The sequence below is a fragment of the Myxine glutinosa genome, chromosome 9 (assembly GCF_964187855.1).
Source record: "Myxine glutinosa chromosome 9, kmMyxGlut1.1, whole genome shotgun sequence".
NCBI classification, from domain to species: Eukaryota; Metazoa; Chordata; class Myxini; order Myxiniformes; family Myxinidae; genus Myxine; species Myxine glutinosa.
Window position 1 is genome coordinate 79,406,601 of NC_136269.1, and position 144,179 is coordinate 79,550,779.

Genomic DNA, 144,179 nt, shown 5'->3' on the forward strand with positions numbered 1-144,179 from the left:
TGCCACTGCCGACCAAGGTCGAGGCCATCACCAAGTTCCCGCGTCCCCGCCCCATCAAGGCCCTGCAAGAGTTCCTCGGCATGGTGAATTTTTATCACCGTTTCGTGCCCCGCGCTGCTCAGCTCATGCGGCCCCTTTACGAAGCCCTCTGGGGCAAGCCGGCCAAGCATGACATCGTCTGGTCCGCGGCCATGGACGCGGCATTCACGAGCGCGAAGCGGGCCCTCGCCGACGCTACGCTGCTGGCTCACCCGGTGCTCGACGCTCCCATCGCCCTCACTACGGACGCCTCCGACTACGCGGTGGGCGCCGTACATGAACAATGGGTGAACGGGGTTTGGCAGCCACTCGCTTTTTTTAGCCAGCAACTCTGGCCGAACGAGTTAAAATACAGCACGTTTGACCGCGAGCTCCTCGGTCTATTCCTGGCCGTTCGCCATTTCCGGCACCTCCTGGAGGGCCGCCCGTTCATGGCTTTCGTTGACCACAAGCCGTTGGTTTACGCAATGGCCAAAGTCACGGAGCCGTGGTCGGCCCACCAGCAGCGCCACCTCTCCGCCGTGTCGGAATTTACCATGGACATCCGGCACGTCGCCGGCAAAGACAACGCCGTGGCCGACTCTCTCTCTCGGGCCAGCGCGAACGCGGTCCACCTCAGCGTGGACTTCGCGCTCATGGCGGCCGACCAGACCACCGACACCACGGTGCAAGCCCTCCGGGCGGCAGACACGGGCCTCCGCCTGGCCGACGTCCCCTTCGCGGACACTGTCCTGCTCTGCGACGTCTCCCAAGGCCAGCCTCGCCCCATCGTGCCCGCTACCTGGCAGCGCCGCATTTTCGCCTCCATCCACGGCCTTTCCCACCCGGGCCGGAAGGCTTCCCAGAAGCTGGTGTAGGCGCGTTTTGTCTGGCACGGCCTTCGAAGGGACGTTCGCGATTGGGCCAATGCCTGCACGGCCTGCCAGCGGGCCAAGGTCCACCGCCACACCCAGGCCCCGCTGGCACCTTTCACCGTGCCCGAACGGCGTTTCGACCACGTCAACGTGGAACTGGTGGGCCCCCTTCCCCCATCGCAGGGTTTTACACACCTGCTCACCATGGTGGACAGGACCACCAGGTGGCCGGAGGCCGTTCCCCTCGTTTCCACCACCACCGCCGACGTGGCACAGGCTTTCATCACCACCTGGGTCGCCCGTTTCGGCACACCGGCGGACATCTCTTCGGACCGCGGTCCGCAGTTCACCTCCGAGCTGTGGGGCGCGGTCGCCCGCAACCTGGTAGTCCAGCTCCACCGTACAACGGCCTACCACCCGCAAGCCAATGGGTTGTGTGAGCGTTTTCACCGCTCCATGAAGGCCGTGCTCATGGCCGGCCTCCAGGACGATGGTTGGGCCGACCGGCTGCCGTGGGTCCTTTTGGGCCTCCGCACGGCCCCCAAGGAGGACCTCCAGGCGTCCACCGCCGAGCTCGTCTATGGCCAGCTCCTCCGCGTCCCGGGCGAGTTCGTGCCCGATGCTACCAGTCCCTGGTCCGCAGCTCGCCAGCGCTCGGACCTCCAGGAGGCTGCCCGACGGTTTGCCCCCGTGCCAACGTACCGCCACGGTGGCCCCCAGTCCTACGTCCCCCCAGCGCTTCGCACAGCGGAGTACGTTTTTGTGCGTCATGACGCACACCGGGGGCCACTCCGGCCGCCGCACGACGGGCCCTTCCGGGTCCTGCGACGGGACGACAAGTCATTCATCATCGACATCGGCGGCAGGTCGGACCGGATTTCAGTGGACCGCCTCAAGCCGGCGCACGTGGACGTCGACCAGCCACCACGGTTGGCCATTCCTCCGCGGCGAGGCCGCCCCCCGTCCACAGTTCCCCCCGCTCGACCACCCGCCACCACAACGGACCCCCCCCCCCCCCACGACCCTCCAGGGGTCGCTTCGGCCGGGTCATCAGGACCCCCCTTAAATTGACCCTGCCGGTGCAAGTCGATTCTGGAGGGGCATGTGTAGCGGTTACCGCTGGGTATACACAATCGCCTTGCACCTACCAAGAACGTGGCCAGGGAGCGATCACCAGGCTGGGCTCGTCCAGGCTGCCCGGACAGGCCCAGACGCGCCTCTCCCGGGCATGCCCGGACTCGCCGTTCCCAGGCTCGCCCGAGCCGCCCGGGCACGCCCGGTCTCGTCTTTCCCGGGCATGCCCAGCCTCGCCTTTCCAGGGCTCGCCTAGGACGCCCGGGCATACCCACTCTCGCCTTTCCAGGGCTCGCCTAGGACGCCCGGGCACGCCCGCTCTCGCCTTTCCCGGGCTCGCCTAGGACGCCCGGGCATGCCCGCTCTCGACTTTCCAGTGCTCGCCCAGGACGCCCGGGCATGTCCAGACTCGCCTTTCCAGGGCTCGCCCAGGACGCCCGGGCACGCCCGCTCTCGCCTTTCCCGGGCTAACGCTCGACATGATGTGTATATATATTGCTGCCCGATAAACGGGCTTTTCAGAGTACCCGAGTTTGATACGTGCAATAAAGCAACTCGGACGAATTTCCGTCTTTGGTCGCGTCAATCCTTTCGACTCGCGTTGGAGCACAGCTCCTTCAATATCACCATTTTTATGAACAAAATAGAGGGTCACTTTAAGATACTGCTTTCATCCTCAAGGTTGCACAAGATCTGCCTGCAACCCTCTTATGGTTAAACTGCCAAAATCAAGACTCTCTGCTCAACTTCACTCTTTCATTCCTCTTTTCTCCCGCCTCTGGAACAAACTCCCCCACTCCCTTCAATCCCACTCCTCCCTCCAGGTCTTTAAAACAGCTGGCCACCACCATCTCTTATCTTCCCCCATCCAAAACCTTGATCTTTTCTACCCACGCTAATTCACCCCAAAACCTCTTTTTTGAAATACCAACTTCTTTCCTGGAAGTCTTTGGTGTCCTTGTGTTTTACTTCTCCCACCCACCCCCCTTCCCACGCCGCCTCCCCCCAAGGCCTCTCCCTCCTACACATTCCCGATGTCCCTCACAAATGTTGTGTTTATGTACTTCCCTTTCTCTCCCCATCTTATCTACTGCTCCCCTTTTTATATATTTTGTTTGTTTGTCTGTTTGATTTGTTTGTGTGATAAATGTTAGCTCTTTCACGAGCCTCGATTATGTATACAAAAAACAAACAAAAAAATTCTACTAGCACAAGAGCATGACTTTCATTTTTTTTTTTTTTTTTTTTGTATTCAAGATCGACGCTCGTGCAAGAGCTAACATCAATCACGAAAAAAACAAACGGACACACAAAACATACAATAAAGGGAGCGGGAGACAAGATGGGGAGAGAAGGGGAAGCACACAAGTACAACAGCAGAGAACAGGGACATCGTGAGATCTGTGGGAGGGAGAAGGCTTGGGGAGAGGAGGCATGGGAAGGTGGTGGGTGGGGTGGGAGAGGTCTAAAACACATGAACACTGCGAGCACTTCCAGGAAAGAAGTCGGTATTTCAAAAAAACAAGAAGGATCTGGGGTGAATTAACGGGGGTAGAAGAGATCAAGGTTTTGGATGGGTGAAGATAAGAGATGGTTGTGAACAGCTGTTTTAAAGACCTGGAGGGAGGAGTGGAATTGAAGAGAGTGAGGAAGTTTGTTCCAGTGGCGGGACAAAAGAGGTATGAAGGAGTGAAGGTGAGCAGAGAGTCTTGATTTTGGCAATTTCACCAGAAGAGGGTTACTGGCAGATCTTGTGCGACCAGTCGGAATATTTGCGGGACAGAGCACAGAAAGAGCTGGTGGAGCTAGGCCGGATATGAGTCGGTAGAAGACAGAAAGACCACCTGCCTGCGGTGAGTGAGTGAAAGGCCCTCGGAATTAGCTTCATTGCGGGAGATTCCAATGATTCTGAAAGCTTTGGTTTCAACAGCGTGAAGACGAGCGAGGTGTGAGGCAGGAGCAACAACCCAGAGGGAAGAACAGTATTCCATTGAGCTGCGGATGAAAGCCTTTTATGTGGTGAGGAGCTCAGATGTGCCAAGGAAGGATTTTGCACAACGGAGGTTGCCCAGTCGGCGACTGGTTTTTGGAGACCAGCTCGGAAATGTGGTTTTCCCAGGAAAGATCATGGCAGATAGTGAGACCCAAAAGCTTGAGTGACAGAATTTCTTGGAGAGGATTGTTGAGAAAGCAGATGGGAGGGTTGTCCAGTTGGTCTTTTCGCAGAGACATCGTAAGAGTGTGAGATTTGTCAGGATTGAAAGACATGTTCCACTTGTTTGACCAGTCTGTCATTTTGCCCAGGTCTGCAGAGAGTGAGGGGGCTGCAGACTGCCGATCTGAAGGATGAGGTATGGAGCGGTAGAGAGTGGAGTCATCAGCAAAGAGATAGCGACGATTTTCCAGTGAGTCGGAGAGATCATTGATGAAGACCAGAAAAAGCACAGGGCCCAGAGCACTACCTTGGGGAACTCCAGCCAGAACAGGAAGGGGAGATGAGAGAAACCCATTCATGGCCGCACGTTGACTATGACCAGAGAGGAAGTCCACAAGCCATGCGTGGATATTTCCATGGATATCATCGGAGGATAGTTTGGTGAGCAGAGCGATGTGCCAGACCGTATCGAAGGCACGCGATATTTCAAGGAAGACAGCTCTGATTTCCTGTTTGGGATTCAGGACCTCCATCCATTGTTGAGACAGCAGAAGCAGCATGCCCAGAGTAGAATGACCTGGTCTGAATCCAAATTGATGATCCGAGATCAAGCCATTGGAGAAGAGGAAGGATTTGATGTCAGAAGCGATGATTGATTCCATGACCTTGCTGATTATTGGGAGCAGGCAGATTGGTCTGTAATTGGAAGGATCTGTTTTTGCACCTTTATTGTAAAGCTGATTGTTGTTGGCTGTTTGGCTGAAGTTGGCTGATTTCCAAGCAGATGGCAGATCACCTTGAGCAAAAGGGAGGGTGAAGAGAACAGAGAGAGGGTGTGAAAGAGCGGCATAGCAGGATTTTAGGACGAGAGGGCTGATGCCGTCTGGTCCAGTTGCAGAATCAGAGTCGAGGTTTGACAAAAACTTCTCCACCTTGTCAGGAGAGAAGCACACAGAGTCCAGGGGCAGCTGGGTTCGACTGAGAAAGGTGGGTACAGAGAGAGATGGGTTCGGGACACAAGATTTTGAGGCAAACACAGAGTTGAGGCATTCGGCTTTTTTATGTGCGGTGTCAGCTGTGTAGCCGTTTGAGGTAAGGGAGGGGATGGAAGGGGAACAAATACCAGAAACAGATTTGACCAGACACCACCAGGATTTGGAGGAGGGAGACAGGTTTGAGAGTTCAGTCTTGTGAGTAGAGAGATTTTGTTTCCAGGCTCTCCTGAAGGTAGACACACACTTGTCCTGAGCTTTGTGAAAGGAACTGAGATTACCTTCAGTTGTATTAGCCTTCCATGAGGTGAAGGCAAGTCGCTTCATGGCAACTGCCTCACCACACGCTTCAGTGTACCATGAATGGGAGGAAGGGTATGACAACTGAAGACGAGATGGGATAAATCTGTGCATGAGATAGAGAGAGCAGTTTACTTTGGAGGAATTCCCAGGAAGAGTTGATGTCAGAGGCAGTCGAGATGGGAGACCAGTCCATATAATTTATGGCTGCTTAAAGACCGTGCCAGTCAGCCTGAATGAAATTCCAGACTCGTCGGCGCTGAGGAGGCTCTCCGAGAATGGCCAAAGAGATGTCCACTTTAACAAGGAAATGATCAGAAGAACCGATTGGAGCAGAAGAAGAGCAGCAGACATTTGCAGGGAAGTTAGTCATAACCAAGTCAAGAAGAGAAGATACTCCATTGACTGAGATCCGGGTCGGGAAATTGACAGATTGTGTCAGTCCCAGTGAGTCACAGAAGTCCTATGCTGAGGTGCCATGGCTGGTGTGAGAGGAACCCATACCCAGCCAGCTGGCATGATGACAGTTGAAGTCACCAAATTTGAGGAAGAGAGCGTTGGGATGAGTGCATGGAAGTTGGTCCATGTTGTCAGACAGGGAGATGTAAATGGAGTCATCACTGTTTGGAGGACGGTACAGAACACATATGAACAAAAGGTGGGAGCGGAAAGGAAGCCGTAGCCCGAGGTACTCCTGGGGGTGGGGTGGAGAGAGAGCAGTGCAAGGAGAGTGAGGAAGAGAGTTTTTGATAAAAATAGCAACCCCACCACCAGGACGAGGCTCAGGTCTGTCATACCGGAGGAGAGCGTAACCAGGAAGAGATATGAAGGAATCAGAGACATCTTGAAGGAGGAATGTCTCTGTTATGCACATTACGTCTAGTTTGTCAGAAGCAACCTATATGGAGAGATCAATCAGGTTTGAGCAAAGGCCCCGGATGTTTGAGGTCCATACCGTTAAGGAAGAGGGAGGGGGAGCATCGGGTACAGGACAGGGGAGGAGAGGGGTAGGGTAAGATGAGGGGTGAGAGGGGGAGGTAGGGAAAGCTGTTGATGGTGTGTCGGAGATTGCAGAAGAGTTTGGAGAAAGGGAAGGATGAGGAGGGCAAAAGGTTTGATGGTGATGGGATGAGGCACAGTGAGGGGTTGTATTGAGGGGGCAGGGCAAAGTCAATAGGCTATGAAGGTTGTATTGAGGGGGAAGGTTGGAGGAGGTGGAGGTATGTGATTGAAGAGAGAGGAAGTGGGGAGGAGGCAGCTTTGAGGAGGAGGAGGTAGGGGGGAGAATTGGAGAAAAATAGTAAGGCGGATATAAGAAGGGGAGGGGTTGGGGGGAGTTTTGAAGGGAGTGGGGGGGGGGGGAGTTCGACTTCGTTTCCTTGCTCGAGAGACCGGAAGCGGATTTCCCTAACTTGAAAATTAAACAGCAATTACATAGTGTATCACTGATTTGGGAAACCAACTACAGACTTGGCATTTAATATGGAATATTTTTTTGGTGGGGGTGAACTTACTTTTCAAGATGACTTAGAACCAAGAGTTCATTGGAATTATGTTGAAATTATTCTAGATGTTGTTAATGTGACCTTTAAAAGAAACAAAAACCACATTTGACATTTCGAAGCAAATAAATTGATCCTTGAAAGTGATGTAAACTGATATCGAACTTAATTCACGGACAGTACTGTGTTAAACTTCTGTGCGTTTTCCAGAAGTATCTTTTTATTTTGCACATTAGCCAATTTTTTTTTAACAAAAACAAAAGTTAAATTACGACTGGGATTATGGACAGTAAAATTACAGTTCAGTACTTCGTGTAACCCCCACGAGCATTCAGGAGAGCACGTACACGTTGAGGCATGCTGTTCACGAGATTTGCCAAGGTTTGGACAGGAATCGCTTGCCATGCAGTTACAATAGCCTGCTGCAATTCACGCACAGAGGCAGGCTGCTGGTCCAAGTTGTCGATTTGATGCGTTAATTCTGCCCACAAGTTCTCTCTCGGATTCATATCCGGGGACATGGCAGGCCACTCCATATGCTCTACACCACGGTCAGCAAGAAAGTGTTGGATCATGCGAGCACGATGAGGCCGTGCATTGTCATCTTGGAAGACAAAGTTTCCTCGAAAGGCTGCACGAACAAATGGAAACAATGTTTCTTCCAGAATGGCCCTGTGCTTGAACTGGTTCAGGTTTCCATTCAGAACAACCAGGTCAGTTTTGCCCCCTGCATGAAAAGCAGCCAAAACGGTCACCTCATCACCTCCAGCTTGGACTCTTGGCACTATACATTCTTCGTTGTAGGCTTCATGCACTTGTCTGTGCACTCGGACGTGGCCATCTTGACGATAGACCAGAAATCTAGACTCGTCACTGAAGATCACATGATTCCAGTGTCCTGGCTGCCATTGACGGTGCCCTCTGGCCCACTGCAATCGGCACTGGCGGTGTTGTCTGGTCAGACGTGGCTTTCTCAGGGGACGCCTGGCACGATAGCCTGCTTGAACCAGTCGTTGGTTGACTAGCCTTCTGGATACAGGCACATTTGTCAGTTGCTGCCACTCAGCCCTAAGCCAATTAGCTGACTTGGTACGGCCAATGTGGTCTAACCGGTGCAGCTGGCGATCATCCCTCCTTGTGGTTCTGCGGGGACGTCCTGGCCTCGGTATTGGAGTAGGGACACCCCTCTGAGCATTTCGTTTCAGGATCTTTGACACCTGTCCTTGAGTGATGCCATACTGCCGAGCAATAGCATGCTGTTTCATGCCGGAATTTCGTAAAGCCACCACTAAATGACAAACAGCATTGTCGAGTTGACGGACCATCTCCAGGGGAAGCGGCAATAACTTTTGTAGACGTGCAGCAGTTGTTTTCCACTAATACAGAACGCAACAACCCTTATATACCCGATTGTGAAGCCAATCGTCAAATGTACCTGTCTGTACATTTTGTCACGCCACCTGTGATATAATCCTGTTATTGACTTCTTGCTGCGACAGACAATCAATGATATGGTTCTTTTAACAAAGAAATCACCGAAGTGTAAAGAAACTCACCCGATTGATATACCGAGTTCAGAAAGTAAACCCAAGTCAAGGAAAAAAAAAAATCCATATTAAATGCCAAGTCTGTATTTAAGGGCAAAAGGTCAAATGTCGTCAATTCAAGGTCAATCTTCTTATATAAATTTTCATCTGAAAAATCACCATTTCAATCGAATTGACCTGAGCTTTGATTAAGATCGTCAATTTTAATCCTGACGGACAATTTTAAATGGACAATTTGATGTATCCATGACAACTTTTTTGGGGGAGGGGAGGGGGTGGATCTTGCAAGTATCGTGCTCAGCATGACGTCTTGTTTTTATTGTTGTCAGAAACAAGCATTAAAAAAACAAAAAAAAACGTTTCACTGTACATGTACCATGGTAATGTCTTATCCAAGCTTTTGTCGAATAACTGAAAATGATCTTTGCACAGTAAAAGACCTTTGCATCAGTACACTTTTTGGTGCTCAGTTTTGAGTTGTTCTTGGACTTATTATATCGAGTTGATAACTTGAATGATATACCGGTGTAGATATATTTTTATTATCAGTTCCATAACAGGTTATTTCCATTTCAGGGAGGTTCTTCAAAGAATCGAGCGCCAGAAACGATCTCAGATGAACTTAGGTGGGATATCGAACAACAGACTGATGTTCTGGAGCACTTCTCAAAGTGGACTTTCCATTCTCATTGGACAAAAGGATGGTCGGAAGGCTCCGCCCATCCCAGGAGAAATTGTCCCCACCAGATGTCACTGATTGGCCCATACTAATGACGCAGGATCACGTGATATCCTGGGCGCGTTCATTTCCCTTTTGTACGTTATATATATATATATTTATATATATATATATATTATATATACAGTACGACCTATATAAATAAATAAATTAATCTCTTGGTTTTTTTTTCATCACTGTGCGGAAGGTCATTTGGCTGGCTCTGGCTACGTTCGGGCAGGTAGAGAGATCTCAGGCAGCGAATCGGTGAGTACAAAATGTAGTCGTGGTGTGAGGGCGATCCGAGTACCGGTTCCATCTCTATTCTCTGTCAGAGCGCTTCACCTCGGACCGCGCATTTACAGTGTGGGAGTCTGGGAGATGGAACTGTGGTGCCGAGGCGAGCGGTCGGCGACGGACTTGTCGATGAGTTTGTTTAAGATGTCGTTTACGAAGACGTCTTTGATCATTTCCTGTGAGAAACTTCCCCATTTTGGGAAAGTGGACTGCTCCATGTGCTCCTTCCGTTGACTGTAGACAGTGGATTCGCTGCTCTCTGTTCTCTCTGACTCACGTGGTTTTTTTTCCCGGCGAATTTGTTATCGGTCGCCATTTTGACTAAGGAGGCAAGACGAGGTTTGTTTGTGGAGGTGGGGTTTGGTGTGGGTGGATGCCACGGTCGTGCAGCGCCTTTGATTGCCGTATGCGGCAATCCGATGACATAGTGAAAAGCGGTGTAACTTTTCATAGGTGAGTTAACCGTTTACATCCTAGCAAGTTGTTCCCCTGCCGTGATTATTTATTTATATATTTATTTATATATGTATATATATATATATAATATATGTCTATTACTACCTGATCAGGGTTATGTTTTGCACTCTTCACATCCAATGATTCAAAAAAGTTGCACAACCAACCATATCATATGACACATTGATGGCACAAGTGCTTTTATTTTATTATATTATTGATGATCTGCAAATACAGTGACACGTAAGTCACTCGTAAGCCATTAATTAAAAGCTAATATATTTTTGTTTGTATGCAGATTTCCTAAAGAGCCAATTATTCGTCAAAAATGGATTTCTGCGATGAGAAGTGTTGACCGAGGCACAGACCAGCAGTGGTTTCCTGGACCAGGTGCATCCCTATGCTCGCGACACTTTCACAAAGAAGATTTCTTTCCTTACGGGGAACGACAGAGGTTAAAGCCTGATGCAGTTCCAAGCTTCTCCTTTAAGGTCGTTTTATTAATCTCGTTTTGACATGTAAATGTAGCGGATAAAGCCATGCAATGAGAAAAACTTTTTACCTGATCCTTTTTTTTATTTAACAGACTCCTTCAAGTTGTTTCTTTTCATGTAATGGGACAGATATTTAACACTTGTTACCTCCGCCACCAAAGGTGGATGGAGGTTATGTTTTCACCCCTGTCTTTGTTTGTTTGTGAACAAAATTTCTGAAAGTTGTGGACGTATTCGGACGAAATTTGGCAGACATGTAGCGTATGTGACAAGGACGAAATGATTAGATTTTGGTGAAGATCCGGATTCGGCTACTAGAATTTTAAAAGTGATTCTTCACCATTGGGAGATAGGGCCAAAAACGATACACAGCAGGATATCTCAAAAAGTTATGGATGGATTTAGACGAAACTTGTTGGACATGTGTGTGTGACAGGGAAGCATCTTCAATTTTGGTGAAGATCTGGATCCAGCTAGTGTAATGTTTTAAAAGTGATTCTTCACCATTGAGTGATATGGCCAACCAGGCTCTACTGAGTGCCGTTCTAGTAAATTGCATGTGATTAATTTATGGTTGTTGAGTTGGCCCTTTCTTTTTGTATAACGCTGCTCCACTATTGATGTGATCCCAGGTTAAAATTCTGTGCAAGGCTCGTTGTCCATCGTAGAGGAGATTGCATACATATTTGTCATTGAAAGACAAAAAAAGGACTGGTCGTACTAACGTTTGCCACGCTTCATCAAGCTATTTAGGTCGTGTGGCTGGCTGGAATCTATATAATATCATTCTTCATCTGTCTGTTCGTGTGTAACGCTTCTTTCCACCCATTGGTTGGACAGCTTGCCTGACTCCACCCATAATGGTATCCTGAAAAATATTACGGCCGCCACTTGGTTGATAAGCGAAGTCAAAGACATCTTTGGAGCTGTCATATTTACAATCGCCGTTCCCTCCCGAAAAGTTTTCCTTTCAGTGTAAAACAACCAAAGGGACTTAAAAGGATCATCAAATATATTGAAAGGTTGGAGCTGATGGGCGTCACAGGCTTTGTGAAGGCTACAGTAGTTGTAGGCCTCAGGCTTTAGACTTCTGGTGTCAGCCTATGGGACAGTGAAATTGGAATCTATCTGAGCTACATAAGGCCAAGTAAAATCAATTATTAGTTTCCCGTCCGGCTTTTCAAAAAAAAAAAAAGGTTGTGCCTTACCATTTGATATTTTCCAATTTTTTGACATTTTTTTCCAAGATGACCACCATATCTGAAATAAATCCAGTCCCTGACATCATCCCAGAAATGGCTGTCTGTCTCCAGACATGGACAGTGCCTGATTCCAACGCATTCTGTGTTGTGTTTGATCCCAACACATTGTTTTGTACACCCTGTATCCCAATACACTCAACATACAATTAAAGCTACCGAGAAAGTTTGTTCTTGAGATCGATAATGTGTGCGCTATCACTAGAGCTTGCTCGCTAACTTAATTGTGCATGTTACGTGCATGTCCATGTCTCAAAAATCTCATTCGTTGAGAGCGCTGTGTGGCGTGAGCAAGCTTACTTACAGAAGATTGATTTCATTTCCGTCAGAGCCAGGCCTATAGGGGCCGCAAAATTATTGGTTGGGGTTTCGGATAAAAATAAGAAATGTGCAATTATTTTAGTAAATTTGATATAAAAGGAGAGGGAAAAAAACCAACCCACAACGTAGGGCCTCAACTTGGAAGCGTGTGTGGATGAATGAATGAGGTCGTCTTTTTTTTTTTTTAAATAGATTCGTTGTTCTCATCCCTTTATAAGGGCTGAGGTCTGATGGAAACAAGCTCCAGCCCTGCCTTGGCAACAATCCTCCTCTACTTCCCTCTGTCTTCAGCTAACTCTCTCCACTCTCCAGCCTCCCTGCCTTACGTATATATCTCTCTTCACACAATCCTCCCATCTCAACCGTGGTCCACCTCTTTTCCTCCTACCTTGTTCCCTCAACCTCCTGCCTTGTACCATGTTCCACCTGACCGCTCTCTTTGCCATTCTCTCTTCCTCCATCCACATCAAATCTCCAGTCCATCTCAGCCGGCATTTCACCAATCTCCCCGTCAACGGCATTTCACCAATCTCCCCGTCAAGCTCATCTGCACACCAATCTTTTCTCTCACTTCATCTATCCTCCTTCTATCCACCCTCTTCACTCCTGCAATCTTCATGACCAAGTGGTTCTCGCAAACCTGCAGCCTCTGTTCTTGTCTCTGTCAGTGCCACCTTCTCCAGACCATAAAGGTTGGCTGGTGTTACACAAGACATCAGAACATTTCCTTTCAATCTCCTTTAAATATTTTGGTGTGCTAGTACCTCCTCCATGCAACTGCACCCACCTGAATCCTCATCCGCACCTCTACCTCTGAATCGCCATCCCTGGTCACTGTTCCACCCAGATACTCAAACCTATTTCCTTGTCTGATCTCCTTCCCCTCTAACCTGATATTCATTTATTTTCTCTGCTGCCTGACCCACATCACCTACATCTTATCCATGCTCATTTTCAGTTCATGTTTCTCAAATTCCTCCTTCCACTCCCCCAGTACTTCCTGCATCTCCCACCCACTCTCTACCACAACAACCTGATTGTCCACATACAATATCCTCCCCAGCATATCTTACCAGCTCCATCATGATAAACAGGAGTGGGTTGAGCACTTCCCTGCCTCAAAGCAATGTTCACATTGAACTCCTTCAACATCCCAGGAGCAACCAAAACTCTTTCCTTCGTTCACTTACACAAACCTTCCACCAACCTAACTTTTGCTTCTGGCACCCCCATCCATCTCACTGTTCCCATCGCCATCTCTCTCGGGACAGTGTCGTAGGCCTTCTCCAGATCCACAAATCCCAATGCTATTTCATCTTGCACCTCCAACCTCTTCACCAGCAAGTCACCAGTAATGCTCTAGAAAAGTTCATATAAAGGGGCACCAATTTGATTCATACAGCTACATGAAGAAGTAAATATCTATCTATAATTCCAGTAATCTCTGTGTGTGTGTGTCTGTGTGTTTGTCTGTGACCGCTGTTTCTCGACAACCACGGGTCCGATATACTTGAAACTTGCCAGGTATATTGCTGGGGACCCGAGGATGTGCCTTTTCAAGGTTTGAAATTAATCGGACAAGTGGTTCCCAAGGTATGGTCACCGTACTCGCAAGCCGTTCGCTTTGGCTTTGCGAATAGACCAAACCATTTCATGTAAATAGAGGGGGGGGGGGGGGGTTCTGTGGTCGTTCGCTTTGGCTTTGCGAATGGACCAAACCATTTCATGTAAATAGAGGGGGGGGGGGGATATAATTTTAGATATATATATAGTACAGGCACGCCCTAGTATTTTCAATGCCGTTAGTCTCTTGTTTTCCAAGGGACCTCTTCGCGGTCCTTCATTTTTCTGTAAAAAATTAGAATGCCGTACATAATATTAGTTTTCTATTCTATTGCTGAAGTAGGTGTGCATATACAATTCATCCATCATCTCTAATTATCATCAGTATTCACTAGGGCGTGCCCGCACGTACGTGCTTGCCCGTGCGTGCAAAAAAACATGCGTGCAAACAACAACAACAAAAAAAAACTTTGAAACCACGTGGCAGTAACGACCACAGAACCCCCCCCCTCTATTTACATGAAATGGTTTGGTCCATTCGCAACGACCACAGAACCCCCCCCCCCCCCCCCCTCTATTTACATGAAATGGTTTGGTCCATTCGCAAAGCCAAAGCGAACGGCTTGCGAGTACGGTGGCCATACCTTGGGAACCACTTGTCCGATTAATTTCAAACCTTGAAAAGGCACATCCTCGGGTCCCCAGCAATATACCTGGCAAGTTTCAATTAGATCGGACCCGTGGTTGTCGAGAAACAGCGGTCACAGACAAACACACACACACACAGACACACAGAGATTACTGGAATTATAGATAGACTAGGGCGTGCCCGCACGTACGTGCTTGCCCGTACGGGCGTGCAAAAAAACATGCGTGCAAACAACAACAAAAAAAAACTTTGAAACCACGTGGCAGTAACGACCACAGAACCCCCCCCTCTATTTACATGAAATGGTTTGGTCAATTGGCAACTTTGAAACCACGTGGCAGTAACGACCACAGAACCCCCCCCTCTATTTACATGAAATGGTTTGGTCCATTCGCAAAGCCAAAGCGAACGGCTTGCGAGTACGGTGACCATACCTTGGGAACCACTTGTCCGATTAATTTCAAACCTTGAAAAGGCACATCCTCGGGTCCCCAGCAATATATCTGGCAAGTTTCAATTAGATCGGACCGGTAGTTGTCGAGAAACAGCGGTCACAGACAAACACACACACACACACACACACACACACACACACACACACACACACACACACACACACACAGAGACACACACACATACACACAGAGATTACTGGAATTATAGATAGATGATGCACAGATATCATGTTTGTCCAATATGTCTGCAATGTCAACCATTGCAAGTTTATGTAATGTGCAATTATGGTACAAAAGAGACTGGTAAAATAGGCTGTACTGCGCATGTGTACAATTATTTCATCTAATCCAATTGTTGCCTATAATGTGTACACACATCGCACTTGTCCAACGCTTATCCTGAAGAATACATCGCACACAACATGTCTGCAATTGGTTGGTACATAGTATATGCAAACTTTATTAACTTTTTTTTAAACAAATTCGATTTCACACACATGTACATTATCTTAGCTGTTTTAGTTTTCAAGGTACACAGAAAACTTTATGCACTGATGGGTTTCACCTACATATGTAGGGCGCCCCTTTATATGAACTTTTCTAGAGCATTACTTGGTTTCTCCAAAGAACACAAGGGTAGTCCAGCATGCACATGAGACTTTTTAATAAATGTTCCTTCATGTTTGGCATTTTCTACAAGCAAAGGAATGTCCCTTCTTTTCTATACTTTGCCACATGGCGCATACCATATAAAGGGGCCTTTTCTATGCATTTGGCATTTTTCCCAAGAATGTCCCTTCTTTTCAATAGTTTGCCACATGGCACATCATCTATCTATAATTCCAGTAATCTCTGTGTGTATGTATGTATGTATGTATGTATGTATGTATGTATGTTTGTCTGTGACCGCTGTTTCTCGACAACTACCGGTCCGATATACTTTAAACTTGCCAGGTATATTGCTGGGGACCCGAGGATGTGCCTTTTCAAGGTTTCATATTAATCGGAGAAGTAGTTACCGAGCTTTGTCCAAAAAACGATTCAACCAATCAGAGAGCAGCGAGCTATCACGTGTGCCGAACGTGGCGAACAGACTCTGCCTCGGACGGCACATTTGAGAGCGTATTCATTTATTTCACGTTGGCAAACTATGTTGGCGTTCAACTATGTTTTAAAACTAATTAAAACTAATTTGCGATTCATCGTAACTGCGATATGCGACCTTCCGGACAGTGAAGACTGCACTTCCGGCAGCCAATCACAGAACGCGTTGTTGCGTAGGCGTGGCCGATGTGAGAGCGAGCCGAGCCGAGCGCGTGCGCCATTACGGTTCGTAATTCGATTTCTTCCGGAGAAAATAATAATTTCTCGATTTCTTATGCGCATTATTTCTCCCAATTCAGTCAGAGCGAAGGGCGGAAGCGAAGAGCGTTGTTTTTTTTGTTTACGGGCGTACGGGCGTACGGGCGGGGTAGAGCGTACGGGTAGCGTTTTTTTTTTTTTTTGGCAAGGAACGGGCACCCACGTACGGGCATGCCCTAGTCTCTATAATTCCAGTAATCTCTGTGTGTCTGTGACCGCTGTTTCTCGACAACCACTGGTCTGATCTAATCGAAACTTGCCAGATATATTGCTGGGGACCTGAGGATGTGCCTTTTCAAGGTAGAGCGAAGACCGAAGCAACGGTGAAAGTTTAAAAAAAAAGTTTTTTTAAAGTTTATTTTTATTTAAAGTTTTTTTTTTTGCACGCACGGTCACGCTAGAGCGAAGGAACCGCCTGTGTGTTTGTTGTTTCTGCCTCGGGGTTTGAAAGGTTTTTGTTTTATTTTTCTTTCTTTTCTCTTTGTGCTTCTCCTTGCGATGGAGTAGCAAAAAGGCAAAATATGTTGGCGCTAATAGAATAATTGGCCAATAAAACTAATTTGCGATTAATCGTAACCGATATGCGACCTTCCGGACAGTGAGGACTTAACTTATGGATAGTGACGACTTACTGTCTCGATTGTATCTATACTGTCGTATCTGCCTTATACTTACTGTCTATATACTTACTGTCTATATTATAGATTGATTGGAGTTAAACACGATGCCCCAATCCATTCGTCGTTTACGAGAGCGAAGGAGGGAAACTGCGCGTCGTGCTCGCGCTATGGAATCTGAGGAGGCACGAGCTGCTCGCCTGACACGCGACGCTACGCGCATGGCAAGGCGTCGTGCAGACGAAACGGATGAAGCACGAGCTGCTCGCTTGGCAGACAACACTAAACGCGAGGCACGGCGTCGTGCAAACGAAACGGATGAAGCACGAGCTGCTCGCTTGACACGCGACGCTACGTGCGAGGCAAGGCGTCGTGCAGCTGAAACAGATGAAGCACGAGCTGCTCGCTTGGCAGACAACACTGAACGCGAGGCAAGGCGTCGTGCAGAACAAACGGATGAATGGATGAGAGCAAACGTACGGGCACGCACTAGTCTATCTATAATTCCAGTAATCTCTGTGTGTCTGTCTGTATGCGACCGCTGTTTCTCGACAACTACCGGTCCGATATACTTGAAACTTGCCAGGTATATTGCTGGGGACCCGAGGATGTGCCTTTTCAAGGTTTGAAATTAATCGGACAAGTGGTTCCCAAGGTATGGTCACCGTACTCGCAAGCCGTTCGCTTTGGCTTTGCGAATGGACCAAACCATTTCATGTAAATAGAGGGGGGGGGGGGGGGGTTCTGTGGTCGTTACTGCCACGTGGTTTCAAAGTTTTTTTTTGTTGTTGTTGTTTGCACGCATGTTTTTTTGCACGTACGTGCGGGCACGCCCTAGTTGATAATAAAAGGCAGTGTCCATCCGTCCGTCTGTCTCCTCTATAACTACAACTCCAAAACCATGAAACCGAGCGGCCCCGAACTTTGCATGCATACACCTGGACCTCCAACAGATTGCAATGATGACAACTGTGTTTGAGTGTGTTATAACGCCCTTTTTGAAGATGATTAATGAGGTGCTCATAAGAAAGAAAAAAAAAAAAAAAACCCGAAAAAGGCTTGCCAATGTGGTGGCCCGCCATCTTGGTCAGGCTTCCTGCACCTCTCTGGGTTCTTAAGCCGCATTTTGTTTCAGCCTACTCAAACGTTCCTTGCCTTGGAAACATGATCAATTATCATTACATAATTGAAGCACATCATCAAAATCTGGATTCGGATATGAGGATTGGATAAAAAATAAAAAAACCCACCTTTAGAGGCCATTTTTCCCCGCAAAGCGAGGGTTGGCCTTTTTCGGGCACCGTGGTTGTTGTTTTTGTTGGTCCCCTTTTTGAAGCAATGTTTTACGGCCGGATGCCCTTCCTGCCGCCAACCCCGTTTGTCGCCTTTTTACGACACACAGGGAATTACCAGTGAACTGGTACTCAATTAGCCGACCTCGGAAGGATGACAGGCTGAGTCAACACCCCTGGCGTTAATTCAGCGATCGACCAGGATTCGAACCCAGGATCCTAGGATCCTAAGCTGGCACCCTAGCCGCTACACCAACACCAGGTGGATTGGATGCTGTAGACTAAATAAATGTCCAAATCTGGAGTGAAATCTGACAAAATTTACAACTAAGTGTGTATATGCATTTACTAGCAGAGTTACATGGTGTTGCTCGAAAAATAGTCAGTCACGCAATTTAGTTTTGATCTTGTATTTATTTGTAGTGGGCTTTTTATAGTCAGAGGAAGCCACACCCCTTGGGCACGCCCCTAGTCGAAATCTGATGCGCCCATGTTTTTTGTCGTGAAAAGTTACCTCCCCATTCACCCCCTCTGTCCTCTCTAAGTCACTTCCTTAGGCTGTCCATGAGGCACAACCGAACAAAGACGTTCACAAATAGGGATATAGATAGATAATATGATACATACATAGATAGCTAGATTTAAGTGAGGCTGTGATTCTCATTGTTTTTTTGTTTTTGTTTTTTTAATCTATCTATAATTCCAGTAATCTCTGTGTGTTTGTTTGTACGTTTGTACGTTTGTTTGTCTGTGACCGCTGTTTCTCGACAACCACGGGTCCGATATACTTTAAACTTGCCAGGTATATTGCTGGGGACCCGAGGATGTGCCTTTTCAAGGTTTCATATTAATCGGACAATTACTTACCGAGCTATGTCCAAAAAACGATTCAACCAATCAGAGAGCAGCGAACTATCGCGTGTGCCGAACGTGGCGGACACACTCTGCCTCGGATGGCACATTTGAGAGCGTATTCATTTATTTCACGTTTGCAAACTATGTTGGCGCTATGTTGGCGTTAAACTATGTTTTAAAACTAATAAAAACCATTTCATGTAAATAGAGGGGGGGGGGGGGGGGGGATTGTCACTGTACTCGCACGAGCAGATGGCGGAAGTGCCTGACCGCCAAGTGAAGTCCGAGCAACTCGCGGTCGAAGGTACTGTAACGGCGTTCGGGCGGGCGAAGCTGCCGGCTAAAGAACGCCAGCGGTTGCCAAGCTCCATTTTAAAACTAATTAAAACCCCGGGGGGATTGTCACTGTACTCGCAAGCCGTTCGCCGTTCGCTTTGGCGTTGCGAATGGACCAAAACATTTCATGAACCAAACCATTTCATGTAAAGCGTTCGCCGTTCGCTTTGGCGTTGCGAATGGACCAAAACATTTCATGGACCAAACCATTTCATGTAAATAGAGGGGGGGATATAATTTTAGATATAGATATAGTACGGGCATGCCCTAGTACTTAATAATAATCATTACATAATTGAAGCATATCATCAAAATCTGGATTCGGATATGAGGATTGGATGCTGTAGACTAATTAAATGTCCAAATTTGGAGTGACATCTGAAAATTTACCATTTCTAGCGATATTTATAACTAAGTGTACACATGCATTTATTTAAGCGAGGATGTTATTCTCATTCTGGGGTTAGTTTTTAAAAATATTTAACTTAATAATAATTTTTTACTTTATTCATACTTCCATGGGATAGGGTGTCACTCCCCACTGTACCTGCAATCTGTTTTTAAAATTCTTCAGCCATTTCAACCAGAAACAATCTGCTTGATATTGCCTGCCAAGCCAGCCGTTCCTTATCACCCATTTTGTTGGAGTGTTTGCTGGGGTGCTTAAGCCGCTTCACGAGGGCTCTTAATTAGTCACAAGGCCGTGGAAGTATGGATGTGTTATAAGTTATAACACCCTTTTTGAATATGATTAACCACCACTTGGTGAATGCTATTCAGGCTGCTTTTGCAAGCCATGGTGTTACAGTAGACAGAGCTCCCTTTTTGTTTTTACTTAACCATTTTTTTATTGCCTAACATTTTTGTACGATATACTAACCCTCCCCTCTCTCTCCTCCCCTCCCCTTCCTTCTCCTCCCCCTTCATCCTCTCCTCCTCCCCTCTCCCTCCCTCCTTTCCTCCCCCCTCTCTTCATATTTCCATCAGGAGGCGACTCATTGTTACCCGGCAACGCCGGGCACTTTTGCTAGTAATAGTATAACTATAAATGTCGATCTGTTTGTCTGTCTGCCTGTGTTAAATATACTCTCATACACCTCTGCATGGATTTGGATCAAATTTATCACAGAGGTAGAAGGTTGTACTGGCCAGGTTTAAGCGGGGTTCGTAGCTCCTTCAGCCGTAGGGAAACCCCCGGGAAAAATGATGGGGTATACTTCCGCACTGTTGCAGTTGGTTTGAATCGTGCCATCTTTAGTGAGGTTGAGCACTACAGGATGGATTGAATTTCCCCCGACAATTGCCTGAGTGTCATCTTCTGTGATTATTCCTTCCACCACCATGTCTAGCTTTTCCCGTCACGGGGGACAGGTACTTTTGCTAGTACCATATAATGGGGCTTTTTCTATGCCCCTGGCATTTTTCACAAGATATACCTTCAATACTGCACTCCTCTGTCGCCAGCGCCAACAACCACCAAATTTGACACACAGACCAAGTCTCACCCGGGGATTGTCCTAAGGTATTTTTTTTGATCCATCACCTCAGCCTTTATCGACCCCTAAAACACTCCCTCACATGCTTTTTTGTACATGTTTGATAGGTTAGACCTCCTACGACCCACGAACACCCCAAAGACCTTAAAGTGAGACTGTTTAAAACCCTGAATACCCCAAATATCCATAAGACCCGTGAAGATCCTTGAAGACAATGAAGACCCTGAAGATCTCGATAACCCTTTAAGACCTCGGAGACCTGTAAGAACCCCTTTCCCACCAGAATCGCCTCACCTCACCATTTTCCCCTCTCTCTCTCTCTCCCACCCAACCCTTTCTCTCTCTCCTCCTCCCCTCCCATTTGCCCCTCTCCTCTCCCTCCTCTTCTCTCTCTCCTCTCCTCCACCCCTTTCCCAATCCTCCCTTCATCTCCTCCTCCTCCTCCTCCTCTCCCTTACCCTTTCCCACCCACCCCTCTCCCCTTCCCACCTTCCTTACCCCTCCTCTCTCTCCCCCTCCTGTCTTAATATTCCCATCAGCGAAGCGACCCTGCGTTGCCTGGCAACACCGGGTACCTCTGATAGTATATTACAAAATACATCTTCTACATTCTATGAATTCCCTTTTTCTTAAAGGCCATTTTCCCTGCTAGAGCGGGGGTTAGCCTTGCGGGTCCATGACAATACATTCTATGAATACCATCTACTTTTTAGCTCACCTGGAACGAAGTTCAGGGGAGCTCATGTGATGGCACGTTGTCCGTCAGTCCGTCCGTAAACACTTGAAACTTCTTCCCCGAAACCGCTGATGGGATTGCGACCAAATTTGGCACAAATGATATTTGTTGTGTTGTGACTAAAGTTTGTTCACAGCATTAAAAAAACTCCGGGTCTAAGGGGTCTACCGGGGGTCAAAGTGGATCCAGGTTTGACACCCCAAAATAGATATTTGCTTTATTCGATGAAACTTCACCACAACTTTCACCACCTGTGATGTACCAACGTTTGTTCACGACATTAAAAAGAAAAATCTGCCCCTTTGGGGATCTATGGAGGGGGAGGGGGAGGGGGGAGTTTGGGTTGCCCCACAAAATAGGTATTTGCTTTCTTCTCAGAAACTACATATGCAATTCTGATGAAACTTGACCACAACCTTCATCACCTGTGATGTACCAAAGTTTGTTCACGGCATTTAAAAAATCGGGTCCTGAGGGAGGTGGTGGGGGGGAGGGGGGCCAAAATAGGTATTTTTTTGTTTGTTTGTTTAAAGTCTTATGGTTACGATAGCGGGATTGTACACGCTGCCCTGTCTTCTAGCAACCATTGAAATTGATTTAAAATACCATGATGCAGTTTAAAAAAAACCTTTAGTCAGTGTATTATACTGCCGAGAGTATTGTCCCTATATATATATATATATATATATATATATATATATATATATATATATATATATATATATATATATATATATATATATATATATATATATATATGTGTATACACATATAAAAAAATTTTTTTTAACCAATGTAACTGCCATTTGAAAAATCAATTGCTGCTTTCATAGAACAATGATGAAAGGTGCTGTGTTTTTGTTTATCTCCCAGATGGAATTTCATCAGTGGAGGCATGGCCTTAAACTCAAAGATTGCAGTCTTGATCTGCAAGGTCTTGACCATATGATGCAACAAAAAGACAATCAAAAGCAACAAAAACACCACTCGATGGTGAAACAAGAGCGACAATCAGAGCTACAGGAACATGGGGGCTTGTCTCAGCAATTGGAGCTCAGTGGTCGGCTCGGGCTCAGTGGCTGGCTGGAGCTGCACGAGCCCGATGGTCAACCGGAGCCCGGTGGTCAACCGGAGCAACGGGAGTCTGGTGGTCAACCAGAACAATGTGAGTTTGGTGGTCAACCAGAACAGCGGGAGTCTGGTGGTCAATCAGGGCAACGGGAGCTCAATGACCTTTTAGAGCCGCCACGGCTGCAGGAACATGAGGGCTTCGCGGAGCTTCATCGTCAGGTAAGACAGAGGCAGCTTCTACTCAGAGAACAGCAGCGACAGCTGCATCTGCGTGAACAGCAACAGGGCCTCGAAGATCAGCAGCAGCAGGGGCAACATCTGCTTGATGAAGAGCAGCAGTGGCTTCTGCAGCAACTAAATGAAGAACAGAAATGGTTAGAGCAACAATTAAAACATCATCAGCAGGAATTTAATCAACATAAGGACCAGCAACAGACATCTGGACAACAAAAACATGAACAAGGGCTGCATCAGCAAAATCAGGAGCATCAACAGTTCCAACTGAAGGAGGAGAATGTGAAACAAGTGCAACCAATGGAGCAAATAAATATGGAGGGGCTGTTGGAGCAGGAACACAAACAGGAATTGGGTCAACAGCAAGAGCAATTACTTGAAAATAATCAACAGGAGCAGCGACATGCACCGCTACCACTGCAACAGCAAGAGCAGCAGCACATGTCTCGATCCCAAGAGCAGCAGCGTAACATTTCAACACCGCCGCAAGAGCTGGAGCAGCAATACAATACACCACCACTGCAAGAGCCGCAGCAAGAGATGCCACCACAAAAGCAGGAGCAGGAACATGAGCATGTGCAGCGGCCACAAGAGCAGCAGCACAGGCCAATGTTACAGGAGCAGGACCTCGGGCCACCCCTGCAAGAGAGGGAATTCTGCCATGAACCATCACCACATGATGATGACGACCAGGAGCCGCAGATAGAGCTGCGAGCACTTGAACATCCACATGAAGCGGAGCTACTTTTGCAAAAGCAGGTCATAGAACAAGTGCAGCAGAAAATGGTACAACATCAGGAAGTGTGGCAACGGGGGCAAATACGACAGGAGCTGCATCCACAGGGAAAGCAGCAAATTGTTGAGCATGATGGACAGCTTCAGAGATTGTGGCTGCAGAAGCCACAAAAGCAGGTTGTGAGAAAAGAAAGCGAGCCGTTTGGGGTTTTGCAGGAAGGAATGCGAACGTGTTGGCTTCAGCAACAAAGGCAGCACATACAAGAAGAGGATGAGTGGCCTCGGTTGAAGGAGCTAAAACGAGAAGAGCCACAGAATCGACATTTGCACTGGTCACAAGAGCAGATACACCTGCCGACAATGCAGGCCCTGCAAGAATGGGAGCAGCTGCCGATGACACAGATCCCACAAAAGCAGGAGCAGCTGCTGATGATGTGGGACCCGAAAGAGCAGGAGACGCTGCCGACGACTCAGGATCCATTGCTGAAGAAGAGAGATCTGCTTCAGCGGGAGCCACTGCCGAGGACGTGGGAGCCGCTGCTGACGATGCGTGACCAACAAGAGAGGCAGCCACTGCCGACGACAGATTACCCACAAGAGTTGAAGCCACTGCCAACGACAAGCGACCCACAAGAGCAGCAGCCAGTGCCGATGATGCTGAACCCACAAGAGCGTGAGCCGCTGCTGACATTGCAGGACCGGCAAGAGCAGGAGCAACTGCCGATGACGCTGGTCCCACAAGAGTCAAAGAACCTGCCGACGATGCAGGACCCGCAGGAGCAGGAGCAGCTTCCGATGAGGTTGGACCTGCAAGAGCAGCGGCACCATCATGCGAAACAGAGCCTACAACATATGGAACAACATCAAGTGCAAGAGATGCAACAGCACCAACAGAAGTTCCTAGATGTTCAGAAATATGATAAAAGATCTAGAACCCTTCAGAATATCTTGGTTGAAATTGGCCTGAAGTTTTGCAAAAAATTCATTGAGGTAAGGAAGTATTGTATAAATGTTTTTCTTGTGCTGTATTTGTAAGAAATTGAAATGCCACCAGTGACTCTTGCAATGTGTTGCAGAACAAGCAAGATGAAAAGATTATACAGTTGCACTTTGAGAATACAGACTGGAACCTGATGGCTTGTAAACAATCAAAGACATCTCTCTTGGGAAAATATGTAAGAATTTGCACTCTTCACATGATGTAGACATCTTGACTTTGGCAAGTTATTCGAAAGATTTCAATAATGGTCACGTCACGTGTTGAAATTTGATCATTATCCCCTGTTGTGGTGTGTGGAGTTTGTACTTTTTAAGATAGATATTTTATCGCTTTTCTACATTCAAACATTGCTCATGTTCCCACATTTTTAGCTCATCTGGAACGAAGTTAAGGGGAGCTTATGCGATGGCGCGTCAGTCCGTCCATCCGTAAACACTTCCAACTTCCTCTCCGAAACCGCTGAAGGGATTGTGACCAAACTTGGCACAAATGATATTTGTTGTGTTGTGACTAAAGTTTGTTCGAAGTCTAAGAGGGTCTACGTTGGGTCAAAGTGGATCCAGGTTTCATGGATCCTGTCTTGTTCGTTTATTCATTTGAGGGTCGAGGAATGCATTCTCGTCCGTTCAGGTAAGGCCTCAGGTCCTCCCCCACGCACGCGCCAAAGAGATAATCCCGCCAGGTTCTGCTTGTACGCCTCGGAGTTTAGAGCTCGTTTTGGCCATCCATCACCCTGAGGTGTACAGGGTCGACACGACAATATTCTCCGAAAAGTTGCGATGCCACTATTGGAGATAACATCCGAACTGGCTTATATTATAGAGGAGGTAACAATAGTTGGTTGATAATGGAGTTAACAATGTCCCTGTCCCATTTGATCTGGTCCTAGCTATTCATGCTGTGATTGACCTTGGTTGACCCTTGCATGACTCGAAGCAACTTTGGATGGGCACTAAAATGCTGCATATAAGGGATACCACTGCTCACATCCCGCCAACATTAATTGGGTGTATTTTAGTGTGTGGAAGAAATGATGTCAGAGACGTTTGGATTACGAATCGATTCTTTGTTAAATTGCAACGGTAAAAGCTCTCAAACCCCTAACCTGGAAACCCCGTTAAGCTAAAGCCTATTCACATATTACGAAACCAAAGGGAAACCTTTTATTCAGTGGTATATTACAACACGCTGTTTTTCTTCCTATTTAAAAGGCTTTTCTCAATTTCCTCTCCAACTCATTCCACTTCAAAAAAAAGAAATTCAATATCTTATACGTCTCCCTCACTACATGGTCTAAATTCACATTCATTCCATCCCTCCTCCATCATCCTGAACCGGATTGCTAACTTGAAAATCACAACAAACCCAATTTGTTATCAATGTTCGTCTTTCATTAATCATCCACTTTCTAAACTCCCCTCTTGCCCCTCCCATCCAAATCCCCCCCCTTGCACCTACACTCCGAAACTTCCCCCTTGCCCCTCCACTCTTAAACTCCCCCCTTGCCCCTCCACTCCTGAACTCCCCCCTTGCCCTTCCCCTCCTAAACTTCCCCTTTGCCCCTCCCCTCCTAATCCCCCCCCTTGCCCCTCCACTCCTGATCTCCCCCCTTTCCCCTTCCCTCCAAAACTCCCCCCTTGCCCCTCCCCTCCTAAACTCCCCCCTCACTCCTGCCCTTCAAAACTCCCCCCCAATCCCTCCCATTCAATTCTCCCCACATACCATTCCTCTCCAATTCTCTCTCCTCCCCCCTCCTCCTCCAAGCTGCCTCCTCCCCACTTCGTCTCCCTTCTATCTCATACCTCCACCCCCCCAAACCTTCTACTTTCCTCTGCCCCCCCTCAAACAACCCCTCACTGTGCCGCATCCCCTCACCAGCAAACCTTTCATCCTCCTCATCCTTCCCTTTCTTGGAACTCTTCTGCAACATCTGAAACACTATCAACTGCTCTCCCTACCTCCCCCTCTCATCCTTCATCTTACCCTACTCCTCCCCTCCCCTGTCCTGTACCCGATGCTCCCCCTCTCTCTTCATTAACGGTATGGACCTCAAACATCCGGGGCCTTCGCTCAAACCTGACTGATCTCTCCATACAGGTTGCTTCTGACAATCCAGACTTGATCTGCTTAACAGAGACTTTCCTCCTTCAAGATGTCTCTGATTCCTTAATATCTCTTCCTGGTTACTCCCTCCTCCGGTATGATAGACCTGAGCCTCGGCCTGGTGGTGGGGTGGCTATCTTTGTCAAAAACTCTCTTCCTCACTCTCCTTGCACTGCTCTCTTTCCTCCTCACCCGCAGGAGTACCTCTGGTTACGGCTTCCTCTCCGCTCCCACCTTTTGTTCATGTGTTCTGTACCGTCCCCCAAACAGTGATGACTCCATCTACATTTCAATGTCTGACAACATGGACCAACTTCTATCCACTCATCCCAACTCTCTCTTCCTCATATGTGGTGACTTCAACTGTCATCATGCCACCTGGTTGGGTGTGGGTTCCTCTCTCACTAGTCATGGCACCTCAGCAAAGGACTTCTGTGACTCACTGGGATTGACACAATCTGTCAATTTCCCGACCCGGATCTCAGCCAATGGAGTATCTTCTCTTCTAGACTTGGTTATGACAAACGTCCCTGCTAATGTCTGCTGCTCTTCTTCTGCTCCAATCGGTTCTTCTGATCATGTGCTTGTCAAAGTGGACATCTCTCTGGCCATTCTCAGAGAGCCTCCTCAGCGTCGACGAGTCTGGCATTTCACTCAGGCCGACTGGGACGGTCTTCAAGCAGCCATCAATCGTCTGGATTGGTCTCCCATCTCCACTGCCTCTGACATCAATTCTTCCTGGGAATTCTTCCAAAGCAAACTGATCTCTCTCATGCACAGATTTATCCCATCTCGCCTTCAATTGTCTTACCCTTCCTCCCGTCCATGGTACACTGAATCTTGTGGTGAGGCAGTTGCCCTGAAACAACTTGCCTTTGCCTCTTGGAAGGCTAATCCAACTGAAGGAAATCTCAGTTCCTTCCACCAAGCTCGGAACAAGTGTGTGTCTACCCTCAGGAGTGCCAGGAAGCACTACCTCTCCTCACTCAAGAATGAACTCTCAAACCTGTCTCCTTCCTCCAAATCCTGGTGGCGTCTGGTCAAATCCGTTTCTGGTGTTTGTTCCCCCTCCATCCCCTCCCTTACCTCAAATGGCCACACAGTTGACATCGCACGTGACAAAGCCGAATGCCTCAACTCTGTGTTCGCCTCGAAATCCTTAGTCCCAAACCCATCTCTCTCTGTTCCCACCTTTCCCAGTCGAACCCAACTGCTCCTGGACTCTGTGTCCTTCTCTCCTGACAAGGTGGAGGAGTTTTTGTCAAACCTCGACTCTGATTCTGCAACTGGACCAGACGGCATCAGCCCACGGGTCTTAAAATCCTGCTCTGCCGCTCCATCTCACCCTCTCTCTGTTCTTTTCATCCTATCTTTTGCTCAAGGTCATCTGCCAGCATCCTGGAAATCAGCTAACATTACCGCTTTACACAAAAAAGGTGCAAAAACAGATCCTTGCAACTACAGACCAATCAGCCTGCTCCCAATTATCAGCAAAGTCATGGAATCCATCATTGCTTCGGATATGAAATCTTTCCTCTTCTCCAATGGCTTGATCTCTGATCATCAATTTGGTTTCAGACCAGGTCACTCTACTCTGGACATGCTGCTTCTGCTGTCTCAACAATGGATGGAGGTCCTCAATGCCAAACAGGAAATCAGAGCTGTCTCCCTTGACATATCAAGGGCCTTTGATACGGTCTGGCACCCAGCTCTGCTCACCAAACTCTCCTGCTATGGTATCCATGGAAATCTCCATGCATGGCTTGCGGACTTCCTCTCTGGTCGTAGTCAACGTGTGGCCCTGAATGGATTTCTCTCATCTCCCCTTCCTGTTCAGGCTGGAGTTCCCCAAGGAAGTGTGCTGGGCCCTGTGCTTTTTCTGGTCTTTATCAATGATCTCTCTGACTCTCTGGAAAATCCTCTCTATCTCTTTGCTGATGACTCCACTCTCTGCCGCTCCATTCCTCTTCCCTCAGATCGGCAGTCTGCAGCCTCCTCACTCTCTGAAGACCTGGACAAAATCACAGACTGGTCAAACAAGTGGAACATGTCTTTCAATCCTGCCAAATCTCACTCTCTTACTATGTCTCTCCGAAAAGATCGACTGGACAACCCTCCCATCTACTTTCTCAACAATCCTCTCCAAGAAGTTCTGTCACTCAAGCTTTTGGGTCTCACTATCTGCCATGATCTTTCTTGGGAAAACCACATTTCCAAGCTGGCCTCCAAAGCCAGTCGCCGACTGGGCATCCTCCGTCGTGCGAAGTCCTTCCTCGGCACACTTGAGCTCCTCACCACTTACAAGGCTTTCATCCGCAGCTCAATGGAATACTGTTCTCCCCTATGGGCTGGTGCTCCTGCCTCACACCTGGCTCGGCTTCACGCTGTTGAATCCAAAGCTTTCAAAATCATTGGAATCTCCCGCGATGAAGCTATCTCTGAGGGCCTTTCACTCACTCACCGCAGGCAGGTAGGTGGTCTTTCTGTCTTCTACCGACTCCTCTCCGGCCTTGCTCCCCCAGCTCTCTCTGTGCTCTGTCCCCCAAATATTCCTACAGGTCGCACAAGATCTGCCAGCAACCCTCTGATGGTTAAACTGCCGAAATCTCGGCTCTCTGCTCACCTTCACTCTTTCATTCCTCTTTTCTCCCGCCTGTGGAACAAACTCCCACACTCCCTTCAATCCCTCTCCTCCCTCCAGGTCTTTAAAACAGCTGTTCACCACCATCTCTTATCTTCCCCCATCCATAACCTTGATCTTTTCTACCCCCACTAATTCACCCCAGATCCACCTTGTTTGAAATTCCAACTTATTTCCTGGAAATCCTGGCAGTGTCCATATGTTTATACCTCTCCCCCCCCCCCCCTTCACATGCCTCCCCCCCTTCACATGCCTCCCCCCCTCCACATGCCTCCCCCCCAAAGCCCTCTCCCTCCCACAGATCTCTCGATGTCTCCATGTCTCTCGGTCCCTGCTCTCAAATGTTGTGTTTGTGTCCTTCCCCCTCTCTCCCCATCTTGTCTACCGCTCCCGATGTTATTTGTTTTATGTGTCTGTTTGTCTTTCTGTGTGATTAATGTTCGCTCTTTCACGAGCCTCGATCTTGTATACAAAAAAAAAAAAAAAAAAAAAAAAAAAAACCTATATGAGACATCTCAAGACTTTTTGGAATTTAATAATAATGTACACTGTTGAGTACCAGTTCACTGGTAATTCCCTGTGTGTCGTAAAAAGGCGACAAACAGGGTTGGCGGCAGGAAGGGCATCCGGCCGTAAAACATTGCTTCAAAAAGGGGACCAAAAAAACAACAACAACCACGGTCCCCGAAAAAGGCCAACCCCCGCTTTGCGGGGAAAAATGGCCTCTAAACGGTGGGGTTTGGTACACTAAAGACTATAGCCTGGTGTTGGCTTAGTGGTTAGGGTGCCGGCTTGGGATCCTAGGATCCTGGGTTCGAATCCTGGTCAATCGCTGAATTAACGCCAGGGGGGTTGACTCAGCCTGTCATCCTTCCGAGGTCGGCAAATTGAGTACCAGTTCACTGGTAATTCCCTGTGTGTCGCAAGAGTCGACTAACAGGGTTGGTGGCAGGAAGGGCATCCGGCCATAAAACATTGCTTCAAAAAGGGGGACCATGGTGCCCGAAAAAGGCCAACCCCTGCTTTGCAGGGAAAAATGGCCTCTAAAGATGGTTCTTTCTTGTTCTTGTACACGAAAGACTATACTGTATTATAACCTAAACGAGCCGCAATTCCTTATTGCAAGGTCACCATACATCTGTGGGTATGGCACAGCTTGTGTCATATTTTGAGGTGCATAATCACAGACTATTTATGTTTATGAAACTCTCATTAATTATTGGGACAGATGTATCGATTCCCATTCAGTTTTCATTAACTGAAAAGCTTTTGTGGAATTCAGATTTCTGGAAAGTGCCTGAAAAATTATTCCCTCCTCCCTTCCAATGTCAGTTACATGAATTACAAATTATGTAGAAACAATTTTTTTTCAAATTAACTTTTTTATTCATAATTAGAGAGATTAAACTAAACGTTGTTGTAGTTGAAGGAGGTTACATGTCAGGAATACCTGCAAAAAACATGTATAAAATCAAAATTCACTGGTTGCAAAAAGTATTGTCGTGTGACTACCCTGTAGTGAACACCGCAGGGCGACACGGATGACCAAACGAGCTTTATTCCAAGGCGTTCAATCCAGAAGTGGCGGTATTCTTTACACGTGAGGAAAAGGAGGATGACAAACTCACCTGGGCGGCTTCCACCCGACTTCTTCTCACCTGGATAAATTACTCAAACCGACACGGAATTAAAATGTACAAAAAAATACCGGCTTTGTTAAAAAAAAACCAGTAACAGAATAAAACATGGCAAAATAACATTCCTAAGTGGTGCGCTCCCACTCAGACTCAAATAAAAACAATGGGAAAAATAACTGAAAACAAGAAGGAGCAATCAGAGATTGCAAACCCTCGCCATGATGTATTTTCAGTGGTTTTTAAGGCTTTTGTGTTTAAACAAATATGGCGGCCGAAGCACGTGACTGATGTCATCATTACCTTTTTTCTAAACTAATTTATTCCGAGATTATGCTCACGAAATTTCATCTTGATCGATGAAGTTTTGTACTTGTCGAATTATGACGTCATAATGGAGGCACCTATGACATCATCATTAACATATTTTATTCCTCATGGAGAGTTCTTTACAATGAGCCATGTTTCAATTTTTTCTATTGAGTGCTTTCCGAGATATAGAGGTGTAAATTTTTTCGATTTTACCAAGATGGCGGCTGAACCACGTGACCTATGACGTCATAATTATCATAAAAAAATTCTGCATGTGGAGTTGCACCTGTGGTGAAAATGTCTGGTCATTCGGACCAGCGGTTGCAGAGAAAATCATATTTATTCTGTGCGGGCAAACAAACAAACAGACAAACGGACTCGAATGCAATACCCTCTCCTCTGGCGAGACAAATAAACATGTTATTCGAGCCGCGACCGCCTTTCGTCATGTCTGTCGAAAATCCAAAGTCGGGGATCTAAAATGCCGACTGCACACGATCATTTTCCTGACGCAAGACGAGAAAATGTGACTGCACAGGGCCAATGTCCCAACTCACGAGGCAATAAGTGACCGTTCGCTATTGGATCCAGAACGAGAAGAAGAAAGTGTCGGCAGAGCGTTCCCTTATACTCGGGGCTCTGACGTCATCCCACCATGTCTGCATGTCCGCTCCTATCAGTGAGTCCCACCTTACCAGTCCTTGCGCGAATCAAATCCAGGACCAATCACTGCTCTTCGGGGTGTGGTCTCACGGACCTTTTGCGCCTGTGTGCTCCCCAAGTCGATGTTATCCGCGGTAGTGCTCAATGTCCTGCTTCCAGTTGGTTTTTTATTTAGTGTCATAAATGGGCGATTTCTTTCTGTGTGTGTGCTGCTGGTGTCATAAGGAACAGAGGAAAAATAACAGAGGACATTACATACAGGAGATGAATTACCCATAATCCCTCGCTAATTAACATACCCTACCCCTCGTGATTGGAGCGAAGACACGCTCTTCCACGACATACGGTTTACCAGATCCCTACTTCTGATGCATCAAGGTTTCTTCTTCTCCACAACAGTCAGAGCCTATTACCTATGCAATTCTACCTGGACTAAGGTATTGCCTACCCCCTACAAACGTAACAGTATTCAGTCTTCATGGGTCGTCCTCCTCCAGCTTTACACAGAGATGGTGAAATATTTGCCCATTCTTCACTTAAAAATTGTTCTCATTCTGCCAAGTTTTTTTTTTTTTTTTTTTTTTTTTTTTTTTTTTTTTTGTATACTGAATCGAGGCTCGTGAAAGAGCTAACATTTATTTCACAAACAAACAAACAAAACAAACCAGACAAACAAAATATACAAAAAGAGGGAGCGGAAGACAAGATGGGGAGAGAAGGGGAAGCACACAACCACAACATTTGAGAGCAGGGAGAAGTGTGGGAGGGAGAGGGCTTGGGGGCAGGAGGCGTGGGAGGGGGAGGGGGGGGGGAGAGGTATAAAACACAAGGGGACCGAAATTAGCGGGGGTAGAAAAGATCAAGGTTTTGGATGGGGGAGGATAAGAGATGGTGGTGAACAGCTGTTTTAAAGACCTGGAGGGTGGAGTGGGATTGAAGAGAGTGAGGGAGTTTGTTCCAGAGGCGGGAGAAAAGAGGAATGAAGGAGTGAAGGTGAGCAGAAAGTCTTGATTTTGGCAGTTTAACCATAAGAGGGTTGCAGGCAGATCTTGTGCGACCTGTAGGAATATTTGGGGGACAGAGCCCAGAGAGGGCTGCGGGGGCAAGGCCAGAGGAGACGGTAGAAGACGGAAAGACCACCAACCTGCCTGCGGTGTGTGAGTGAAAGGCCCTTGGAGTTAGCTTCATCACGGGAGATTCCAATGATTCTGAACGCTTTGGTTTCAACAGCGTGAAGACGGGCTAGGTGTGAGGCAGGAGCACCAGACCAGAGGGGAGAGCAGTATTCCATGGAGCTGCGGATGAAAGCCTTGTATGTGGTGAGGAGCTCAGGTGTGCCAAGGAAGGACTTCGCACGACGGAGGATGCCCAGTCGGCGACTGGCTTTGGAGGCCAGATTTGAAATGTGGTTTTCCCAGGAAAGATCATGGCAAATAGTGAGACCCAAAAGCTTGAGTGACGGAACTTCTTGGAGAGGATTATTCAGAAAGTGGATGGGAGGGTTTTCCAGTCGGTCTTTTCGGAGAGACATCGTAAGAGTGTGAGATTTATCAGGATTGAAAGACATGTTCCATTTGTTTGCCCAGTCTGTGATTTTGTCCAGATCTGCAGAGAGTGAGGAGGCTGCAGACTGCCAATCTGAGGGATGAGGAATGGAGCGACAGAGAGTAGAGTCATCAGCAAAGAGATAGAGAGGATTTTCAAGAGAGTCAGAGAGAACATTGATGAAGACCAGAAAAAGCACAGGGCCCAGAACACTACCTTGGGGAACTCCAGCTTGAACAGGAAGAGGAGATGAGAGAAACCCATTCAGGGCCACACGTTGACTACGACCAGAGAGGAAGTCCGCCAGCCATGCATGGAGATTTCCATGGATACCAAAGGAGGAGAGTTTGGTGAGCAGAGCAGGGTGCCAGACCGTATCGAAGGCACGTGAAATGTCAAGGGAGACAGCTCTAATTTCCTGTTTGGCGTTGAGGACCTCCATCCATTTTTGAGAAAGCAGAAGCAGCATGTCCAGAGTAGAGTGACCAGGTCTGAAACCAAATTGATGATCAGAGATCAAGCCATTGGAGAAGAGGAAAGATTTCATATCTGAAGCAATGATGGATTCCATGACTTTGCTGATAATTGGGAGCAGGCTGATTGGTCTGTAGTTGCTGGGATCTGTTTTTGCACCTTTTATGTGCAAAGCGGTGATGTTGGCTGATTTCCAAGCAGATGGCAGATGACCTTGAGCAAAAGAGGGTGAAGAGAACAGAGAAAGGGAGTGAAAGAGCGGAAGAACATGATTTTAGGACCCGTGGGCTGATGCCATCAGGACCAGTTGCAGAATCAGAGTCGAGGGTTGACAAACTTTTCCACCTTGTCAGGAGGAAAGGACACAGAGTCCAGGAGCAGCTGGGTACGACTGGGTACGGTGGGTACAGAGAGGGATGGGTTTGGGACACAAGATTTAGAGGCAAATACAGAGTTGAGGCATTCAGCTTTTTCACGTGCCGAGTCAGCCGTTAAGCCGTTTGAGGTGAGGGAGGGGATGGAGGGGGAACAAACACCAGAAACAGATTTGACCAGACGCCACCAGGATTTGGAAGAGGGAGACAGATAAGAGAGTTCGGTCTTGAGAACTGTGAGATATTGTTTCCTGGCTCTCCTGAGGGTGGACACACACTTGTTTCGGGCTTTGTGAAAGGAAATGAGATTTCCTTCCGTTGGATTTGCTTTCCAGGAGACGAAAGCAAGTTGTTTCAGGGCAACAGCCTCACCACAAGATTCCGTGTACCATGGACGGGAGGAAGGGTATGACAACTGAAGACGAGATGGGATAAATCTGTGCATGAGAGAGAGCAATTTACTTTGAAAGAATTCCCAGGATGAGTTGATGTCAGAGGCGGTAGAGATGGGAGACCAGTCCAGATGATTGATGGCTGCTTGAAGACCGTGCCAGTTGGCCTGAGTGAAATGCCAGACTCGTCGACGCTGAGGAGGCTCTCTGAGAATGGTCAGAGAGATGTCCACTTTGACAAGCACATGATCAGATGAGCCGATTGGAGCAGAAGAAGAGCAGCAGACATTTTCAGGGAAGTTTGTCATAACCAAATCCAGAAGAGAAGATGGTCTGTTGACAGATCCGGGTCGGGAAATTGACAGATTGTGTCAGTCCCAGTGAGTCGCAGAAGTCCTTTGCTGAAGAGCCATGGCTGGTGAGAGAGGTACGCACACCCAGCCAACTGGCATGGTGACAATTGAAATCACCACATATGAGGAAGAGAGAGTTGGGATGGGTAGATAGAAGTTGGTCCATATTATCAGACAGCGAGATGTAGATGGAGTCATCGCTGTTTGGTGGACGGTACAACACACATATGAACAAAAGGTGGGAGCGAAGGGGCAGCCGTAGCCAAAGGTATTCCTGGGGGTGAGGTGGAGAGAGGGCAGTGGAGGGCGAGTGAGGAAGAGAGTTTTTTATAAAGATAGTAACCCCACCTCCAGGACGAGGCTCAGGTCTATCATACCGGAGGAGGGAGTAACCTGGGAGAGATACCAAGGCATCAGAGACATCATGAAGGAGGAAAGTTTCTGTTAAGCAGATCACATCTGGTTTGTCAGAAGCAACCTGTATGGAGAGGTCAGTCAAGTTTGAGCGAAGGCCCCGGATGTTTCAGGTCCATACCGTTAATGAAGAGGAAGGGGGAGCATCGGGTCCAGAACAGGGGGGGGGGGGGGGGGGAGGGGTAGGGTAAGATGTGGAAGAGGAGGAAGAGGTAGGGAGAGCTGTTGAAGGTGTGTCAGAGATTTCAGAGATTTCAGAATAGCTTGGAGAAAGGGAAGAATGGGGCGGACAAAAGGTTTGATGGAGATTGGGCGAGGCACAGTGAGGTGTTATTTGAGGAGGGGGAAGAGCGAGGCAGAAGGTTGGGGGAGATGAAGGTGAAAGTTGGAAGGGGGAAGAAGCAGGGAGGATGCTTTGAGGAGGAGGGGTGAGAGGGGAGTCTAGGAGGGGAGGAGCGAGGGAGAGTCTCGGAGGGGAGGGGTGTGGGGGGAGTTTAGGAGGGAGGGGAGGGAAGGGGAAAGGGGGGAGATTTGAAAGGGATGGGTGATTGGGAGGATTTGGAGGGGAGGGGTGAGATTGGATTTTGAAAAGTGTACGATTCATGGGAAACGAACATTTTTTGCAAAATGAGTTTGAGACCTTCGAGTCAAAAATACGTTTGAGGACACTGGAGGAGGGGTGGAGTTCTGGATAGTTTAGGGAATGTAGAAAGGAGGAACTGTAAGAGATGGTATTATATATATATTTTGGAACGAATAGATTTGGTGAGCGAGACGAAAGCATCCTTTTGTAGGAAAAGAAGAAAAGGGTGTTATAATATATGAGAGAAAATAGTTGTTCATGGGAGAGATTATACATTTCTAACCACGTGATCGCGTGATCGCGAACGAAGAACGAACGAACAAATATGAACAACAAATAAACGAATAAGACCTGGGAAAGAAATTTTTTTTTGGGTTTTTTTTTTTTTTTTTGAGTATAGATATTAAACAAGGAGGTATGGGGTGAATGACTGGGACGAAACAGAGAACGAAAATAAAATAATTGCAGCGCATTCGACGAATCGCTGAGAGAAAAACAAAACCACAAGGTCGGAGACGGTACGGTAGCCTAAGCCTTACGAGTACTAGGCCGCAGAATACTCGATACGCATTAACCGACGATTGTGTATACATGTACGAAAAATTAGCACCGAAAATTTTCCAAAAGATACGCTATAGGGACATACACCGAAAGATAGATACAGTCTCGACAAAAACACAATTGAGAAAGATCACTTAGCTTCGAAAGCGTGAGCGCATGGAACAGCTTCGAAAAGACGTGACCTCGCCGTGATCTCAAGTTTGATGGGGATCGTCGATGGACTGCAATCTTCATATCCAGCCATAAGTGTTCAATTGTTAGATTCAAGTCAGGACTTTGATTGGGCTACTCTAGAACATTTATTTTATTCTTGTTCAGCCACTCCATTGTGTCTTTAGCTTTGTGTTTTGGATCATTGTCATGCTGAAATGTGATTCTCCTACCCAGTTACAGATTCATGGCTTACTCAAGCAGGTTTTCATCAAAGATTCTCCTGTACATTGCATCATACATTGTCCATTATATCCTGACAAGCTTGCCAGTCCATGCTGATGAAAAGCAGTCCCATAACATGATGCTGCTATCCCCATGCTTGATAGGAGGGATGGTGTTGACTGGGTGATATGCAGTATTAGGCTTGCGCCAGACAAATGTAACGCTTTGAATTTAGTCAAAAAAGTTCAGTACAGTATTTGTCTCGTTTAACCAGAAAACATTTCTGCACATTCCTGCAATATCATTAAGAAGCTTTTTTCGCAAACTCGATGCGAGCTTTTATATGCGGGGTTTTTTTCAGCAATGGCTTCTTTCTTGCTACTGGTCCATAGAGGCCAGCTTTGTGAAAGGAACGGATATTGTTTATTGATTGAGCACTGACCCTCATATTGGACAAAAAGCCTTGCAGATTTTTCAAACTAATTGTTGGATTTACAGTGACATTCTAAACCAGTTTCCTGCTTGCCCGGCCACTGCTCTCAAATGCCATATGTGGTGATTTCTCAAATGCTCTCAAAATGTCAAATGTCAAATCTCAAATGCCACCATGCCACTGCCCGGCCACTGCTTGCCCCACCCTGCTCTCAAATGTTGTGTTTGTGTCCTTCCCCCTCTCTCCCCATCTTGTCTACCGCTCCCTATGTTATATGTTTTATGTGTCGGTTTGTCTTTCTGTGTGTTCATGTGATTAATGTTCGCTCTTTCACGAGCCTCGATATTGTATACAAAAAAAAACAAACAAAAAAAAAAAAAAACTGAGTTTGGATGGGCGACCTGATCTGATCTGAGTAGAGTCTGGGTGGTATGATACATCTTCCACTTCTTAATGATGGATTTCACCGTACTGAAACAGATAATGAGTGACTGAAATCTTCTTATAACCCTCTCCTGTAACGGTGCTTCTCCACCACTTTAATGTCTGACATTTTTGGAAAGCTCCTTGGTCTTCATGTTTACCTTGTTGGTTGACCAAGTGAGTTGCACCTTAAACCCCCTTAGAAAAGTGGGGGAGCTTCATTTTAAAATTAAACCACTGATTACATACAGATGAAAACTATTACACATATTTTTGGAACCTTTCAAATTTGAGCAAAAAGAGCAAAAACACAGACAAATAATTTGCTTTGGAAGTGATCCAGGGTTAATGGGGAAAGGGTTTGAATACATAAGTACTGCAACGGAGAATCATCTGAATACTTCCGCTATCAAATGTGGATGGAGGTTATGTTTTGACCCATGTATGTTTGTTACTTGCCGGAAAAAATTCCGGCAAGTTTGTTGGTTGGTTGGTTGGTTTGTATGTCTGTCTGTTTGTCTGTCCTTGTGTGCAGTACTATGTATACCTCGTTGCACATAGCATCGCTATACTTTACACACATATTTGCCTTGCCCTGGAATAGACTGTGTCCAATTTTTAACTCTCTAGGCCCAAGGTCAAGCTCAAGGTCACCCAAAACGTGAAATCAGGGGTCGAGTTTTCATTTAAAATATATTTCAAACCACTATAACTCTAAAAGTACAAGAGATATGCATACACTTAGTTACTGACATATAGGAAGTCACATACAACATTTCATTTGGCACCATGACCTTTGACCTTGAGTGACCTTGAAAGGTCAAACTCCAGGTCAAAAATTGTTTTTGTTTTACTAATAACTGTCAAACATTATCCGATTCCCTTCTAACCAACACCAAAATGTTCATTATTCAATTCCCGAAAAATAACATGTGGCATAAAATGGTCCAAAATGCTTCGTTTTAATTATTTTTGGGGTCAAAAGTCAGGGGGCCAAGTTTTCATTGAAAATATATTTCAAACCACTATAACTCTGAAAGGACAAGAGATATGCATACACTTACTCGGTTACCTTCCATTGCTTAGCGTATATACATTATACATGTATAGATTTCCCGCCATTTTGATCCAAAATGGCCGATTTAAAAAAAAGGTACATTTTATTGGATCCAGTACTCTGAACGATTTTTCATCTGTTTGTTTGTCTGTCTGTTTATAAACAGGATATCTCAAAATGTTGTGGATGGATTCGCAAGAAATTTAGTGGAGAGGTTGGATATGTGCCAAGGGCGAAATGATTAAATTTTGGTGAAGATCCGGATCTGGATCTGGATCAGAGAAGGCGTTTTGAAGTGATTCTTCACCATTGAGTGAAAGTGCTAAAACCGATTTCATATATAGCAGGATATCTCAAAAGTTTGTGGACGACTTGTAACAAAATTAGGTGGGTGAGTTTGGTTAGGTGACAAGAGCAAGTCGATTAGATTTTGGTTGAGGTCCGAATCCAGATCTGGTCTATCAGTGGGATTTGAAATGTAAACTGCTCAGCTTGGCAGACGTGCTCTCTACCGAGTGCCGTTCTGGTTTTCTCTGTTGATTTGTTAATCTGGTTATTCACATTTTATCTGGATTTTTGGAGTTTTTTTTCATCAGTTTGGAGGTTTTTTATTTTTTGAATACTCTATATATTGTTTGAACTGAAAGCATGAAATAAGCTCATGTGGCATCAAAATTTAAAAACTTTGGCGCAACAAAATTATGGATATAAAAGTTGCTTTTTTTCAGTGTGCCATTGCTGGAGCTTCATTATAGAAGCCTCTCCTACTGCAGACAAGTTTGCTTACAACTTATTCCAAATTGTTTTTTTCATAAGCAAAATTGTCATCTTTTACCCCCAACCCCCAATCCTCTCCTCTAAGAACCATGAATGCATTTGTCGAGAAACTTCTTCCAATATGAAGTATGCATTAGAACTTGGGGTATTTCCAGTTTGTTTTTGTTTTTTTTTTGTATGACCTTGCCTCCCCACAAGTCACAACATCTCTAATGTCATCGTGCCAAGTAACACCACCCACTTTCCTCACTGAGACAATGATATGAAGGTGTTGCTGCAATTTAAGAACTGTACATTGGACCAAGAGTATGCAAGTGAATCTTTCACTTACAGGCATACTTGTAATTATAAAATTTCATGTTATCCTAGAAAAACCTCCATGGGAGGTTCATCAGCTTATGATGGAAGTTTTGAGTGCCTATTCCTATTTTAACCATTGTAAGCATGTCGGTATGAAACTATGTATGACATGAAGATGCAGGCATCATTGCGTTCTTTCAGCGCTGATGATTACTGTACTATCATCTTGTATGCTTCACACCACTGGCTAAAGTGCATTGAACTTGAGCGTGCATATCTGGAATAGCAAAGGGTGTGGCTTTCATCTTTGTACGTTAGACAGAGCAAAGCTGGCTTCCAAGCTGAAAGCTGTTTTGATCATAAGCTGAAGGAAGCTAACTAATAATGCTTGCTGTGTAAGTGTGCAACCTCAAGAGTTAACTTTAAAAGTTGTCTCCCTCCTCTAAAACTTGGTGGTGCTTTGTCAAGTTTGTCTCTGGTGTATGCTCCCCCTCCATCCCTGCCCTCACATCCATTCTCTCCCATACTCCCCTTTCTCCCATACCTGACCGTTTAGCTCTCCTCCTCACATCCTTTTCCTGCTGAAGTACATCCCCAGGACATACAGCACTGTGTTTTGCTACCTGGCTGTTTCTCTCGGTCATCTTACGTGCCCCCTTTTTGAAGGCACTGCGTTGTTGTACCTCCTTCTCACCCACCTTGCACACATGGCCCATCTGGCTCTGATGAATTATTAACCCTCCAGTTGACCGAAACTCTGGTCCCCATGCACACCCTCACAACATTGACCAACCTCTCCCACACGCTCACTCTCACACCCTTTCTGGCACCGATGGATCCTCAACCCTACTGATGGATCCGAACTCACGTTCACACTGACCCCTTACCAGACTTGCATCCACAATCTGTACTCGCTTGTCATAATCATTATGTCGTGTATCGGTCGTCGTCGTAATTCACATAGTAGTAAATAAATAAACAAGAAGACGTAATGCAGAGCACGATACTTGCAAAATCTACCCCTCCCCCCCCCAAAAAAGATTCCATTGATGCAGCAAATTGTCCATTTCATCAAGATTAAAATTGACAATCTTGATCAAAGCTCGAGTCAATAGGAAGAAAAGTGACTTTTTTAGATGAAAAATGATGATTTTGGAAGGTTGACCTCAAAAATAGTTAGTTTCCCTATTTAGTGACTCGATGTGCAAATGCTGTTCAATTTTCAAGTAAATCGGATGACAATTGAGGATTTAAAAAACATGGCCTATGTTGACCTTTTGGCCCATGTTGACCTCAAAAATAGTTGGTGGTTGAATTCAGTGACCATATATGCAAATCCTCTTAGAATTTCAAGTCAATCGGATGAAAATTGATTATTTTAGAAATTTCACTTATGTTGACCTTTTGGCCTATGTTCACCTAAAATATAATTTGTGGCTGAATTCAGTGACCAGATATGCAAATGCTCTTCAAATTTCAAGTCAATTAGATGAAAATTCAGGATTTTAGAAATTTGGCCTATTGACCTTTTGGCCAATGTTGACCTCAAAAATACTGGGTGGTTGAATTCAGTGACCAGATATGCAAGTTTTCTTCAAATTTCAAGTCAATTGGATGAAAATTGAGGATTTTAGAAATTTGGCAAAGTTGGTGACCTTTGGCCTATGTTGACCTTTTGACCCCAAAAACAATAGGCTTCTTGCTTATGACCATCTCTACCATTTGGTGAAGTTTCGTGAAGATCGTTTGAAAATTGTGACCTGTAGGCCGGTGACAAACAAACAAACAAACAAGACAGAACCACAAACGCAACCGACCAATATATTTGAAAAATCTTCGATTTTGCAAGTAATAATAGTAATAATAATAATAATAGTAATAATAATCTTATTATAATAGAGCAAAGATATGGTTATGTATGTCGCTATGTTTATATGCGACGAAAACGTCTTCTTGTTCTTCAAATAAAATTACCATCCTCTTTATTAACCCTCTTAATTGCGTTAAGACTGCTGAGACCCCTCAGACCTTTGACGACCCTTTAATTCCCCCAAGAACCTTCAGACCACCAAGACCCCTGAAGACCCAAAATACCCTTAAACACCCTGAAGACCCAAATGGCCCTGAAGATCCAAAATACCCTGAAGACCCAAAACACCATGAAGACCCAAAACACCCGGAAGACCCAAAACACCCGGAAGACCCAAAACACCCTGAAGACCCAAAACATCCTGAAGACCCAAAACACCCTGAAGACCCAAAACACCCTGAAGACCCAAAACACCCTGAAGACCCAAAACACCCTGAAGACCCAAAACACCCTGAAGACCCAAAACACCCTGAAGACCCAAAACACCCTGAAGACCCAAAACACCCTGAAGACCCAAAACACCATGAAGACCCAAAAGACACCGAAATGGTCAAAGATGCCTACCCCTCTGAAACGACGTGTGGTGAGGCGCGCGTAGCGTGCTGAGTCACGCTAGTAATAATAATAATAATAATAATTCAAATAGTAATAGTAAATAGTAAAACAGTAATTCAGTAGTCGTCGTGTAATCAGTGTCAAAATCATTGACGTAAGTCAGTATATGTAAATCGTAAATCAGAAGTTGTGGTCAATAATAATGGCACCCTTGCACTTTTTTCAAATAACACACACAATTTTCTCAAAAAGAAGTTGAAATTGATGAAAGTATTTGGTCTCCACAATTCTTTATTACTTGCCGGAAAAAATTTTCCGGCAAGTATGTTGATCTGTTCGTTTGTCTGTCTGTCTGTCTGTCTGTCTGTCTGTCTGTTTGCAGCACTGCGTCTACACCGTTGCACGTAGAATCGCCAAACTTTGCACACATATTGGTCTTGCCCTGGAATAGACTGTGCCCAATTGATGACGTCATCGGTGACGTGGTTCGGCCGCCATCTTGGAAAAACCGAAAAACTTTGCACCTCTATATCTCCGAAAGTACTGAACAGAAAAAATTGAGACATGGCTCGTTGTAAAGAACTCTCCATGGGGAATAAAATACGTAAATGATGACGTCATCAGTCACGTGGTTCTGGCGCCATCTTGGAAAAACCGAAAAACGTTGCGCCACTATATCTCCAAAAGTGCTGAACAGAAAAAATTGAGACTTGGCTCATTGTAAAGAACTCTCCATGGGGAATAAAATATGTTAATGATGACGTCATATGTCACGTGGTCGGCCGCCATCTTGGAAAAACGGCAAAAATTTTCACCACTATAACTCCAAAAGTGCTGAACAGAAAAAATTGAGACATGGCTCATTGTAAAGAACTCTCCATGGGGAATAAAATATGTTAATGATGACGTCATCAGTCACGTGGTCGGCCGCCATCTTGGAAAAACCGAAAAACTCTGCACCTCCACATCTCCAAAAGTCCTGAACAGAAAAAATTGAGGTATGGCTCATTGTAAAGAACTCTCCATGGGGAATAAAATATGTTAATGATGACGTCATGTATCACATAGTTCGGCCGCCATATTTGTTCTAAATGGCCGATAAAAAAGTACATTCCGGCAAGTCCTCGGTCTCTGACCGATTTTTCATTTCACTGTTAATATTACAGAACCTTTGTTTTTGTTTCAGAACTTAATATTTAGCCTTTAAAATCGGAAATTAAAAAGAAATGACTGACAAAATTATTGACACCCGAGACATAATATTTGGTCGCACAACCTTTGGACAAAATAACTGCAGACAAGCGCTTCCTATAGCCATAAATGAGCTTCCGACACCTCTCTACTGGCAATTTGGCCCACTCTTCTTGTGAAAACTGCTCCAGTTCTCCCAGATTTGAATGGTACCTTCCTCCAACTGCTGTGCCTTCCCCCAACTGCTGTTTTCAGATCTCCCCACTCCCCCCCCCCCCCCCCCAACAGGTGTTCAATGGGATTTAGGTCTGGACTCATTGCTGGCCACTTCAGAACAGTCCAGCGTTTTGTCTTGAACCATTTCTGGGTGCTTTTAAAAGTGTGTTTGGGGTCATTGGCCTGCTGCAAGACCCATAACCGTCGATGGGGACCCAGCTTTCTGACACTGGGTTGAACATTGCGCTCCAAAATGCCTTGGTAATCTTCTGATTTCATGATGCTGAGCACACATTCAAGGCACCCAGTGCCAGAGGCAGCACAGCAACCCCAAAACATCACCGAACCTCCTCCATGTTTGACTGTAGGGAAGGTGTTCTTTTCTTTAAAGGCTTCATTTTGTTTTCTGTAAACATGGAGATGATGTGCTTCACAAAAAAGCTCTAATTTTGGTCTCATCTGTCAACAGGACATTCTCCCAGAAGGATTTTGGCTTGTTCAGGTGTGTTTTGGAAAACTCCAGTCAGGCTTTCTTAGCAGTGGGGTCCTCCTGGGTCTCTTACCATAGAATGCCCTTTCATTGAGTTGGCGACGGATGGTGCGAGTTCAAACTGTTGTACCTTGTGTCTGTAGGGCAGCTTGAATCTGTTTGTCAGTTGTTCGAGGTGCTTTCTCCACCATTCGAACAATCCTTCGCTGCAATCTTCGATCAAGTTTTCTCTTGCGGCCATGTCAAGGGAGGTTGGCTGCAGTGCCATGTGCCTTAAACTTCCTGATAACATTGCGTACGGTGGACACAGGAACATCAATGTCTCTGGAGATGGACTTGTAGCCTTGAGATTGTCCATGCTTGGCGACAATCTTGTGTCTGTCCTCCTCAGACACTTCTCTGGTTTTCTTTATTTTCTCCATGCTCATTGTGGTACACACAGTGACACAAATCTGCAGAATGACTCCTTTTCTCCATTCAAACTGGTTGAATGAGTGATTTTTATGTTGCAGGCACCTGCAACAACCCACAGGTGAGCTCAATTCCAAAGTAAAGGAGAATCACCTGCTTGATGGATCCGATCAAGATCCATCAAGAATTTCTAACAACTTCTAAAAGGTGCCAATAATATTGTTGCGGATCTCCCGAAGCCCGTTCCTGTTACAAAGGGGGGATTAAACCCCCTTTTTTTCCCCTGGGTCTTCGGGTCCGCGAGGCCGAATCGCCTCTTCCAGAGCAAATGTGAAAAAGGGTATCGGGTAAACGTCGCACGTACCTTTAACCCACGCTGCCACGAAAGCGGGGACCGAGCCTCGCACAAGCCACGCTTAATCGAGTACGCCCGAGCGGTATGCGTATCACGTGACTTGTGCCGTTACCTTTTATTTATTTTTGTGTGTGACCGTGCCGTGCTAGACTCCCCACAAGTCACAACATCTCTAATGTCATCGTGCCAAGTAACATCACCGTGCCCCAGCGCCAAACGCGCTTTGCGTCAGTCGCTCCAGAATGGCTCGCTCGTGGTGTAGCCATCTGGCGGTCACGGCACGTATGCAGGAGAAGGCAGGCAGGAGGAAATCGCGCGTCTGTGGCCCGGAATGGGTCGCCTCCAAAAGCGCGATTATACAGCGCAGGGCACGGGGCACGGGGAGAGTTCATGTACAACGAGGCTATTACAATAGTTCAATGCATGCGCTTTGACTTGTCAGGGCTGGGCGACTTTCACTCCTCGTCTCTCATTCTTGCTCTCACCCGTTCTGCCGCGTTCTCTCTCAAACTCTGCTCCACGAACTCTGTTTGATGAACTCTCGTGCGTTCTGCTTAATGGGCTCGGGGCAGGACCTTATATGGCACCTCCCTGATCTTACCAGAATGTTCCAAGCCCCACCTCCTGCCGCCGCGGTAAGCCACTCCCCTCAAGCCCTGATTGGCGGCTCGTTGCTTACCGGCCACTCCCGCTGCAGCTCGTCCCTTCGGCCTTGCCAGACTTGTTGAAGGCGTACCACGTGGCATTTTCAACCCAAAAGACCGCCCTACTCACGGGCCTGCTCAACGCAAAACGAACACAGGAAAGGAGACTACCTTACATTTACTAAGAAATAACTGAACTATCGCGAGGCTTCATGTTGTGGTGTGTCTACCTACGAGGGGATCATCCTTTATTCTCAAAACCGCAACACTACACCCCTCTCTCACCAGACTCGTCCCGAATCGAACCCAACGGTGGAACGACCGGTAGAGCCTGGCATGCAACATTAACATTACGTTTAAATGTGACACATAGTTGTGGTTCCCCCTAGCATTTACTCTGACCCATGTGTGCGACATTTTTAACACTAAGTACGTCCCTCCTATTGCGTTGAACAGCTATCTAACAGTTTCACACCCACAACTACCCGAGTATTTCCGGAATTTTCAAACTAATCACATAGCCGGTGGGCACATTCTTATATTTACAAGCACAGAACTTAACTTTATTTACAATGCTATGACCCAGGACCTGTTTATTTTGGAAGAGAAGATTGGAGTGGAGAGAAAACACAAAAACACTCAATAAATGGCACTTGCTGCTTGCATCTTGCATCTTGCTTCTTCTGTGTGCATATAACAAACCGGCTGGCCCCCCGACCGGCATACAGGCCATTTGAAGAATCGGGGCCATCTGAACTTGCAGAACTGCTTTATCCCTAGTACACGATAGTAAAACAATGCACACACTTTCTTTTATTTTTCATTGCCATGCAGGGCCAATCTCACGTGGTCCAACTGCGTGGCATCAGTGCCACTCAAACAAGTGGTCCGGAGCTGCAAGATGATTTTGCAGCAAGATGCCGCACAGCAGAGGTGCAAGGCCACAAAGCGTGTGGTCCATAATGAGTGACAATGTGCAGCAAAAAGGTTTGTGGCAGCAAAGTGCTGCACAGGTCGGCTGCACAGGTGCAACGAGGGTGCAGCAAAAGGACATGGCAGCAAGGTGCTGCACAGTTCGGCTGCACAGGTGTGACAATGACATGGCAGCAACGTGAAGGGATGCTGCACAGGTCGATGGTGCTGCACAGTTCGGCCTCCAAAATGGTCCTGGGGCGGGGAGGAGAGATAAAGCACAACAAGCACAGCGGAAAGGACGCAATGGCACATAGAAAAACAAGGCGGTGCGGCGCGAGGGACGCGGAAGAGCGAGCAGAGCAAAGTCGTCTCTAACCATCTGTACCCCCCACCGTTGGCTACACTACCCTAGCCCCCCTTGTATTTAGAATCCGTCTCGACGTCTTGTCTCCCATATCCCCCTCTATCTCCCAATTCGTCTCCCAATCCCTCCCAAGAAGGAAGGGATGGAACAAACACAATGTCACTTCACGTCGTGATGCGTCTCACTACTCAAACAGTTCACAGAGCCTTGTTGTGGAGCTCGTCCTCCTCAGTGACTGGCGGTGGATGGTGCGAAGGGATTTCTCTTCCTCACTACACTACTAACATTTACACTGTTAAACTGCCCGGGGTCGTACCCTGCCAATCGGACTCTTTAAACTATGTGGTTCTAAGAACCCGAATTTCCATTGCGCACACTGTGGTGCCCTCTGAATTTGGGTCTCACTCACAAATTTTCTCACTGTGCCCTCGCACAATTTCGGGGCTGGGTCGTGTGGCTACACTAGCAGGTCTACCTACCTGCACACCTCTGCCACTGAAGCCGCCTCCCGAACTTACCTGCTCCTCGCGACTACCTAACTGGGGAAGCCCCTCCCTTGCACTTTCCCCCTGATGCCCACCTTGGCATTGGGCAACCCGCGTCCTCCTAGGATCCTCAGGCCCCACTCCACAACTCACAACTACCCTAACTGGGGAAGGCCCTTCCTGGCGCTTACCCCCTCTGTGCCCACCTTGGCATCGGGCAACCCGGGTCCTCTCCTGGGATCCTCGGGCCCCACTCAACAACTACCCTAACTAGCTCCCAGAGCCTACCTACGGCCTCACCTGGCCGACAAACTACCAGTGGCGGAGTGCCTCAATAACCATACGCACCAATTAAGCCACACGCCCAGCCATGTCACTGACTCATGCACCCTACAAAACTCTTCTTTCTACTACCCGCACCACAGGTGTCAATATCCATGCAAATTTACCTATGCCCTCTACATGGCTTTACACTACCCACCCCGGGCTTTCTCGAATGGGTTCCACTCCCCCCACCCCCCCATTCAGTCCTTCGCTCCATGCATTCCGCACCTTTTATTCCACACCAAGCATTCCACACCTTTACTTTCACACACCATTTATCTCGCACACCACTACTTTCCACACACCTCAACACAATTCCATTTACACTACAACACAATTACTCAAACACACAGCATCATCCAGCTGACTAATATCCCCTAAAACTCGTGCTAACTCGTCGTCCCTTCAAACTATGCACTCCCTTTTTCTTAACCACCACCTAAACTCTCTACGTCCCCTCGATATTTCAGGTGTCACTACTTAAATCTCATGTCCCTAAAGTCTTCTAATTCCCTATCCTAGCCCTCCCTCGGCTAGCTTTGGTGCCCCATGGAGGCAACCATTGCTGGCACTCCCATGTGCCTAACACTGCCATCCCACTCCTGGCACCAATTTGTTGCGGATCTCCCGAAGCCTGTTCCCGTTACAAAGGGGAGATTAAACCCCTTTTTCCCCCTGGGTCTTCAAAACCGCGAGACTGAGTCGCCACTTCCGGGCAAACGTGGAAAAGGGTTTCGGGACAACTTCGCACGTAGCTTTGGTACCCACGCCACAGCGGGAGCGGGGATCGAGTCTCGCATGAGCCACGCTTAATTGAGTACGCCCGAGCGGAATGCGTATCACGTGACTCGTGCTGTTACTTCTCTATTGGAACCCGATTAGAGCGATTCTATTCGTACCATGCGAAGTCAATGATGGAAAAGACAGGACGGTCAAATCAGAAGAAAGAACAAGATTTATTTACACTATGTACAGTAATTGGTCGAAGGAAAGGGACACAGGGCAGAACTTAGTCAGTCGTATACTTATCCCCAGACAATGGGCCCACTCACATACACGGGGAGATGGAGGAACAGGAGTTCGCGCGCCAAGCGCGCCTGCTTCGGTCGCTCCGGGACAGCCCACCCGGCGTGGCCCTTTGGCGGTCACGGCACGTATCCAGGCGAAGGCAAGCAGGAGGGAAATCGCGCGTCTGTGGCCCGGCGCGGGTCGTTTTTACAGCGCGCGATTAATACTGCGCGGGGAACAGGGCAAAGTTCGTGTACCACGAGGTAATTCAGTTCATCGGCGATACGACTCAATACGAGGCAATACTGACACGCGTTCTCAACTCGTCTGCGTCTCCTCTCCTGAGCTCCTCTCGCCCTAGTCTTCTGCCGTGTTCTCTCTGGTGGGGGGGACTCGGAGCCGGGTTATATGGCTCCGCCCTGGCCCGACTCGAATGTTCCAAAACCCCGCCTCTGCCGCAGTGGTAAGCCACTCCCCTCGAGCCTGATTGGTGGCTCGTGCTTACCGGCCACTCCCACTCCTCCTGCCCCACCTTCCTTCGGCCTCGGTCGACTTGTTCAGGCCTACCGCGTGGTATTTCAGCGCCAAAACCAAACCAAAGCGCCATAAGGACACCTAATTTTCATTGGCCTACTCAACGCAAAACTAACACAGGAAAAGGACTACGCTTACATTTACTAAGTGTTACGGGGTCCCCCCCCCCCCCCCCTTACCCCTGGTCTCGGTGGACCTCCGAACCCCGAGAGGGTCCCCAGCAGAAAGATGTTTTTATCCCTCACTGGAACCAGCAAATGAAACAGTCGAATCAAATGATGCAACCACACCCGGTTATAAACAAACCATAATATATTATAAATCCCACACAAAGAGCCATACAGCAATGGCGGCAAACACCCCGACTTTCAAATCTTATGATAAAATCCTTGTCAAGCCCCTTAACCCCACACTCACGGCACCTCCCCCAATGTCTCTGCTTCCCTCCAAGGCGAAGTCCCAATGTCTGTGCACTCCCGCGATCAGGGAGTCAAGGCCCGATGGTCAATTGAGGCGTTGACGAGCGAGACAACCCCGAGGTCACGTGCTCAGCCCCCAGCAACACAGCGGTGGAGAGGAACCTCACAAAGATTCGCTCCGACGTACACGTTGCGGTTTAACCTGCGAGCCTCCGTAGAATTCGCATGTGCCCCTTTCTGGCACGGCCGTTCCCGGCAATCCACCTGGGAATAATGCCCAGCCGACACGACGAAACCCTGTTCCCTGCAGGGTGCTCGCGTGGCCAAAATGGTGGATGGCTTTCGCTCCAACCCGGGTTCTCAAGGTCTGGATCCTCTGGAACCTCACTGAGAATACCCGGCGACACAGGCTCCCCGCACTCCGGCGATATTTCTTATCGACCGAACTTCCTTTCAAGGACGCAAGGTTCCCTCGCACTGTACGTCGAACGCTCGGCCCGGAGCCTCCACCACCACCTCCCTTTCCGATCTCCCCCCACCTCCTTTTCTTCGCTCCACCTTTTCCGGTCTCGATCCGGATTTCCGGCCACATTTTACCAGGAGCGTTTTTAAATCTTTTACTCACAACAACCCTTTCCCTTCAGTCACAATAAGCATAATATCTAGAATACTTCAAACCAGCAACAATACTCATAACAACAATCATTAAGGCCGAGTCTGTAACAAGAAATAACTGAACTATCGCGAGGCTACATGTTGTGGTGTAACTAACTAAGAGGGGAAATTAACCTTTATTTGAAAACCACAACTATATATATATATATATATATATATATATATATATATATATATATATATATATATATATATATATATATATATATAGGATGACGGGTTGTCCCCCCCCTTTGGAACTCAAGAAGAGGCACCTTGAAGCAGCAAAATGTGGTTTAATACAAAAATCGAGCAAACAATATTGCGGAGCACGCCTTGAAATCGCAGGGCCTTGTCACACAAGACCTGCAAGTCCAAGCCACACTGAAATCATTCTGACACAAGATCCTTTATATAATCAAACAAAGCCTAAAAAAGCCTCCGCTGAAGTAATGACCTCAGACAAGAGAGATTAAGTTTAAAGGCACAGATGTGTGAAAATAAGATAGTTCTCAGGCTATTTTTCCCAACAAGCTGGGCTTTTACAAGGACCAGGGATGCATTCCCATAATAAAGTTCAATGGGGTTTACATTTGGCAGTAAAACACATACAATCAAAGGAACAAATCAAAGGATACATCTTACATCATCCCCTGTTCGAGGTTAACTTACAACTATTCCCATAACTTTCTTCCTTAGAAGATGGTGAAAAAATGTCCCCAAGGTTGGATATGACCGAGCCGTGAATCAACATGTTTTGCAGTGAATCTAGTTTTTTTTTTGAAGCAAGCAAAAGAAAGACACAATTAAATATATATTTCTCAGGTGCCCTGTGTCACGTGGTGTGCCCCCCATGGCCCCCCATGGCCCCCGACTTATTCACAGTGAAACCTTGACATGAGTTTAATTCGTTCTGTGACCGAGCTCGTAACTCAATTTGCTCGTTTCTCAAATTAAATTTCCCCATTGAAATGCTATTAATCCGTTCCAGCCCCCCAAAAACCACACCAATTTTTTTTGTTACGTGTTTTTAAATAAGAAAAATGTACTTTATAAATAACAAATAATGTATAAACAAGCACGACCTCATATATACTGTACATAATAAAAGAGAATGTAAAGAAATAAACTGGTTTTATTAAGTGTATTTACTCACACTCCTCACTGTATTTACTCACTGTATTTACTGACACTGTCAACCACACAAACAACAACTTCTCCATCTCTTCATGGACAGAGGTCCGGAGCTTTGAAATAATCTTAACGCCCTTGGCTGGCGCCATACAATCTAATACACTCCTTCTGCTTCAAAATCGTACATATCGTAGAAGTACTACGATCGTACTGCCTCGCCAAGTCGACAACACACACACCTCGCTCATGTTTTTCGACGATTACGTGTTTTATATCCAAGCACATCAACCTTTTCTTCTTCTCAGCACTGCCCTTGGCACTCAATTTCTTAGGACCCATGGTTAAAACTAAGAAATTTTCCAAAATAAACAAAATGCGAAAACAAAGCAACAGCGATAGGGCAGAGATGCTTGCACGGCAAGATAACCACGTGAACTGAACGCTCGCTGGGCCACCTAGTGGCGGGTGGCGTAAGCTCGCTCGTAACTCAGATCTCGGCTCGCATCACAAAGCAAAAAATCGACCGAGCGACGGCTCGTATCTCGGAAAACTCGTAAGTTGGTGCACTCGTAAGTCAAGGTTTCACTGTATATATATATATATTGTTACAGACACGACTTTGATGTTAAGGTGGGCCGAGCGGAATGGCCGTCGTGTCCGCACAAATTACCCGATTGTACTCGAACGTTGACGAAGCCGCGCCACGCTGGCTCAATAAGGAAAAGAAGACACCCGGCTGGGTTATAAAATGACGACACCAGGGATACGGTTCTCAAGACCTCCGGAGGAGATTATATTCGTTACGGAAGGTCAGATTACAGGGACGAGAGGTACAACATAGAAAGACAAGCACTTAGACACAATCTTATATTATTCCCAACAGACGACAGATAAACGGGACAAAGCTGACTCACACGGGGATTGATGGCTAGGAAAGGCAAGGTAGCGATGGCTCCAGGTGCACCTGGGCTCGGGGCAGGATCAACACGGTTCGGTCCAGAGATGCGGGGAGGTCTCGTCGCAGCGCTCAGAGGTGACGTTCTTTCTCAGGCGGGTCTTTCTCAGGCCTCTCCAAACTCAGGCGCATCTGTTTCAGCGCTCGCAGGTCCTTCTTTCTCCAGCTGGGGGCGCATCTGACGTCACGTCCGCTACGTGGCCGCGTATATCCGGCGGGGAGTGACACGCCCTCGGCTCGCTAGCGCCGCCCCAGATGGAATCGGTCCGCCCTTCTGATTGGGTGCGGGGGGTTACCAGGCTCCGCCCTTGAGGAGGAGCTGACAGCCAGCCCCTCCGTGGTAACCCCGTGGAGCGTGTGGTCAATGGCGCTAATCGAGCCGGTGTGAGGACGCATCCTCCCCCGCTCCGCCGCCATCTCCTCTGTTGTTGTTGTAATTGTTGGGGAAGAAGATGGAAGGAGGTATGGGAAAGGTCCTAAACTCACTACTGATGCCATATAATCACATTCTGGTGCAACGAAGAGTCATAATTAATGGAAACGAGGCCTTAACTGACATAGACTAAGAATAACTAGCAAGATGTCCGAAAGTGGTCTACGTGTGGTGCGGTGGACCTGGGCACGACATTTAATGGGGGAAAAAGGGGAAGGTCGGCTCTACTGATTGTTGTTTACAGACAATGGGACTAGGGAAAGGGGGGATTGGGGATAGTTGGGGAGTATTGGGGAAAATAGGGGAATATTTACAAGCGGATATGGAGGCCAAATTCCATATTCGCAACATTGCACCCTTCTCTACCCTCGGGGCGTCCCGACCCGATAAATTTTTACCTACTTTAGTGTGGCACGCAATGTAAGGTGATGCACACTGGGGGCACATGGGAACCAGGTGAGACAGGTACGTTCCTATCGTACGCCCCCCCCCCACCAGGTAACCTACATGGCCCCTCCCTTACCCCTTACTGTATCCACAAAACACAACACTACCCATAAACATCTACTTTACAAATCAACAAACATCCCTACTGTCTTCCCCGTTCCTCCCATAAACCAAATTCGTCTTCTCTCCCTCCTAACCAATCAAATTTGCCATTTTCAACTCTCATCATAATTTGCCATCTCCAACTCAACATCAAAATTTGCCATTACCAATTCATCATCAGTCCCTCCTAGGGAGGGAGAGATGGAATCACCCCAATGTCTCATCCACGTCGTGATGCGTCTCACAAATCCACACAGCGATTCATCTCCTGCAACAAAACAAAGAAAACACAGGTGTGGAGTCATCATCATCACCACAGGTAAGTGGCTGCGTATGGTGCGACAGGTTCATTAATCCTAACTATTTCCTAAATGACTTTAACAACTTTACACTACCCGGGGTCTTTCTCCGGCCAAACCATTGGCCCTCTTACACTATGGGTTCTAAAAACCAATTCCCATTGGCCAACCTGTGGTGCTTTTCAATTTGGGGTCTCACTCCCCCGATTCATCTCCCGGTGCCCTCGCACAATTTCTGGGCCGCGACGTGTAGCTCTCCCAACAGGTCTACCCACCTGCACACCTCCACCACTGTAGTTGCCACCCGAGCTTACCTAGCTCCTCACCCTAACCTAACTGACTATCTCTTCTCCTTCTCCCTCCTTTTGCTTTAAATATTTCCCTATTGATTCTTGTCTTGTCTTTTTGATTCTTGTCTTATATATATGCCGTATATCGCTGCTGTTTGTTTTCTTGATTCTTGTCTTTTTGCAATTGTTGTTTTCATGTATTGTTATGCATTATGTTTTCCACTCTGTCAAAGCGCCTTTGGGCTTCTGGAAAAGCGCTATACAAAATAAATGAATTATTATTATTATTATTATAACTACTTGGGGACAGCCCCTCTCCTGGCTCTGTCACCCCATGGTGCCCTCTGGCACTGGGCTACCCGGGTCCGTCCTCCGGATCCTCGGGCCCCATCCACAACAACTACTACCGGCTCCCAGAGCCCACCTGCGGCCTCACCTGGCCGACATCCTCACAGTGGTGGAGTGCCCAACCAACTACACACACTAACAGGCTACACGCCCAGCCATTTCCACAACACTAATGCACCCATCCACAACACCATTCTGCAACCGCACCACAAATGCCAATATCCAACCACAATTTACCTGTACCCTCTACCTAACACTTACACTACCCGCCCCGGGTACTCGTGAAAGGGGTCCACTCTTCCCCCATCCACACCTTCGCACCATGCACACCACTCCGTACCACTCACTCCAACTCTCTCCACACACCTGTACCTGCACACCTGTGCTCTCACACCTGGTGCCACCTGCACCCTTCTCTCCCCAAGCGCATTCGCGCTGATCCACAACACTCACTACTCATACACTGCTCCACACACCTGTCCAGTTGCACACCTGTGCAATCACACCTGTCCAGTTGCACACCTGTGCAATCACACCTGTTCAATTCTCACACACACACGGCATCATCTCATCTAACTACTCCCTTCTGAAACTTGCGCTTCCCAGTCGTCCCTTTAAACTATTGCGCTCCCTCGTCATTATCATCCACACTAATCTACCTGCGTCCCTACTACAGGTATCAGTCACTAACTAAACTTAACGTCACCTAAGGTCATCTTCTCTAGATCCCTACACCCAATATCCTAACCCACCCGGGCTAGTTTTCACTGCCATACACCCCATAATCTATAGCTCCTTTGCCCCACTCATGGGAAGGGTGGCAGGGATGCCATCCCACCACATCGGGGGTCTCTCACTACCAATTTTGCACATCAAATTTCAACAAATTAAAAATTTGCCAATCACTACCCATCATCTGCCAATCACTACTGCCAATCCCTTGCCAATCGTCAAATTTTGTTTTTCTCTAATTTTGGGTTCAAAACACTAACCTCATCACCCAGTCGACTCACTAATACCTCTCGGTGCGCCAATCCCTGTCCAAAGCCCGGCTTCGTAAAGCCAAGCAATGGATGCTGGTTGTTTTGTGCCAGCGGCTGGATGCGTCCGGCATTCGGGGCAGGGACGGGGGCTTACCCGGGCCGAGATCCCACGCACCACCTCGGCGTGGAGCCATCCAATGTCCCGATCTCGACCTGCCGGCACGTCTCAACAAAACGTGGTCGCCATAACGACCCTTCCTATCGGGCTGCCCGCTCCGCCTAGTGGAGCACGGACGCGGCCGTTCAAAGCGAGGCCCAGCACGCACCGAGGGCCCGATTCGGCTATAAGTCGTTCTAAACTCTACCCCGTCTAACGTCGATGCTTCACCTGCATGCTTACATCCCGCAGCCCGTTCCTTGCTCACACATCCAGCCGTGCCCATGCTCCTCGTACCTTTCCTTACACACCCAGGTACACCCATTCCACTCACAGCCTTGGTCACACACCTGACCACCGAACACTTTGGCACACATTCGTTGCTCGCACACCTCACCAATACACTTCTTCGCGCCCCCTCCTCGGTCACCTCCTCTGTGACAATCACAGGTGTGCTCTCATTCGCACACCCAACCACGTGCCTCACCACTAATTCCAGCGTGCATTCCCACTCACGCTCTACCATTCCAGGTGTGCATCCTTCCATCCCAGGTGTACATCCTCGCTCACCTGTCACAACTAACTCACGCTCCTTGTCACTCTCACTACTCTCACCTCCATTCTTGACAGCGCACTCACCCTTACTCTTGACAGCGCACTCTTTCCTCGTGCACCTGTCCGTCACACACCTTTCTCGCGCACACTCTTGCGTTACACCCTCTGTAACACTCCCCACAGGTGTGCATTCTTCCTTGCCTTTGACAGCGCACTCTTTCCTCAGGCACCTGTCCGTTACACACCTTCCTCGCGCACACTCTCCCGTTACACCCTCTGGAACACTCACCACACCGCGCTTCCATGTGCTCCCTCGCACACACGCTACGACCGACTCATTCTCGCCAACACCCTCACTCCTTGGCACACACTTTTTCCTCACACACCCCAGAGTCGGACTTTCTCGCACACCTCCTTTTTCGCACACCAGACCTGTCGCACACTTCACCAACGGCCTCTCACGAACACCCGGGTCCATCTCGACCCCCAAGCTTCTTAAATCACCTGGCGCATCATACGCACGACCATATTGGTCACCACTTACACCGGGTCCTCTTCCTCTTCGCTTCTCCTCCATCACCTGCGAATCCCTCATCCGGTTAATGAGCACATCATCACGATCCAAACACAGACTTTGGACCAATTCTTTTATCTCCTCTTTTATCTCTTTCTTATCCCCTCTCCGTCGCTTCTTAATTTCGCTCATCCCTTCTTCCACTTCTTCTAATTTGTGCTTCACCTCTTTTATTCCCCGGTACGTCTCCTCAAGCTCATCCTCTAAGGCTACCTTGACCGTTTCCAGGTGCGTCCTCACCTGCCGGTCCTTCGTCTCCATTACCTCTATCACCTCGTCCAACCTCGTTGTCAGTCCCTCACGTACCATCTGACATTCCCTCTTTGTCGCTATTAAGTCGTTTTTTATGTCGTTTTGTGTCGCTTTTAAACCTCCTAATACCGCAGTGTTCCTTTGAACCTGCTCCACTAACTCCGTTTGTCCCACCGTCAGCTGCTCCACCTCCTGCGTCAGGACCTCTATGCCCCCTTGTAACTTTACAGTCCCCTTTCTCACCTCCTTCTCCATGTGCTCCTTACAGTGCCTCACCTCCTCGCGCACTCCTCCGACCTCCTCACTCACTCCTCTTCTGATCTGCTCTCCCATCACTTGCATCTCCTGCCCAGATGCCACCCTCATCTGCTCCATTTCCTCCCTGTGAGCATCCAGTTTGGTTTCTACCCCCATTCTGACCCCCTCTATCTGCTGCTCCATTTGTTTAACTTCCCTTTCCGCTTGGTCCCTCATGTCCCTCAATTTGCCTTCCATACTGTTTTCTAACCCCTCTAACCCATTTTTCACTCCCTCTATCTGATTCTCCTGGGCAGCCATTCTATTTTCTACCCCCTCTAACCCCTTTTGCATCCCTTCCATTTGATTCTCTTGAGCGGCCATTCTGTTTTCTACCCCCGTTAACCCCTCCTGTATTTCCCCTAATCTATCGTCTAATTTCCCAAATTTCATGTCTAATCCCTTAAAATTATTGTCTAATCCCTTAAAATTATTGTCTAATCCCTCACTGGTACCCCTCGCTTCGTCCCTCATTACCCACAATTGCTCACCCTGAGCATCCATCCGGTTCCCCATTACCCCCATTTGGCCCTCCAATCGCTCACCCAATCGCTCGATTTGGCTCCCCATACTCATCTGTACAGCTGCCTGTAGCTGCGCAATGAGGGCCTGTATGTCAATCGGCTGCATGTTAAAGCCCGTTGATACAGCGGGCTCGGCTACCGCGCGCTCTTGCGAGGCGCCATTTTGCGTGCCTGCTACCCTCGCTGTTTCGCTCTCCTCATGTCCCTCATGTCCCTCAATTTGGTCCTGGACCGACCCTGCTTCACTCTCCGCTACCGGACCCCAGCCGTCTTGATCCGCCATAGCGCGACTTGCAAAATTCGAGTTTCGTAAAACAAATCCAAATGTTTTTTTGTTTTTTTTCGTTATAATTTCGGCGAGCGCAGTAACCGCGGGACCGCGCTCCGGCTCGATTTTGTCGAGCGCAGTACGCGCTCTGAACCGATTTTCCCTCCCAAAATTTGGGCCTAACTAATTTAGTCCCGGGTCCGAATCTCACTCCTCGACACCAATTGTTACCGTACTAACACAATTGGTGTCCAAAATTTGGGCTAAATAAATTTAGTCCCAGGTTCGAATCCAACTCCTGACAACCAATTGTTACAGACACGACTTTGATGTTAAGGTGGGCCGAGCGGAATGGCCGTCGTGTCCGCACAAATTACCCGATTGTACTCGAACGTTGACGAAGCCGCGCCACGCTGGCTCAATAAGGAAAAGAAGACACCCGGCTGGGTTATAAAATGACGACACCAGGGATACGGTTCTCAAGACCTCCGGAGGAGATTATATTCGTTACGGAAGGTCAGATTACAGGGACGAGAGGTACAACATAGAAAGACAAGCACTTAGACACAATCTTATATTATTCCCAACAGACGACAGATAAACGGGACAAAGCTGACTCACACGGGGATTGATGGCTAGGAAAGGCAAGGTAGCGATGGCTCCAGGTGCACCTGGGCTCGGGGCAGGATCAACACGGTTCGGTCCAGAGATGCGGGGAGGTCTCGTCGCAGCGCTCAGAGGTGACGTTCTTTCTCAGGCGGGTCTTTCTCAGGCCTCTCCAAACTCAGGCGCATCTGTTTCAGCGCTCGCAGGTCCTTCTTTCTCCAGCTGGGGGCGCATCTGACGTCACGTCCGCTACGTGGCCGCGTATATCCGGCGGGGAGTGACACGCCCTCGGCTCGCTAGCGCCGCCCCAGATGGAATCGGTCCGCCCTTCTGATTGGGTGCGGGGGGTTACCAGGCTCCGCCCTTGAGGAGGAGCTGACAGCCAGCCCCTCCGTGGTAACCCCGTGGAGCGCGTGGTCAATGGCGCTAATCGAGCCGGTGTGAGGACGCATCCTCCCCCGCTCCGCCGCCATCTCCTCTGTTGTTGTTGTAATTGTTGGGGAAGAAGATGGAAGGAGGTATGGGAAAGGTCCTAAACTCACTACTGATGCCATATAATCACATTCTGGTGCAACGAAGAGTCATAATTAATGGAAACGAGGCCTTAACTGACATAGACTAAGAATAACTAGCAAGATGTCCGAAAGTGGTCTACGTGTGGTGCGGTGGACCTGGGCACGACATTTAATGGGGGAAAAAGGGGAAGGTCGGCTCTACTGATTGTTGTTTACAGACAATGGGACTAGGGAAAGGGGGGATTGGGGATAGTTGGGGAGTATTGGGGAAAATAGGGGAATATTTACAAGCGGATATGGAGGCCAAATTCCATATTCGCAACAATATATATATATATATATATATATATATATATATATATATATATATATATATATATATATATATATATTGTTACGGATCTCTCCGTCGGCCTTCTCCCCTTAAGAAGGGGGGGTCAATCCCCTTGTCCGCGTCTGACCGACGTGAGTCCTGGGGGTCCCAACGCTCCTCCCGGTCGGGAGCAGCCAGGGTATTTGGTCTACAAAAAGTCCCAAGGACCTGAGTGCCACTCCTGACCGCGTGTAAGGGAGGGACTCCCGCTCGAACCCCGGTTTTAGATGTTATAATTGCCGAGCGGTGTTAGCAACCCGACGTTCGAGCCATTAGCAGAGACTAACCCGATCCTGAACGTTGGCCAAATCGTGCCACAGGTATTCAATTGGGAAAAGACAAAGACAAAGGATGTGAATAAGAAGAAGACAAAAGGTTGGAAATACAAATATAATTTATTACTACTATTATGTACAATCAAAAGAAACCAAGGAAGGAGGAAGGATAATAAAATAAAGGCAGAAAGAGGGACGGACCAGAAGGACACAGTGCAACGCTAGCTTACCCATGGCAGTCTTACTTACAACCCCAGGACAGAACAAAAAAACAAACTCACGTACACAAGAGGATGGAATGTCAGGAATGGTTTGGAGGGATGAGCAGGTGGAATCACAGGGCACAGCGAGCAGGTCCACTCCGGGCGGGACGCGAGGAGCTGGCAGCTCCAAGTATTTGGCTGTACACCACGCACCGGCAGGTTGGTTCACAGCAGCGCGTCAGAGCTCCGTGCGGTAGGTTGAAACGGGGCTGGTTGAAGCGGCTCTCTGCAGAATTATCGCTTGTGCAGAACTCAGCTGGGTCACGCATCTCCTGCAAAAGGCTTGCGCGCGCGCTTTTATAACGCCTCGGGCGATCAAGCCGCCGGCCTACAGGACACGCCCATCGGTGAGCTCGCCTTGGCCTTGATTGGTCGCGAGGGCTCACCGATCCCGCCCCTAGAGGAGGCGTTGGCAAGGCCACGCCTTGTTCCCGGCGCTGGGCCGACTCCTCCCACCTTCTGCTCCGAGATGACCTCGTGGCTAATGGAGTCTTGCGGCGATGGAAAACCACTCGCACCGCTGGGATGGAAAACCACTCGCACCGCTGGGATGAAAACGAAAGGGGACCTAGCTTATTTGACTGCGGTGCAATGCAGTGTCAATTAATGGAAGACAAGGCCTTAATCTAATACACATAATAAGGAGATAACTACTGAACAAGGAGTTCTATGATTGGCTACGTGATTGTATATGGAATAACTACTGGCACGACCTTTGACCTTTATACACAACAAATGGAGGAAGGAGGGTGATATTTACAACACACAAAAAAACACAATTCTCAAATCCATAACACTGCACCCTCCTCCTCTTAGGCACATCCCGGGCCTATTAACTTTTACCTTTAGTGTGGCACGTAGGTGTAGTTCCCTCGACATTTAACCTGACCCTGAGTGCGACAATTTTAAAACACAAATAAGTATGTCCTGCTGCTGCATTGCACCCTGCCTAACAGATTTACGCCCACAGCGAACCGAATTGCGGAATTGTTTTCAAACTACACATTCACGGTGGGGGAGCATTATTTACAATGACGCTACTTGTATTTACAAAATGCAACCCAGGACCTGTGATTGTTCTTTTGGGGGGGGGGGTGGGGGGGGGGGAGATCGCTTGTGCTGCATAGACGCACCATAAAGCACCAATCAGTGCACAGTCACCACAATTCATAATAAACAGTAAACCCAAACCCTGCCGGTGGTCTTGCTCTTCAGCTCCCTCTGCTGGCTAATGCTCTTCCTGATTGTTGTCTTTCTTCATATTCTTACTGGCGGCCTATTTGGACATAATAAAACGCAATGCACAAAACGTGTCCGTTTTTATTTATGGCCCACAGGGCCGACTAGAGTGGTGGTTCACCTGTGTGGCATAGGTGCCATGCTACCAAGGTCCGCCAGCAAGATCTCGGGCCGTCATTGCCGGTTCCAGCAGAGGGGCCATGCCCCCACCCGTGGGGTCCATAAGTGGTGCTCAGCCACAGACATGTGGTCCATACGTGGTGCATCGATGCAGACAGCTGGTTGCAGGAGTTTCGGGCACACAATGGCGGACTCCCGCATGCTCCCCTCAGCGCCCAGTGGCGCACAGTCCTCGGGTGGGAGACAAGGGGGGGGGGGGGAGGGGGAGAAGACAGGTGAGCGAGGGGTAAGGTCACAAGGGTACACATCAACAAGGCAATGCAAGATGAGGTGCATACGGAGAGCGAAGTGAGAAAGCTCGTCCCTACCGTACGTCACCCCCCCTGTTACCTACTCTACCCTTGCCCTTACCCCATATGTACAAAAATCTACACATTTACAAATTCGTCACTACTGTCACGTCTTCCCCATATTTCTCCTGTACCAAATTCGTCCCCACAATCCCTCTAACCAAAATTTGCCATCGCCCAATTCATCATCAATCCTCATAAGGAGGGAGAGATGGAACACAAAGCACAATGTCTCACCCACGTCATGATGCATCTCACAATCCAAACATTTGCACAACAAAAATAATCACAACCTGGCATGGTGCGGAGTAGCGTCACTTCAGGTGAGTGGATGTGGATGGTGCGAAGAGATTTCAATCCTAACTATCTTCTCAATGACATTAACACACTTTACACTACCCGGGGTCTTTCCCCTGCCAATCCATTGGCCGTCTTACTCTATGCGGTTTTATGAACCAAATTCCCATTGACCAAACTGTGGTGCTTCCTCAATTTGGGGTCTCACTCCTCTGATTCAACTCCCTGTGCCCTTGCACAATTTCAGGACTGGGTCATGCGGCTCTCCCAGCAGGTCTACCCACCTGCACACCTCCACCACTGCAGTTGCCTCCGAGCTTACCTGCTCCTTATCCTAACCTATCTACTGGGGAAGGCCCTCTGGCGCTCTCCCCACTCGGTGCCCTCTGGCACTGGGCTACCTGGGTCCATCCACCGGATCCTCGGGCCCCATCCACAACTACCGGCTCCCAGAGCCCACCTGCGGCTTCACCTGGCCGACATCCTCACAGTGGTGGAGTGCCCATTCAACTACACATACTAACAGGCCACACGCCCAGCCATTTCCACGTCACTAATGCACCCATCCAAACACCATTCTTCCACCACGCACCACAGATGCCAATATCCAACCACAATTTACCTGTGCCCTCTACCTAACTCTTAAACTACCCTCCCCGGGTATTCGTGATGGGGTCCATCCTCCTTTCCCCCATCCACACCTTCGCACCATCCACTCCACTCCACAGTTTCCAACACACTCGCTCCACGACCATCCATTCCATACTCCATATATTCCTTACTCCATGTATTCCACGCAACCATTCTCCATACACCTGTATTTTGCACACCTGTGCAATCACACCTGGTGCTTCCTGCACCCTCCTTCCTCCAAAGCTCCTTCAATCACTCAATACAATGAACAACCACAATCGTTCCTCATGCTCTGCTTCATACACTTCCACACTCAAAACAACTCACAATCACCTTTTCACAATACACTGCTCAATACACTTTCGATCCTCAAACACACGGCATCATCTGATCTACCTGGTTTCCTGCTAACACTCGTGCTTCCCCGTCGCCGCATACATTCTTGCGCTCCCTTGTCATTATCATCCAACTACCCTCTCTATGTCCCCACTACCTGTCCAAGGTCGCTACTTACCTTACCGTTACCTATGGTCCTTTCTCTCTAGATCCCTATCCTTTTATCCTAACCCTCTCTCGGCGAGCTTACACTGCCATAAACCCCATAAAACTATTGCTCCTTTGCCCCCGTGTGTGGGATGGCAGAGTTGCCATCCCCCCACATCAGGCATCTCCCACTATCACTATCAATTTTGTCATCAAATTTCAATCACAAATTCCCTATCCCAATTTCGGGTCCAAAACACTATCATCATCACAGTCTACTCACTGGAGCCTCTCGGTGCGCCAATTCATCTCCAAAGCTCGGCTTCGCAAAGCCGAGCAATGAATGCGGGTTGTTCGGTGCCGGCGGTTGGATCCGTCCGGCATTCGGTGCAGGGAAGGAGGTTTACTCGGGCCGAGATCCCAAGGTCCACCTCGGCGCGGAGCCTTTCGGTCTCCCGCCTGATGACCCGATCTCGCCCTGCCGGAACGCCGCAACCAAAAGGGGTCGCCATCCCGACCCTTCTTACCGGGCCGCCCGTTCCGCCTAGCGGAGCACGGACGCGGCCGTTCAGAGCGCGGCCCGGCGTGGATCGCGTACGGCGGTTCTTTCCAAACCGCCGTAGTTATGATCCCCGCTAGTTCCCGCGGCACACGCAGCCCGGCACGAACCGAGGGCTCGCTTCGGCTGTAAGTCGATCTAACCGCTGCTCCGTTTAATGTCGATGCTCCACTTGCATGCTCACACCCCGCGTTCCGTTCCTTGCTCACACATCCAGCTGTCTCCATGCTCGCCGTCATTGCACCTTCTCTTACACACACCCCCTGTACACTCATAGACTTCGTCACACACCTGACCACCGCACTCCTTAGCACACACTCGTCGTTCGCACACCTCAGCAACACACCTCTTCGCGCCCACTCCTCGGTCACATCCCCGGTGACCACCACGGGTGTGCACTCACTTGCACACCCAATCACGTGCTTTACTACTACCTCGAGTGTGCATTCCCACATGCGCTCGACCATTCCAGGTGTGCATCCTTCCATTACAGGTGTACATTCTCTCTCACCTGCCACAACCAACTCGTGCTCCGTGTCACTCTCACTACTCTCACCACCACACTCGGTCGCGCATTCACCCTTACTCTCGACCGCACACTCTTTTATCATGCACCCCTCCATTCCACACCTTTTTCGCGCATCCTCTTTCACACACTCTCCCGTTTCACCCTCCGTAACACTCACCACAGGTGTGCATTCTCTCGTTACATCCCTTGTAACACTCCCCATTACGCGCTTTCATGTGCCCCCCCCCCCCCCCCCGCACACGCGCTACGACCAACTCACTCTCGACAGCACACTCACTCCTCGGCGCGCACTTTTTCCTCACACACCCCATAGTCGGACGTCCTCGCACACCTCCTCCTTCACACTCCGTACCTGTCGCACACCTCACCCGCGGCCTCTCACGAACACCCGGGTCGACACCACCCCCCAAGCCGACTGAATCTCCCCTCACACCATATACATTTCCGAGTATATCGCCACTCACCTCGGCACCTCGTCGTCGCTCCTCCTCCGCCACCTGCAAACTCTTTATTTGGTTAGTGAGCACATAATCATGATTTGAACACAGACCTTGCACATATTCCATCACTTCCTCCTTTATCTCCTTCTTAGTTTCCCTCCGTCTCTTCTTAATTTCACTCACCCTCTCTTCCACTTCCTCTAATTTCTCCTTTACCTCCTTCATTTCCCGGTGCGCCCCCTCGATCTCTTCCTCCAAATCCACTTTGACCGTTTCTATATGCGTCCTCACCTCCCGGTCCTTTGTCTCCATTTCCTCCGTCACCTCGTCCAACCTCTTTGTCAATCCCTCATGTACCGTCTGACATTCCTTCTTTGTCGCTATAAGTTCCTTCTTGATGTCTTTCTGCGTCACCTTTAACCCCCTGATTATTGCAGTGTTCTTTTCCACTTGATCCACTAGTTCCTTTTGTCCCACCGTCAGCTGCTCCACTTCCCTCATTAGATCTTCTATGCCCCCTTGTAACTTTGCCGTCCCATTTCTCACCTCTTTCTCCATACGCTTCTCACCTCGCTTTACCTCCTCGCGTACCCCCGAGACATCCTCGCTTACACCTCGTCTTATCTCCTCCCCCATTTCTCCCATCTCTCTGGTAGATGTCGCCCTCATCTGTTCCAATTCATTACTTTGAGCATCCAATTTAGTTTCTAACCTGATTTTCACCTCCTCTATCTGGTTCCCCATCTGTTTGATTTCCCGGGCGGATTGTTCCCCTATTTCCCGCAATTTGTCTTCCATCCTGTCTTCTAGCCCCGTTAACCCATTCTTCACCCCTTTTATCCCGTTGTCTAACCCCTCAAATTTATTGTCCAACCCCTTAAACTTATTGTCTAACCCCTTAAAATTATTGTCTAACCCCTCCAATTTATTGTCTGAACCCTCAAATTTAGCTTCTAGCCCCCCAATTTGGTTCCCCATATTATTTTCCATTCGTTCCATTTGGCCTCCCAGCCCCCTGTTCTCTTCCATGAGGGCCCGCATTTGCAGCATGAATAGGCCCCAGTCCATTAGCGGCGCTGCTACGGTCACGGGTGCGGCGAAATTTGGTGCCGCTGTAACCACGTGTGCGAGGGCGCCATTTTGCGTCCCCCCAACCACGTGCGCGAGAGCGCCATCTTGTGCACCTGATACCCCTCAACCACCTCCTCATTGTTCTCCTCCTCCATTTCTCCCACATACATTTCCCCGAGGTCCTGGGTCGACTCTACATCCTCTAATTCCCCAACCGGCATCCCGTCGCCTTGACCATCCATGGCACGATTTTTAAATTTAAGATGTTAAAATTAAATTAAATTTTGGCCGCTCGAAATTTGAGCACGCTATTCGCGCTTCAGGTCCGAATCCCACTCCTGACACCAATTGTTACGGATCTCTCCGTCGGCCTTCTCCCCTTAAGAAGGGGGGGGGGGGTCAATCCCCTTGTCCGCGACTGGCCGACGTGTGTCCTGGGGGTCCCAACGCTCCTCCTGGTCGGGAGCAGCCAGGGTATTTGGTCTACAAAAAGTCCCAAGGACCTGAGTGCCACTCCTGACCGCGAGCAAGGGAGGGACTCCCGCTCGAACCCCGGTTTTAGATGTTATAATTGCCGAGCGGTGTTAGCAACCCGACGTTCGAGCCATTAGCAGAGACTAACCCGATCCTGAACGTTGGCCAAATCGTGCCACAGGTATTCAATTGGGAAAAGACAAAGACAAAGGATGTGAATAAGAAGAAGACAAAAGGTTGGAAATACAAATATAATTTATTACTACTATTATGTACAATCAAAAGAAACCAAGGAAGGAGGAAGGATAATAAAATAAAGGCAGAAAGAGGGACGGACCAGAAGGACACAGTGCAACGCTAGCTTACCCATGGCAGTCTTACTTACAACCCCAGGACAGAACAAAAAAACAAACTCACGTACACAAGAGGATGGAATGTCAGGAATGGTTTGGAGGGATGAGCAGGTGGAATCACAGGGCACAGCGAGCAGGTCCACTCCGGGCGGGACGCGAGGAGCTGGCAGCTCCAAGTATTTGGCTGTACACCACGCACCGGCAGGTTGGTTCACAGCAGCGCGTCAGAGCTCCGTGCGGTAGGTTGAAACGGGGCTGGTTGAAGCGGCTCTCTGCAGAATTATCGCTTGTGCAGAACTCAGCTGGGTCACGCATCTCCTGCAAAAGGCTTGCGCGCGCGCTTTTATAACGCCTCGGGCGATCAAGCCGCCGGCCTACAGGACACGCCCATCGGTGAGCTCGCCTTGGCCTTGATTGGTCGCGAGGGCTCACCGATCCCGCCCCTAGAGGAGGCGTTGGCAAGGCCACGCCTTGTTCCCGGCGCTGGGCCGACTCCTCCCACCTTCTGCTCCGAGATGACCTCGTGGCTAATGGAGTCTTGCGGCGATGGAAAACCACTCGCACCGCTGGGATGGAAAACCACTCGCACCGCTGGGATGAAAACGAAAGGGGACCTAGCTTATTTGACTGCGGTGCAATGCAGTGTCAATTAATGGAAGACAAGGCCTTAATCTAATACACATAATAAGGAGATAACTACTGAACAAGGAGTTCTATGATTGGCTACGTGATTGTATATGGAATAACTACTGGCACGACCTTTGACCTTTATACACAACAAATGGAGGAAGGAGGGTGATATTTACAACACACAAAAAAACACAATTCTCAAATCCATAACACTGCACCCTCCTCCTCTTAGGCACATCCCGGGCCTATTAACTTTTACCTTTAGTGTGGCACGTAGGTGTAGTTCCCTCGACATTTAACCTGACCCTGAGTGCGACAATTTTAAAACACAAATAAGTATGTCCTGCTGCTGCATTGCACCCTGCCTAACAGATTTACGCCCACAGCGAACCGAATTGCGGAATTGTTTTCAAACTACACATTCACGGTGGGGGAGCATTATTTACAATGACGCTACTTGTATTTACAAAATGCAACCCAGGACCTGTGATTGTTCTTTTGGGGGGGGGGGTGGGGGGGGGGGAGATCGCTTGTGCTGCATAGACGCACCATAAAGCACCAATCAGTGCACAGTCACCACAATTCATAATAAACAGTAAACCCAAACCCTGCCGGTGGTCTTGCTCTTCAGCTCCCTCTGCTGGCTAATGCTCTTCCTGATTGTTGTCTTTCTTCATATTCTTACTGGCGGCCTATTTGGACATAATAAAACGCAATGCACAAAACGTGTCCGTTTTTATTTATGGCCCACAGGGCCGACTAGAGTGGTGGTTCACCTGTGTGGCATAGGTGCCATGCTACCAAGGTCCGCCAGCAAGATCTCGGGCCGTCATTGCCGGTTCCAGCAGAGGGGCCATGCCCCCACCCGTGGGGTCCATAAGTGGTGCTCAGCCACAGACATGTGGTCCATACGTGGTGCATCGATGCAGACAGCTGGTTGCAGGAGTTTCGGGCACACAATGGCGGACTCCCGCATGCTCCCCTCAGCGCCCAGTGGCGCACAGTCCTCGGGTGGGAGACAAGGGGGGGGGGGGGGAGGGGGAGAAGACAGGTGAGCGAGGGGTAAGGTCACAAGGGTACACATCAACAAGGCAATGCAAGATGAGGTGCATACGGAGAGCGAAGTGAGAAAGCTCGTCCCTACCGTACGTCACCCCCCCTGTTACCTACTCTACCCTTGCCCTTACCCCATATGTACAAAAATCTACACATTTACAAATTCGTCACTACTGTCACGTCTTCCCCATATTTCTCCTGTACCAAATTCGTCCCCACAATCCCTCTAACCAAAATTTGCCATCGCCCAATTCATCATCAATCCTCATAAGGAGGGAGAGATGGAACACAAAGCACAATGTCTCACCCACGTCATGATGCATCTCACAATCCAAACATTTGCACAACAAAAATAATCACAACCTGGCATGGTGCGGAGTAGCGTCACTTCAGGTGAGTGGATGTGGATGGTGCGAAGAGATTTCAATCCTAACTATCTTCTCAATGACATTAACACACTTTACACTACCCGGGGTCTTTCCCCTGCCAATCCATTGGCCGTCTTACTCTATGCGGTTTTAAGAACCAAATTCCCATTGACCAAACTGTGGTGCTTCCTCAATTTGGGGTCTCACTCCTCTGATTCAACTCCCTGTGCCCTTGCACAATTTCAGGACTGGGTCATGCGGCTCTCCCAGCAGGTCTACCCACCTGCACACCTCCACCACTGCAGTTGCCTCCGAGCTTACCTGCTCCTTATCCTAACCTATCTACTGGGGAAGGCCCTCTGGCGCTCTCCCCACTCGGTGCCCTCTGGCACTGGGCTACCTGGGTCCATCCACCGGATCCTCGGGCCCCATCCACAACTACCGGCTCCCAGAGCCCACCTGCGGCTTCACCTGGCCGACATCCTCACAGTGGTGGAGTGCCCATTCAACTACACATACTAACAGGCCACACGCCCAGCCATTTCCACGTCACTAATGCACCCATCCAAACACCATTCTTCCACCACGCACCACAGATGCCAATATCCAACCACAATTTACCTGTGCCCTCTACCTAACTCTTAAACTACCCTCCCCGGGTATTCGTGATGGGGTCCATCCTCCTTTCCCCCATCCACACCTTCGCACCATCCACTCCACTCCACAGTTTCCAACACACTCGCTCCACGACCATCCATTCCATACTCCATATATTCCTTACTCCATGTATTCCACGCAACCATTCTCCATACACCTGTATTTTGCACACCTGTGCAATCACACCTGGTGCTTCCTGCACCCTCCTTCCTCCAAAGCTCCTTCAATCACTCAATACAATGAACAACCACAATCGTTCCTCATGCTCTGCTTCATACACTTCCACACTCAAAACAACTCACAATCACCTTTTCACAATACACTGCTCAATACACTTTCGATCCTCAAACACACGGCATCATCTGATCTACCTGGTTTCCTGCTAACACTCGTGCTTCCCCGTCGCCGCATACATTCTTGCGCTCCCTTGTCATTATCATCCAACTACCCTCTCTATGTCCCCACTACCTGTCCAAGGTCGCTACTTACCTTACCGTTACCTATGGTCCTTTCTCTCTAGATCCCTATCCTTTTATCCTAACCCTCTCTCGGCGAGCTTACACTGCCATAAACCCCATAAAACTATTGCTCCTTTGCCCCCGTGTGTGGGATGGCAGAGTTGCCATCCCCCCACATCAGGCATCTCCCACTATCACTATCAATTTTGTCATCAAATTTCAATCACAAATTCCCTATCCCAATTTCGGGTCCAAAACACTATCATCATCACAGTCTACTCACTGGAGCCTCTCGGTGCGCCAATTCATCTCCAAAGCTCGGCTTCGCAAAGCCGAGCAATGAATGCGGGTTGTTCGGTGCCGGCGGTTGGATCCGTCCGGCATTCGGTGCAGGGAAGGAGGTTTACTCGGGCCGAGATCCCAAGGTCCACCTCGGCGCGGAGCCTTTCGGTCTCCCGCCTGATGACCCGATCTCGCCCTGCCGGAACGCCGCAACCAAAAGGGGTCGCCATCCCGACCCTTCTTACCGGGCCGCCCGTTCCGCCTAGCGGAGCACGGACGCGGCCGTTCAGAGCGCGGCCCGGCGTGGATCGCGTACGGCGGTTCTTTCCAAACCGCCGTAGTTATGATCCCCGCTAGTTCCCGCGGCACACGAAGCCCGGCACGAACCGAGGGCTCGCTTCGGCTGTAAGTCGATCTAACCGCTGCTCCGTTTAATGTCGATGCTCCACTTGCATGCTCACACCCCGCGTTCCGTTCCTTGCTCACACATCCAGCTGTCTCCATGCTCGCCGTCATTGCACCTTCTCTTACACACACCCCCTGTACACTCATAGACTTCGTCACACACCTGACCACCGCACTCCTTAGCACACACTCGTCGTTCGCACACCTCAGCAACACACCTCTTCGCGCCCACTCCTCGGTCACATCCCCGGTGACCACCACGGGTGTGCACTCACTTGCACACCCAATCACGTGCTTTACTACTACCTCGAGTGTGCATTCCCACATGCGCTCGACCATTCCAGGTGTGCATCCTTCCATTACAGGTGTACATTCTCTCTCACCTGCCACAACCAACTCGTGCTCCGTGTCACTCTCACTACTCTCACCACCACACTCGGTCGCGCATTCACCCTTACTCTCGACCGCACACTCTTTTATCATGCACCCCTCCATTCCACACCTTTTTCGCGCATCCTCTTTCACACACTCTCCCGTTTCACCCTCCGTAACACTCACCACAGGTGTGCATTCTCTCGTTACATCCCTTGTAACACTCCCCATTACGCGCTTTCATGTGCCCCCCCCCCCCCCCCCCGCACACGCGCTACGACCAACTCACTCTCGACAGCACACTCACTCCTCGGCGCGCACTTTTTCCTCACACACCCCATAGTCGGACGTCCTCGCACACCTCCTCCTTCACACTCCGTACCTGTCGCACACCTCACCCGCGGCCTCTCACGAACACCCGGGTCGACACCACCCCCCAAGCCGACTGAATCTCCCCTCACACCATATACATTTCCGAGTATATCGCCACTCACCTCGGCACCTCGTCGTCGCTCCTCCTCCGCCACCTGCAAACTCTTTATTTGGTTAGTGAGCACATAATCATGATTTGAACACAGACCTTGCACATATTCCATCACTTCCTCCTTTATCTCCTTCTTAGTTTCCCTCCGTCTCTTCTTAATTTCACTCACCCTCTCTTCCACTTCCTCTAATTTCTCCTTTACCTCCTTCATTTCCCGGTGCGCCCCCTCGATCTCTTCCTCCAAATCCACTTTGACCGTTTCTATATGCGTCCTCACCTCCCGGTCCTTTGTCTCCATTTCCTCCGTCACCTCGTCCAACCTCTTTGTCAATCCCTCATGTACCGTCTGACATTCCTTCTTTGTCGCTATAAGTTCCTTCTTGATGTCTTTCTGCGTCACCTTTAACCCCCTGATTATTGCAGTGTTCTTTTCCACTTGATCCACTAGTTCCTTTTGTCCCACCGTCAGCTGCTCCACTTCCCTCATTAGATCTTCTATGCCCCCTTGTAACTTTGCCGTCCCATTTCTCACCTCTTTCTCCATACGCTTCTCACCTCGCTTTACCTCCTCGCGTACCCCCGAGACATCCTCGCTTACACCTCGTCTTATCTCCTCCCCCATTTCTCCCATCTCTCTGGTAGATGTCGCCCTCATCTGTTCCAATTCATTACTTTGAGCATCCAATTTAGTTTCTAACCTGATTTTCACCTCCTCTATCTGGTTCCCCATCTGTTTGATTTCCCGGGCGGATTGTTCCCCTATTTCCCGCAATTTGTCTTCCATCCTGTCTTCTAGCCCCGTTAACCCATTCTTCACCCCTTTTATCCCGTTGTCTAACCCCTCAAATTTATTGTCCAACCCCTTAAACTTATTGTCTAACCCCTTAAAATTATTGTCTAACCCCTCCAATTTATTGTCTGAACCCTCAAATTTAGCTTCTAGCCCCCCAATTTGGTTCCCCATATTATTTTCCATTCGTTCCATTTGGCCTCCCAGCCCCCTGTTCTCTTCCATGAGGGCCCGCATTTGCAGCATGAATAGGCCCCAGTCCATTAGCGGCGCTGCTACGGTCACGGGTGCGGCGAAATTTGGTGCCGCTGTAACCACGTGTGCGAGGGCGCCATTTTGCGTCCCCCCAACCACGTGCGCGAGAGCGCCATCTTGTGCACCTGATACCCCTCAACCACCTCCTCATTGTTCTCCTCCTCCATTTCTCCCACATACATTTCCCCGAGGTCCTGGGTCGACTCTACATCCTCTAATTCCCCAACCGGCATCCCGTCGCCTTGACCATCCATGGCACGATTTTTAAATTTAAGATGTTAAAATTAAATTAAATTTTGGCCGCTCGAAATTTGAGCACGCTATTCGCGCTTCAGGTCCGAATCCCACTCCTGACACCAATTGTTACGGATCTCTCCGTCGGCCTTCTCCCCTTAAGAAGGGGGGGGGGTCAATCCCCTTGTCCGCGACTGGCCGACGTGTGTCCTGGGGGTCCCAACGCTCCTCCTGGTCGGGAGCAGCCAGGGTATTTGGTCTACAAAAAGTCCCAAGGACCTGAGTGCCACTCCTGACCGCGAGCAAGGGAGGGACTCCCGCTCGAACCCCGGTTTTAGATGTTATAATTGCCGAGCGGTGTTAGCAACCCGACGTTCGAGCCATTAGCAGAGACTAACCCGATCCTGAACGTTGGCCAAATCGTGCCACAGGTATTCAATTGGGAAAAGACAAAGACGAAGGATGTGAAGAAGAAGAAGACAAAAGGTTGGAAATACAAATATAATTTATTACTACTATTATGTACAATCAAAAGAAACCAAGGAAGGAGGAAGGATAATAAAATAAAGGCAGAAAGAGGGACGGACCAGAAGGACACAGTGCAACGCTAGCTTACCTATGGCAGTCTTACTTACAACCCAAGGACAGAACAAACAAAACAAACTCACGTACACAAGAGGATGGAATGGCAGGAATGGTTTGGAGGGATGAGCAGGTGGAATCACAGGGCACAGCGAGCAGGTCCACTCCAGGCGGCACACGAGGAGCCGGCAGCTCCAAGTATTTGGCTGTACACCGCGCACCGGCAGGTTGGTTCACAGCAGCGCGTCAGGGCTCCGTGCGGTAGGTTGAAACGGGGCTGGTTGAAGCGGCTCTCTGCAGAATTATCGCTTGTGCAGAACTCAGCTGGGTCACGCATCTCCTGCAAAAGGCTTGCGCGCGCGCTTTTATAATGCCTCAGGCGATCAAGCTGCCGGCCTCCAGGACACGCCCATCGGTGAGCTCGCCTCGGCCTTGATTGGTTGCGAGGGCTCACCGATCCCGCCCCTAGAGGAGGCGTTGGCAAGGCCACGCCTTGTTCCCGGCGCTGGGCCGACTCCTCCCACCTTCTGCTCCGAGATGACCTCGTGGCTAATGGAGTCTTGCGGCGATGGAAAACCACTCGCACCGCTGGGATGGAAAACCACTCGCACCGCTGGGATGAAAACGAAAGGGGACCTAGCTTATTTGACTGCGGTGCAATGCAGTGTATGAAAACGAAAGGGGACCTAGCTTATTTGACTTCGGTGCAATGCAGTGTCAATTAATGGAAGACAAGGCCTTAATCTAATACACATAATAAGGAGATAACTACTCAACAAGGAGTTCTATGATTGGCTACGTGATTGTATATGGAATAACTACGGGCACGACCTTTGACCTTTATACACAACAAATGGAGGAAGGAGGGTGATATTTACAACACACAAAAAAACACAATTCTCAAATCCGTATATATATATATATATATGTATATATATATATATACATCTGTGCAGTGTCTGTGTTGTCTTGTCACTGAACTACTCCCTGTCTTGTCACTGAACTACTCCATCAAACTTTTGTGAAATCGTACCAAACTTCTGGAATGCACATATCTCTCCTGTCGGTATGTCCTAAGGGTATTTTTTTTGGAAAAGTTTCCAATTTTTTTTTTTTTTTCAACTTAAGTTTTCATTTTCAATTGTTTATAAAATGTGATATCATGGATATTACAAATACATTTGTGCATTATGATTGTTTGAATTATGATTGGTGTAAACCATGACAAAACAGCAACTTAGGTTCAGTCATTTATCTATATATCTACATATCTGGGCAGTGTCTGTTGTCACTGAACTACTCCCTGAAACTTTTGTTTCCGTGGTTGTGAAGTGTTTTTAATAACATGGTGGTGAGGTATTTTGAATTATGTGGTGGTGAGGTGTTTTTAATTTCATGGCTGTGAGGTGTTTTTAATTTTGTGGCTGTGAGGTGTTTTTAATTTTGTGGCTGTGAGTTGTTTTTAATTTTGTGGCTGTGAGGTGTTTTTAATTTCGTGGCTGTGAGGTGTTTTTAATTTCGTGGCTGTGAGGTGTTTTTAATTTTGTGGCTGTGAGGTGTTTTTATTACATGTTTTATGGCTGTGAGGTGTTTTCAATTTCGGGGTGGTGAGGTGTTTTCAATTTCGTGGCTGTGAGGTGTTTTTAATTTCGTGGCTGTGAGGTGTTTTTAATTTTGTGGCTGTGAGGTGTTTTTAATATCGTGTTTCGTGGCTGTGAGGTGTTTTTTATTTCGTGGCTGTGAGGTGTTTTTAATTTCGTGGTGGTGAGGTGTTTTTATTACGTGTTTTATGGCTGTGAGGTGTTTTGAATTACTTGATGGTGCGGTGTTTTGAATTATGTGGTGGTGAGGTGTTTTTAATTTCATGGCTGTGAGGTGTTTTTAATTTTGTGGCTGTGAGGTGTTTTTAATTTTGTGGTGGTGAGGTGTTTTTAATTTCGTGGTGGTGGGGTGTTTTTAATTTCGTGGTGGTGAGGTGTTTTTAATTTCGTGGCTGTGAGGTGTTTTTATTACATGTTTTATGGCTGTGAGGTGTTTTCAATTTCGGGGTGGTGAGGTGTTTTCAATTTCGTGGCTGAGGTGTTTTGAATTACTTGGTGGTGAGGTAAAGTATTTAACATACAACACAACACAACTCATGTACAGTCATTAGCCTCAACTAAAATATGCCTGCTCCTCAGTAACAACGCGTGGGGAGGTGAACGCAGTGAGCCGAGCCAAGCTCGTGTCTGTATATATATATATATATATATATATATATATATATATATATATATATATATATATATATATATATATATATATATATATATCTATATATATATATATATCTATATATATATATATATATATATATATATATATATATATATTGAAACGCAAAAGAAACTTACCACCTTTGAAACCTTTAAATATCAACAATAAGACTGCATGTAGTAAATGTGTGAACTTATTTGTGGACAATAGTGTCCTCACTGTCAGACAAAACGGTCACGGATGGTCACTTGAACCTTCAATGGTCACTTCATAGCACAGCTGTTGAACAGCCGTTTTGACTGTCGGTGATTAGCCAAGGGGTACAGGATGATTTTAATGAGCTGCACGTGATGTCTTGATTGATATTGGCTTTAAAAAGGCCAGTGCAAAATGGGCATTTCAATCAACATGCCATGATTGTCAAGGGATCAACGGCAGCGTGCCCTGGGCATGCTGCAAGGCGGACTGAGCTACCGTGAGGTGGCACGTCGCCTTGGCTATTCACACCAGACGATATCGGCCCTGGTGGACAGAGACACCCTCCACAACTCTGCAGATGACAGACCTCGATCAGGGAGGCCAAGAGTCACCACTGCAAGGCAGGACAGGCAGATGGGCCGAAGTCACCTGCGGGATCGATTCTGTCCAGCATCCCGCACTGCGGCAGAAACTCCGGGGCGTGAAAACCCACGGATCTCCAATGATACTGCACGAAGATGACTGCATGACTATGGTCTGACTGCCAGAAGACCATACAGAGGCCCCGTGATGACGGCTGCCCATCGCCGCACCCGACAGAGATGGTGCCAGCAGCATCAGCGGTGGACCTTGGCGCAGTGGAACGAGGTCGCTTTCAGCGATGAGTCAAGGTTCTGTGTGGACAGTCCTGATGGGCGTGAGCGTGTCTGGAGAAGAACTGGCCAGCGATATGCCGATTGTTGCGTGCGTCAGGCCAACAGGTGGGGTGGCCCAAGTGTGATGGTGTGGGCCGCCATATCAGGCCGGTACAGGATGCCACTGGTGGTTGTGGATGGGAATCTTAACGCCCAGCGGTATGTGGATAACATCCTGCGACCTCATCTGCTGCCATTCCTGCTAGACCACCCAGAACTGAGAACCTTTCAGCATGACAACGCTCGTCCCCATGCTGCTCGCTTTACCACTGCATTTCTCCAAGGCGAGAACATCAACACCATGCAGTGGCCTGCGCTCTCCCCTGACCTGAATCCCATAGAGCACCTGTGGGATGAGCTTGGGAGACGCGTAGTTGGCAGGGCCAGGACACGGGCAGAGCTGCTTCAGACATTGAGGACTGAGTGGGACGGAATCCAGCAGCAATCCATCCAAAGACTGGTAGGCAGTATACGCCGACGATGCACTGCCTGTATCCAAAACAATGGTGGCCACACACGCTATTGAAAGGGGACTGACATTGCACCCTGTGCTGTTCTGTACTGTAGAACAAACTGATGAGATGGTGTATCTTGGTCAAAAACTTGACATGTCATCAATAAAATGCCAATGTTTCAATTAGCAATTGTTGGTTTGTTTTATTTTGAACTGTTACAATTTTATTACATTTCAAACAAGTGGTAAGTTTCTTTTGCGTTTCAGTATATATATATATATATATATATATATATATATATATATATATATATACATATATAATTATATACAGGGTGATTGAAAAGTAACTCCCTATTTTAAAATATTTAGAGATTATTTATTTATTGTAATAGTTTGATCAAATTTTTAGTGTTTGTTCCATAATGTATGAGAATTTAATCTGTGTTGGTTTTTTTTCAGATTATTTTTTGTTTGAAATTCGGAAGCCCTACGAACACGGTGTGGTCATTCCACACCACACCGTTACCTTGGGCCGATATTGCGTTTTTTCAGAAATAACACGAGGATCTTCTCCTGCCCAGTAATAGCAGTTGTGACGGTTCACAAACCCACCGATATGAAATACCGCTTCATCAGACCAGAGGATATTTTTAAAGAGATCAGACCAATCTTCATACCAAGCATCACCTCCCCAAACTCCATGTGAATGTCGCAGTCTTCAGCAGAGAGTGCTTGACAGTAGTGCGGCTTCCAAGCATGCCATTTAAGCTCCTTTCTGAGCACAGTTCGTACTGTGTGAAGGGAGAGCCCACTTTCCCTTGCTGCTTGTCGAATTGACTTTCTTGGGCTATGTGTAAACATTTCTTGAACTGCTTGCACTGTCTCCGGGTCACTGGACTTGGAAGGGCGACTGCTTCTTCGAGTATCAGATACAGATCCTGTAGCCATGAGTTTTGCATGACAATTCTTGATTGTCTTTGCCTCAACTTGAGCATGTGCTCCTTTAATGGTCCTCCACCATCTTTGCACTTGAACAACGGATTTCCAAACTTCGTAACGTGCCGCTAGCCGGGCACGCTCCTGCAGGGTAAGACGTCCAGCCACGTTTGTAGGGCTTCCGAATTTCAAACAAAAAATAATCTGAAAAAAAACCAATACAGATTAAATTCTCATACATTAAGGAACAAACACTAAAAATTTGAGAAAAATATTACAATAAATAAATAATTTCTAAATATTTTAAAATAGGGAGTTACTTTTCAATCACCCTGTATATTGTTACGGTTTTTAGAACCTTCACTTTGTAAATTTTGGTAAATAATCCCCTGTAAATATCCCCATTATTTGGCTAATATTAAAGATCGCACCCTAGTTAGTCCATGTACAACACGTAGAACACCATAGGACCTCTCTGTAGTTATCTCATTATTATGTGTTTTAGTTAAGGATCTGTTCCCAATAGTTGAATCTACGTTGCATTAATCAAATAAGATAGGCCCCCTTCAATTATCCCCAATCATCTCTCTCTCTTCAAAGTGCAGTAGCGGTATGGCAGCGTTTGCTGCCCCTTGTTTTGGTTTGTTTGCTGGCCCCAAGCCGCCATTACGCACGCGGTAATCTGGAAGAAAAAGGGGAGGAGTGGGTTCGAGCGCCAGGAACGAGGCGTGGCCTGTCAATTTCTCCTCAAGAGGTGGAGCCAGCGAGCCCTCGCCGGCCGAGGTGAGCCGATCGGTAGGCATGTCCTAGGAGCCGGTGGCTGGATACAGGAACGCCCAATAAAAGTGGCTGGGAGGGACTGCTTCACCAGATGAGTACGAAGGTCCGAGATACGAGGTACCAGATGAACACGACAAGTCATAAGGCAGGAGGGTGGGTCCGTTGACGACGACAATACCGCAATATCTTCGCATTGTCCGACCGCGTGAAACCGATACATGCAGCTGCCGCCGGGTTTCGCCTCAAGCCCGGAGCATGGACCGGAGCGCGACCTGGAGCGGACCTCGACGCTGTGCCATCTGCCCGGACCTTTCTGCCCTGCCATCTGCTTGGACCTTCTCCCCCTTCCAGCCATTCCTTCCTGCCATTCCCTACTCGTGTAAGTCTGTTTGTTCTTTGTTCTGTCTGGGCATATGGCAATATAAGACTGTTTTTAACGTTGCTCTATGTCCTTTTATTTCCTCTCCTTGTATATTCCCTTCTTTCGTTTCCTCTTGTAGATAGTGAATAAACCTGTGTTCTTTCTTACCCTTTTGGTTTCTTCTTCCCCCGATCGCTTTCGTCCTTTCCCAATTGAGTACCTGTGGCACGATTCGGCCAACGCTCGGAATCGGGTTTAGTCTTTTGTTAACGGCCCGAGTCGCAGCTCGCTTCGCTCGGCGCATCCATTCACGCTGCGGCCCGGGTGGGATTATCTCCTCGCTTACGGCCGGTGGTAGTAATTAGGTAGTAAGACGGATTGGGCTTACAACCCGTTACCACCGACTGGAAGTGACGTCATACTTCCAGGACCGGCGGACGGCCAGCTTAACAGGACAAGGGGATTAACCCCCACTTGCTAACGGGAGTGCCGTCCCCCGGATCCATAACAATATATAATTTTATATATATATATATATACACAGTCATCCCTCGCTATATCGCGGTTCACTTTTCGCGGATTCGGTACATCGCGGTTTTTTCTCGCTAGTATATGTAAAATTATATCGCGGATTTTTCGCTATATCGCGGGATTTTGCGGTATAAATGTATTTTTATATACTATTATTTTAAATATTTTTGTGGTAAAATAAGCATTTTCTAGCCTAAAAAATTAAAAAACGTAAAGAAATAAGAAAAATACAGTATTTAAAACATATTACAAGAAATAAAATACTGTACATAGTGTACAGTAGAAGGGTAGACAAAGAGTCGTGCGTATGGAAAACGCCAGTGCATTCATCATCGTCATCACCTTCATCGTCATCAGTACTGCACAGCTAATTCATCATCATCTTCATCACGCAAGTTGTAGTATTGAAGAGCCGGGGCTCTTGCTTGATACGGACGAAATGACGGGCAAGACACAAACTCGTCCGAGAAGATATTTATTCTCAAAACCAACTCGGGAACACTGAAAAGCCCATTTATCGGGCTGCATTATAAAGCACAACCAGAAACCGAAAGCCACGCCTCTCAAGCGTGGCGTGCTTCGGTGAATCGGTGGTCACGTGATCAACAGGTGTAGCTGATTATACCCGCAAAGCGCGGCACGCTTTAGCGGTCACGTGACCAGCCACTCTCGCGCCGGGAATCCCCGCCGGTGACGTCACCGGCTGGAGCAAGGAGATTCTGATGCTGGTCTTGCTTGGGGAACCCATGGGTAGCTACAGTATCTTCAATGGTGAGTACCCATTAGAATTTTATATGTTGTTAAAATTACGTATGTTTAAGAGTGTAAAAAGTGTTTAAGAGTATAGGAAGTGTTTATAAGAGTATGGGAAAGGTTAATATGAGTGTGGGGAGTTCATAATGCTTTAAAATATATATAAAAAAAATAAAAATATATGGTCGCTACTTCGCGGATTTTCGTTTATCGCGGGGGGTTCTGGAACGTAACCCCCGCGATAAACGAGGGTTCACTGTATATATATATATATATATATATATATATATATATATATATATATATATACTACTGTGTTCAAAAAGTATCCTACCTTTATTTTTCGTGCGTAAAAAAAAAAAGAAGCTAGGGAGACGTTGATTGGTGCACGTATGTAGGCGATCCTAATGCACACGCGTGAATTTTTTCCCACCTGCAGAAGCTGTCATTGGACAGCAGACCGCCGATGAGTGAGGACATGTAAGTGAGCGCCGTCGGATTTTCGTTTTTGACAAAATGACGGAAAAACTTGAACAACGCGACTGCATCAAATTTTGTGTAAAGCTTGGCGATTCCCAAGTGGAAACGATCCGCAAGATTCAACACCGTTAATTCCATTATGAAGGAGGATTTGGGCTTCAGGAGAATCTCAGCGAAGTTCGTACCAAAGCTGCTAACGATTGAGCAGAAGCAACTTCGTTTGGAGATCGCACAGGACATGCTGGAGACTGTGAACAGCGATCCCAGCTTCCTCAACACAGTGATCACTGGCGATGAGTCCTGGGTTTATGGGTACGACCCAGAAACCAAGTTGCAGTCATCACAATGGAAGCATCCAACATCCCCGAGGCCAAAAAACACAAAATTTGATGCAGTAGCGTTGTTCAAGTTTTTCCGTCATTTTGTCAAAAACAAAAATCCGACGGCGCTCACTTACATGTCCTCACTCATCGGCGGTCTGCCGTCGAATGACAGTTTCTGCAGGTGGGAAAAAATTCACGCGGTGCGCATTAGGATCGCCTACATCCGTGCACCAATCAACGCCTCCCTAGCTTCTTTTTTTTTACGCACGAAAAATAAAGGTCGGATACTTTTTAAACACACTACGTATATATATATATATTTATTTTATATATATATATATATATATATATATATATATATATATATATATATATATATATATATATATACATACACATACATATAATTATATATCTTCAGTCACGTGAAAAAGTAAGTACACCCCATGTAAAGTTTTGACTTTTTCAACATATTTCAACATACAGCTATTTGATCTTCATTTCAACAATATTGAGAGATAAAGGTGATATAATATAACAAATATCATGAAACATTTACATTTTGTAGTCCATTGTATAATTTAAATAAACATGAATGCAAATTTTGCATGTGGAAAAAGTAAGTACACCCCTACATTTATCACTACTTCAAATACCTAAAATTAGAATCAGGTGCGCCAGCTCAGGTGCAAATGATTAGAACATCGTTTGAGAGAATCTTGGAGGAACCTGTCTTATTTAAACCTCAGACATTTAGTTTGGTTTGCTCTTTGTTGTTGAAGTGTGCGGGGTCACCATGCCTCGATCAAAAGAGCTCTCCGAGGCCTTCAGACAGAAGGTTATAGATGCCTACGAGTCTGGGAATGGATTTAAAAAGATCTCCAAACTATTTGAAATCAATCATTCGACTGTTCGGAAGATCATCTACAAGTGGAGAAGATTCCAAACAACTGCCAACTTGTTCAGGCCAGGCCGCCCCAGCAAGTTCAGCCCGAGATCTGACGGCAAGATGCTGAAAGAAGTCTCGAAGAACCCCAGAATGTCATCACGGGACTTGCAGGCAGCTCTTGCCACTGGTGATGTCAAAGCGCACGAGTCTACCATGAGAAAGAGGCTGAACATATTTGATCTGTATGGGAGGTGTGCCAGGAGGAAACCTTTGCTGTCCAGAAAGAACATCAGGGCAAGACTAAAGTTTGCCAATGAACACCTAGGCAAAGACCAGCACTTCTGGAACAATGTGCTCTGGACAGATGAGTCAAAGGTAGAGCTATTTGGCCACAGTACCAGAAGACATGTTTGGCGAAAACCAAAGACAGCATTTAACCACAAGAACCTGATACCAACTGTAAGGCATGGTGGTGGAAATATTATGGTTTGGGGCAGCTTTGCTGCATCAGGACCTGGGCAGCTCACCATCATATAATCCACTATGAATTCTTCATTGTACCAGAGGGTGCTTGAGGATAATGCGAGGCCATCTGTCGGAAAGTTGAAGCTCAACCGAAGGTGGACCTTGCAACATGACAATGACCCTAAACATACCAGTAAATCCACCAAGGAATGGCTGAAAAGAAAGAAATGGAGGGTTCTGGAATGGCCAAGTCAAAGCCTGGATCTAAATCCCATCGAGATGTTGTGGGGGGATTTGAAACGAGCTGTGCATGCAAGAAACCCCTGAAACATCGCACAGCTGAAAGAATTCTGCATGGAGGAGTTGGCAAAAATTTCTCCCAGTCGATGTCAGAGACTGGTAGACAGTTATAAGAAATGCCTGCTTGAGGTTGTTTCTGCCAAAGGGGGCAATACCACCTATTAGAGCCAAGGGTGTACTTACTTTTTCCACATGTGAAATTTGCATTTATGTTTCTTTAAATTATACAATGGACTACAAAATGTAAATGTTTCATGACATTTGTTACATTATATCACCTTTATCTATCAATATTGTTGAAATGAAGATCAAATAGCTGTATGTTGAAATATGCGTCTGTCGTTCCTCTTCCTGGCATAAATCCAAACTGCATTTCATCAATCTTCGCTTTCTTCCTTATCCTCCTCTCCAACACCCTTTCCAATAACTTAATTCCATGCTCCAATAACTTTATCGCCCGGTACGAGCCACACTCCAGAGGGTCACCTTTCCCCTTGTATAGAAGGACGAGGGTACTCAGTTCCTAAACCACTGGAATGCGGCCTTCTTTCACCACCAGATTACAGATCTCTTTCATTCTCTTCACACCCCAACTTCCTGCTGCCTTCAACATATCTCCCACAACTCCCGTCGGCCCTCCCGCTTTTCTACTCTTCATTGCTTTTATCGCTTCCTCAACCTCAGTTATCTTCTCTGCCGGTCCTAAAACTGGGTTACTCTCTTATGTTGCCATCCCATTCATTCTCTGTATTCAACAGCATTTCCATGCATCTTTTCCATCTTCCTTTAATTCCATCTGGGTCCACAACGATTTGTCCCACTTCATCCTTCAAGCAACTCACCCCCTTCACATCACACCTCTTTCGCTATCTGCTTTGCAATCCTGAATACCGCTCTCTGACCCTCTTCCGAATCCAAGCTTTCTCCGAACATTTTCCTCCATGCCTCCTGCGCCTTTGCTACCTCTTTCTTTGCAGCCTTCTTGGCTGCCTTATAACTTTCATGCTCTGCTTTTTCTTCTCCCGTACCCTTCGCCTTCTGCCACTCCTTGAACTTCTTCCTCTTCTCGTCAATCCTCTTTCCAACTTCCTCATCCCACCACTATGTTTCCGAGTGCCTCGGTGGTCCTTTTGTCCATCCACAGACCTCACCAACGGCTCCCAACAGACTATCTTTCATTGACATCCAACCACGTTCACGCTCAACCACATCATCCTCTACCCTACTCAGCCTCTCTTTTAATGCCTCCCTTACTGTCACCTCTTTCAACCTCCACACCTTCATTCTCGGTTTGGAATCGCCCTTTGGAATCTCCCTTTGTAATGGCCCTTTGTAATGGCCCTTTGTAATCGCCCTTTTGAATTACCCTTTGGGAATTATCCTTGAGAATTGAACTCCCCACATACTGGTAAATCAAACAAAGCAGTTCTATGGATAGTTATACCTCACAACCAAATGTTTTGGCTGAAGCTAATTTGAATTCTGTTAAACTGAGTGCAATTTGAATGATGTTTTAAGATTAAGCTAGTCAAATGACATTCTGTTGAATGCGAGTTGAAGTACGCTAAACCGAATGCCTCAGTGGAACATTGTTTGACTTGCTCTATTTGTTTGGTTTCGTTTATTCAACTGATTTATCTATTTTGATTGAATGATGAAAGATTGATTTAATAAAAGATTATTGCAGAGCAATATAATGGACTTTCTTGTTGCTTTATGCAGGTTCCCTTGGACCCGAAAGAATCAGCCTGCCAGCGATGCAAGTTCACCACAAAGAATGTCCTTCGTTTTGACAGACACGTGCGTGCATTCCACTGGTCACACATACCAGAGTGCATCTTATTCCCATGTCTGCACTGCGGGTTCCGAGCCCCACGCATCGAAATGGAGAAACATGTTCTCACCGCTCACCGGCCTATCTTCCTGCAGCTTGGGAAGGACACAGAGCAAGGTTGCTCTCAATTTAAACCAATGGATGATCAGAGCACATATCAGGTTGGGCTTGCATGACACATTAAGCACAGTACATTGCATTTCCCCCTTTTTCAGGGGGTTGGTCGAAGATGGCATTCCTCCATATGGATTTATCCATTGGGTCAGTTGAGAGAGCAAGAGAGAGGGGAGGGAGAGCAAGAGAGAGGGGAGGGAGAGCAAGAGAGAGGGGAGGGAGAGCAAGAGAGAGGGGAGGGAGAGCAAGAGAGAGGGGAGGGAGAGCAAGAGAGAGGGGAGGGAGAGCAAGAGAGAGGGGAGGGAGAGCAAGAGAGAGGGGAGGGAGAGGAAGAGAGAGGGGAGGGAGAGGAAGAGAGAGGGGAGGGAGAGGAAGAGAGAGAGAGGGGAGGGAGAGGAAGAGAGAGGGGAGGGAGAGGAAGAGAGAGGGGAGGGAGAGGAAGAGAGAGGGGAGGGAGAGGAAGAGAGAGGGGAGGGAGAGGAAGAGAGAGGGGAGGGAGAGGAAGAGAGAGGGGAGGGAGAGGAAGAGAGAGGGGAGGGAGAGGAAGAGAGAGGGGAGGGAGAGGAAGAGAGAGGGGAGGGAGAGGAAGAGAGAGGGGAGGGAGAGGAAGAGAGAGGGGAGGGAGAGGAAGAGAGAGGGGAGGGAGAGGAAGAGAGAGGGGAGGGAGAGGAAGAGAGAGGGGAGGGAGAGGAAGAGAGGGGAGGAAGAGGAAGAGAGAGGGGAGGAAGAGGAAGAGGGAGGGGAGGAAGAGGAAGAGAGAGGGGAGGAAGAGGAAGAGAGAGGGGAGGAAGAGGAAGAGGAAGAGAGAGGGGAGGAAGAGGAAGAGGAAGAGAGAGGGGAGGAAGAGGAAGAGGAAGAGAGAGGGGAGGAAGAGAAAGAGGAAGAGAGAGGGGAGGAAGAGGGAGCGGGGAGGAAGAGGAAGAGAGAGGGGAGGAAGAGGAAGAGAGAGGGGAGAGAGAGGAAGAGGAAGAGAGAGGGGAGGGAGAGGAAGAGGAAGAGAGAGGGGAGGAAGAGGAAGAGAGAGGGGAGGAAGAGGAAGAGGAAGAGAGAGGGGAGGAAGAGGAAGAGGAAGAGAGAGGGGAGGAAGAGGAAGAGGAAGAGGAAGAGAGAGGGGAGGAAGAGGAAGAGGAAGAGAGAGGGGAGGAAGAGGAAGAGGAAGAGAGAGGGGAGGAAGAGGAAGAGGAAGAGAGAGGGGAGGAAGAGGAAGAGGAAGAGAGAGGGGAGGAAGAGGAAGAGGAAGAGAGAGGGGAGGAAGAGGAAGAGGAAGAGAGAGGGGAGGAAGAGGAAGAGGAAGAGAGAGGGGAGGAAGAGGAAGAGGAAGAGAGAGGGGAGGAAGAGGAAGAGAGAGGGGAGGAAGAGGAAGAGGAAGAGGAAGAGAGAGGGGAGGAAGAGGAAGAGGAAGAGAGAGGGGAGGAAGAGGAAGAGGAAGAGGAAGAGAGAGGGGAGGAAGAGGAAGAGAGAGGGGAGGAAGAGGAAGAGAGAGGGGAGGAAGAGGAAGAGAGAGGGGAGGAAGAGGAAGAGAGAGGGGAGGAAGAGGAAGAGAGAGGGGAGGAAGAGGAAGAGAGAGAAGAGGAAGAGGAAGAGAGAGGGGAGGAAGAGGAAGAGGAAGAGGAAGAGAGAGGGGAGGAAGAGGAAGAGGAAGAGAGAGGGGAGGAAGAGGAAGAGGAAGAGAGAGGGGAGGAAGAGGAAGAGAGAGGGGAGGAAGAGGAAGAGGAATAGAGAGGGGAGGAAGAGGAAGAGGAATAGAGAGGGGAGGAAGAGGAAGAGGAATAGAGAGGGGAGGAAGAGGAAGAGGAAGAGAGAGGGGAGGAAGAGGAAAAGAGAGGGGAGGAAGAGAAAGGGGAGGAAGAGAGAGGGGAGGGAGAGGAAGAGGAAGAGAAAGGGGAGGAAGAGGAAGAGAGAGGGGAGGGAGAGGAAGAGGAAGAGAGAGGGGAGGGAGAGGAAGAGGAAGAGAGAGGGGAGGAAGAGGAAGAGGAAGAGAGAGGGGAGGAAGAGGAAGAGGAAGAGAGAGGGGAGGAAGAGGAAGAGGAAGAGAGAGGGGAGGAAGAGGAAGAGAGAGGGGAGGAAGAGGAAGAGAGAGGGGAGGAAGAGGAAGAGAGAGGGGAGGAAGAGGAAGAGAGAGGGGAGGAAGAGGAAAAGAGAGGGGAGGAAGAGGAAGAGGAAGAGGAAGAGAAAGGGGAGGAAGAGGAAGAGGAATAGAGAGGGGAGGAAGAGGAAGAGGAATAGAGAGGGGAGGAAGAGGAAGAGGAAGAGAGAGGGGAGGAAGAGGAAAAGAGAGGGGAGGAAGAGGAAGAGGAAAAGAGAGGGGAGGAAGAGGAAGAGGAAGAGAAAGGGGAGGAAGAGGAAGAGGGAAGAGACAGGGAGGAAGAGGAAGAGAGAGGGGAGGGAGAGGAAGAGGAAGAGAAAGGGGAGGAAGAGGAAGAGAGAGGGGAGGGAGAGGAAGAGGAAGAGAAAGGGGAGGAAGAGGAAGAGAGAGGGGAGAGAGAGGAAGAGGAAGAGAAAGGGGAGGAAGAGGAAGAGAGAGGGGAGGGAGAGGAAGAGGAAGAGAGAGGGGAGGAAGAGGAAGAGGAAGAGGAAGAGAGAGGGGAGGAAGAGAGGAGAGGGGAGGAAGAGGAAGAGAGAGGGGAGGGAGAGGGAGAGGAAGAGGAAGAGAAAGGGGAGGAAGAGGAAGAGAGAGGGGAGGGAGAGGAAGAGGAAGAGAGAGGGGAGGAAGAGGAAGAGGAAGAGAGAGGGGAGGAAGAGGAAGAGGAAGAGAGAGGGGAGGAAGAGGAAGAGGAAGAGAGAGGGGAGGAAGAGGAAGAGGAAGAGAGAGGGGAGGAAGAGAGGAGAGGGGAGGAAGAGAGAGGGGAGGAAGAGGAAGAGAGAGGAGAGGGGAGGAAGAGAGAGGGGAGGGAGAGGAAGAGAGGGGAGGGAGAGGAAGAGAGGGGAGGGAGAGGAAGAGAGAGGGGAGGGAGAGGAAGAGAGAGGGGAGGGAGAGGAAGAGAGAGGGGAGGGAGAGGAAGAGAGGGGATGGAGAGGAAGAGAGAGAGGGGATGGAGAGGAAGAGAGAGAGGGGAGGGAGAGAAGAGAGGAGAGGGAGAGAGGGGATGGATGGAGGGAGGGAGAGAGAGAGGAGATGGAGAGGGGATGGAGAGGGAGAGAGGGGAGGGGATAGAGAGGGGAGGGGATGGAGAGGGGAGGGGATGGAGAGGGAGAGAGGGGATGGAGAGGGAGAGAGGGGATGGAGAGGGAGAGGGAGGGAGGGGATGGAGAGGGAGAGAGGGGAGGGGAGGGGATAGAGAGAGAGAGAGGGAGGGGATAGAGAGGAAGAGAGAGGGGAGGGAGAGGAAGAGAGAGGGGAGGGAGAGGAAGAGAGAGGGGAGGGAGAGGAAGAGAGAGGGGAGAGAGGGGAGGGAGAGGAAGAGAGAGGGGAGGGAGAGGAAGAGGAAGAGGGGAGGGAGAGGAAGAGGAAGAGAGAGGGGAGGGAGAGGAAGAGGAAGAGAGAGGGGAGGGAGAGGAAGAGAGGGGAGGGAGAGGAAGAGAGGGGAGGGAGAGGAAGAGAGAGAGGGGAGGGAGAGGAGAGGGAGAGAGGGGAAGGATGGAGGGAGAGGGGATGGAGAGGGAATGGAGAGGGAGAGAGGGGAGGGGATAGAGAGGGGATGGAGAGGGACAGAGGGGAGGGTATGGAGAGGGAGGGAGGGGATGGAGAGAGGGGATGGAGAGACGGGATGGAGAGAGGGGATGGGATGGAGAGAGGGGATGGGATGGAGAGGAGGGGAGGGGATGGAGAGGAGGGGATGGAGAGGGAGAGTAGGGAGAGAGGGGATGGAGAGGGAGAGGGAGGGAGGGGATGGAGAGGGAGAGGGAGGGAGGGGGATGGAGAGGGAGAGGGAGGGAGGGGATGGAGAGGGAGGGAGGGGATGGAGAGGGAGAGAGGGGAGGGGATGGAGAGGGAGAGAGGGGAGGGGATGGAGAGGGAGAGAGGGGAGGGGATGGAGAGGGAGAGAGGGGAGGGGATGGAGAGGGAGAGAGGGGAGGGGATGGAGAGGGAGAGAGGGGAGGGGATGGAGAGGGAGAGAGGGGAGGGGATGGAGAGGGAGGGAGAGAGGGGAGGGGATGGAGAGGGAGAGAGAGGAGGGGATGGAGAGGGAGAGAGGGGATGGAGAGGAAGAGAGAGGAGGGGAGGAAGAGAGAGGGGAGGAAGAGGAAGAGAGAGAAGAGGAAGAGAGAGGGGAGGGAGAGGAAGAGAGAGGGGAGGAAGAGGAAGAGGAAGAGAGAGGGGAGGGAGAAGAGTGTGGGAAGAGAGGGGAGGAAGAAGAGTGTGGGAAGAGAGGGGAGGGAGAGGAAGAGAGAGGGGAGGAAGAGGAAGAGAGAGGGGAGGAACAGGAAGAGAGAGGGGAGGGAGAGGAAGAGAGAGGGGAGGGAGAGGAAGAGGGAGGGAGAGGAAGAGGAAGAGAGAGGGGAGGGAGAGGAAGAGGAAGAGAGAGGGGAGGGAGAGGAAGAGAGAGGGGAAGGAGGGAGGGAGAGGGGAAGGAGGGAGGGAGAGGGGGAGGAGGGAGGGAGGGAGAGGGGATGGAGATGGAGAGGGGATGGAGATGGAGAGGGGAGGGGATAGAGAGGGGAGGGGATAGAGAGGGGAGGGGGAGGGGATGGAGAGGGACAGAGGGGAGGATATGGAGAGGGAGGGAGGGGATGGAGAGAGGGGAGGGGATGGAGGGGAGGGGATGGAGAGAGGGGAGGGGAGGGAGGGAGGGGATGGAGAGGGAGAGAGGGGAGGGGATGGAGAGGGGATGGAGAGGGAGAGAGGGGAGGGGATGGAGAGGGAGAGAGGGGAGGGGATGGAGAGGGAGAGAGGGGAGGGGATGGAGAGGGAGAGAGGGGAGGGGATGGAGAGGGAGAGAGGGGAGGGGATGGAGAGGGAGAGAGGGGAGGGAGAGGGAGAGAGGGGAGGGGATGGAGAGGGAGAGAGGGGAGGAAGAGGAAGAGAGGAAGAGAGGGGAGGAAGAGAGGAAGAGAGGAGAGGAAGAGAGGGGAGGAAGAGAGGGGAGGAAGAGAGGAAGAGAGGGGAGGAAGAGAGGAAGAGAGGGGAGGAAGAGAGGAAGAGAGGGGAGGAAGAGAGGAAGAGAGGGGAGGAAGTGACGAAGAGAGGGGAGGAAGAGAGGAAGAGAAAAAGGGGAGAAGATTGTCGAGGGAGAAAGAGGACGAGAGAAAAGGGGAGGGGTGGGAAGAAGAGAGAGGGGGGAGTCACAAGTTAGGGTTTGCAGTTTCTACACGTGTGCCCATGTACCCACATCCACAAACCAACCTTTTTTTGTTTTTTGTTTTCTTTTTTTGCCGCACCTGCCTTCCTTGGAGTTCCCTGAATTCACCTTGGTTGAGTTTATTGAAATTCAAAATTGCATTGTCAAGTTATAACATGACAGACAGACAGGTACTGCTCCTTTTATTAATAGATGTTTTTGTTTTTATTTTTTAACCTAAAAACGTTATTAAATGTACTTTTTGTATTAAAAATGAGTAAATTGAACCTATAAATACATAAAGTAATCATAATAATAAAGCCAAAAAGGCACTTGACAAAACTCGTGCCTTCGAAACAGTCTGGCACCCAGCCCTGCTTTCAAAAGTATTGGAGGTATCCCTCCAATCTTATCCCTGGAAATTTGTGGAGTTCTTTGTGGTATCCCTGGCAATCCCCACGCATGGCTCACGGACTTACTCTCCTTTCATAGTCAACGTGTGGCTCTAAATGGAATTCTCTCATCTCCCCTTCCTGTCCAGGCTAGGGTTCCTCATGGCAGTGTTCTGGGACCTGTGCTCTTTCTGGTCTTCTTTAATGATCTCTCCGACTCTCTGGGAAATCCTCTCTATCTTTGTTCTGATGACTCAACTCTCTGCCGCTCCATATCTCAACCCTCAGATTTACAGGCAACAGCCTCTTCACTCTGCAGACCTGGATAAAATCACAAACTGGTCAAACAATTGGAACATGTCTTTCAATCCTGACAAATCTCACACTCTCACTATGTCTCTCCGAAAACACCGCCTGGAAAACCCTCCCGTCTACTTTCTCAACAATCCTCTCAAATAAGTTTTGTCACTCAAGCTTTTGAGTCTCACTATCTGTCATGATCTTTCTTGGGAAACAACCTTTCCAAGCTGGGCTCCAAAGCCAGTCACCGACTGGGAATCCTCCGTCGTGCGAAGTCCTTCTCTGGTACGACTGAGCTTCTCACCACCTACAAAGCTTTCATTCGCAGCTTGATGTAATATTGCTCTCCCCTCTGGTCTGGTGCTCCTGTCTCACACCTAGCTCGGCTTCAGGCTGTAGAAACTAAGGCTTTTAGAATCATTGGTATCTCCCGCGATGAAGCAGATTCTGAGGGCCTTTCACTCGCTCACCGCAGGCATGTTGGTGGTCTTTTTGTCTTCTACCGACTCCTCTCTGGCCTTTTACCCCTTCTTTCTGTGCTCTGTCCCACCAAGTATTCCTGCAGGATGCACAAGATCTGCCAGCAACCCTCTTCTGGTGAAACTGGCAAAATCAAGACTCTTTGCTCACCATCACTCTTTCATTCCTCTTTTTTCGACCTCTGGAACGAACTCCCACACTCTCTTCAATCCCGCTCCTCCCTCCAGGTCTTCAAAACAGCTTTTCACCACCATCTCTTGTCTTCCTCCATCCAAAACCTTGATCTTTTCTACCCCTGTTAATCCACCCAAATCCACCTCCTTCAAATTCCTTTTTGTCCCCAAATCCACCTCCTTCAAATCCACAGCGGAGCGAAAGGGGCACTATGGTTTTCCCCTCCATCCGTGTGTCCGTCCGTCCGTCCGTGGTGTGCGTGCGTGTTTGCGTGCGGGCGTGCATGCGTGCGGGCATGCGTGCATGCATAAGCGAAGGACCGCATTCGAATTTGGTGTGTGGGTGCGACCCACGTCAAAATCCAAGATGGCCGCCGCCATGTATGTCTGATGCCATGTATGTCTGAACCTTGTGAGATGAATATCTTGAAAAATAAGCGAAGTACCAACTTCTAATTTGGTGTGTGGGTGTATCTCGGCATAAGGAAGAACGCTATTGGAAATTGGGTTGCCACGTCAAAATCCAAGATGGCCGCCGCCATGTATGTCTGATGCCATGTATGTCTGAACCTTGTGAGCGAAATATCTTGAAAAATAAGCGAAGTACCAACTTCTAATCTAGTGTGTGGGTGTATCTAGGCACAAGCAAGAAGGCTGTTTAAAATTGGGTCGCCACGTCTAATTCCAAGATGGCCGCCGCCATGTATGTCTGAACCTTGTGAGATGAATATCTTGAAAAATAAGCGAAGTACCAACTTCTAATTTGGTGTGTGGGTGTATCTCGGCATAAGGAAGACCGCTATTGTAAATTGGGTCGCCACGTCAAACTCCAAGATGGCCACCACCATATATATGTCTGAACCTTGTGAGTGAAATATCTTGGAAAATAAGCAAAGTACCAACTTCTAATCTGGTGTTTGGGTGTATCTAGGCATAAGGAAGAACACTATTGAAAATTGGGTCGCCACGTCAAACTCCAAGATGGCCACCGCCATGTATGTCTGAACCTTGTGAGTGAAATATCTTGGAAAATAAGCAAAGTACCAACTTCTAATCTGGTGTTTGGGTGTATCTAGGCACAAGGAAGAACACTATTGAAAATTGGGTCGCCACGTCAAAATCCAAGATGGCCGCCGCCATGTATGTCTGAACCTTGTGAGCGGAATATCTTGAAAAATAAGCGAAGTACCAACTTCTAATCTGGCGTGTGGGTGTATCTAGGCATAAGGAAGAACGCTATTGAAAATTGGGTCGCCACGTCAAAATCCAAGATGGCCGCCTCCATGTATGTCTGAACCTTGTGAGCAAAATATCATATCATAGCATGTTTTCTGCGTCTTCCACTTTGTCAACTCGCATCACTTCACCGACGGGGGACCTAGGCGTAACGCTTGTTCTTTCCTGAAAGTCCATCTTGTATCCATCTTGTTTATACCGTGTAACCTGCCCCAGCCCTCTCCCTTCCACAGATCTCCCAATGTCTCTGTTCTCTACTGTTGTTGTGCTTTCCTCTCTCTCTCTCCCCCTCTTGTCTCCCGCTCCCATTATTATATGTTCTACTGTATGCGTTGGCTCCTACACGAGTGACTGCTCTACGTGCTTTATGCTTATTAGCCATTGTTAATCATTATTACGGCAAACAAAATTGTTATTGCGCAATCGACAGACGACAGTTGGGGTAGGGCAACGTGAACAAATACATTACAATACAGTATGGAGTGGTGCCAGATGCATCATGGGAACATGAATGAATCCCTGCGCCCCACTCACTCAATGGTCGTTTTCCCACATCCGAGCATCGGATTTTCTGTGCGCTTGGAGTGGTATGTTCGAAGAGCCTATTAAATATTTTTTTATTCATAATTATGACGTCATGGGTCACGTAGTATGGACGCTATCTTGAAAAAACGTTACACCTCTATCTCCGAAACCGCTCAATGGATAAAAATTGAAACATGGCTCATTGTCAAGCACTTTCCATGGGGAATAATATATGTTAATGATGATGTCATCGGTGCTTTCATTATGAAGTCATAATTCGACAATACAACGCTTCATCCGATCAGTATTAATTTTTTCTCTGCAACTGTTGGTCTGATGGACACAAAATTTTCACCATAGGAGTGCCTCCTCCTGCAGAATTTTGGATGATAATTATGATGTCATCGGTTACGTGGTACAGGCGCCATCTTGGAAAAGCCAAAAAACGTTGCACCTCTATATCTCCGAAACTGCTTTATGGGAAAAATTGAAACGTGGCTCATTGTAAAGAACTCCGCATGGTGAATAAGTGTTGTTAACAATGACATCATTGGTTCCTTAATTATGCCGTCATAATTCAACAGGGACAATACTTAGTCTGATCAGTTTGAAATTTCTTGAGCGTGATCTTAAGCGTAACAATTAGATTTGAGAATATAAATGTATGATGTCATCGTTCACATGGTCTGGCAGCTATATTGGATGAAGGTTAAAAAATACCCTTCAAAAACAAAGAGTTGGCTTGCACCAAGTTGATTGCGCAGGGTGAGTATTCTATGAATACCATCTAGTTTTATTAATGTTTATGCATTACCCTTTTTCATATATTGCACTTTTCCATTTCTGGAACATCTCTTTTGCTTCTTTTTCACTTTCAGCATTCAATACTAAGTCATCAGCATACACTAACTCACATTGGAATTGTAACCTTTCATTGTTCATCAATTCATCCATCACTATCACAAATAGGAAAGAACTCAAAACTGATCCCTGGTCTTACCTTGACTTCAAACATTTCAGTGCATCTCAAGTTGTTTTACCATAATTCTTTAAAATAAAAAAAAATGCTAAGTTTGATCCTTGTGTTTTGTTTAATTGATTAGTCATTTTGGATACAGTTTAAGACAATGTTTTGTAATATATCCTGCAGGGACTCCCAAGAGAAGTGTTTAATGACATGATGCTAACCCTGCGACAAGTGGCCTATTCATGCCGCTTGTGCAAATGCTTGAGCACCATGTACAACAAAATCTGGTGCCACGTGCCTCGTGCACATCGGGGTGCCTACGCTGTGGACTCCATTGCCATGGTGGCTGTCGTCAGTGACAAAAGCCTTCTTGCTGCAGTGTCTTCACGTGCTGCATCCCAGGCTGCTGCCCATGCTACCAATATGAAACGCATCCTTCTCGCTCCAAAGACTACTGGACGTCCAGCAGTGCTGGCCCAGTTGGGAGAGGAATTTTGCTGCCTGCTCTGTGGGACGAGAGGCTTAAACCAAGATTTGGCTCAGCAGCACTTATTAATAGAACACAGACTGGTGATGCGCACCTCTGTACCCCGTGGGGTCCAGGGCTTGCCACCACCACCACCCCTTAGAATGGCACCTCCACACTTTCTTCCACCTGGATTTGTTGTAGGCACAAACCAGAGCACAAGGCCTTCTTCTCCTTTGCAACCCCCTCCACTCCTTTCAACCCCAGAATCTACAATTGCCTCACAGCCTATGGTTAGTACAAGTGAGGTAATACGTGTTCCTTCAGATCAAACGTCAGTGATATCTGGACCTGCCAACTGTGTGGTGCTTCAACCAAATGTTGGCTTCTGTGTGTGTTGCCAAACATTCATCCAGAAAGCAGAAATTCCAAGACATCGGGTCTCCTGTCCTAATAAACCCATCAACACCAATGTGGTTTCCAGACAAAGTCCCCTGCCATCCTTAGCGTCTCCCCAATTTCTTTCTTCACCTGCCCTCCCTCAAAGTCTAATTTCAAATGCTGATCCCTTCTCAGCAACCACTTTTCCTTCCCGTTTTCCTGTAAACCTTTTAAGTTCCACTTCTGTGCCAAAAACATCTGGACCACTTATTATGGAAAGGATCCCAGGTGTTTCTTCAAAAACTATCTCTTCTGTCACAACATCTCCCATTCCAACCTGGCCTGGTAGTGCAGTAACTCCCTCTGTTTCATTGCAGGGTACCACTGCTCGCATGCCCATACCACCATTATCCACACCCACACCCTTATCCACACTTCAAGGTCAACCTGGTGCTGTAGTATTGTCCAATTTGGCCTCGAGCTTTTTGTGCTGCCGTGTCTGCCGACTGAATTTTTCAACCCATGCTGCACTTACAGAGCACTTGATTGATTCTCCGTCATGCTTTTCCCATTATACGGACTTATCCTCTGCTCCTGTAACCTCATCCAATGCTTCCAAGCCAAAAATGCCACTTTTGACTGTCATGGTTGGAAAGGATGGGTCTTGTAACGTACAACCAGCACAACTACTGCCGCAACAGGTACAAAATGCACAGCAACCTTTCCTACAGCTTTTGCAGTCATCTCACCCACTCCAACTGCAGAGTCACCCCTCTGCACCCTTTGCCACCATTGGTTTGAATGTATCACAACAACCAGCAACGTTTGCAGTTAAACATTGCACATCAATGAAGGTGACACCACCAAATGGTCCTCATGTACAGGTGAAAGAAAATCCACAGTCACCATGTACTTTTTCACTTCCACACAATGTTTATACCTACCCCATTCCCATGCAACAAACTAGGCCATTATTGGCCCAAAACTCTGTTCCTGCTCATGTTTCCTTTGGCAGCAATCAACCGCGTTCTCCTTTATTACTTCCATCAAACCGCCAAATGTTCTCCCTGCCCAGGCAACAAGGACCCACATTCTGCTGCCCTTCACAATTCATGATGCCTCCAGTCAGCACAGCCACTTCCAAACAAACCACTCAGCCAAACTCAGTGATGTATAACATTACTCAAGTAGGTAATGCTTTGAACCCATTGTATACCACCAACTTTCTGACTCCAACAGGAGCACGGCAGTTTCCACAGCTCTCACGTTGTTTAGAAAGAGGTCGGGTATTGCCTGTGTCTCAACAGAGCTCTCAGATGAGCTGTCCTTTCTGGAAAGATAAAGTTAACACGTGGACAACAAATGAATATTTCAAATATAAAAGGACAGTAGCAGAAGTGCTTCACCAGAAGAAGAGAAAACAGTTGGGTAATGACAAAAGCGGTTTCTTTCCTGTAGTGATGGTTAAGAGATTAAAGTTGAATTCAACTGAAATGGGAGTAAGAGTATCAGGGCAGGAGATTGAGAAAATTCTGAAGGCTGACAAGTATCTTCGACAGCCTTTTAGAAGCAAGTATTTGGAGCCAAACATTTTGTTCAAGGACCGTGAAGACCTATCTGCAGAGAATGAGGTGTACGTTGATGCCGTGCAGCGTGGAACAAAAGTCGCTCAATCGATGGCTCAGAGGCCCACACGTGCCAGTTGTTTCTTCTGCCCAAAGGTAGTTTGTGGACCACGCCAGGACATTCGTGAACAACTGGCTAAGCACTTGGCCTTTTCCCATGGTGTGGTGCAAAATTATGACAAAGCTCACAAGCAAGTGCGTTACTTTTGCATTCGCTGCAAGAACTCTTTAGATTACCCCCTCAGTCAATTCAGCGTTGACTGGCATCATGAACAGTGCTCATCATTTTTGGTAAATAAATCACCGGTAGCAAGTACGCCTCCTGCCACTGTTGCTGATGTCGGCCAACCATCGGCACCAGGACCCTCGTCGATGGGAATTGTTTCTACTGAACTGAAAAACACTTCTGAAAAGCCTACAATGGTGCAGGATGATGTGGTTTCGAGACCGGTAAAAAGTGAAAAGATGTCCAAGCTTAAAATGAAAAGGCTCTTGTTGAAAAATTCATGCTGCTTAAGGAATAAGCTTTACTTAGAAAAGTATATTAATCGGCAGCCATATCCCAGCAGGCAAGAGATGGTGGGGATCGCAAGACACTTGGATCTGAAAGTCAATGATGTCGCTCGAAAACTTGCGTTCAACCGTTATGTTTGTCAGAAGGCCATGAAAAAGATGCAGTCTAAAGTTCTGTTGGGCTTTGATGAGCGTTCACTGTCTGTGGTCAAACACTGTCTTGTGTTTAAGGACGAGCCATCCCGGCAGCTCAGCAGCTCAGTACATCAAGTGATAATTGACGATTCGGTGTAATGAAATTTAAAAATAATGGCTGACGGTTTGCCAGTCGTGTCCTGTTTCCGCACAGTCCTCCACTGTGTGATGTAAGCAAATGCAATTTGAAGAATACTCATTGGCAATGCATCTCTGCTGTTTTGGCATCTGATGAACCTCGGGCTACAGTTTGGAGATTGATTGCAAATTGCCTTTTGTGTGATGCTTCATGTGCAGAGAAGGAAAATTAGTTAACCTGCCTTCAGTCAGTGGTACTGTTGAGGTCAAATGTTGCTTTCTCATTGTAATAAACTTTGTATGATTACTTAAGGATACTTGGAGCATTTATGTTCTGTTCCAACCTTTACTTCTTTTATTTTTATATTTGAAGGCTTGATGGAGAAGTTAACTTTCTTTTCATTTTTTGAAACCGAATGATTCGATTAAACGTCCTTCTGGTGATGTAGCAGTGTTACGGTTTCCATCAGTTTGTTGGGCGTTGTCAAGATGCTATGTCCTTGGCAAATGTAAAAACAGCTGGTGCATATATATGTATATTTAAAGTGCATGGCACGACCAGTTGTGGTGAATGTATTATTCACCTTGTTGATGATTTATTGCCATTGGCCACTTTTTTTTGGAAAAGTTTTGTTAATCATGCAGTAGTATCATTTCTGACGTTTATTTTATTTTTGTACTTTGTGCTGTCATTACTTTTGTATATGTATGACATTACTTCGGTATATTTTCGGTTTTTTGTTTTATTTGGTCGATTAGCTGATGTGACCTGCGATCATAGTACACCCCTGTCCATGTGGGTTTATCTCCTCCAAACCTCATTCACCACTAATCTTGAGGTTTTTCCTTTTCCCCACAAGGATATAATTGTCTTTCATTCAAGAGATAGTATTGTGGGGTTCATACTACTGCTGTATCATTCCCCAAACATCATGCTTATTATAATATTTTCATATTTGCTGGAACCTGTATTTTTGTTTTTCATCAGCATGTATTATTTTTCATATTTACCAACCTAATGTGTTTTTTTTTTTTTTTCCCTTTTTTTCCTGCAAATAAGCAATAGTTCTAAATGTGCTGTTTTAATGTGCAGGTTTTTTTGGATGGTCATCCTTATGTTTTCTACTGGTGTTACATATGCTTGTGTGTAGGTTGTGCATAAACTGTATAGTGTGACATTGTTGTCGATGCAGCCTTTTATATTAAACAAACAAACAAACAAGTACATTCTGTAAAAGCATGCATTATTGAGTTCGACTTATTTTTATGTATATATAAAATCTTCTTCTTCCACTGAACGGTACCATGCCATGAAATCTGTTTTTATGCAACTTCCTCATTGAGTGGTGTACCCATAATGTCTCAAGTTAACGTGATTCATTTGGTTGTATCATGGTATCGAAACCAGGGTGGTTATGTTGTTGAAGTCGAAATTAGACAAGCTTTGTTCAGTAGAACCACAACACAAATTGGAATTGTAAGCTAGTGGTGTTATCAGTTGAAACAACTTTATATTATATAATGTTAGCTTTATATGATACCTTCTAAAATTGAACTTATCATCAGGGTATGTTTGGATTTTACTTTTGAATTCATTGATTTGGACATTGTTTGTCTATTGCAGTCTAGTAATAAATGTCAAATAATTTGTATCTGCATCTTTTTGGGTCCAACTTTCGTTTAAGAGTGTTGAACTTTTACCTGTGACAGGCTGCAGGTCTACAAGAGCTTTGTGGTGGTAGGTGGGGGTCGATTTATGAAATATGCACCCATTAGTTGGACAGCTGCTGGACCACACCCACATATGTTGCTTGACTCCACCCACCATAATATGGAGACAAAATGATATGGCTGCCATCTGTTTTTCTGGTGGGGCCTAATACATTAGGCCTGCAGGCCTCTGCTGATTATACACTGTCTGGCTTTGTTGCGTCAGATTTGCATTGGCTTTGTTTGGGTCGAGTGTTAAATTATTAGTGAGGTTTAATGAAGCCCATACATGCCTCCCTAAAAAAAGTAGCGTTACGTAATTTTTGTACAGCCCCTTATGCAATATCCACGTTAAATGCGTGTTTCCCAATCGGTCCGGTTTTTGTATACTGAATCGAGGCTCGTGAAAGAGCTAACATTTATTTCACAAACGAATCAACCAGACAAACAAAACATACAAAAAGAGGGAGTGGAAGACAAGATGGGGGGAGGAGGGGAAGCACACAACCACAACACCTGAGAGCAGGGAGAAGCGCGGGAGGGAGAGGGCCAGGGTGGAGGAGGCGTGGGAAGCGGGGGTGGGGGGGGGGGGGAAGAAGAGGTATAAAACACAAGGAGACCAAGGACTTCCAGGACAGAAGGTGGTATTTCACCCAAAAAAGTGTAGGATTTGGGGTGAAATTAGCGGGGGTAGAAAAGATCAAGGTTTTGGATGGGGGAAGATAAGAGATGGTGGTGAACAGCTGTTTTAAAGACCTGGAGGGTGGAGTGGGATTGAAGAGAGTGAGGGATTGTTCCAGAGGCAGGAGAAAAGAGGAATGAAGGAGTGAAGGTGAGCAGAGAGTCTTGATTTTGGGATTACCGGATACCGGATTACCGTTACCGGATTTTTAAAGCCATTTAACTTGCGCTTAATGGCAAAGTCCCATCCATACCTCAAATGACCATGTGGAGGTTTTTTATGAAGAAAAGGTTTATTACCACAGAGGGTGGTAGAGAGACAGACAGACAGACAGAGAGACAGAGACAGACGAGGTAAGATAAAATAAATCGCCTGTTCAGAATAACAATGAATCATCTATCTAATCGTATTCATTCACATGGGAACATGAGACACACAGCACAAGGTTAATGCAGATTAGAGAATGCAAGCTGAGCCATGAGGTAATTGTTTTTTGTTTTTGTTTTTTTTCATTGCCTGAAATAACACTACCCTGAAAGGTAAGAAACCTGTGGTGTGCTCATTTACCAAGCAGCTAGCTAGTGCTTGCCAAGCCAGCCGTTCCTTATCAATGGTTTCAAATGGAGTGCTTGCTTGATTGCTCAAGCCACTTGGCGACTGAACACACCCCTGACATTCTTGAGGCCCGAGCCCAGATCTACTGCAATCTATCTAACCCCAGAGAAGATAACATGACCCTTCCTGCCGCTCATTTACGGAGTGGGTTTACTTGTTGCTTGAAAACAGACCCAGCCGACACGTAATTGATATTGAACCAAACCATGGACACCCTCGGAAATGAATTGTACAATACCTTCAACAGCAAGGATGAGGGAGTTGAGTGGACAGAGGAGGTGAAAAAAAAAATATATATTATATGTATATGTTTTGTGTCTCAGGTTGTGACCACAGTGTGAGGTCATTCTTGGTCATTTATGTTGGTGTAACTTTGTAATCTGCGTTTACCAGACGTGTCCGACTTATTCTGTCAGTTTGCAGATATCCATTATTGGCCTCAATATCTGTTAATTGGGAAAAGTTTTTTGTTTCTTTTAAATACCCCCTTGCTCGGCCGCTTCATAAGTGGTATGTTATTGTAGCGAGTTGAGAGACTTGTTCCAGGCATTTTGTCTGGATATGAGATGGTTGTACCAGTGTGTGAAAGAGATGGACTGCAGGTTAGACCAATCAGCCAGATGAAACTGATATACCCAGCATTACCTTGGTGGATCCCAATGCAGTCCCATGAGGGTCCACACGAACAGCTCACTGCGACCCAGTTACAAGAAGAGAAGGGGAGTGGTAATGGCTCTTGCTATTTCACATGCTGCATTTAGCAAACGGGGTTTCCACTCAATTGAGGTGTTTTCAGCTATAATTGAAGGCATGTGGGAAGAACGAAGAGGAAAGCCAGTTTTACAAAGGATCCAACTCTGGATTTATTATATTCAAATTTAAAAGAGTTTTTTTATATGTAACCCAAGCCAAACTTAAACTGGGCAGATTGACATTTAGAAATACACATTCAAAATCACAGTTCACAGCAAAAATAATCTGGAGGGAATTGTTCAATTGAGCACAATCTTATATAATGTGCTTCAGTTAATTGTTCTGAATTACCCTTGGAGGAAAAATACAACCAAGATCCAATGTTGATTGGTTCTACGCAGGGAATTGCTTTAAAAAATGTTTTATACACGAATTTGCAGTGGCTTGTCGAAGATTAGTGAAAACTTTAATTTTTGTATGACCAGTCTGTCTGTCTTTGAAGTACACTACATGACCAAATGTATGCGGCCACCCTTTCTAATTAGTGGATTTGGCTATTTCCGTCACACCCATTGCTGACAGGTATATATAATCAAGCACACAGCCGTGCAATCTCCACAGACATACATTGGCAGAAGAATGGGCCGTACTGAAGAGAGCTCAGTGACTTTCAATGTCATAGGATGCCACATTTCCAACAAGTCAGTTAATCAAATTTCTGCCCTGCTAGAGCTGCCCCTGTCAACTGTAAGTGCTGTTATTGTGAAGTGGAAACGTCTAGGAGCAACAACAGCTCACCCGAGAAGTGGTAGGCCACACAAGCTCACAGAATGGGACCGCCGAGTGCTGAAGCGCGTAGTGTGTAAAAATCGTGTCCTCGGTTGCAACACTCATTACCGAGTTCCAAACTGCCTCTGGAAGCAACGCCAGCACAACAACTGTTCGCCAGCACAACAACTGTTCGTCAGAGCTTCATGAAATGGGTTTCCATGGCTGAGCAGCTGCACGCAAACCTAAGCTCACCATGCGCAATGCCAAGTGTCGGCTGGAGTGGTGTAAGGATCGCCGCCTTTGGACTCTGGAGCAGTGGAAATGCATTCTCTGGAGTGATTAATCACGCTTCACCAACTGGCAGTCTGACGGACGAATCTGGGTTTGGCGGACGAATCTGGGTTTGGCAGATGCCAGGAGAACACGACCTGCCTGAATGCATAGTGCCAACTATAAAGTTTGGTGGAGGAGGAATAATTGTCTGGGGCTGTTTTGCATGGTTCGGACTCGGCCCGAAGTGCCTAACTAGCTCTAGTAGGGAAAATGGCCTTAAAATGCCTGTTGTTGTTTTTGTTGTTGGACTCGGCCCCTTAGTTCCAGTGAAGGTAAATATTAACGCTACAGCATACAATGACATTCTAGACGATTGTGTTTCCAACTTTGTGGCAACAATTTGGGGAAGGCCCTTTCCTGTTTCAGCATGACAGTGCCCCCATGCACAAAGTGAGGTCCATACAGAAATTGTTTGTCGAGATCGGTGTGGAAGAACTTGACTGGCCTGCACAGAGCCCTGACCTCAACCCCATCGAACACCTTTGGGATGAATTGGAACACCGACTACGAGCCATGGTTCGTAGTCAGCTGATCATTTGGACTGTTCAGGTTGGTGGAGTGTTGGCATGATGGCCTGGACGAGATGTTGAGATGTATGTACACTCACCTCTGAGCCGTCTAGCTTGTATTTGAATCTTGGCCAAGCTCAACAAACCAGCTTCCTGATTTCGTGCAGACAGGTCGTTCCCTGGATGGAGGTTAAACTGAGTACCCGTCTGCCTGCATTAGTTGGTGGACGTTAAAGATCCCATGGTGTTTTTCGCAAAGAGTTGGTGAGCTTGACTGCGACTGTGTGAGGGCTATTAGTTGGCCAAGCGGACCAGCTTTACACGCCACACCCTATCGTTGATCAGACCAATTGATCACGTGGACCAATTGCCCCAGGAGCGTTATCTCAGATGGAACCCGAGCAGGATAAGTCGAGGCAAAATATCAACGCTTTCATTCATTTATTACACAAGCAATTGGCAGCAGAAATGGTGGTTTGGAATTTCAAATGGGGGAAATGGCGGGAGCAATCAGGATGGGGCAATCAATGTAAGCAATATTCCTAAATTGACAGGTACGTACACACTTCCCACTTAAACCCCCTTTGCGCTAAACCCACCCTCAGATGCCTTATAGCAATTACTTAGCACCTTTACATTAAATTGATCCAGGCACCCAAAGAAAGGAAAGAGTTTGGGGAGAGGGGTGAGAAAGAAGTAGTTTGGGGTCAACCTCAGTTGAAGGTGCGGTCGCCCATTGCTCGGCAGTTCAAGTTTGCCTCCCTCACACTCCCTCTTAGACTCCTTCCAATGCTCCTTTGGAAGATTCCAATGCGGGGTCGGTCAAGACCCTCCTTGATGAAAATTGGCTAAGTCCTGCCTTCCTACTCGGCTATGGTGCCCGATTGGTGGAGCGGCCTCTGCAGGCAATTTTTTTTCTGGGAAATGGGAGGAGTCCAGGAGATTAGTGCTCACCTGTCGGATTTAACGGAAGGTTTTAGTTTGTGGGGGGTTGGGATGGGGGATCCCAAGCCTCAGTATCCCTTCCTCACTCGAGCCATTGCACTGGATTATCTGCTCAAGGAAGGACATGGGGATGTCGTTGTGTGTGTGTGTGTGTGTGTGTGTGTGTGTGTGTGTGTGTGTGTGTGTGTGTGTTAGCAGGAAATGGTTTGAGTTGAGAGTGTCAAGGAAGGAAATAACATCAACTTAGTCTATCTCACATTCGCAATGCACATTTATCCCCATGAACACGATATAACGTAATTGCTAAACAGAATACTATGGCATAATGAGCTTTAATCTTGGGTGCATGTGCTTTATCCTCCCAGGGGGTTCATAATCTTCCTCCTTGGGCTCACAACCATTACACGGCATAGCCGTGCACCTGAAAATGATGCAGCCAACAAGCCAAGCAACCGCAGGATGCACATGAACCACCACTACACATTTCGCCAGCAACGGCAGGTTAAATAAAAGTGCCTCGTGAGCAGAAGTCACTGAAAGTGAAAACGCTCACACCGCGCATGCGCAGAAGGCATCGTGAGGCGTCATTGGCAGCCATGTCCTGACAACAAGCGTCTTACAAATTCGTCATTTCGAAAGTCCGCCGCTGTTGATGCCGACTTGAAGTGCGTTCCGTTAGCAAGCGGCTTGCTTGATTTAAAGTACCCGAGCAAGCACTCCAGCGGAACGATGTGCTCGGCATCGCTTAACAACATGGCGGCCTCCAATGTAAACAATGCCTACGTTGTGCTTATGCAAATGTTGTCCGGGGTGTCGTTTTCAGTTTTACTCGATCCTCTTGAGACAACAACATCCCCAAACGAATTTATTGTGTTAGCAGCGGCTACAGAGAGTGCTATATGAATTATAAAATAACGATACATTTTAAAACTAAATAATAAATTTTAAAGGAGTTTTAAAGCAAATAGACATCTCCAAATACAAGCGTAAATAAAATACGAAGTTCGCTCTGCAATGCTCATTATATGTATACAGTGTTTACTATTTGGGTAATTATTATGGTGTGGTGCTGTGCACACACGACTCGATTGCCAGAGAGGTAAGCCACTGAAGGAACTGCGCTCCAACGCGAGTCGAAAGAATTGACGCGACCAAAGACGGAATTCGTCTGAGTTGCTTTATTGAAACCAAACAGCTCAGGTATTCTCCCCAGCCCGTTTATCGGGCAACAATATATATACACATTTATGTCGGGAAGTTTGCCCGGCAAAAGCTATACCGGGCATGCCCGGGTATCAAGGGCGAGCCTTGGAAAGGCGAGTCTGGACCTGCCCGGGCGTGTTTGGCTGCGGCCTGGCAAGTCGAGGCTGGGCGTGCCCGGGCGCTCTGGGCGAGCACTGGAAAGGCGATAGCGGGCATGCCCGGACGCTCTGGGCGAGCCCTGGAAAGGCGATAGCGGGCATGCCCGGACGCTCTGGGCGTGCCCTGGAAAGGCGATAGCGGGCATGCCCGGACGCTCTGGGCGAGCCCTGGAAAGGCGATAGCGGGCATGCCCGGACGCTCTGGGCGAGCCCTGGAAAGGCGAGAGCGGGCATGCCCGGGAAAGACGAGACCGGGCGTGCCCGGGAGGTTCGGGCGTGCCCGGGAACAGTGAGTCCGGGCATGCCCGGGAGAGGCGCGTCTGGCCGTGTTCTGGCCGGTGCAAGGCGATTATGTACATCCAGTGGTAACCGCTACACCACAAAGCGTTGATACAACAAGAGTCTTTATTCAGAGCTCGCACTTCAGCACTGGGCGGGCAGCGGGCTTGAGCTTCGAGCCCGCATATATCTCCCGAGGCCACGCCTTGCCCCCGGGCGTGGCCGATCGGCCGAAAGGCGGGGCATGCATTTCAGTTCCCCGCCTGGACGCTCGCGCCACCCACTGGTGTGCGGAATTATTGTCCCTTGTGCCCGCCACACGCGCCCCCCCAGAATTCCCGCGCACCTGAAGGGTGAGCTTGCGGGGAAGCCGGATTACCCGGCCGAAACGCCCCCTGGCGATGCGTGCAGGGCTGAGGGGTAGCGAGACGGCGGGCTGGGGGGTGCCGGGGGTCTGACCGCCGGGGGGCGGCCTCGACACGGAGGCAGAGCTGCTTGCGGGGGGTGGTCCAGATCGAGGTGGGCCGGCTTGAGGCGGTCCACGGAGATACGATCCGGGGCACCGCCGATGTCGACGGTGAAATATTTGTCCCCGGTCTCCAGCACGTGGAAGGGCCCGTCGTACGGGGCCGTAGCGGTGCCCGGTGGGCGTCGTGCCGGACGAAGACGTACTCCGCCGTGCGAAGCTCCGGGGCGACGTGGGAGGACGGGCAACCGTGGTGTGCCGTCGGCACCGGGGCGAACCTCCGGGCGGTCTCCTGCAGGGTGGAGTGCTGTTGCGCCGCGGACCAAGTAGCCGTGGAGTCGGGGATAAATTCGCCCGGTCCCCGCAGTGGTTGCCCGAAGACCAGTTCCGCTGAGGACGCGCGCAGGCCGTCCTTGGGCGCCGTCCTGAGGCCCAGCAGGAACCAGGGGAGTCTGTCGGCCCAGCTGCCGTTGCGGAGGCTGGCCCGGAGCGCAGCCTTCATAGAGCGATGAAAGCGCTCGCACAGGCCATTGGCCTGGGGGTGGTAGGCCGTGGTGCGGTGCAGTTTGATGCCGAGCCCTTGCGCCACCGCGCCCCAGAGCTCCGAGGTGAACTGGGGGCCGCGGTCGGACGACATGTCCGATGGGGCGCCGAACCGGGCAACCCAAGTGGCGATGAAGGCTTGTGCCACATCCGCCGCAGACGTCGCCGCCAATGGCACGGCCTCCGGCCACCGTGTGGTGCGGTCCACCATGGTGAGGAGGTGGGTGAACCCCCGCGAGGGGGGCAGAGGTCCCACCAAGTCGACGTGGACGTGGTCGAACCGACGCTCGGGCACCGTAAACGGGGCCAATGGGGCCTGGGTGTGGCGGTAGACCTTTGCGCACTGACACGCGAGGCATGTCCTGGCCCAGTCGCGGATGTCCTTCCTGAGGCCATGCCAGATGAACTTCACCGCGACGAGCTTCTGGGAGGCCTTCGTGCCCGGGTGGGACAGGCCGTGGATGGCATCGAAAACCGGGCCAGCGGGCACGATAGGGCGAGGCCGGCCGAGGGAGATGTCGCACAGGAGGGCCTCGCCCGTGACGTCGTACGGCACCTCGGTGACGCGGCGGCCCGTGACGGCGGTCCGCGAGGCCTGGACCCTGGGGTCGGCGGTCTGGTCCTCCGCCATCCGGGCATAGTCGATCCCGAGGTGGACCGCGTGCGCGACGGACCGGGAAAGACAATCCGCCACCGGGTTGTCTTTACCCATGACGTGACGGATGTCCGTCGTGTACTCAGACACAGCAGAGAGGTGACGCTGCTGCCGTGCCGACCATGGCTCGGCGACCTTGGCCATCACGAACACAAGGGGCTTGTGGTCGACGAAAGCCGTGAACGGGCGGCCTTCGAACAGATGGCGGAAGTGTCGGACCGCCAGGTGGAGCCCGAGCAGCTCGCGGTCGAAGGTGCTGTAGCGGCGTTCGTGCGGGCGAAGCTGCCGGCTAAAAAACGCCAGGGGCTGCCAAGCACCACGCGCCCACCCCGTAGTCCGACGCGTCAGTGGTGAGGGCGATCGGTGCATCGGGCGCCGGGTGCGCCAGCATCGTGGCGTTGGCCAGGGCCAGCTTTGCGCCCACAAACGCCGCGGCCATCGGCTCTGACCAGGCGATGTCACCTTTGCCCGGCTTGCCCCTGAGGGCCTCGTGCAGGGGGCGGAGGAGCTGGGCGATGCGGGGCACGAAGCGGTGGTAAAAATTTACCATGCCCAGGAACTCCTGGAGCCCCTTGATCGTGCGGGGGCGTGGGAAATCCCTGACCGCCTCCACCTTGGCCGGTAAAGGGACGGCCCCGTGCCTGGTGATGTGGTGCCCCAAGAAGTCGATGGCGGCGACACCGAAACGGCACTTTGCGGGGTTGATGATCAGGCCATGCTGGCCTAGGCGTTCGAAAAGCGTGCGGAGGTGGAGCAGGTGCTCCTCCCGGGACGCGCTTGCGACTAGGATGTCATCCAGGTAGACATAGATGAAAGGCAAGTCACGCAAGACGCTGTCCATGAGCCGTTGTAACGCCTGGGCCGCATTCTTCAACCCCAAAGGCATTCGCAGGAACTCAAAGAGGCCGAAAGGGGTGATGACGGCCGTCTTTGGGACATCGTCCGGTTGGACGGGGACCTGGGGGTAGCCCCGGATGAGGTCCACCTTGGAGAACACGGTCGTGTTTGCCAACCGGGCAGAAAGGTCCTGGATATGCGGGACCGGGTAGCGGTCGGGGGTGGTGGCATCATTGAGCCGGCGGTAGTCACCGCACGGCCGCCATTCTCCGCCGGCTTCGGCACAATGTGCAGAGGAGAAGCCCAAGTGCTGTTGGAGCGCCGTACGATCCCCAGCCGCTCCAGCATGGTGAACTCCGCTTTCGCCACGGCGAGCTTCGTGGGGTCGAGTCGGCGTGCCCGGGCGTAGACCGGTGGCCCAACCAAGGGCATATGGTGCTCCACCCCGTGTTTGACGGCCACCGCTGAGAAGGTGGGCCGCGTGAGGGCCGGGAAACTGGCGAGGAGGCGGGTAAACTCGTTCGCTGCCAGAAGCGTGCAGATTAACCTCGCCGGGACGGAACCTTTCAGCAAGCCGCTTGGCAAGCCGCTCAGTGAGCCGCTCAGCGAGCTGCTCAACGAGCCGCTCAGCGAGCTGCTCAACGAGCCACTCAGCGAACAAGCGAGCGAGCTGAAGGTTTCGGCCTGGACAAGACGTCTGCGCTTAACGTCGACCAACAGCCCATGCGCACATAGGAAGTCCGCGCCGAGCAGGGCCATTGGCACGCTGGTGGTGACGAACGACCATTGAAAGCGCTGCCCTCCGAACCGCAGTGAGGCAACGCTTCCCGAATTTGCGGATGGGTGTACCGTTGGCGGCAAGCAAAGCGGGGCCCCGGCCCGCGGCTTGCTTGTCGGACGTTGAGGCAGGGAGGACGCTTACCTGCGCTCCCGTGTCGCAAAGAAAACGGCACCCGGACAAGGTGTCTGTGATGAACAGGAGGCTGCCGGAATGGCCGACGCTCAGGGCCGCCAGTGAGTGCCGGCCCGGTCGTTTCCCGACCCGTCAAAAGAACACGGCGGCGGCACGTTTTAGCCTTGCGGCCGAACCTGGCATGGTTGTAGCACCAGGTTTGTGGCGGTGGCGGCCGCGGTGGCCGTGCCGGCGGCGGTGGTGGTGGCGGCGGCGGTAGTGGGCGGGGCGCAGCAGCGGCCACGAGGGAAGCTGGGGGTGCTGTAGCCTCTGCACCGGGATCCACTACGGCAGCACCATAAACCGACCGCGTGTCGCAGGCCGCAAAAAACTTGTCGGCCTCTCCGGCCAGGGCGCGGGGTTCCGTGATGTTGGAACCGGCCAGCGCGAGGCACACCTGTATCGGTAGCTGGCGGAGGAAAAGTGCGCGGAACAAGAAATCCGGGCGCTGGTCTCCAAGCAGAGACAGCATGAAATCCATCCGGACGGATGGTCATGTGTCGCCGAGGGCGGGAAGGTCAAGGAGGCGGTCGGCACGTTCGATCTCTGTGAGCCCGAACGTGGCGAGGAGGAGACGTTTGAGCGCCTCGTACTTGTGGTCGACCGGCGGGCGCCGAAGGATGGACACGACTCGGGCGGCAGTGCCGGGCCCGAGGCGGCGACCACGTGATAGTACATGGTGTCGTCCGCCGTGATGCCCCGGAGCTGGAATTGGGCCTCGGCCTGCACAAACCAAACGTCGGCTTGCGCTTCCCAAAACTCTGGGAGTTTGATTGCGACGGCGTTGGTAGCCATGGCGCGTTCGGGGGTCAGCAACGGCTGAACCAATCGGGGTCACCAGTGTGGTGCTGTGCACACACGACTCGATTGCCAGAGACGTAGGCCACGACGCGTTGATACAACAAGAGTATTTATTCAGAGCTCGCACTTCAGCACTGGGCGGGCTCGAGCTTCGAGCCCGCATATATCTCCCGAGGCCACGCCTTGCCCCTGGGCGTGGCCGATCGGCCGAAAGGCGGGGCATGCATTTCAGTTCCCCGCCTGGACGCTCGCGCGCGCGCCACCCACTGGTGCGCGGAATTATTGTCCCTTGTGCGCGCCACAATGGCCAATTTTAGGAAACTGTCGATGGTGATACCAATACTGACACACACATATACTTTTTTATTTAATGGTGCCAAATCGGTAATAATGAGCTGTTCATTTTACCCAAGCGAGTTATGTTTTGATAACGCGTGTATTAGCAACACACCAGTGGAGATACACAGTTCCCTATAGGCTGCAGCTGTCATTATAATTTGATTTTGTTTTTATTTGTGAATACGCGTCTTCTTTCCTCCGTTGTGCGGTATGTGTGGCCACGACAGTATAGTGAGCATGTGCTACTTCGATATTTTTCTGATTCTCTTACCTTCTTCCCTCTTTCTTGACATATTCTCCAGAGTTTATGATATTTAATAGTTTATTATCAGTGCTTTAGGAAATATACACCTTTTTAATGTGAGAATACTCCCATTGCTATAAGTTGTAAAAGTAAGATAGGCGAATCGGCTTTTTGGTTTTGGGCATTAAGCGGGTTTGACTTAATTGTTGCATGGCTTGGTGAGTGGGCAATCCAGTGTCATCAGCCTGTTTATTTTCTCTTAGTCTTCACCTTTCGTGCGGATATGTGTGCCGGCGAGGATGTTGTGTGATGTTTGCATTGCCTTTGGAGAAATGTCGGTGATGATGTTTTTTGCTTTCGATTTTTTGTGCCCCTCACACAGGCCTACGTGTTAGGCTCTGACGCAACCTAGTTTGGAAAAAGCGATTGAAGCCATTTGATCTGTTTTATTCCTGCGCTTGGAAGTAATTTGCTGATTTTCGGTTGTATTGTTGCTCCGACGTTTCGGTAATTAGTGTGTGAGCGCTGTATGTTCTTCATAAATAATAAAATTACACATTATATTATATAAGTAACAAAAACGTTCTAATCCAGAATGGCACTCGGTACAGAGCGTACCTCCACCTGGCTGAACATTTGACGTTTTGTATCCATTGATGGGACGGATCTGGATTCGCACCTAAACCAAAATTGAATCGCCTTGTTCTTGTCACCTAACCAACTCGTCCACCTAGTTTTGTCTTGCCTTGTCCACAACTTTTTGAAATATCGTACAATATATTTTGGCCCCAAAAAGATGGTGGAAGAAGAAATGCGGGCAAGGGGGTTAACAAGGGGAGATGCAGAAAATAGGGCAAAATGGAGGAGATTGTCATGGGGACCGCAAGGCTAACCCCCACTCTAGCAGGGAAAATGGCCTTAAAGTGCATGTTGTTGTGTTGTTTGTATATTTTGGCCCCATCTCTGAATTGATGGTCATGGTGAAAAATCTCTTAAACATTTAAAAGTTTCTCGTATCCGGATTCGGATCTTCACCAAAATTAACCAATTGTTATGGATCCGGGGGACGGCACTCCCGTTAGCAAGGGGGGGGGGGGGGGGTAACCCCCTTGTCCTGTTAAGCTGGCCGTCCGACCGGTCCTGGTACTTGTAACGCTCTTTTGTGGGGTGAAATTGGCCAGGGTTATTGGTCAAGGTGTTCTCCCGAATACCTTTACCAATCCCTCCGCAAAGCAGGGAGACAAGTACCGCTCGAACCACGGACAAGATGGTATTTGCCGAGCGGTTTAGAAATCCGCAGCTAGAGCCATTAACAAAGGACTAAACCCGACTATTGTGGTTGGCCAAATCGTGCCACAGGTTCTCAATGGGAAGAAGGGACTAAAGCGATCGGGGGAAAGAAGAAGCCAAAGTAAGGAATACCAGACATTTATTAATTATGTACAAAACCAAAGAAGAAACGAAAGTAATATACAGAAGAAGAAGAAGAAGACACAGGGCAGCCTTAAGCAGTCTTATATTACCCCAGGACAAACAAACAGGACAGACAAACAGACTTACACAACAAGGGAATAGCAGGCAGGAATGACTGGAATAAGGGATGAGAAGGCCCAGGCAGACGGTAGGCGTCGAGGTCCGACTCCAGGAGTCGACTCGCGTCGTGGCGGGAAAACCCTGGCAGGCAGCGAGCGCATATCGTTCACCGCGAGCGGACGTTGTATATAGCGATGGGATTGGGATGCTCCGTCTCCTCACGCATCTCCCTCTTGCAACTCTTGAACCCTCTCACTCAACTCTCTCTTCTGCCGGATCACGTCCCTCTCTGACTTCTCACCATTCCAAAACATTTGCAACAACAAAAAAAAAAACAACCATGGTGTGGAGTCATATCGTCATCTCAGGTGAGTGGCTGCATATGGTGCGAAGGGATTTCAATCCTAACTATACCTCTAAATGACTTTAACATTTTTACTCTACCTGGGTCTTTCCCTGCAAAACCATTGGCCATCTTGCACTATGTGGTTCTAAGAACCGAACTCCCATTGACCAAACTGTGGTGCTCACCAATTTGGGGTCTCACTCCCCCGATTCAACTCCCTCTGCCTTTGCACAATTTCAGGGCTGGGTCGTGTGGCTCACCAGCAGGTCGACTCACCTGCACACCTCCGCCACTGTAGTTGCATCCGAGCTTACCTGCTCCTTACCCTAACCTATCTACCTGGGGAAGGCCCTCTGGCGCTCTCCCCACTCGGTGCCCTCTCTGGCACTGGGCTACCCGGGTCCGTCCTCCGGATCCTTGGGCCCCACTGAGCAACTCTACTGGCTCCCAGAGCCCACCTGCGGCCTCACCTGGCCGACATCCTGACAGTGGCGGAGTGCCCATTTAACCACACACACACTAACAGGCCACACGCCCAGCCATTTCCACTTCACTAATGCACTCATCCAAACACAATTCTACCACATGCACCACAGATGCCAATATCCAACCACAATTTACCTACTCCCTCTACCTACTTTTAAACTACCCTCCCTCGGTACTCGTGAAAGGGGGTCCATCTTCCCCATCCACTCCTTTCGCACCAACCACTACACTCCACATATTCCACACTACTCACTCTACACCATCCATTCCATACTCTATTCCATACTAGCTATTTCACACAACCATTCTCCATACACTCCATGCTCAATGCTCCATTCACTCCAGACCATCTATTCCTTTCAACCATTCTCCATTCACCTGTGCTTTGCTTGCACACCTGTGCCCATACACCTGGTGGCACGTGCACCCATCTTCCCTCCAGGACTATTCGCTCAATACAACTCACAATCGCACTTTTCACCATACGCTGCTCAATCACCTCCTTCACACACACTGCACCATTCACGAGCATTGCCTCTCAATTCCTCATTTCAATATGCTCACCAGCAAGAACTTCCATACGCAATGCCTCATTCAATAAACCACACCACAAACACACTGCATCATCTGATCTACCTGGTTTTTCCTCTAACTTAGTGCTTCCCGTCTTCCCTTATACTATTGCACATCCCACGTCATTAACATCCATCTAACCTATTCTACGTCCCCACTACATGTACAATGTCACTACCTAATTGTAAAGTTACCTATGGTCAGCTATTTCCCTATACAATTATCCAAACCCTCACTGGCTTGGTTTGCACCGCCATAACCCCATAAACTATTGCTCATGTGCCCGGTGTGTACCCTGGTTAGAATAGGTACACCGTATCCCTGCGTGTCGTAAGAGGCGACAAAGAGGGTTGGCGTCAGGAAGGGCATCCGGCCATAAAAAAAAAACATTGCCTCACAAAAGAGAACCATGACAATCACAAATACAAATGGGCAGGGTACAGCCCGAAGTGGAGATCGGTTTCTGAGGTTTGGGACATGGAATGTAGGGACAATGACAGGGAGATCAGGAGAAGTGGTGGAAGTATTGGTCAGAAGAAGAGTGGACATATGTTGTGTGCAAGAGACGAGATGGAAGGGAAGTGGTGTGAGAATGGTGAAGGGTCGGCAGGGACAGAAATACAAGTTTGTGTGGCAAGGTGCCTGGAGGGCGTGAATGGTGTTGGTGTCCTGTTTTCTGAGGAGTTTGTAGACAGTGTGGTGAGTGTGACTAGAGTGAGTGATAGGTTGATGATGGTGAAAATGATGATCGGAAAGCTCTTGGTGAACGTCATCTTGGTGAACATATGCTCCGCAGGTTGGTCGGAGCGATGAAGAGAAGGACAAGTTCTGGTGTGCGATAGAGAGGCTGATGGAAAACGTGAAAGATGAGGAAGTTGTTGTGGTAGGAGGAAACCTAAATGGACATGTGGGAAGGAGTATGGATGGTTTTGCGGGAGTTCATGGGGGTTACGGATATGGTTTGAGAAATGGAGAAGGTGAAAGGATTTTGGAGTTTGCTGATGGAGCTGATTTGTTGATTTGTAACACTCAGTTCCAGAAAGGGGATAATAAGCTTGTTACATACACGTCAGGTGGGTTGACGACAACCGTTGACTACCTGATGGTGCGTAGGCGAGATAGGGGGCACCTCCGGGAGGAGGCTGTTTCACAGCACCACTTGGTTGTCTGCGACATAAGGGTGAAGGGTGCGAGGAGAGCTCGGCAGGTCTAGTACCAACCGAGAATGAAGGTGTGGAGGTTGAAAGAGGTGACAGTAAGGGAGGCATTAAAAGAGAGGCTGAATAGGGTAGAGGATGATGTGGTTGAGCTTGAACGTAGTTGGATGTCAATGAAAGATAGTCTGTTGGGAGCCGTTATTGAGGTATGTGGATGGACAAAAGGACCACCGAGGCACTCGGAAACATGGTGGTGGGATGATGAAGTTGGAAAGAGGATTGACGAGAAGAGGAAGAAGTTCAAGGACTGGCATAAGGCGAAGGGTATGGGAGCAGAAAAAGCAGAGCATGAAAGTTATAAGGCAGCCAAGAAGGCTGCCAAGAAAGAGGTAGCAAAGTTCGGAGGGAGCAAAGGAGGCATGTAGGAAAATGTTCGGAGAACGCTTGGATTCGGAAGAGGGTCAGAGAGCGGTATTCAGGATTGCAAAGCAGATAGCGAAAGAGAGGTGTGATGGGGGTGAGTTGCTTGAAGGATGAAGTGGGACAAATCGTTGTGGACCCAGATGGAATTAAAGGAAGATGGAAAAGATGTATGGAAATGCTGTTGAATACAGAGAATGAATGGGATGGCAACATAGAGAGTAACCCAGTTTTAGGACCGGCAGAGAAGATAACTGTGAAGGAAGTTGAGGAAGCGATAAAAGCAATGAAGAGTAGAAAATTGGGAGGGCCGACGGGAGTTGTGGGAGATATGTTGAAGGCAGCAGGAAGTTGGGGTGTGAAGAGAATGACAGAGACCTGTAATCTGGTGGTGAAAGAAGGCCGCATTCCAGTGGATTGGGAACTGAGTACCCTCGTCCCTCTATACAAGGGGAAAGGTGACCGTCTGGAGTGTGGCTCGTACCGGGCGATAAAGTTATTGGAGCATGGAATGAAGTTATTGGAAAGGATGTTGGAGAGGAGGATAAGGAAGAAGGTGAAGATCGACGAAATGCAGTTTGGATTTATGCCAGGAAGAGGAACGACAGACGCGCTCTTTATTGTGAGGCAGTTGCAGGAGAAGTACATGGAGAAGAGGAAGAAGTTGGTTCTTGGGTTTGTTGATCTGGAGAAAGCATTCGATAGGGTTCCACACGAAGTATTGACATGGGCATTGAGGAAGTTATAAGTGGAGGAATGGTTGATCAGAATAGTGATGGCAATGTTCAAAAGAGCGCGCACAGCTGTAAGGACGAAGGACGGGAATAGTGGTGAGTTTGAGGTGAAGGTGGGAGTGCATCAGGGGTCGGTACTAAGTCCACTACTATTTGTAGCTGTGATGGAGGTGCTGGCTCAGAACGTAAAGGAGGGTTTACCATGGGAGTTGTTGTATGCAGATGATCTGGTGTTGATTGCGGAAAGTATGGATGGACTGAAGGAAAAGATGAACAAGTGGAAGGAATAATGGAGACAAAAGGTCTGAAGGTGAATATAGGAAAGACGAAGGTGATGGCAAGTGGTAAAGCATGTGGTGAGGTGGAAAGAACTGGGAAGTGGCCATGTGCTGTGTGCAGGAAGGGTGTCGGAGTGAACTCAATTCAATGTACAATGTGCGCTGAGTGGGTTCATCAAAAATGTAGTGGTCTGAGAGGGTCATTAACCAGTGTGGCAGCTACATTCATATTGTTACGGACACGACTTAAGATGTTATGATGGGCCGAGCGGAATGGCCGCCGTGTTCGCACAGTTTACCCGATTAGAACCCTATCCCGCCCGATTCCACTCGAACGTTGGCCGAATCGCGCTACGCTAAATCAATGAAGGAAAGGACACAACGGCTGGGATTAATGCAACGACACAAGGGGTACAGTTCTCAAGACCTCCGGAGGAGGATATAATTGGTGATGCAGAAACGGGTAGATTACACGGTAAGAGGTAAAGCACAGAAAGATGGGCACTTAAACACAGTCTTATCTATCCCCGACAGACCACAGACAAACGGGACAAGACTGACTTACACGGGGATTGATGGCAAGCAAGGACAGGCAGTCGATAGCACAAGGTGCACCTTGGCTCAGGGGCAGAATCAACACGGTCCGGTCCAGAGATGCGGGGAGGTATTTCAGCGCTCGGAGGTGGCGTCTTCTCTCTCCAAGCTGGGGGCACATCTGACGTCACCTCCCTCTTCCTGCGCATGCTCAGCGGGGAGTGACACGCCCTCGGCTCGTTGGCCCCGCCCCAGATGGGATCGGTCCGCCGCTCCTATTGGGTGCGGGGGGTTACCGGGCTCCGCCCTTGACGAGGAGCTGACAGCGAGCCCCTGCGTGGTAACCCCGTCGGAGCACATGTTCAATGGCGGCTAACCAAGCCGGAGTGAGGACGCACACTCCCCGCGCCGCCGCCGCTGTTGTTGTTGTTGGTGTTGTTGTTCCATGAGGAAGAGCTGCGGGGAGGTATTGGGAGGTCCTAAACTTTCTAACGGTGCCATACAATCACATTCTGGTGCAACGAAGAGTCAGAATTAATGGAAACGAGTCCTTAACTGACATAGACTAAGAATAACTAGCAAGATGTCCTATAGTTGTCTACGTGAGATGTGGTGGACCTGGATGCGACATTTAATGGGGGAAATAGGGGAAGGTCGGGTCTACAGAGTGTTGTTTACAGAAAATGGGACTAGGGAATGGGGGATTGGGGATAGTTGGGAAGGATGAGGAAATAGGGGAATATTTACAAGCGGATATGGATGGATGTAAATCCCATATCCGCAACAATATGTAAGGTGTGCACAGAGGGAGCTGCAGATGGAGGAAATGTTGAGTTGGATCTTGGAGACAGCGTGAAGCTGGAAGGTGTGAAAACATTTTGCTACCTCGGAGACATGCTGAATGGAGAAGGTGGATCAGACACGGCAACGGTTGCTAGAGTGAGATGTGCATGGAAGAAGTTTCGGGAACCGAGTGGTGTGCTGATGAGGAGGGGAGTGTCGTTGAAGCTGAAGGGAAAGGTGTATGCTGCATGTGTGAGAAGTGTTATGATTTATGGGAGCGAGACATGGGTCATGAATGTAGAGCAGCAACGAAGGCTGGAAAGGGTGGAAATGCGAATGGTTCAGTGTATGTGCGGAGTATCGTTGAGAGAGAGGAAGACAAATGATGAATTGCGAAAGATGATGGGAATAGAGCCTGTGATTGATGCTGTGAAGAGGAACAGGTTGAGATGGTTTGGTCATGTGTTGAGGAAGGATGAAAGTGACTGGTTGAGAAGAGTGATGGAAATGTATGTAGAAGGAAGTAGAGGACGGGGAAGACCGAGAAAGACTTGGCTAAAGATGGTGGAAGAAGAAATGCGGGCAAGGGGGTTAACAAGGAGAGATGCAGAAAATAGGGCAAAATGGAGGAGATTGTCATGGGGACCGCAAGGCTAACCCCCGCTCTAGCAGGGAAAATGGCCTTAAAATGCATGTTGTTTGTTGTTTGTATATTTTGGCCCGATCTCTGAATTGATGGTCATGGTGAAAAATCACTTAAACATTTAAAAGTTTCTCGTATCCGGATTCGGATCTTCACCAAAATTGAATCAATTATTAAGACTTATGTGACACTCAATCCGTCCACCAAAGTTTTTTTTTTGATTTTTTTTTCTTCCGAATCTATCCACAACTTCTTGAGATATCCTGCACACAAACAAACAGACAGGGTTGAAAACATAACGTCCATCCACCTTCGGTGAGTGGAGGTAAAAATGCAAAAGGATATAGCGATGGTACTCCAAAAAGAATGTCGGGATGGTCACAAGAAATGATCATCTAAAACCATCCCTACATCTTTCTTTGAATAATGGTTGTCCCTAGAAAGACTCTAACTGTGCGTTTGCGTAAAGTTGTATCCAACATGCACATCCATGCACTCGACATTGAGCACACAAGTCATAAAATGTGTCATCTGCCAGTATTAATTGGCAGAAGTTAAAGATCCCGACAGTTTCCTTTGCCAAGACTAGGTGAACTATTCCCAGTATCCTGGTCAAATTGAAAATTCCTGCATCAGAGTGGCGACCCCTCCAGGATTGGAGCCCTGGCCAAGAAACTCTTCCGACATTTTTCAACACAGACGCTTTGCGCACGATGACGATAGCAAGTAATGAGTTCAAGGTTTCAAAAGTGACAACGGAGATGGCAAGCTGGCTCAACTTGGCGGAGGAGGAGCACTGCTCCATGCTGATGATGGGCCAATAGACCGAAATGCTTCTCTGGATGGTTTATGTTCTATTTCTGGAGTTCAACTGGTAAATCTGCCAAGGACGTCAAAATATTGGCTTTGCAGTTGCAGTAACACTACAGGTGCTGACAGGCGGTGACAGTGAATGCTAACGGTGACAGTGAATGCTAACGCTCTTCCTTGTCAGGTTGTTGTAAAATGTATATACATGTATGAATGAAAAATTTATCTGCTGCGGTAATTACAGATGCGAACGTTTTGATTAAGAATAACCTCGTCGAGTGAATAATACTGAAAATGTTTTTTTTTTGACGACTTGTTCCTGGTTGCAGTGTCGTGGAGTTGGCTTGAAGTCAATGTGACACCATGTTTCTATACAACATTACCCTGCAGCGTGCCAGTGCTATCACTCATGCTATACATGGAAACTTTTCAGGTTTGAATCTGCTCTTTATTGAATGATAAACTCATTTCAGTGTCATCTTGAGTTGTTTGCTGTGTAAATTGTGGTAACATCAAATCATGACTGTTTGTGTTTGTTGGCAATGTGAGTGAAAAACAGCTTGTGTTTACAAATGTCCTTGATTTGGCCTGGAATTTCATTGTGGTTACTGGTCATCCCTGTTATCAGGCTAAAGTGACGACAACTATTCCTCGACGACTATTCCTCGACGACTATTCCTCGACGACTATTCCTCGACGACCATTCCTCGACGACCATTCCTCGACGACCATTCCTCGACGACCATTCCTCGACGACCATTCCTCGACGACCATTCCTCGACGACTATTCCTCGACGACTATTCCTCGACAACTATTCCTCGACAACTATTCCTCCGTTCCAATTGGACTTGTTCTGTTATTTGATGTAAAAAGACTTTTCAGCAGGATCTACCACATGGCATTAATTCGTGCGAAACAATAATGGAGCCAATATCTCACCATGAACTGTAGCTGGTGCACTCACCATCACTGAACAACGTGCACTTTTCCAAGTTCCGCGGACATTGAAATGGAACAGTCCATAGTCCAAGCTACATTGAAATGTTTCACCTGACCTTTTGACTGCCCCACCTACGTCTTGATCTACTTCCTGCAACTCCATTTGCATTTGTTGTATAGACACAGACAGTTCTCTCGAAACAAGCCCGTCGCACTGAGACAGCCAATCAATCACCCAGGAGCGACTCGGAGATCCCCCACCTCCAGGATGGTGTACCCCACCTTCACGAAGTCAGAACCACGAGAGGGTAAGAGAGTTAGAGAGAGAGAGAGACAGAGAGACAGACACAAGAGGGAAAGGGCCAGTCCATGGGGACTGATCGGCACTCTGACCGTGACCGTGTTGCCCTGACGAATCCGGGCAGCAGGGAAGAATGGGGAAGATTTGGCATTAAAGTTGAAGCGGCTGGTGTGGCATCTTGGTTCTTACATTTATTTTTATCCCCACGTGTTTTGAAAAAAACGAGGGGGGAGGGCGGTGTTGTAATCTGCTCTGACTGTCACACTATCTCCTCTTAAACGTTTGTGTGGACATTCACTGAACTTGGTAGTTTGATCATCACATTGCACCAAGGTGTAAGAGCAGTATTATTTTTGGCCTCGCCCCCTTGAAAAGGTCAAATACCAGAAAATGCAATTACAGGCACATTAAAAATAATTTAATGAAACTTTGCATATGCAATCAGCATTGGGGGGGGCGGGGGGGGGGCATGAAATATGTAACGATTTTTGGTTCATGTCCCAGGGGGTGGGGGATTTGGGGTCATGGGTCAAAACGGGAATTTCTTTTTTAACTCAAAAGTTTATATTGGGTCATTCCTGGTGGAGGTTTTCGCCATCTTTCAACCTTGCTTTAGGTGGGAAGCGTGGGGATTTGCGATGGTGCGTCAACGACTTAGCCTCTAGTTTTTCGAATATCCCCATTAATTCCTCCTTAAAGTGACACTGTCCTATGGTGATATCCCTTTAAAATTTAAAATTTGATTAAAAAAAACATAAAAGCAATCATATTATGTACAATGTACATACATGTCAGCTTGAAATGCATTTATCTGTTGCTCTTGTGACGTTTGTTTATCTCGCCACGACAGTTACTACTTTCTTCCTCAGCATTGGCATTTTTAAAAACTACATGTATATCAAAGCATCACTAGTTTCATTTTAAAGGGGAAAGAAATTGCTGCTTTGTAATGAAATACGAATATATTTTCACTAAATGATACTACATGTACCATGTAACATGTGTAAATTGCTGCTAGAATAACATGTCTTGTTATTCACTCAGGCACCAAACAGCAGGAAATAGTCATCGCTCACGGCAAGATCATCGAGCTACTCAGGCCCGACCCCAACACAGGAAAGGTGCATACGTTGCTCACAGTGGAGGTCTTTGGCGTCGTGCGTTCCTTGATGGCCTTCCGCCTCACTGGTGGCACAAAAGGTAAACTTTTAGTAGGCTGTGAGTATTGTTGGTCAAAACCTGCAGTGTGCCCATCAATGATTAATTTAGGTTCTGACATCCTTATGGAGGAGTTCCATGAGCATTCATTGCCTCTGCCACCAAAGGTGGATGGAGATTACGTTTTCACCCCTGTCTGTTTGTCTGTCCATTTGTCTGTCCGTTTGTTTGTGAACGGACTCGACAAAGTTTGGCGGAGAGGTAGCGTATGTGACACGGACAAAATGATTAGATTTTGGTGAAGATCCGGATCCGGATCCGACTAGTAGAATTTTTTAAGTGATTCTTCACCATTGGCAGATAGGGAATGAATGAATGAATGATCGTTTTAAGGCCATTTTCCCCGCTAGAGCGGGGGTTAGCCTTGCAGGCCCCATGACAATCATGGTTCCCTGTTTGAAGCAATGTTTTTATGGCCGGATGCCCTTCCTGACGCCAACCCTTGGTCGCCTCTTACGATGCGCAGGGATACGGTGTACTTATTCTAAACCGGGATACACACCGGGAAATAGGGACAAAAACGTTCATAGGGACAAAAACGATAAATAGCAGGATATCTCAAAAAGTTGCAGACGGATTTGTACGAAACTTGGTGGAGAGGTTGCATGTGACGAGGACGAAATGATTCGATTTTGGTGAAGATTTGAATCTCGGATCCGGATCAGAGAATTTTGGAAGTGATTCTACACTATTGAGTGATAGGGCTAAAATCAATATATAGCACAATATCTCAAAAAGTTGTGGAGGGATTTTGACAAAACTTGGTGGAGAGGTTGCGTGTGACGAGGACGAATCGATTCGATTTTGGTGAAGATCTGAATATGGATTTGGATCCGAGATTAATTTAATTTTTAAGTGATTCTTCACCATTGAAAAATCATGCTAAAAGCGATAAATAACATATTAAAAAAAGTTATCTACGAGTTGTGTCAAAACTTGGGGGATGAATTTGTTCGGTGATAAGAACAAGCTGGTTAGAATTTGGGTGCAGCCTGGCGGAGTTTTGCGCCCTACCGAGTGTCAGTCTAGTTACATACATGAGATTGTTTATGTTATTTATGTCGAAATCCATTACATTACATGATGGATTGTATAGTATTTGCCGAAAAAAATGTAATAGCTTCATTAGGGTGTTTCAATTTTCTGAAGTTGCTATTTTCGTGTCACTTTTCTCGTCCCCTTGGTTCTATTCATCTAAGTGACCCGTATGCCAAATTTTAGACAAATTGAATAATATTTAGAGGTTGCACACTTACAGTCTGCACTGATTATATTCATTGCATTGCACACACATTGCACACACACTGCATTGCACACACTGCTTATATTCATTTCATTGTGTTATGTTCAATGTTTTACAATTCTTTCGATGTCTTATTAATTTTTATTTTGCAAATAAATCTTCTTTTTCTTAAATGAACTGGAGTAAAATTTCAAAAGTGTGCAGACTGTGCAACCTCTAAATATTACCTGATCTTTCTCAAAATTGGCAGACAACCTTTGCATATAAATAGGAATGAGGGCATGAGCAAAGTCAACAAAAATGTCATATTTTAATTTTAAACCTATAATATGAAACACCCTAAGCTTCATGGAATTTTACATTTTGACTTTCTCCCCACGCTTGGCTGCTGACTTGTAATGTGGTCGAAAGCTGTGATGTTAAGATGTTTAACCCAGCCATTGTGTAATAACATTGTGGGAGATGATCAATAACTGGATGCAGAGTATCAGCCAAGGGTCCATTTCTCCAAACTTTGTGGGTGCACCATTTTTTTTTTCAAGGTGTAAAGAGTCATTTGTTGGTGTTTATTGCCGAACTATTTGTTACTGGTAATATATAGTGAATGAACTTGGCCAGCTGCATATGTAGCTTCTAAAAAAAATCCAGTTGCCCAATTCTTTGGATACAAATTTAATCTTCCCTTCAATTTTTGATCTTAGAGAACATTATGCTTTGACAAGTGTATTAGTTGAGGGTTGACTTTTCGTTTGAACCTTGTGTTTCCAGATTATGTTGTTGTTGGCACGGATTCTGGACGGATTGTCATCTTGGAATATCAGCCATCTAAGAATGCCTTTGATAAGATCCATCAGGAGACTTTTGGCAAGAGTGGATGCCGGCGCATTGTACCGGGACAGTACCTGGCTGTGGATCCAAAGGGTCGTGCTGTCATGATTGGTGAGCTTGTATAAGGTGTAATCAATTGCATCTTGCTACCATTTGTGAAACCATGAATGGGATTTCATCGTTGTTGTTTTCCTGCCAACCTGAATTAATCTATTTGTATTGGAACAGATGTATCTTCCCCCAGCCAAAACCTTGATCTTTTCTACCCCCTTTAATGCACCCCAAATTCACCTTTTTCAAATTCTGTTTTTTTTCCCTGAAAGTCCTAGTAGTGTCCATTTGTTTTATTCCGTGTACCCCCACTCCCTCTCCCAGCCCTCTGTCTTCCACAGATCTCCTGATGTTCCTGTTCTTGACTGTTGCTGTCCTTTCCTCTCTCTCCCCCTCTTGTCTCCCACTCCCTTTATTATATGTTGCGTGTTTTCTGTTTACGTCTTTGTGTTTTATTTGTTGCTCTTACAAGCGCCTTGACTTTGTATAGAAAAAAAAATCTGTAGTTGTGACATTAGTTGTGTGGATAAAAGTTGAATTGTAAAATGCTCTTTTTAAACTGTATTCTCTTTCAAATTTAACCTCTTCTGACCACATTGTGTCTAACTTATTGAAATAATTTTTTTTTTCATTGTATGTTGAAATGTTTCTTTGTGATATATGTTCACCAAGGGTCAGTTGATGTTTTTCACTCTACTTTGATCCCTTTGGAAGTTTTTGCTGGACCAAATATTGAAGTTAAATTTTATTTTGTTAAATACGTTTGTTGGAATTTCTCGGGTAAAATTCAACTATCATTGCTGTCACAAACCTGCACGCTTGTTTTGCCTTTGCTTTTGCATTTTGTACGTCCTATCACTGTGTATTTGACCATCATTTGTTCACTTTCCATATCTGCATGTGCAGGGGCAGTGGAAAAGCAGAAACTGGTGTACATCTTGAATCGCGATGCTGCAGCACGCCTCACCATTTCCTCTCCTTTGGAGGCACACAAGGCCAACACGCTTGTCTACCATGTCGTCGGTGTTGATGTGGGCTTTGAGAACCCCATGTTCGCTTGTCTTGAGATGGATTATGAGGTTTGGCCTATCTTATTACCTCAGCCCACCAAAGGTGGACGGAGGTTATGTTTTCACCCCTGTCTGTCTGTTTGCTTGTTTCCATCTGTGCGCAGGATATCTCAGAGTTGTGGACAGATTCCGACAAAATTTGGTGGACACGTTTTGTGTGTGCCAACGATTAATTGATTCAATTTTGGTGGAGATCCAAATTCGGATCCAGATATAATAATTTTAATTGATTCTTCACCATTGAGTAAAAAATAACCACCTTTAGAGGCCATTTTCCCCGCAAAGCGGGGGTTGGCCTTTTTCGGGAACCGTGGTTGTTGTTGTTTTTTGGTCCCCTTTTTGAAGCAATGTTTTACGGCCGGATGCCCTTCCTGCCGCCAACCCTTTTATGTCGCCTTTTACGACAAGCAGGGAATTACCAGTGAACTGGTACTCAATTTGCCGGAAGGATGACAGGCTGAGTCAACCCCCCTGGCGTTAATTCAGCGATCGACCGGGATTCAAACCCAGGATCCTTGGATCCTAAGCTGGCACCCTAGCCGCTAGCCCAACACCAGGGCTACACCAGGGCACCAGGGCTCTTCACCATTGAGTGATGGGGCTAAAACGATATATAGCATGATGTCTCAAAAAGTTATGGATTGATACGGACGAAACTTGTTCGATAGGTTGGGTGTGACGAGGAAGAATTTATTCGATTTTAGTGAACGTCCGAATCTGGATTTGGATTTGAGAATTTTTTTAATTTCCAAAGGGATTCTTCACCTTTGAGAGATGGGGCCAAAAACGATATATATTACGATATTTCAAATCGTTTTGGACCAGTTTTGACGAAACTTGGTGGATGAGTTGCGTAGTTGACAATAACGAGCGGATTAGATTTTGGTCCAGGTACAGATGCAGATCCCGCCTATCGATGGGATACAAAATGTAAACTAATCAGCCTGGCAGAGGTATGCGCTCTACCGAGTGCCATTCTAGGTTTCTTTTTTTCCTAAAGTGCAGGTTATCGTGGCTTGAATGGTATTGTCAGCATGTTCTTGTTTTTCTTTCAACATCAATTTGTCTTTCCATCAGAGAATGCAAGGAGCTTAAAAATGTCATAAAACTTGAAAGGAAACATTGGTTCACTGCTCTATCTAGTATCCTTCCTTGCATGCCAATAGTTATGAGTTTTGAGCAATCTGACTTGTTGAGTGTACAAATAATATAATGACCTGTGCTGTGACTGGGTCATTCTGTGAGAAAAGCTATAACTGTGCTGTCTGTGCAGGAAGTAGATAACGATCCTACAGGTGAGGCGGTGGCAAACACACAGCAGACCCTTACTTTTTACGAGTTAGACCTTGGTCTCAATCACGTGGTACGCAAGTACAGTGAGCCTCTGGAGGAACATGGGAACTTCTTGATCTCTGGTGCGCAATTTTCACTTCTCAAAAATCGTTTTATTTATTTATTTTTTTGTGATCACTTGCGTGCCCCTTTGGAAGTTATTTTTATTTTTTGATATTTTGGCTTCACCTTGTTCTGCGTGACCAAAGCCCCCTGCCAGCCATGATGAAGCTTGATAATTGACCTTTTTCATGCATGGATATATATCCATAATATATATCATGATTTATCCATAATTTATCTTGTTTTGAGATTTTGTTTTTGCTTGATTAAGTTTGTCTATAAATCATCTAAATTCGTCATTTGGATACTGGATGACAGCTAAAGTTGTAATCTGCCCAGCTCTCCACAAACGTTTTTTTGTTAGAAGTTGCCAGAGGCGTGTTTTCGGGTTGTCCATCTGTCTGTGATAGTTTTTCGTTACCGTGATAACTAAAGAATGACTGAAGGGATCTAAGTCGAACTTGGTACAAGTATTTATAATGATGCAAATACGATTAGATTATGGCATTAAGAGGTTAAAGGTCAGAGGTCCTGTTCAGTAAAAATTCTGTTACTGCACTAACTTGTGACCCAGTGATTGGATTCTGACCCAAGTTGAAGAAGTATATACACTACTCACAATAAGTTAGGGATATTGTGGGAGTGAGTTTATTCTTTTTATAGGGGTTAGGGTTATGGTATTGAAATCAAGAATGTTGTGTTTTTTCACTCATTAATAACCATAGAATTAGGACCAACAACTTTTTTCAACATAATTAATACACAAAATCAACCACACCGAAGAACCTGCCAATATTCCTAACTTATTGTGAGTAGTGTATTATGATGCAAAGATGAATTGATTAGATTTAAGCCATGTCAGGTAAAAAGGTGAGAGGTCATGTCAGGTAAAAATGTGATATTTAAGAACAGCCGAAGAGGTCCAAGTATGTATAATGATGTAATAATGTGGGCGGATGCGTATCGGTCGACGGCGCAACATTGAAGGGTGCCATTCCAGTTATTCAGAGTTCTAGCTTGTGATGCTATGTTGTTGACATGTCTTGCTGAGTGTTGACTGAGAGGCAAATGCTTTTGTTTGATCACATTTTGCAGTGCCGGGTGGCTCGGATGGACCCAGCGGTGTACTCATCTGTTCAGAGAATTACATAACTTACAAGAACTTTGGAGACCAGCCAGACATCAGATGCCCTATCCCAAGAAGGAGGGTTGGTGTTGACTCGAGCTTTGTCTCTGTGGATATTTACCTGTAACTTAGACAAACTATGTTTATTATTGGTAAAGTACGAGATTGATTTATTGCAATGGAATTGTTGGGCCTCTTGTGTTTTCAAATAGAACCTGCTGAAGCTTATTTACTTGCTTTCTATTTTTGAAAAGGTGATCTCTTGACTTGAGGACTTTTTTGTTTTTTTTGTTTCAGAATGATTTGGATGACCCTGAGCGTGGTATGGTCTTCGTTTGTTCTGCCACGCACAAGACCAAGTCTATGTTCTTCTTCCTCGCCCAGACAGAGCAGGGTGACATTTTCAAGGTCACGCTAGAGAGTGATGAAGATATGGTGAGTTTTTTTTTTTCACCTCACGTTGATAGCTAATTCATTTTTGTGTGAGCTTCACTGCTCATATGATGTTTTATTTTTAAAACAAAAAAGCAGGGATGAGATGAAGTGTTTACATAGGTTTTTTTCCACATTTGTTTTGAACATAATTTGATTGAACATCATTCACTGAGTGAAATATATATATATATGTATATATATATATATATATATATATATATATATATATATATATATATATATATATATATACACATACATACATACATACATACATACACACACACACACACACACACACACACACACACACACACACACACACACACACACACACACACACACACACACACACACACACACACACACACACACACACACACACACACACACACTACATGGCCAAAAGTATGTGGACACCCGAACATCACACGCGTATGTGCTCGTCGAACATCTCATTCCAAAATCATGGGCATTAATATGGAGTTGTTCACCCCTTTGCTGCTATAACAGCCTCCACTCTTCTGGGAAGGCTTTCCACTAGATGTTGGAACATTGCTGCGGGGATTTGCTTCCATTCAGCCACAAGAGCATTAGTGAGGTCGGGCACTGATGTTGGGCGATTAGGCCAGGCTCACAGTCGGCGTTCCAATTTATCCCAAAGGTGTTTGGGGTTGAGGTCAGGGCTCTGTGCCGGCCAGTCAAGTTCTTCCACACCGATCTTGACAAACCATTTCTGTATGGACCTCGCTTTGTGCATGGGGGCATTGTCATGCTGACACAGGAAAGGGCCTTCCCCAAACTGTTGCCACAAAGTTGGAAACATGCAATCATCTAGAATGTCATTGTATGCTGAAGCGTTAAGATTTCCCTTCACTGGAACTAAGGGGCCAAGCCCGAACCATGAAAAACAGCCGCAGACCATTATTCCTCCTCCACCGAACTTTACAGTTGGCACTATGCATTCGGGCAGGTAGTTTTCTCCTGGCATCTGACAAACCCGGGTTTGTCCGTCGGACTGCCAGATGGTGAAGCGTGATTATCACTCCAGAGAACGCATTTCCACTGCTCCAGAGTCCAATGGCGGCGAGCTTTACACCACTCCAGCCGACGCCTGGCATTGCACATGGTGATCTCAGGCTTGTGTGCGGCTGCTCGGCCATGAACACCCATTTCATGAAGCTCCCGACAAACACTTGTTATGCTGAAGTTGCTTCCAGAGGCAGTTTGGTACTCGGTAGTGAGTGTTGCAACCGAGGACAGATGATTTTACGCGCTTCAGCACTCAGCGGTCCCATTCTGTGAGCTTGTGTGGCCTACCACTTTGTGGCTGAGCTGTTGTTGCTCCTAGACATTTCCACTTCACAATAACAGCACTTACAGTTGACCGGGGCAGCTCTAGCAGGGCAGAAATTTGACGAACTGACTTGTTGTAAAGGTGGCATCATATGACGGTGCCACATTGAAAGTCACTGAGCTCTTCAGTACGACCCATTCCACTGCCAATATTTGTCTATGGAGATTGCATGGCTGTGTGCTTGATTATATGTACCTGTCAGCAATGGGTGTGGCTGAAACAGCCGAATCCACGAATTTGAAGGGGTGTCCGCATACTTTTTGCCATGTAGTGTATATATGTATATTGTATACTGGTAAAAGAAAGAAATAGCACACTATGCATTAAAAGAACTTCAAATTCTTTATTAAAAACCTGACGTTTCGAGAACAAACTAGTTCTCTTCCTCAGAGCCATTGAGTCGTGTAGTGGGGACACCATTAAGTTCTGATGGGGACGACTCGCGTCGTGGATTGGTCCAAGTCCTCGCCAATCGCAGGGCTTCCCTGCATTTACATGACTGCTGTAAATGAAGACGTACATAGGCAGATGTTAGCTTGCCCACCATGGCAGATGGACATTACTGCTCACAGATCGGGTAGCTCCAGCTGTTATGGGACATGAATTGTGCTTTGCTGCTTTTGCCAAGCTTGGAGGATTAACACAGTATGAAGCTGACTAGGTTGCACAGTCACAGTCACAGGTCAACAATTATGTGGTGTGTCGTCCTGGTGAGCTCCAACAAGTGCGAAACCATTGTTGACGACTCCATGATCATTTTACTTGTGACCTTAAATCCTCAGCCTTTAAAATAGACTCGTTTGTGCTGCTGAAGCTATCGGGGCAGGAAGTGAAGCGGTACGCATGTGCTCATGGCCTTTAATGCCATAGTGCTTTTATCGGGTAGGAAGGCGTTGTTTTGGTGTGTTCCACCGGACTGCAAGCCTATCTCATGGTTGGTCAGGTGTTAAGACAAGCATAATGTTCTCGTTTGGCAGATGGGCATTACTGCTCACAGATCGCGCAGTTTCGGCTGATATGGGCCGTGAACTGCACTTTATACTGCTTTACCAAGCTGGGAGGATTAATACTATATTATAGTGTATGCATAGTATAGTGTTATACCTTGACCCTCCTTTCTTCTTTCTTTCTTCTTTCTTCCTTTCTTCTTCTTTCTTTTCTTGACCTTTCCCAAAAATACATCGACCATCTTTGGGTTTTGTGCCAACATTTGAGTTGGTCTGAATTGTGGGCTGAAAAATATGAATTCTTTTTTCTCCAAACTATTATTATTTTTGTGGCATTTGGCAACGTCTGATGAAGGCTTTTGGTGTGGGCAGGGCAAGTCATTGAGACAAATCTCTGAATTTGGGCAGATACCATTGGAGTTTGGCTGAAATAATAGTAAACCAGTAATGGGCGTCCACAAGCATTCTTGACCATGTTATGGAACGTCATCCTCCGAGGTGATCACCTTTTATTTTTCCTTTCCCTTCACTTTTTTACTTTTATTCGTTTTTAACTCAACTGGACTACGGTCCAGTTGAGTTCATCACATACTGAACTGTCTGTCGTCTGTCGTCTGTCGTCTGTCGTCCGTTAACTTTTCGACGTTAACACTCCAGCGGCCACAAATATCAACGGATTCTGATCAAACTTGACATGCAGCATCCTCACCCCAAGGACCAGGTTGGTATTACATTTCAGCCCGATCCATTGAAAAATAGCGGACTTAGGCGACCATTTTGTTTTTGGTCATGAAAACGACGTTAACAATCTAGCGTCCACAAATATTAACAGATTTTGATCAAACTTAGAAAGATTAACCCTTACCACACAAGGTAGGTTGCAATTGCATTCCAACCCGACCCGTCACAAAATGGCCGCCATAAGCCGCCATATTGTTTTCAGCTCCGAAACGACGTTAACACTTCAACGTCCACAAATATTTATGGCTTTTGATCAAATTTGGTGTGTGAGACTCTTACCACACAAGGTAGGTTGCTATCTTAAGTCAAATCTAGTACAGACAACTGACCTACTTTAAAGTTGTCCAGCGTGGTGTTGGCTTAGCGGTTAGGGTGCCGGCTTGGGATCATAGGATCCTGGGTTCGAATCCCGATCGATCGCTGAATTAACGCCAGGGGGGTTGACTCAGCCTGTCATCCTTCCGAGGTCGGCAAATTGAGTACCAGCTTGCTGGGATGAATGATCACGGTGTGTACCCGGGTTTAGAATAGGTCCACCGTATCCCTGCGCATCGTAAGAGCGTGACCAAGGGTTTTGCATCAGGAAGGGCATCCGGCCATAAAAAACATTGCCTCAAACAGGGAACCATGATTGTCATGGGGCCCGCAAGGCTAACCCCTGCTCTAGCGGGGAAAATGGCCTTAAAACGATCATTCATTTTTTTTTAGTCAGTTCAGTTGAGTTCTGCTTCCCTGGAAGCTCTAGTTTAATTTGTTTTCTCAGCAAACGCGACAGCACTTGACACAAACCCCCCAAAAAACGTGTTCTGCAGACACGGGTTGCAGGGTAATTGATGTGTCAGGTATAATCGGCCTTGTCCAAATAGTAATAATTATTTTTTGCTGCCTCAAAATATGGTAAGTTTTACGATGTGTTTGTCATGTGAAGATCTCTTCTTGGCTATTTTATGTTTATTTTTTGTTGTGTTTGTTTGCACAGGTGATAGAAATTAGACTGAAGTACTTTGACACAGTGGCGGTGGCCACGGCAATGTGTGTGCTCAAAACGGGCTTCCTCTTCGTGGCATCTGAGTTTGGAAATCAGTAAGTTGAATGGTGATTTTGTGCAATTTCTCCCCTAACTCACTGACTTAATAGCAATAAACTAATTATTGACTTCAATGGATGCAGGTGAAGATTTATTAATTGACCGACTAGTTTATGTTTGTTACCTCTGCCACAGAAGCTGGACCATGGTTATTTTTTCTCTCCTATTTGTCCATTTGTCTGTGAACAGGATATCTCAAAAAGTTGTGGACGGATTCTGACAATTTGGTGGAGCGGTTGGTTGTGTGACAAGGATGAAATGATTAGATTTTGGTTAATATCCAGAATCCAGATCCTAGAATTTTCAGGGTGATTCTTCACCATTGAAAGATAGGGCCAAAAACTACATGGAGCACGATATCTCAAAACGTTATGGACGTTTGGGAATGTGACAAAGATGCATCGATTCGATTTGGTAAAGATCCGAATCCAGATACCATAATTTTTTAATATTTTAAGTGATTCTTCACCAATGAGAGATGGGGCTAAAAATGATATATACAATCACGTGAAAAAGTAAGTACACCCCATGTAAAGTTTTGACTTTTTCAACATGTTTCAACACAGCTATTTGATCTTCATTTCAACAATATTGATAGATAAAGGTGATATAATATAACAAATATCATGAAACATTTACATTTTGTAGTCCATTGTATAATTTAAATAAACATAAATGCAAATTTCGCATGTGGAAAAAGTAAGTACCTTCCCTTCAGCTTCAACGACACTCCCCTCCTCGTCAGCACGCCACTCAGTTCCCGAAACTTCTTCCATGCACATCTCACTCTTGCAACCATTGCCGAGTCTGATCCACCTTCTCCATTCAGCATGTCTCCTAGGTAACAAAATGTTTTCACACCTTCCAGCTTCACGCTGTCTCCAAGATTCAACTAAACATTTCCTCCATGTGCAGCTCCCTCTCTGCACACCTTACACTTGAATGTAGCTGCCACACTGGTTAATGACCCTCTCAAACCACTACATTTTTGATCAACCCACTCAGCGCACATTGTACATTGAATGGAATTCACTCGGACACCCTTCCTGCACACAGCACACGGCCACTTCCCAGTTCTTTCCACCTCACCACATGCTTTACCACTTGCCATCACCTTCGTTTTTCCGATATTCACCTTCAGACCTTTTGTCTCCATACATTCCTTCCACTTGTTCATCTTCTCCTTCAGTCCATCCATACTTTCTGCAATCAACACCAGATCATCTGCATACAACAACACCCACGGTAAACCCTCCTTTACGTTCCAAGCCAGCACCTCCATCACAGCTACAAATAGCAGTGGACTTAGTACCGACCCCTGATGCACTCCCACCTTCACCTCAAACTCACCACTGTTCCCGTCCTTCGTCCTTCCAGCTGTGCGCGCTCTTTTGTACAATGTCATCACTACTCTGATCAACCATTCCTCCACTCCTAACTTCCTCAATGCCCATGTCACGACTTCACGTGGAACCCTATCGAATGCTTTCTCCAGATCATCAAACCCAAGAAACAACTTCCTCCTCTTCTCCATGTACTTCTCCTGCAACTGCCTCACAATAAAAAGCGCGTCTGTCGTTCCTCTTCCTGGCATAAATCCAAACTGCATTTCATCAATCTTCGCTTTCTTCCTTATCCTCCTCTCCAACACCCTCTCCAATACCTTCATTCCATGCTCCAATAACTTTATCGCTCGATACGAGCCACAGTCCAGAGGGTCACCTTTCTCCTTGTATGGAGGGACGAGGGTACTCAGGTCCCAATTCACTGGAATGCGGCCTTCTTTCACCACCAGATTGCAGAACTCTGTCATTCTCTTCACACCCCAATTTCCTGCTGCCTTCAACATATCTCCCACAACTCCCGTCGGCCCTCCCGCTTTTCTACTCTTCATTGCTTTTATCGCTTCCTCATCTTCCTTCTCGGTTATCTTCTCTGCCGGTCCTAAAACTGGGTTACTCTCTATGTTGCCATCCCATTCATTCTCTGCATGCAACAGTATTTCCATATATCTCTTCCATCTTCCTTTAATTCCATCTGGGTCCACAACGATTTGTCCCACTTCATCCTTCAAGCAACTCACCCCCATCACATCACATCTCTCTTTCGCTATCTGCTTTGCAATCCTGAATAACGCTCTCTGACCCTCTTCCAAATTCAAGCGTTCTCCGAAAATTTTCCTCCATGCCTCCTGTGCCTTTGCTACCTCTTTCTTTGCAGCCTTCTTGGCTGCCTATAACTTTCATGCTCTGCCTTTTCTGCCCCCATACCCTTCGCCTTCTGCCACTCCTTGAACTTCTTCCTCTTCTCGTCCATCTTCTTTCCAACTTCATCATCCCACCACCATGTTTCCGAGTGCCTCGGTGGTCCTTTTGTCCATCCACATACCTCACCCAACGGCTCCCAACAGACTATCTTTCATTGACATCCAACCACCTTCAAGCTCAACCACATCATCCTCTACCATACTCAGCCTCTCTTTTAATGCCTCCCTCACTGTCACCTCTTTCAACCTCCACCCCTTCATTCTCGGTTCACGAGAATTTTCACCATTCTTTTTCACGTGACTGTAGCATGATATTTCAAAAAGTTGTGGATGAGTTGTGACAAAACGAGGTTCAGATGAGTTTGTTAGGTGACAGGAACAAGCCGAATCTTGACGAAACTGCACCTTATGGTAGAGTTGGTTGTAAGCAAGAAGTCTTTTGTTTTTGAGGTCAATAGGTCAACAACTTCAGTCAAGTTTCTAAAATTCTCCATTTTCATCTGATTGACTTATGATGTCATAGGTCATGTGGTATGGGCGCCATCTTGGAAAACCAATCTGTATAGCACAATATTTCAAAAATTTGAAGAGGATTTGCATATCAGGTCACTGATTTCAACCACTAATTATTTTTAAGGTAAAATTTGTTTTGGTGATTTCGCAGGTATTGTGCCCTGTATGACGTCTTTCTTGTTTGTTTATTTGTTTGTTCATTTATCCATTCATTCATGTAAGATAGTCACTTTGAGTTGAACGATTCCCCGACAGTGCAGGATTCTTATTCTTTATTTCTTTATTTATTCCACCTCTTTTGGCCATATTCTGCAGTCTTTATTTTGATCATTTGTGCTTGGCTTTTGTGTCACTGCACTCAAGTATTTTGTTTAAAAAGCAGTGCAAATGCACTTCACCAAATTGCAGAAATGGCTATGTGAATGAGAGAGTTGTGAATAGCCTGTTTGCCTGCCTAAGTGAGTACCGCTGATGTTGAGCTGTGGAAAATCCAGCTACCTGTACCAGATTGCTCACCTCGGGGACAATGAGGACGAGCCAGAGTTCTCTTCTGCCATGCCACTGGAAGAGGGAGATACCTTCTTTTTCCAGATTCGCCCTCTCCGGAACCTGGTGCTGGTGGATGAGCTGGACAGCCTGTCTCCTATCATGACATGCCAGGTGAGCTCTTCATGTCTTGCTGGCTATTATATATATTTCATCCTGAGAATTGTGCTGGCGTAAGTATTCAAATACCTATTTGGGAAAATTAATTGTGAATTAGAGATGGGATATGGTAGGTTGAATTGAGGAATATGAGCGGAGGATGACAGATGGTGGGTGGTTCAGGGCTTGGCAGGGGAATAATGGAGGGCGTGGTATGGTGAAAAATTGTATCGTGGTTTGAAAAATCTGTTTGAAAATGGTAGACTAGCTCTCTTTGTCAGTTTCCTAATTTTGACAATTGCACACTACACCTCCATTTTTCCTGATGTGGCATAGATTGCTGACCTGGCAAATGAGGACACACCTCAGCTGTATATGGCATGTGGTCGAGGGTCACGTTCCTCGTTGCGTGTGCTTCGTCATGGCTTGGAGGTTTGCACTGCAATTTTAGTTTTTGTATTTTTATTTTTCTCCTATCATTATTGTTCTTAATGTTCCTTTCCTTCCCCCACCCCTCCTCCCACTCCCCCCCCCCACCCCCCCCATCCATTCCCCATTCTTGATGATTCAAAACGCTGCTCTGTTGGGTTAGAGAATCGGTTTCTAAATGCAAACTTTGGTGCTTGTTATGATGCACTGTTTTCCTACATTGACTTGAACTTTAAGCAAGCATTAATTGATGGGTTGATCATGTTCGTACAGTATAACTCTTTATTCTACCAACAGGTGTCTGAAATGGCTGTTTCTGAGCTGCCAGGTAATCCAAATGCTGTGTGGACTGTTCGCCGGCACGTGGAAGGTGTGTTTCCCATTAAAGCAAAGTACAAGTTATATTGAAAAGTTTTTCACATTTCATGAAAAAGTACCATTATGGGGTCATATCAACAGGCTGTGTAGAAAGGTTTTTTGGGGGGGGATGAGGAAGGGATAGGATGGTCGGGGGGGAAGGGGCTTCTGACAGCTTGTAGATGTTGCAGCTGCTTCATTTTATTGAAATTTATTTTTCAGATGAGTTTGATGCTTATATCGTCGTGTCATTCGTGAATGCCACACTGGTACTGTCTATTGGAGAGACTGTGGAGGAAGTGACAGACTCTGGTTTCCTGGGCACAACGCCGACTCTGTCTTGCTCTCTGCTTGGCGATGACGCCCTTGTGCAGGTAAGTTCTGATCTCGGGTCCAACATTACAACCATCTAATGGTCTTGAGCTGGGATTAAGTTTAGCTGACATGAGCCATGCTTTCTTCGCATGTTGGTTGGTGGTGCCTTCATTTCTGACTACGAGCTTTCCAACCACCAGCATAATTTTTGTTGTTGTTGTTGTTGTTGTTGTACTAATATGGAAGGGGAACTTATGCAGAGGGTTTTGGGGTGGGGTGGGGATGGTGTTGAGGTGTCATTAACTCTTTATTCGTCCCCTACCGGTTTCACCGGAAGGTACTATAGGTTTGCTCTACTATGTCTGTCCCATCTGCAGTTTTGTAGACTATTTTTTCCATACCCTTTAACATATTCAACTGAAACTTGGTACATGGCTTTCTTATGACAAGTTACAAAATAAATTTGAGGTTCGGGGTATTTTGCCAATTTTTCATGGAGGTATGCCCTTTTTGGACTTGGAAAAGATCACATGTTATACATGGGTCAGTTTTTCAGACTTTTTCCCCTTACCTTTTAACGTATTCAACTGAAACTTGGTGCAGTGCATGGCTTTATTATGATTTTCTTTCTCTTTGCATACCTAAAACAATTTGTCCGACTGTATATGGCTCACAATGGCTGAGTGCTTGGGACAAGAACATTCATTGGGATCAGTATGGGACATGTATTGCAAATCAATTGTCCCTCTTGTCCTGCATGTTGCAACTTGTAACTCAATTTGTTGGCATGATAATCACCATTTTCATGCCTTTGCTTGCTTAGGTGTACCCAGATGGAATTCGTCACATTCGTGCTGACAAACGTGTTAACGAATGGAAGACTCCAGGAAAGAAGGCGATTATGAAATGTGCTGTGAACCAGCGCCAAGTGGTCATCGCCTTAACTGGGGCGGAGCTCGTCTACTTTGAGATGGATCCAGTAAATATACTGCCATGGTTTTGTTTTGTTTTTTGAAAAAAAAAGAGTCTTGTGAGCCTTGATGTTGTTTTGTAGCCATTTTGTTTTGCCGTAATTTGTATCAAAAATGAAAACAAAAGGCTTGAAACGGGGAGTATTTTTTTTTTCTTTGTATGTGCTCGTCGTTGCCTTCTGAAGTGTTTGCAGAAGCTCATTAGCAGCGTGGGGGTTAAAACTCAGATCATATCTTATTACCCTCGCCAGAGGAGAGGGTATTGCATTTGAGTCTGTCTGTCTGTTTATCTGTCTGTCTGTCTGTCTGTCTGTTTGTTTGTTTGTTTGTCCGCACAGAATAAATGTGATTTTCTCTGCAACTGTTGGTCCAATTGACAGGAAATTTCCACAATAAGTGCGACTCCACCTGTCGAATTTTTTAATGATAATTATGATGTCATAGGTCATGTGGTATGGGCGCCATCTTGGAAAACCAATCAGTATAGCACAATACAGTATAGCACAATATTTCAAAAAGTTGTGGATGGATTTTGACAAAACCTGGTGGATGAGTTGATTAGATGACAAGTTCAAGCCAATTAGATTTTGATTCAGGTCAGCAGATCCAGCCTATTCGTGGAATATAAAATGTACAAGTCAGGAGACGACGATGGTTCATGAGCGAGCGGTATTCAATGACAGCGGACGGACTATAACCGAAACAGGCCCGGAAATGTCAAAACGAAGGTTACTGACTTTGAAATGAGATAGAAAATAATGTATAATCAGTTATGAGGTTAGTTAGCTACACAATACCGAAAATTCGGTGAAAAATGAAAGAAAAAAAAAAAGAAAAAAAATTCGAGCTCCGTGTGGCTAGACATTACATTGGCCGAACCAAATATCGAAACCCCTGTCAGATTCCACCAAACCCCCTTGGAGAAGATGTAGCTTGAAATCGATTACCCCCTAAAAATACATATTTTTGGGGTGTCGCTCCGCCCACAATGGGCGCAATACGCCCACTCTAGGCAGGACACAACCAGATCATGATATCAACCTCCCACCCAAGTTTCATCAAGATCGGATGATATCATCGGGTAGTTATGCCACACACACACACACACACACACACACACACACACACACACACACACACACACACACACACACACACACACACACACACACACACACACACACACACACACACACACACACACACACACACACACACACACACACACACACACACACACACACACACACACACACACACACACACACACACACACGACGAATATAGTGGTCACTTGATGACTCGTGAACCAAAATTGTTCAGCCTGGCTGAGGTATGCACTCTACCGTGTGCCATTCTAATTTTGTTCTGTCATGAATCTACTTTACATTTGATAATAATTGAATTGTCTCCTGGTAAGAATTAGTACTGCTCATCTTGCATTGTCTCTCTTAACTTACCTGTTCTGTGCAGTCTGGCCAGTTGAATGAGTACACTGAACGAAAGGAGATGTCTGCTGACGTGGTGTGCATGAGTCTCGCCAGCGTCCCTACTGGCGAGCAGCGCTCGAGGTTCCTCGCTGTCGGACTTGCTGACAACACTGTTCGAATAATCTCTCTCGACCCTGCGGTAAGTCGCTGTAACATATTGTCCAGTGGCAGCATCACTGGCCCAATGTGAAGACTGCTTATTGGATACTTTTGGCATTGTCTGATGCAGGATTGCCTCCAGCCATTAAGCATGCAAGCTCTCCCTGCTCAGCCTGAAGCGCTGTGCATCGTTGAGATGGGAGGAGCTGAGAAGCAGGATGACAGTGGTGAAAAGGGATCTCTGGGTGGCCTTTATCTCAACATTGGCTTGCAGGTTACCCGATTCCTTTGTTTCTTCCCGAATGATTCCATAAGATTGCTTTTGCCAATGGACTAAAAAAAAACAAAAAAAAACGTCTTTAAACTCTTCTTTGCCCTTTTCCAAACAGAACGGTGTGCTGTTGCGAACAGTTTTGGACACGGTGACTGGCGACCTGTCAGACACGCGTACACGCTACCTTGGCTCACGACCTGTGAAACTTTTCCGTGTTCTTATGCAAGGCCAAGAAGCTGTAAGTGCTCGCACCTGATCGTCTCTTCGTAAAGGTTAGGCACATATGAGATGCAATTAAATTTTTGGGGAAAATTTGTGTCGTGTTTATTTTGTTTGAAATTTAGTTGCCAGTACAAATCTGTTGTATCTGATTTGCTCTTGGGTAATGAGAGTTTGGCGGTGCTGCTGTTTCCCTTTAATGTGTTCATACAGTAATTATGTATATTGGTCCCCCACTCCAGCAGACACTAAATGTCGTTGCGGGATTCCCATAGGTGCTGGCGATGTCCAGCCGTTCATGGTTGAGCTACTCTTATCAAGCACGCTTTCACCTGACGCCACTCTCCTATGAGACGCTCGAGTTTGCCTCCTGCTTTGCCTCTGAGCAGTGCCCCGAGGGCATTGTGGCCATTTCCACAAACACCCTGCGGTGAGGGTTATATTTTGTGTTGCTATTCTGAGGCACCACCACACTGCCATTTAATTTTATTTTTTTTGTATACGAATCCAGGCTCATGGAAGAGCTATTACACTGCCAGATAAGGTCACAACAGGACATAGAAGGAGCATTAGAGAGGGCGAGAGAGAGAGGGAGAGAGATAGAGAAACACAAACAGCGGAGTTGAAGGATGAAATAGAGGGAGTATGAGACAAACTAGATGGTATTCATAGATTACTTACCCCGTGCAGTCAACTTGGTGCGAGTCAACTGTTGTTTTTTTAAAGGTTTTTTTTTTCTTTGATCCAATATGGCTGCCTGACCACATGACTGATGACATCATAAATTTACATTCTCTAATATAATTGTTGTGTAGATCACACTCAAGAAATTTCAAACTGATCAGACTAAGCGTTGTACTTATCAAATTATCTCTTCATAATTAAGGCACCAATGACGTCATTAAAAACACTTATTCCCCATGCAGCGTTCTTTACAATGAGCGACGTTTCAATTTTTTCCATGGAGCGGTTTCGGATATATGAAGGTGAAATGTTTTTCGGCTTTTTCAAAATGGCGCCTGTACCACGTGAAAAAAACCACCTTTAGAGGCCATTTTTCCCCGCAGGCGGGGGTTGGCCTTTTTCGGGGACCGTGGTTGTTGTTTTTTGGTCCCCTTTTTGAAGCAATGTTTTACGGCCGGATGCCCTTCCTGCCGCCAACCCTTTTTGTCACCTTTTTACGACAAACAGGGAATTACCAGTGAACTGGTACTCAATTTGCCGACCTCGGAAGGATGACAGGCTGAGTCAACCCCCCTGGCGTTAATTCAGCGATCGACCGGGATTCGAACCCAGGATCCTAGGATCCTAAGCTGGCACCCTAGCTGCTAGCCCAACACCAGGGCTAGCGGACCACGTGACCTACAACGTCATAATTATCATTTGAAATATTCTATAAGAGGAGGGGCTCCTACGGTGAAACTTTTGTCTCCATCGGACCAACCGTTGCAGGGAAAAAAAATTCATACTGATCGGATGAAGTGTTGTACTTGCCGAATTTCCAGTAGGACATCATCATCACTGTATCTTATTCCTCATGGGGAGTACTTGACAAGCCATGTTTCAATTTTTTCTGTTGAACTGTTTCGGAGATATGGAGGTGCAACGTTTTTCCAAAATGGCGGCTGTACCACGTTGCCTATGACGTCATAATTATGAATAAATTTTTTTATCGAGGGGGAGGCACTCCTATGGTGAAGATTTAGTGTCAATCGGACCAATGGTTGCCGAGAAAATGAATTTTAAAAATGCAGACATTCATGTATGTAGTATGTACGCCACACGTACGCACGCAACCGCTCCGCTTCGCGAGTGCAGGGTAATAAGGGATGTCTGAAGGAATGAGGGGAATGGGAGGACGCATGGGGTGGACAAGATGGATTCAGAAACATTATTATTTATCAGTTGAATGTGTATGATCACTGGAGCTCATCTTCATGAAATACGTAGGAGTTAGTTGTGGCTTGTTTGGTATCCTAATGATTGCTTGTAATATAATTTGAAGCCCTCCTTTGGAATTTTGCAGCATTTTATTTTTTTGGGTTTTTATTTCATTCCATTGGACGTTAAGCTAGGGAAAAGGTGTTATCTTCAATCTAAAATGCGAAGTTGAAATTATATATGACTGCAATTTGAATAATAAAGCTGAAAGATTTGGTGTGAGTCGTTAAGAAAAAAGAAAACAAAAAAGATTTGTTCTGAAGACTAATGGAAATGCCATACTTTGGAATGGATTCTAAATACATTTTTTTCCCATCACACCACACAGTATCCTTGCATTGGAGAAGCTGGGTGCTGTATTCAATCAAGTATCCACACAGCTTCAGTATACTCCACGCAAGTTTGTCATTCATCCAGACAGCAACAACCTTATTGTTATTGAGACGGATCACAACGCGTACACGGATGCTACCAAGGCACAGCGAAAGCAACAGATGGCAGAAGTAAGGCTGGTTCACTGTCAACCCCTCAAACTTTATCTGTCCAAATTCTTATTTGTCAAAAATGCTATTTTATTTTGGTCACCTTTTTGTTGTTTTATAAATCACAGCTTCATAAGCAATATTGCCATAGTCTGTGCAGTGCATGTTGATTTTGTTTTCATTCAGAGGGAATCCACAATTAGTTTCCTCATCTTATTCCACGAGTCGGCACAGTTTGAGAAAGTCGGGTTGTTTAATGTTGCCTCCTGCAGGAAATGGTGGAGGCAGCAGGCGAAGAAGAACGTGAACTTGCTGCCGAAATGGCGGCAGCATTCCTCAACGAGAGTTTTCCAGAGGTGTCATTTGGTGCACCGAAGGCAGGCCTCGGGCAGTGGGCTTCACTCGTTCGCATTCTCGATCCCATTCAAGGCAGCACCCTGGACTCTATACAGCTGGAGCAGAATGAAGCTGCCTTCAGGTGTGTTTGTCTTTGTGTGGTGGATGTTGAGTCCCTGTTTGAATGAACCAAACTTGTTGTGTTTGTCCTGATCCTGGTTGAGGTGCGTTTTCCTTTCTTCATCCCCTCCCCCCCATTTGTTTTTAAATACTAGTACAACTAGTATGTTGGCATTTGGCAGTGGAGGTACACTCCTGTTCTTAAGAGGTCTTTGAGGAATTTCACAAAGATAAAAGCAAAGGAAAATTGAATTATTAACAAATTATTATTTTTAAACATTTTTGCTATCCAATTAAATAAATGAATAGGATTATAACTAATTAATTGACGTATGTGGGAAAATTACATTCCCAGAACAGGAATCGAACACAGGTCCTCTGGAAACCCCGACCAGTGCTCTGCCATCTGAGCTATCTGGGCGACCCTGACTGAGCATGCAATTTTCCCACACATATGATTGCCACTCTCTTTCCTTCAATGCTTTTGGGGCATTCGCTGCCAACCATAGGAGCACCAACGGCCTGAACACGAGAGGGTCTTCCTCCAATGGGGGGACAAATCCATGTCAGCTATTACAAACACCACTGGGGGCGTAGAAACACAATTAAATAATTGAACAGGATTATAATCAAAATAAAGACCAGTTACTGCACTGTAGTTACAAGAAGGAAGCCAGACATTAACAATGCATACATACTCATATAATTATAACTAATTAATTGACGTGTGGGAAAATTACACGCTCAGACCAGGAATCGAACCCAGGTTCTCTGGTGAACCATACTAGTGCTCTGCAATTATAAATTTCTGACGTGTGCATGGTGTGAGTCTCGTTTGTCAAAACGCATTAAGATTTTCAAAATGGATTGTGCACAATTCAACCATCAAACACCACCTTCCCTTCCACATCCCCTTCCCTTCCACATCCCCTTCCCTTCCACATCCCCTTCCCTTCCACATCCCCTTCCCTTCCACATCCCCTTCCCTTCCACATCCCCTTCCCTTCCACATCCCCTTCCTTTCCACATCCCCTTCCCTTCCACATCCCCTTCCCTTCCACATCCCCTTCCCTTCCACATCCCCTTCCCTTCCACATCCCCTTCCCTTCCACATCCCCTTCCCTTCCACATCCCCTTCCCTTCCACATCCCCTTCCCTTCCACATCCCCTTCCCTTCCACATCCCCTTCCCTTCCACATCCCCTTCCCTTCCACATCCCCTTCCCTTCCACATCCCCTTCCCTTCCACATCCCCTTCTCTTCCACATCCCCTTCCCTTCCACATCCCCTTCCCTTCCACATCCCCTTCCCTTCCACTTCCCCTTCCCTTCCACATCACCTTCCCTTCCACATCACCTTCCCTTCCACATCCCCTTCCCTTCCATATCCCCTTCCCTTCCACATCCCCTTCTCTTCCACATCCCCTTCCCTTCCCTTCCCTTCCACTTCCCCTTCCCTCCACTTCCCCTTCCCTTCCACTTCCCCTTCCCTTCCACATCCCCTTCTCCACCTCCGATAAAATAAAATGTAAAAAACATTTGTTCAACTGCCTATTTTCCATGCATGGCATTCAAGGGAACCTAACCTCAAATTTTCAAAATTAAACAGAGAAATGCTGCTCCTTATAATTGAAGGTAATTTTTTTTTACAGCTAATACAATTAGAATTAAGTGGCGAGAATTGGGCACGTGCTTAATAAATCGCTTACAAATGATGAAGTGTTCAATATTTCTTCTACATAGAAAGAAAGAACTAACACTATTCTCTGGGAGAAGTTTGGAAAATCATTAATATGTCCTTTCAACGAAAAAACAATGATAATTTGAACACCAGGCATCTGTTTCAAAATACCTACGGACCCCGCTATTCATGGGGGATAGATACATTCATGGAAAATCCACGAATAGTGAAACCTGCGAATAGCGGGGCATCGTTTCAATGGAAAAAGGGGGGATAGGTTCCCGAGTCGCAAATATAGAGGAACAAACCGCGAATGTCGAGGCAAAATCTGCGAATCGTGAGGCAAATCCTGAGAATGTCGACGATAATCCGTGAAGGTCGAAAGTCCCGGAAATGGCGAGACAAACCCGCGAATGTCGACAAAAGTCGCGGATGTCGATGAAAATCCTGTGAATGTATGCCGTGGCATTGTTTCAATGGGGGAAAAGGGGGTTACGTTATCGGTTCCTGGCAGTTCCTGATTCATACAGGAAATTTTTTAAAGTTTAAAATGTTTTCGACTGCAAATGCACATGATTACAGTTTCATAAAAAAATGCCTTACAAATTTAAAAAAACGACAGCAGGTACCATTTCCAATATATTGAAGGAATGCACAGTTTATTAAAAGTGCTTAACCATATCGTACCATGAAAGTAAAAAAAACACAACACCAGGTACCATTTCCACTTTATTGAAGGAATGTGCTTACAGTTTATTAAAAGTGCTTAACCAGCTTAACCATACCATGGATATCTGCGGGAAGTACTCTGCCCATTGTTTGTGGGGGATGTTATCAGATGATGCCGTATTGAGCCTATCTGATAATTTCAATAACAAATTTAATGAAGCATTTACATTCTATAACTCATGGGGATGACATGTTTTAGTCGCTGATGGAACATCCCCTGAAGCGTTTTCATTGTGTAACATCTCTGATGATGCTTTACCGTAAAATTGCAAACTGTAATCGATTTAATGAAGTGTTTGCATTCTATAATTTGTAGAGTCGACTTGTTTACACATCTGGTGGGACATCCCGCGAAACTCGCTTATAATGCGACTGAAATTCGCGCACACGAAAACCATGAAAACGCAAATCACACAGCAGTGAATGTACGGTACTGTACTGTACTGTTTAAGCAGGTTATGCTCGCGGCTTGTATAAGATGTTTTTTTTGCGTACGTACGTCCAGCTGCTTTATGCATGGCTGGTGAAAGATGGGTTTTATAAATATGTCAGCCTAACTGCAGTACAGTATAAGCAGGTCATGCTCGTGGCT

General features: G+C 47.4%; 2 protein-coding genes across 6 annotated transcripts in view; both read left to right on the forward strand.

Annotated features, from left to right (window-relative positions):
• Positions 1 to 9,415: 9,415 nt before the first annotated feature.
• On the forward strand, positions 9,416 to 98,601 carry LOC137435293 (uncharacterized). 4 transcript variants are annotated; one of them, XM_078784454.1, is made up of 6 exons: positions 9,416 to 9,931; positions 10,233 to 10,425; positions 22,243 to 24,399; positions 24,486 to 24,584; positions 84,176 to 84,448; positions 93,877 to 98,601. In XM_078784454.1, exons 1-6 carry the CDS (start codon positions 9,852 to 9,854, stop codon positions 96,970 to 96,972), a joined length of 5,898 nt encoding a protein of 1,965 aa, XP_078640580.1. In that variant the 5' UTR covers positions 9,416 to 9,851; the 3' UTR covers positions 96,973 to 98,601. The 4 variants fall into 4 exon arrangements, with proteins under 4 accessions (XP_078640580.1, XP_078640581.1, XP_078640579.1 ...); XM_078784453.1 differs by lacking the exon at positions 9,416 to 9,931 and adding an exon at positions 16,742 to 17,130 and having other exon boundaries at positions 10,296 to 10,425; XM_078784455.1 differs by lacking the exon at positions 9,416 to 9,931 and having other exon boundaries at positions 10,233 to 10,324.
• Positions 98,602 to 109,816: 11,215 nt separating this feature from the next.
• The window catches only part of SF3B3 (splicing factor 3b subunit 3), a 49,233-nt gene continuing 14,870 nt past the window's right edge, over positions 109,817 to 144,179 (forward strand). The window contains exons 1-20 of one of the 2 annotated variants that reach the window (XM_068128942.2): positions 109,817 to 109,904; positions 118,313 to 118,416; positions 120,269 to 120,424; positions 122,454 to 122,624; positions 123,471 to 123,643; positions 124,908 to 125,049; positions 126,125 to 126,237; positions 126,453 to 126,590; positions 130,615 to 130,718; positions 133,996 to 134,161; positions 134,483 to 134,578; positions 134,873 to 134,945; positions 135,155 to 135,306; positions 136,071 to 136,226; positions 137,692 to 137,847; positions 137,938 to 138,081; positions 138,197 to 138,319; positions 138,576 to 138,730; positions 140,570 to 140,744; positions 140,996 to 141,201. In XM_068128942.2, coding sequence (XP_067985043.1) covers positions 118,347 to 118,416; positions 120,269 to 120,424; positions 122,454 to 122,624; positions 123,471 to 123,643; positions 124,908 to 125,049; positions 126,125 to 126,237; positions 126,453 to 126,590; positions 130,615 to 130,718; positions 133,996 to 134,161; positions 134,483 to 134,578; positions 134,873 to 134,945; positions 135,155 to 135,306; positions 136,071 to 136,226; positions 137,692 to 137,847; positions 137,938 to 138,081; positions 138,197 to 138,319; positions 138,576 to 138,730; positions 140,570 to 140,744; positions 140,996 to 141,201 — 2,669 coding nt within the window. In that variant the 5' untranslated portion in view covers positions 109,817 to 109,904; positions 118,313 to 118,346. The remainder of the gene's footprint in view (positions 109,905 to 118,312; positions 118,417 to 120,268; positions 120,425 to 122,453; positions 122,625 to 123,470; positions 123,644 to 124,907; positions 125,050 to 126,124; positions 126,238 to 126,452; positions 126,591 to 130,614; positions 130,719 to 133,995; positions 134,162 to 134,482; positions 134,579 to 134,872; positions 134,946 to 135,154; positions 135,307 to 136,070; positions 136,227 to 137,691; positions 137,848 to 137,937; positions 138,082 to 138,196; positions 138,320 to 138,575; positions 138,731 to 140,569; positions 140,745 to 140,995; positions 141,202 to 144,179) is intronic. The other variant, XM_078784458.1, reaches the window with a different exon arrangement.

What these genes read in the sequence shown, in the direction of transcription:
- LOC137435293 (XM_078784453.1), top strand. Translation starts at nt 16,762, where the DNA reads ATGCCCCAATCCATTCGTCGTTTACGAGAGCGAAGGAGGGAAACTGCG. An exon ending in ATGAATGGATGAGAGCAAAC is followed by an intron (nt 17,131 to 22,242) that starts GTACGGGCACGC and finishes TTTATCTCCCAG; the next exon opens with ATGGAATTTCATCAGTGGAG. An exon ending in ATGATCAGAGCACATATCAG is followed by an intron (nt 84,449 to 93,876) that starts GTTGGGCTTGCA and finishes TATATCCTGCAG; the next exon opens with GGACTCCCAAGAGAAGTGTT.